This window comes from Dermacentor silvarum, chromosome 7, assembly GCF_013339745.2.
Source record: "Dermacentor silvarum isolate Dsil-2018 chromosome 7, BIME_Dsil_1.4, whole genome shotgun sequence".
NCBI lineage: Eukaryota > Metazoa > Arthropoda > Arachnida > Ixodida > Ixodidae > Dermacentor > Dermacentor silvarum.
In genome coordinates, this window is record NC_051160.1 from 177,881,089 (window position 1) to 178,025,267 (window position 144,179).

Below are 144,179 nucleotides of genomic sequence, written 5' to 3' on the forward strand. Positions count from 1 at the left end.
CGATTAGGAGACCTCTGGTATCGCAACGAGAGTCTCCCCACAATGTGTTGTGTGCATTCAAATCTCCGACAACTATGTATGGAGCCGGAAGTTCATCTATGTAGTTATGAAATTCGGTTTTATTAAGGTGATAACTGGGAAGGATGTATATAGAGCTGATAGTGACTAGCTTGTCAAACAGCACCCCTTGGACAGCAACTGCCTCTAGGGGCGTACAAGTTTTATTTCCCGGCAGGCAAAACTCTGTCAACTATGATAGCTACACCACCGGATGACACGACAGTGTCCTCGCGGTCTTTGCGAAAAATACCATATTGTCTGAGGAAATTTGTTTGTGTATGTTTGAGGTGTGTTTCTTGAACACACAGCACCCTGGGACTAAACTTGCGGAGGAGTTCTTTAACGTCATCAAGATTTTGAAGGAGACCTCTGACGTTCCAATGAATTATTTGAGTGCTCATATTAAAAGAGTTTTGTGCTGTGTGTTTAAGAAAAGAAAGTTAGCTTACAGAACCCTTTAGAGGCCCTGAAATGCGGGGTTCTCTTTTTTGGAGCGGTCGAGAGATTCTCGCCGCTCCTTAGGCGCTGGCTGCGCCGTCTGGCTAGAAGATGTGTCCATCGGCTCTTGCAGCGCGCTGGACACCCGCTCTTGAGAGCGGTTTGTTCGCGTTGAAGGCCTCGTTTCAAGAGACGAGACCATTGAGGCCACCAGCCCGGAGGTCGATGGCCCCTTCTTCTGAGATGGCGGAGCAGCACTAGCTGCAGCCGCCGAGGGGGCGGATGGCGTCACCGCTGGCTCACTACGCGTGTGCCAGACAGCCACCGAAAGCCGTTGTGGCGCAGCCCCCTGACGCACCACTTCGGCAAAGCTGCTTTTGGCAGGTAGGACACCTGCCGACGTGCCTCTTTGAACGAAATATTTTGTTTTACTTTAATTGTATTTCCTTTTCCTTTTTCCAGGATGGGCAGGACCGCGAGTATGCGGCGTGTTCCCCATCACAGTTTACACAGTGGAGAGAGTTTTCACAAGATTCAGAAGTGTGTTCGTGGGCACTGCATTTCGCACAAGTTTGCCGACCTCGGCAGTTCTGTGAGCTGTGACCAAATCGCTGGCACTTAAAACATCTCAGAGGATTTGGCACATATGGCCTAACACGAAGTTTGATGTACCCGGCCTCGATGGACTCGGGCAGAACACTTGAATTGAAAGTAAGTATCAGGTGCTTAGTCTGGATTTCTTTACCGTCACGCCTCATTTTAATTCGTTTAACGTTGATGACATTCTGCTCACTGAAGCCCTCCAAGAGTTCAGCTTCAGTCAGTTACAACAAATCGTCGTCTGAGACAACGCCGCGGGTGGTGTTCATGGTGCGGTGTGGGGTTACAGTTACTTGGATGTCCCCAAAGGACACTAGATTAGGCAGCTTTTCATACTGTTTCTGATCATGGAGCTCCAAGAGGAGATCACCACTGGCCATCCTCGATGATTTATAACCTGGCCCAAGAGCCTCAGTTAGGGATTTAGAGACTAGAAAAGAAGACATTGTTCGTACTTGTTTTCCTGCTTTTTCGGAGTGAATTACATGGAATCGTGGGAAGTTTTGTCTTTGTTGTCCAAAGAACTGGAACACGTCTTCGGTGCGCCCTCGGTTTCAGACGGCGATCAGGGAGTGCTGGGAAGGAACTAGCCATAAGGATATATGAATTTTTCGGCAGCAACTCCAGCCACCCACCACGGAGCCCAACAAGGGGACACTGCAGGGCCTGTAAACACAGGTCCTGCAGACGCCAGCCGTACGTCACCACTATAACCGAATATGAAATAGCCTAGGTTAGCTACTCACACAGGGTTAACCCTCGCTGCCAAGAAGATCGGAAGTAATATAGAAGAGAGTAGAAGACAGGAAAGATGAAAAGGCGAGAGAGACAGACGAAGATTGTAGAGAGAGACAGGAAATGGCAACTACCGATTTCCCCGGGGTGGGTCAGTCCAGGGGTGCCGTCTACGTGAAGCCGAGGCCAAAGGGGTGTGTTGCCTCCGCAGAGGGGCCTTAAAGGTCCAAACACTCGGCATCAGCTCAACCCCCAGGATCCCCTTTTCCCCTGGACACAGCTTAGCCGCGCACGATTAAGCGCGGGAGGGTCCAACCCTCCTGTGCTCGGGTACGTGGTGGCGAAACTCACCAAACGCCTGCTAACGCAGACGCCCCTGCAGGGTTTTATGACATCCTGTGTCTAGTGACTGCAATGTTACACATGATACTCTTGCAATTCCCTATTTCTCCTTTCCTGTTTCAGAAGATAATCAAAGCACCGAAAATTCCTTGCGAGGCAAAATTATTTCTGGGTAGTGGGATATCCACGTAATAGAAGGGCACCTCAGGAACAGCTAAGGATGGTCGCGTAACTACTAAGCAACGGTAATGCAATTATACGCCAAAGATCAATTGCATCCTGCCACATCATACAAGGTCTCGAGATTTTCTTTCCTACTGCTGAGTGGTCTCAAGCCACCTCATTCATGTTTCGTGATATCGCGAAGGTGTCGGCATGCTTAACACATCGCTACATCATCATCAGCCAATTTTATGTCCACTGCAGGACGAAGGCCTCTCCCTACTATCTCCAGTTACCCCCGTCTTGCGCTAGCAGATTCCAATATCTACCTGCAAATTTCCTAACTTCATCACCCCACATAGTTTTATGCTGTCCTCGACTACGCTTCCCTTCTCTTAGTATCTCTTTTGTAACTCTAATGGTCCACCGGTTATCCATCCTACACATTACATGGCCTCCATTCTTTTCTCTTAATGTCAATTAGAATATCGGTTATCCCCGTTTGCTCTCTGATCCGCACCGCTCCTTTCCTGTCTCTTAACGTTAGGCCTAACATTTTTTGTTCCATTGCTCTTCGTGCTGTCCTTAACTTGCTCTCAAGCTTCTTTGTTAACTTCCAAGTTTCCTCCCCATATGTTAGCACCGGTAGAATGCAATGATTGTACACTTTTCTTTTCAATGACAGTGGTAAGCTCCCAGTCAGGATTTGGCAATGCCTGCCGTATGCACTCCAACCTAATTTTATTCTTCTGTAAATTTCTTGCTCATGATCAGGGTCCCCTGCAAGTACACTACAAGGAATCGCTAAAGCACTGCGTTCAGGTATCGCAGTCACCACTTCAATTATTTAAAATGACGCCAAATGTATTTTGTGAATTGCGTGAATCATAATACGGAAATAAAATTTAAGTGATTTTGACAAATTGAGAGCATGATGATCACACATCGCAAGCTCAACACGTGCAGTCACTCATTTTATTGCAGAACAAACAATACAGTGCAAAGCCTGTCTACATCGTAAAAAAAAATGCGCACCATCATTTATGACTGATGCAACCATGGAATGAACTTTAAGTGCACCACACACGTAAACGAGTAGCGGCTAGCTGGAGATCACAGGTCAGTCAGTATCCACCAACTCTGCTCGATTTCACAGCCTTCAAACTCGTTACTATACCACTTTACCCATATATTATTCAAACGTTCAGCACAGGTCCAATCATTTTTAAATTTCATTTTTTTTCATCAGTGCTCTTGCTTTTGGTACGCTACCTTGGCATGCATGCATACAATGCTTGAAGGAGCAACTTAGAGCAACCAATAAAGTACGTGATTGGCAAGTGCAATACCCATCCATAATTAAAATAGGGGTTGCTCCAGCACTAATTACCAATCTTGATCAGCAGGGCAGGAAGGCATTTTCCAACTACACGCACATGACAAAAAATGAAAAGGAATGGTGTAGCTCTACAGTAGCGTAACCACATCTTGTTTCTCCCAATTTAAACGAGAAAGACTAAGCACGAATCCAGCTGCTGCCAGCAAATGCCCCGTGCGCGGACACCCACCTCCTGCAGCTGAGCGATCGCCTTGTTGAGACTGCCAATGTCCTGCTTGATGATGTAGGTCAGCTCCTGTATCTCCTCCGGCCGGTCATCAAAGATGGTCTTGCGCCTCGCCACTGCATACACATTGCGTCATGTAAACAACCGAGCTACTTCTTGCACTACACTGGACAATCACTTTATAGGCTTGTGCCAATATTATGCCATTCGATATTTGCTTCCCCACTTGTTTGCACAAGTTTTTAAACTGTTCACAACAAAGGAATATTTTTCCGTGTATAAGCCACACCACAATTACAACACCCTGGTTATAATGGACCCTGGCATAACCCCTGAAATAACTGCATACAATGCCCAAATTTTTGTAAAAGCAGTCTCTTTTCGCAGATGCATAATTTGTCCAAGTCAGATCTTGAGCCAGCGGCTTTGTTTCCCAACTCTTTGACCACGCTATACAGGGTGAACTTTTCCCTAAAGGTGGTTTCACGACAGCACTGCCTAAAGCCACTCCTTGAGGCGCACTGCCGCGAAGCCATACCTCGGGTCGCCCATAACACACACCCCGACTTTACTGCTACATTAAAGAAATATTTGGTGCGTGTTATACATACAAACATTTGGTAAATTTTAAAACATCTTTAATCGACAGTTTTAATTTGGTGTGCAAGTCGCATAGCATAGCACATTGCCAAAACAATGTATTCATTTACAGTCGCCTACCGATTTCACTACCGGTTATTCGAACATATTATTCAAATATGTTACTCGCAGTGCCCGTGTAGTTGGCTTCTCGAGAGCCATAACAGCCACAGTGAACAGATTTGTGTCACTTCAGCACGAGAGTGTAAATGTGGTGGCCAACACTAGGGCAAAACTGCGCCGGTGGAGCCTCACAGCCAAGGCAGGTGCAGTGTTCGACGGCAAGCCCCTCCGTCCGTCAGAGGTCTAGCCCGAGACAGCAAAAGCAGCGAGCATGCCTACCTGGCACACAGGTTAAGCTCGTGCCTAAATGGAAAGCATCAAGCTGAATTTGTGCAACATTCCGTAAATTGCCACCGTCAAGGTCGAAATCATGCAGTTAAGCATTGCAATGACTCACAATGGGTAAACACGAAATGCTCCTGTGGCCACCAGACAATTTTAAGTAGACGGAAACACAACAGTGGGCAAGAGCCTGGAGAGCGGTTTTCCGTGCTGCTGAAGTTGTATTAAATGTTGAATTTGCATTTCTGCATGAAAATATCTGAATAATGGCACTTTGAAAATAAACTGATTCCAGAAATGAACCAGTTTCCTTTTTCTGGCAGGAACAAACTTTTTTAGATTTGTCAACACCTGGCTCTTCCGCAAAGGCTTCATGCAAATCTCAACTATTCGACCCATTCACATCGAAACTATTAGACACTAATTATTATTTGCTTTGAACCAAAAAGTCGCAGTTTCGCCCAATAGGCGAAGCATCTGTGGGATGTCGCGTCTGCCGAAGGACGAATCCCAACATAAAAACGTGACAACTGTTTATTTGACTAGCAATGACAGCGGGCAAGCATACCAACGCTACGCTCATCTCGGTAGCGAAAAGAAAAAGGCCCATCTTCTAGGCCGGGCAGCCCGTTTTCGTAGCCGCCGTCGGCGACGTCTACCTCGAGTGACGCTGCGGTGGTGCTGTGTTTTATCGGTAACGCAGTCCAGCGTGTAGCCGTGTTACACTGGGCCAGATGATAACAATGCGCAGGCTGCATGGAATTATGCGCAGAGTGTGTCGCCACACATCGATTGCAATAAAATTAGTAGACAGCCATACGAAGTAAGCATAGCAGTTTGATTGGCCTTTTAAACTTGTGAACATTCGCCTACTAACTAAATTAACAAGTATGGTGTCACGTGCGCACAAGCAGACATCTCACTCGATGACCCGTAGAAGGTAGAGCCTCCCTCCCTTCGCCTCCTCCTTGGTGCCTTGCGCGCGACGGAAGACAGTGCACTTCCTTCCTGCTTTTCTCCCTTGCACGGTGTCACTCGCACATACAGCACACAGCGCGCCGACAATGTTAGCGCCCTTGGACTTTACACGGAACATACCGGCAACGCCAACGGCAGAAATGCGCCTGGAGTGTTCATATAATTGCTATCACAACAAAAATTTATATTCTCACAAGCATATGTGCACAGGCAGAAACAGTACGGCAAAGTGAGTGCAGCAAGCAAAAAAAGATGCGCGCCCTAGAATGAAGAACAGAGGTTGCACTATTCCCACAGGTTGCAGAAGAGCGTATGCCAGATCATTAACCACACCTCAATCGCTATGCACTGACTTGCTAGTGACATTCAATCACATGACACACAGAGTGTGGAAGGCCAGACTTGGTGCTCAGTAGACGTAACAAGAAGGTGAACACCCATCAGAGAAATTTTGTCATCTCATGCATGGTGTTAGGTTTTTTGCTGGTCTCGTCTATAACCAGCTGCGTACAGTTCCCAAGCATCACACCAGTGACGACCATGGAGAAGACTGCCTTGAAGTGTGGTTGTGAACACAGCCACCATGCCAGCACAATGCCTTTCTACTGACCTAGGTAGTACTACCCAATGCCAATAGAGCTTGTGAGAGGACCTTCAAAACAGCAAGCTACATTGACAGTTTCTTACCTCACCAGCCTCATTCTGAATTAAGTTAGGCATGCCATTCTGCATGCCATAGCTGTGCCACTACAGGCCCCGTTGCTGGTACGTCACAGCCCAATGTATACTGATGCCTTTCCTTCCTAGCTTCCATTTCCTCTGCCCCATCTTTTCTCTTCAGCTGCTGGACAGCTCAGGTGTCTACTGAGGAGTGATACGGTTATAACACCTCTCATTTCCGACCTCATTTTCCCCCTTTTGTTACAACAACAATTACTACTGCCACGCACTGTGCATTACGGCTGGCTCCAAGTACCTGTCAACTGACACCACACAGAGCATCCCCCAGATGGGCTGAGGCCCCATGCTAGAGCAGAAAGACAGGACATTCATAAAAGATGTGCCCCTATCACAGAGCCTGCATTCATGGCATTTCCAAGGAGAAACCTTGCCCCGCAATCGTGAAAGACCAGTCAGGGACTGCCTGTCCAGTCACCACAGCCAAAATGCCGTTTACACCTTGTTACAATTCCAAGAAATGCACATAAATAATTGAAATACGAGGGTTCCCTTGCATCTGGAATGTTCGAAAGACCTGGATGGACCTTCTGCTCACAAACAGTGCCACAATCAACGTGCACCGTTCCTGTTCGCCCACACACCGCCTTGTGCATTGCAATGACAACACCATGCCACCACAACGCAGCGGGATGGTCCAGGTAAGAAATGAAGCACTCATCGATTCCAAAGGATGCCAACTCAGAATTGCTGCAGATGAAAGGTATTTGCACGGCACAGGTGGCTTAATCACCTAAGCGATGGGGGTGCTGAGCTATCACTGACAAATTTCAAACGTGAATTTCCGCATTTTGTTCACAATCCAGTTATAACCTTTCTGCAGGTTTACTTAGGTGTGCAACTTGTGTGGCCTAGTCTTAGTGTCATCTGCTGAGGTCATTAACGCACGATGTTACAGCATCTCTTGGCAATCAGCCAAAGTCTGTTGCAAGCTCAGAATAGACTGACACAAGACCTTATAAATGATTTCGTAGGATGTTTTTTCACTTCACCAAGAACAGCCTGATTGCTAAATACCACATCACAACAGCCAAGGCAACCAGGCCAGTATACCAATACCGAGTACAGTGAAAGCTCGATGATACGAATCTCACGGGGTCACGAAAAATATTCGTATCATCGAAACACAATTAAAACTACAGTCGAATCTCGATAATTCGAACTCGAAGGGGCCCGAAAATTTGTTCGAATTAAAAGGACGTATTTTTGAAATATTCGTGCACCATAGCACGATGCACGAACGGTGCGAGTCGTGAAATATTGCGGCGCGCAAGCGCATAGCAAGCGCGGGCCACGAAACTGCCCCCGCCGGCTAACGGTCGCTTCCCGATAACGACAGAAAACGAAGCTTCAGGGAGCGGGCGGCGCCGGCACACGGGTGTGCGCGGAGACCGTCGAAGGTGAGGGAGGAGGGCGGCAGGGAAGCGGATTTGGCCGCGTCAACTCCGCCGCTTCGGTGGCTCCCCTCGCCCTCCCTCTCAACTCGCTCGTAGCTCTCTCACCTTCGACTCAGTGCGCGCCCGCCGCCGTGCTGGCGCCAGCTTATTTTAGCCGCTCCCTGAAGTTTCGTTTTCTGCCGTTATCAGGAAGCGAGCGTTTGCGGGCGTGAGCAGTTTCGTTGGCCCAACTGGGCCTCCGCCGCTGCTTCCCTCTGCGCTGCTGCCACAGCGTGCAAGGTCAACATGTGACTAGAAAATAGAGGAGAAGGGTTCACTGCCATTTTATCCGCGTGGCTGAGACGTCAGCACTAGTGTGTGCTAGAATACGGTTGTCTAGAACGCTCTAGTCGGCACGTACACGCTTGTTCCGGCGCGATGCAGAAACGGCGACCTTGCAATTTGAGAGAGGGGGGAATTTCCGCCGCGGTTCTTTTTTTTTTTTTCTTTTTTTTCCCCCCGTTCCTTCGCGCGCGGCATTGAGGGGTCTCTCCTGAGCTTTTGCTCTATGGCGGTGTCGGAGCAATGCCAGTCGGAGGCGCCGCCGCGTGATTTGGCACGCTGCTAAGAGCATTGTCGGTGTGCGGTATGTTCGAAATAAGCGTGTTCGAATTAACGAGATTCGACTGTAGCTAAATTAAAGAGTCAGAGGTGAACTCACTCAGGCACATGTACGTAAAAATCATTTATTAAAGAAAAAGTCTCTAATGTCCTTTTATCTCGGTAGACAATCCTATCTCGGTAGACATAGCTCTCTGCGACTAGGTAAAATGGCGCAAACACAAAGAACGCGGCCCGAAGCACAGGAGGAAAAGTACAAAAGGTGGAAAAGTACAAAAGCGCCACCACTTCAAACTTTTCGCGCTCATTCGCGGAGTCCGCGCTGTCCGGCGCCACGTCCGCGCCTCCGCATTAAAAGATAACGGGAGAAAGCGCGTGACTGCACGCTGTTATCTTTCGCGGCCGTCAGTGGGGCGGCGTTTATTCGTATCAACCGACGCAGGCCGAAAATCGATTCGTAACAACCGTTCTCTAGCACGTTGCAATGTAATGGGGCTCGGCCGGGACCACAGCAAAATTCGTATCATCCGGAAATTCGTATTAGCTGTGATCGTATCATCGAGCTTTTACTGTATTACCAAAGCAATGAGCGATCATAAAGTGTTAAGTGGAAAGGATAGTCGGACCTCGTAACCACGAAATGGAACAAAATAATGGACCTAACGAAGTAAGTGAATGTACCTTGAAACCCCCGTAGAGATTTACATTTACATATAACAAAGTATTTCTGGCTCCCCCTTCAACTTCATTATAACGAGGTGTTACTGTACTTGAAGATGCTTGAAAATGCTTGAAGAACAACACCTCACGATTCTATGTTGTCACCATCAGCCTATTTTTATGTCCACTGCAGGACAAAGGCCTTTTCCAGCAATCTCCACTTACTATGGGTGGGTAAATATTTCAAGTTAAGAATATGAATCAACTACTACATACTAACCATTCGAATTCGAAAAGGAACTATTCAGTATTTTCTAATACTGAAACTGACCTAATATTTCTCAACAACCGAACGGTAAAATCTAGTTATTGTTAAACAAAGCATTGCAAATCATCAGAAGTGAGATGACAAAAGTTGTCGAAGCAATGTAGAAACAAAATGTAAGCTTTCTTTTTGCTTTTGGAACCCAGCATGACCACCTCACATTTCTTGTTTGTCATTCAGTCTAGACTCTAATTACACGCTACCTCTGGTGCTTTCCTTGTGATGGACCCTTTTACATTTGTTTAAGGCACACAAGGCCTTCAACCCTTTCTTTTTTTTCCACAACTACTTATCTTCTATTTGGCAACCATTTATTTAGTGTTTATGAAAAGCCAGTCTTACAGCAGTCATCATTTATTGGGGCACTTGTTTGCAACCAGGCTCGAAAGTTGTTGAGAGGTGGTTTGGTCAGTTTTTTAATGACAGTTAGTGATCTTTTATTAAAACTGATTCTTTGTCCTTGATAGTTGCCCTGTCTTTTTTTGTACTAGTCAGTCCAGGCGTGGCACGCAACTATACCGAAATAATTATCCGTGCTGTTATAAGTACTTGCATGTACTTGATGTAAACAATATAAACTACACTACACTAGGCCCGGCATCCTTGTCGTCGGAAACCCGATGGTACACAACACTTGGCCCGATGTCCTTGTTGTCTACTTCCATGGCGAACAGAACTGGCGGGAAACTGCCACGCACATGGAGCCAAACCACACAAACATGGGTGTACGGCAGGCACTTGGTGATTTCTAATTATTTTCTAATCATTCCTGTCACTTAACTCAATTCATAACTAACCTTATGCTCTGGTGTCGTATCTATCATCAACATTAGGTAGAACCATCGATTTCGTAGTTTTTATATTTAACAATTTATTTTGAATTAAGAAAATTTTTTTTTTTTAATTTCGCACAAACCAGAAGTTGGTGGTCGACTGGAAGTCGCTGCTTAAGAAGCAAGAGTGTCGCTCGCTGCTCGTGCCACTAAAAGAAAAAGTGCACCCACACTGTCCACAACCCCCTTGCTACTGAGAGGCTGGCTTTCCCGCACAGCTTAGGCGTCCAGTGGCTAAGTGTGCTAGCACTTAGCCACTGGAAATTTCGCTAGCAGCACGAGATTATCACAAAAAGTCGGCACAATATCACCCCAATATTTTTACATTAGGAAGGAATAAAGCTAGGAACCGTGTTTGCTTCCGCACAGCCAGCAATATATTAATTTGATTTGAATATTCGTATCCAACCGAATATTCGAAGCCCCCATTTCTGAATATCTATTTTTCGAATACGATTATTAAAAATATAATATTCGACAGTATTCTTTGAATATTCGCACACCCCTAATGTTGGGGCATTGTCAACTACACTTCCCCTCACTCCATTAGAACCCTGGTTATCTGCTGTATGCATTACACGACCTGCCCAGCTCCATTTTTTCTAGTTAAATAGTGCAACGACACAAGAATAAAAAAATAAAGGGAGACCATGGAGGATCTCCTTTTGTGTGGTACAGTTCACCTCGCCACGGGACAGCGAGCGGCTAGCATAAGCCGTCTTTCAATGCCGTCTTGACGTTGGACGAGTACTGCGCCAACACCGATGTTACTGGTGTCAGTATGCATCTCGTTGTCAGCCTCGTCGTCAAAATGTGCCAGGACAGGTTCTGACTGCATGCATTGTCATAGTTCAGCGAAGGCCACCCATTGCTCATTCGTCCAGGCAAATGGCATGTCATCCCTTGTAAGGCGAGTCAGGGGTTCCGCTATCTTTAAGAAGTTTTCAATAAAACGTCAATAATACGTACACAAGCCCAGGAAGCGCCGCACGGCCTTCTTGTTGGCAGGAGGAGGAAATGCTGCTACAGCCGCAAGCTTATCGGGATTGGGTCGGACTCCTCTGGCGCTTATAACGTGTCTGAGAAACTTGAGCTCTTGATAACCAAAGTGGCACTTTTCTGGTTTCAGCATGAGATCAGCCGATCAGATTGCCTCTAGCACATTCCGCAACAGGCGATGAAGATGTTGCTCGAATGTTGCAGAAAAGACGACATCATCAAGATACACAAGACAAGTCTGCCAGTTCAGTCCAGCGAGCACAGTATCCATCATTCGCTGGAAAGTTGCCGGGGTTGAACACTAGCCGAAAGGGAGTACTCGAAATTCGTAGAGACCGTCGGGAGTCACAAAGGCAGTTTCTTCACAGTTTCGTTCACGGTTTCGTCTCGTTCGTCTACCTCGATCTGCCAGTACCCGCTTTTCAAATCGAGTGACAAAAAATACTGGGCGCTCCGCAGTCTATCACGAGTTGTCGATACGTGGCAGTGGGTATACATCCTTTTTCGTTACAGTGTTGACCTTCCGGTAGTCAACACAGAAGCGTAGCGTTCCGTCTTTCTTTTTGACAAAAATGACCGGAGACGACCAAGAGCTGTTGGAAGGTTCGATAATGCCATCTTCAAGCATCTCTCTTACTTGCGATCAAATCGCTTCGCATTCTGTTGCCGACACGCGGTAGGGCTGCTGGCGTATCGGGCGTGCGTCGTCGCATGTGATGATGGAGCATAGTGCGTTAGCGAACAAGCAGTTGCATTTCCGACAGATGATTGCACAGAAGCAGGGCAGAAGTGGTTCTGCTTTCCTATTTTACGCTTTTGCTGAGGCAACGTGTGGCATGCTGCCGAAAGCTTCATCTCGTTTCTCCAGAGCAAACTGCTCCACGAAAAGGGTCTATAAAATGCTTACTGGCAGCTCTTCCTTTTTCTATAACCGCGGCTTCAATTATCCTTCTGGTCTGGTCCCTTGCAAGTTTTGCGATAACTCTAGAGTACAACCACATTCAGAACAATGCAGTGCCAAAAAGCTGTCCCTGCCCTTTTGAACATTTTGATAGTGCTCTTGAAGGCACAGGCTGAGACACCATTAAGCCTTCTTCAGTTCCAATGTGATGGTTTTTCCCTTCTGCTTTCTAATTGGCTCGCTCATATTGTCATGAAACTGGCGAAACGGCCATGTGGTCGAAGGGAACAGCTAGCACGCTGCGATGCGAAAACCCAGGCCAAGTTAGCATGACCAAGGGAGCCACTTATTTTCCGTGGATCCTCGTCGGTCGACCCCGAAACCTGGCTTGAGAGTTTTTAAAGGATCTCACCATTCAACTGGAACGTTGAGGAGAAGTTGCACCATGTATACATCTGCTTGGAAGGGAAAGACAGGACGAGCATGTTTCCTTTTTGTGAATATCATTACTGTAGAATAGTTCATTGTTGGGCTAGTTGGTTTTCCATAACTGAAAAAGTAACTTAGCGCAATAAAACAACAATGAACACAAGAAAGAGAAACAAAGACAAGCGCCCTGCAGCGTCTTTGTCTCCCTTTCTTGTGTCCGTAGTTTTTTTTTTATTGCGCTAAGTTACTTGTTCATTACTGTAGGACATGAACGCACCAGCCCGACAGCAAGTACTGCTAGGTTATAACAAAGTAATAGATATAACAGAGCAATTTTGCCTCCCTTAGTTATTGCAAGCGTTTACTGCACACCCAAAGAATTGGACAGGAAATGCTCGATTAGTAGGGCATTGCATGTATCATGCCGACGTTGTAGGTTCAGATACTACAGGCAGCAAGCTGTATATTTTATTCCACTTTTCTTCAACAAGAACATTAGGCTTATTGCAAATTTAACCCTCATTTACAATTTGTTTGACGTATATATTCAATTAACAAGGTATTTTCCCCCAGTGTGTTCACTGGCTGATTCTATAAAGCAGGAATTCACTCACGTAGTGTCAGCTTCTCAAGCTTGGCAAATGTGCTGGCGATGTCCTTGCCGATCTGCCTGCATTGAGGAGAAGCCACACAGTCAGGTTCGCACAAATCAAATGTACTGAGGCCACATTCCAATGGGGGCAAAATGCAAGAATGCTCTGCCACATGCTAAAGAAACCCAAGTGGTAAAAGTTGCTCTGGATCTCTTCTTTAAGGGGCTCAGTGCCCTCGACTGAAGCCACCAGAAGTAAGCTCCCTTGTCCCAGAAGTCGGCACTTTGCTACTTCACCTGCACGGAAGCTCTGCATTTTTTTTTTTATTCCCCTAAGATACCTGCCCATTGTGCTGAAACCTACCCAAGAAGGCCAGAGATGTTTTTTGAATCGACAAAAAATTGGCCATCGCCGCACCGACAGAGTTGCTAATATGAGCAGCGCACGCTGGAAACACTGGCGATTAAGAAAACACTTTACGTAAGAAAAATATATTGCATATGAGTTTAGTTTATTGCAAAAGCCCTTACCAGACATGAAGCGACAACAACGTCCCCTAACATGCGGCAAAAAATGAAGAAAAATGGTTACGGCCAGGGCAATTTTATCCGACCAAGCACACTAGTAGCTGAAGCATGCACCCTACTTTCGGGATGCCCCACGTTTCTGCTGGCTTTACCTGCACCCAGCTCGACGAAGCAGCATCCAGCAAAACATAAGGCCTCCAACAGATCATGGTTCTGGCACATAAAAAGCCCCAGAATTTAATTTTATTTATTTAAGCCTATATCGCGCTTGCATGCAGTGCAGGGTTGGTTGGCGGACCTGTCACTGTCTCATCTAGATGAGATCTGCACTACATTGAGTCAAACTGTAGGGTTGTAAAACTGCTGGATGGGTTATGGTGAATGCCGTAACGGAAGATTAATTTCAACTACCTTAGGCATCCTTTTGCGTAGTTGCCATTTTCATTGTGAACAAGGGATCCCTACGGATCCCGATACATCATTTCGTTTGGCTGTGGTCAGTGGCCTTAATCTTTTCCAATGATTTTACCTGACCAGAGGTTACTCCGCTGGATCCTTGACTAGAACTACCTGCCAACTACCTGCTGTCTTAATGAACGCTTGCTAGAGCATTGCAGGAATGCTACTTCACTAAGTGGTGCTGGTCATTTAGCCGACCGCATTCGCCGTTGCTCGCATAAGCCAGCATGCAAGGCTTAGAAGAACTTTCTGTGGGCCTAGTTGGTGCATACTTAATAAGAAAATAAGAAAATGAATCTGTTCCAACTAGGCCGACTCGCAGTTATACTTAATAAACTTCTTAAAACGCAAACAAGAGACAAGGCACAAAAGGAAGGTCAGACACAGGACAGGCGCTACTTTCAAACTGTTTATTCCACAACGTCGTCATGAAATATATATGAAAAAGGCACATGCGCAGAATGGTTAATGAAAATGAAAAAAAAAAAGAAAAAAACACCATAAGGTACCATAAGGAAAAGGGGAAAAAATAATAGAAATAAACATGATAAGGACAATGTTTAAGAAATGCCTGACTAATTTACATGGGCATCGAGGTATCCAAACTTTTTTTGCGTAGAGACTTAAAGAAGGTTCACTGATGCAACCATCCCCCCTCTTTTTTTTAATGTGATATGCTTCCAGTAACAAGCGGGCCTGCTCATTTCGGCTCCCCCCTACCAAGAATCCTCCCGTCAAAAAATAATGCCTCACATCCGGAAGAGTTCACGTGATCTGCCAAATGCGTTCGCTCCTTCTTTTTAAAATTGAAAGCGTGTTCTCTAAATCGGTCATCAACACACCTTCCCGTTTGACCGATATAGCTTTTGCCACAGAGCAAAGGAATTTCATAAACAACTCCGCAGATGCAGCTTAGATAGGGCGAAAGGTGGTTCTTAGGGCAACCTCGCCTTGTTTCGCCTGCTGTGGCTATACAAGGGCAAAGACGGTCGACTTTGTTGGGGGCAGAAAGAACCACTCCAACTTCGTGCCTATTGGCAACCTTCTTGAGGTTATGCGAAACTTTGTGGATGTACGGAACTACCTCAAGCGCACGTTTTTTCCCCCCAAATCTTTAATTTCCTTTTTTCCTTACTTCTGCATCAGACCCTCAGCAAACCGCAGAGGTGACTGTAGGAGGGAAACCTGCTACCAGCAGATTTTTCACCTGCGCTTGGAAACTGTCTTTCATTGTGTGGTGGCACGATTTCCTAAACAAGGACTCGAGGCAAAGAGATGCTATGGCTCTTTTCACTATCTCAGAGTGAGAGGAGTCAAAAGGCAGTATCCCCTTCCTAGCTGGAGGTCTATAAGACCAGCGCACATGTTCGCTACAAAAACTAAAATTCATGTCTAAAAATTAGAGGCAGTTCTGCGTGGGAAGTTCATGGGTGAAGGTCAGTCCCTGCCCATGACGATTAAAAAGGTCTAAAATCACTTCAACTTGATGGCCATAAAGCTACCCCCCGCCTGCGGCTTTAGCAAAACTAAAAAATCATTTACAAATCTAAAAACATGTAAAACCTTCCCGCCTTCTTTAAAAGCTGTGGGGATGCGCGTCTCTCACGCGTACCCTGATTTTGTTTCCCCGCTTGTCTCCTGTAGTCCGGCTTCTCCGCGTGGCTAAGCCCGGCGGCGGTCGTAGTGGTTGCGACGCATTGTGAGAGATGGCGCGAGTGTCGCAATGCTAACGCCACCGAACGGCGGGGTGACTTGGGAGAGAAAGGTCGAAGGCACTCTCTTTTTGGCGTGGGATCGGCGACCAACACGCACGAACGCTTCGCGCGTGCGCCGGCCCGCTTCGCAGGACTGTCTTGCGAGGCTAAGAGCAGGACACCGGTATGGACGAACACGGATCATTCGAACGCGCCACCGTTCGTGTGACCGTACATGTGAACGACAAGGCGATGGTGGCATAGCTTGGGGCGAACATATTCGCTCACTATCCGGTCGCGGTGAGTCGGACTTCCTTGATTTGTCGCGTGCCCACATGAATGTTCTATTGGTTGCAATTCGGCTAGGGTGCATTGGTGTATGAAATGTGCAATAAATGCCCTTTTGATTGTTTACACTACTGTGTTGTCGTTCCTTTGTCCCAAGAGCACATGTGAGACCCCACAAAGCATGGTCAAGTGTGCGGTCAACCTGGGATAAAAAAATTTCGCATAAAATTGGCGCCACACAAGAGCCAATGCAAATGCCCTCCCTCTGCAAAAAGAATTTTTCGTCGTAGGATACAAAATTGGAGTGCAAGTAGGCCTCTAACAAAGTTATAAAATTACTAGTACTAATACCCACTGTGTTCTGGAAGGCGACCTCGTTGTTTTCAGCAATACACTCTTTAACAGATGCAAGTAATTCATGCTGGGGTACAATGTAAATTAGTCAGGCATTTCTTAGACATTGTCCTTATATGTTGATTTTTATTATTTGTTTTCATTTTCCTTATGGTGCCTTATGGTGTTTTTCTTTTTTTCTTTCATTTTAGTTAACCATTCTGCGCATGTGCCTTTTTCAGGTATATTTCATGACGACGTTGTGGAATAAACAGTTGAAAGTAGCGCCTGTCCTGTCTCTGACCTACCTTTTGTGCCTTGTCTCTTGTTTGCGCTTTAAAAAGTTTATGAAGCATACAAGGCGTTTTTCTAACGAACATGTGCGTTGCGCAAATTTAGCTCTCAGAAAAACTGGGAAATTTTTGAAGCACTTTGCACCTACAATGGCTTTTGGTTACGGAAGCAGTAACCAAAAAGGTTACTGCGTCAGTGCTCCTTCTGTTGTACTCGGGGAAAAAAGAACTTGATTACCTTAGGGCAAACGTGTGTGTTGCGTCAGCTAGGTAGGGCAGGAGGTGTGCAAGATTTTATGAGTGGTGCGAAATTTTTTGGGTTCATTTGGTTTTTCGACGCTTCTGATGATTTTGGCCTGGGCCAACGAAATACCTTTGGGTGGTCTGGTGCACTAGCAGCGCCCCCCCCCCCCCCCCCCCTGTGGACATAAAGCCCTGTTTTCCGTGAATAAAATTCAGTTGAATTCCAGCGTTCGTGTAGTCTTTCTCTTCTCGTCCGTGTTTAATTCTGCACTGGAACGATGTTTCATAATGCTAACCCCAACCAACTAGCCCAGCTGTCCATGCTTAGCGAAGAAAGTGCAGCTGCGGATGAGAGTGATTGAAGTGCGGAGTCCGATTTAAATAAATATTTTCCACAAGTTTCCCTCACTTGTATTATACGCGGATAATAATTTTTTCTTTTCCATTTCACATCCCAAAAATTTCACCTCGTATTATATGTGAGATTTTATAGTATGTCAAGGAACATCAATGAACAATTGTCACCCATGATGAGAACACCAATGGTTGCAAGCAATCACGAACCAGTTAAAAGCTTCAGACTCAAAGAAGCCTTTCTCACAATTAAGTAAGAACAGGTAGTCATCTACACATCTAAAACTTGAAGATTTTAGATTTTTTTGGTGCATCTTCAAAAGGACTTTGTCAGGACTGGCTAAAAATAAATCGTTGAGGATTGGCATGATACAGGCTTGTCATTTCTCGGTGTCCCATAGTTTGCCCACATTTGATTTGTTGTCTTGCACATATAAACCTGTAATCCAGCTTCCAATAAATCAGTTAAAAGTAGCGCTCGTGTATGTCTCTTCTCTTGTCCGTCTAGTCTGAGGTTTCTGCGTAAGCACTAGAAATAATGTCGTACCAACAAGGTCAAAAATCAACCCTTCCATTTTTATTGGTTTGAAGATTTTGTCTTCCCAAATTGGATGCGCTGCGAGTAGACATACTTCTGCACACCTCTTCGAGAGGCTGACAACCAATCATGAAATCCGGTTTCCTTGCCAAACAGTGCTGCGTTAGTTGGTGCACGTTTTTGTCCGGGATTGTGGTGCAGCAATAAGAACAAAGACGATAACATCAACATGAACAGATGCACTTTCCAAATTTCAGTAGTCGTACATGGACAAAAAGGTGCACCTGTCTGTGCTGTTTCTATTGCCAGTGTCCTTAGCGCTGCGCCACAATTCTGGATGAAAACATTACTTTAGTCTATTGCCTGTTAGTACCTAAATCTATACTTAGACCACACCCGTTCAAGTTGTTCATTAGTGATGATTTCTCACAGACCATCTCCAACGGTGTTGAACAGGATGTTGTCTGCCACATTGTAAAACGGCGGTCGTCCAGCTGACGTGGGACACCATGCCAAAATGGTGGCTGATACTGCACTCAAACCGGGGATGCGTCCAAGATGGCATTCCATTAGGCAGCAAGCTTCAAGGCAAGGCACTTTCAGCTACTGCAGTCAAATGAATTCACACAGTGCTTCCTTTACCCGAGTGTCCTGCATGCCTTCAGTGTTGCAATTTATAGGGCAAAATAAGCCATTTTAAAGGAGTGTGCCAAACTGCAAGTAATTCTTTCAGTGGAAGTACACAGCCAGAAGCCATTTCAGCTGCTGACAGGGAACCTCTAATCCTGACCACCCTTTCGATGTCCCGGAGGAACTTCACGTCGACATGTCTATTGGCACAACTACAATTCCATTGCTGGTGAACAAATGAACTACCATTTCATTGCTTATCAAAGAGGATTATTAACAATAATTTTGAAGGCTACATATGTCCTGACGAGCAGTCACATACAAGGATGCCATTTCTCGATGTGCTTCCTCCAGGATGCAAATACTGGATGCAAATACTGTATGCAAATACTCATACACCATATTCTTTGCAAACTCTGTCGCGTGCCTGCACAGCATCTGGCATTCAGCTTCCCCACACGACACACATCTCTAACTTATCAGCTGTAATGAGAGATGGTGCAAGTGTTTGGTGCCACCTCACGGCAAGATAACTCTGCCACAAGAGGAACATGCTTCCTCCTCTTCGGCTGTGGCATGCCGTCACACGTCTGCACGCTCGTTGGTGTGCTCTATGGGTCAGTGATGCCCTTGTGCTTCGAAGCAGCACCATCTCAAGACATCAGCAGCGAATTACTAAGGTGTTCTTGGGATTGAGGTATGCCCCAGCGTCACTGCGCAGGCATTCACCTGTTCTGTCGTCCCTACGCCTCTCTCCTCTGCTCGTGACAGTTGTTGGCAGTGGTGCTTCATCGCCCTGATTTGTGGTGGGAGTGCTGGCGTGCCGGCAGCGTCGAGCCGGCGGCTGCATCGTGCGCGCGGGTCTTCTCTCCGGGAACAGCACCAAATACGTACACGCTTTATTCTCGGCCGCCGGCCCCTTTGTGTCTTGGACTTGAGCTCACATCGGTGCCTTTGCTTGTACGACGAGCGTGCACCTTGTGCTGATCCTTTCTGGACGCTAAGCCAAAGAATCATGCCTAGTACTCACGTGTGGCCGAACTGCGCCGAGCCGCACTTATCGAAGGCCCAAGCCTAAGGAGATTGCTCGAGCTCTCGCGAGTTGGCCCATTGGTTATCGTGAGAGCAATTAGCATAGCTACAGTTGCCAGCGGCATGTCCCAGTGGGAGCCTTTGCTCTCGCAGTGACATGCTAGTCGCACCCCTGTATGTATTTTGGCCCTTGGTGTGGGAACCACTTGGTTCCCGCACCGCCCTAGGACCAGGCGTTTGTGCAGTGTTGGATGCTGCTGGAGACAATAAACCACTTCTGTCAAATCGGGGCAATACTGTGTTCACTTGCGTGCATAGAGCTCAGTAGCCCCTTGCGGCCTCAGCGAGCGCTAGGCGACGGCTGACGCAGCCCTGTGGCTCGCTAAGCTCAAACCCGTGTTGGTCGGTACTCCTGTGAGGCCCGAGGACCCCACACTGGCACACAACGTGGATTCAAAGGCTCATTAAGCCTTTGTCTGTGCTTAGCCAAGTCAATACGCCTTTGCGAATTGTGCTCGCCGCATTATTTCTGCTAGGCATAGTGACCTCTGTCCTTTGTTAGGGCTAGCCACGCCCTGGCCTCGAGAACGGGGCGGGGCCAGTGCCTCCCTTGAGCAGCGAACTCCTGCACCCTCACCTGTCACAGCCTCTTGTGGGAACGACATTGGAGCAGTAGCGTTGTTTGGGAAACGGGGCCAGAGCCCTCCCCGAACAGTGCAGACGGACACATTCATCTGCCCCGGCTCCCTTTGGAATGCAAGGCAGCGCGATGTTGCAGCCTCTCAATCGGCTCGCTGTGGAGTTTACGGAGCGCAGCACGGAAACGGGGCCTTAGCCCTCTCCGATTTTAGCCTGCGGACTGCTATGCAAATAGGCAGCCAAAACCAGTTTATTTATTTATTTATTTATTTACAGTACCTACAGCGCCCTTGTGGGGCATTAGTGTAGGGGGAAATATTAACATTCAAATACAAAAAATACAAATACATAGCAAAATGCAGATTGGTGACATCTCATTCGGAATTATCCACAGAACAACTATGAAATTTCATTTATAATTACCAAAGGCAAAAAAAAATAATAAATTGCTAGGACAAATCGCACAGATTGACCTGCAAGCACAAATCAAGCCCAAATAGAAGCACAAATAGAAGCAGGCACAAATATAAGCACAAATCTCTTGAAGGAGAAGAAACTGTTAACAATAACTTTCATGTGAGTCCAGGCTGAGATGAAATGAAACTTTGAAGGACAAGTGGAAATGTTGAAAGGGGAGCGGAGACAATTTCTTGCGGGAGTTTGTTCCATTGTTGAATTGTGCGTGGGAAAAATGAATACTTGAAAAGATTTATTCTGGTAGCAAACTCGCGCACTTTTAATGTGTGATCAGTACGGGCAGATGTATATGTAGGCTCCAGTAAATAGTTTTCTTTTTCAATGCCCGTTAAACCATGAAATATTTTATAGAACAAAGACAAGCGTAAATATTTGCGCCTGTCTTGAAGAAGAGGCCATCCCAAAGTATTTCTGATTTCAAAAGACCTTTTAGAATAGTCATAATCACCTGTGACGAAACGGACTGCTCGCGATTGCACACGCTCCAGAGCATCGATGTTAACTTTGGTAAAAGGGTCCCAAGTGCTACACGCGTATTCCAAAAGTGGGCGTACATTCGACATATACAGGGTTTCCTTCAGACAGGCCGGTGCTTGTTTAAAGTTGCGTCTCAAGAAGTTTAATGTGTTGCTAGCCTTCGATACAATGTAATCAACGTGCGCATTCCATGTTAGAGTGCTGGAAAAAATAACTCCTAGGTACTTATATTCCTTCACAAGGGACAGCTGTGTGGCGTTCATGAAATAGCTTGCCGTCAGGGGTTGTTTTTTGTTTGTGAATCTTAACAGGTTGCATTTGGATAGATTGAGGGTCATGTTCCAGGTGGAACACCAAGCCATAACATTGTTTAGGTCGCTTTGTAGCTGTTCGCTGTCTGCTTCAGATGAAATTTCACGGTAAATACAGCAATCATCTGCATATAACCTAACACGGCAAGACAAACATTCAGTTAGGTCATTAATGAATATAATGAAAAGTAGGGGCCCCAAGACGGACCCCTGTGGCACACCTGATAATACAGAAACGTCAGATGAGCTGGTACCACCAAGAATCACGCGTTGGCTTCTTTCTAAAAGATAAGCTTCCAGCCACTTCAGGAGGGTATTTGGTATGTTAAGATAAGACAGCTTTTGTAGTAACAGGTTATGAGATACTGCATCAAATGCTTTTCGAAAATCTAAAAATATGCAGTCAACCTGCATATTGCCTGCCACGGCCCCCTATGGAGATTATAACACAGCAGCCACGAATTTCGCTCACCCACCTCCCTTTGCAGTACATTCGGTGGCACCCACTGGCACACACTCTGAGCAGGCACCTGTTAAATCGACGCTGGTGGCAAGCGGCCTAAGCAATTCATGTATAGCTGCCCCAAGTGGTGGCTGTGAACGACAGCAGGCGCACCCCACAAGAAGCCTGCTCTGGGGATGGCGTGTCGGCCGATATCCTTTGGGAAAACCACGCCACCGATCGAGCTCGACGAGTGTTCATCCTTGATGGAGCAACCCTTGAGGAGTTCTGCGTGGTCTTTCTGCATGAATTCCTTCCCGCTGACAACGAGAGCAGGATGCAGCGAGAGCTTAAGCTCCGTACACAAGCTCCTGACGAGTTGGTTCAGGAGTATGTACGTACGATGGAAGACAAAACTTTTCTTGGTCACCGAGCCCCAACGCCTCAAACGAGGAGCGTGTCGAAAGGGTGATCAGGCAGGCACAACCGACCGTTTCGGCGTACCTGCGCAGCAGCCGCTTCCAAGATTTAAAGGAATTGGCTGCCGAGGCAAAGTGCATTGAAGGCGACATTCTCATTGTGTGCGGCTCTCGCCGGCCGAAACGCCTGTGCAAGTATGCACTTCGACTCAATGCATCGCGGAGGGTGGCGCTCATAATAACAGGCCCTTTGGTCAAGTGGCATGGAGCTGAAGCCATTCTGCCTCAAGAAAGACACCGCGGCGAGGTGCACTGTTTTCACCGCCAACGAGGGCACATAGCGAGGAACTGCACCACGCCCTGGCCTCCTGTGAGGCCAAGAAACAAGAGCGCGAGCCCGGCTCCCGGAGCCTGTCGAACACTTTTTGACAAAACAGATCTTTCTGCTGAGCCTCGAACAGCTCATTTCTGCCGAAGACAACTCCTGCGGAACCGACAACATCTACGGGGTTCACGCTCTCGCCCAGGACCGACGCCTGTTCCGCGTCCCTTAGTCGGGCTTCCAGCTAGGGTTTCTCCCACGCCTCGGACTGGCGATCACAAAAGTGAGTCAGCTGCAGCATTGCTTTTTCCTTTGCGGTAGCGCACGGTGAAGTCGTAACGCTGCAGCAGCAGTGCCCAATGCGCCAGGCGGCCACTCTGCTCGCTCAAGCGCCTCAACCAAATGAGAGCCATGTGGTCAGTCTCGATCGTGAATGCCACTCCATTGACGTAATAGTCGAACTTTCGAAGAGCGAGAACTATCGCAAGACACTCCTTCTCTGTCACCGAGCAGTTCCTTTCTGCCGGCGTCAACGAACGGCTCGCGAACGCTACCAGTCGGAGAATGCCACCGTGCTTCTGAAGCAAAATTGCACCTAGACCCAGGTCGCTTGTGTCTGTTTGAATGACAAACTTCCTATTCAAGTCGGGCAGCTGCAACTCGTGTCAGCGAGCACCTCTGTAAGGCCGCACAGTGCCACCTTCTGCTCTTGATTCCAAGTCCAACGATCGTCTTTCCTCAAGAGCTTTGTTAAAGGCGCTTGCACTGCCGTGCAGTCTGGCATAAATTGGCGATAAAGGCTCACCAATCCCAGAAAGCATCTCAGTTCGCTGATATCTCTCAGCAAAGGGTACCTCAGTATAGCCTCGAGCTTATCCTCACTCGACAGAATGCGGCCGTTGTCCAGCGTGAAACCCAACAGCATTATTCTGGTCGCAGCCATCCGAGCTTTACTCGGGTTCAGCATCATACCCGCGGAGCTCAGCTTGTCTAGGACATCTCTCAAGTGGCGCAAGTGCTCGTCAAATGTTTTCGAATAAACTACTATGTCGTCAAGATATGCGAGAGCATGTTGTCATTTCGCATCTCCTAGAACTCGGTCCATCAACCTTTGATAAGTAGCGGGAGCTCCGACCAAGCCAAAAGACATTCTTTGGAATTGAAAGAGCCTTCGGTGACAAGTGAAAGCCGTTTTCTCTCTGTCACGCTCGTCCATTTCAACCTGAAAATATCCACGACTAGCATCGAGCGTCATAAAGTACTTCGCCCTGCCTAGGTTACATACTAAAGATGAAATGGAGGGTAGAGGGTACGCATCCTTCTTCGTAACCTCATTCAGCCTGCGGTAGTCTACACAAAGGCAATAATTATCATCCTTCTTCGGGACTAGAACTACCGGGAAGCCCCATGGGCTGTTTGACCTGTGTCAATGAGTTCGTCTAAGGCGTTGTCAAGTGCTTTCCCCTTAGTCAAGCTTATCGGCCGAGCATTACATTTCCACGGCGCAGCGTCACTCGTGTCTATCCTGTGCCTGACTAGCGCAGTGCAGCCCGGACGATCCGTGAAAATTGCGTCATATTCGTACAACATCGATAACAGTCGTGCCCTTTCTCTCTCTGGCAGGCTGTCGACCTCTGACAAAAGTGGGTGCGCTGTCCCTTGCAACACCGCGGCACAATGTTGTGCCACCGTCTCTCCGTTGCTTTCATCGCCTTCACCGATTACTGATCGCTTGCTCGGCTGTGGCTGGGTGTGGCCCGCTCGCGCCGCACTTGGAGACTGGCATGCCTCCGCTGATATGGGTGCTTTTGCGAAACACTTCAGAGCACCCGTTCCGTTCTCTCGGTAACCTCTGCTGCCGATGTCTATCAAAATACCCGACTTGGCGAGAAATTCCCGACCTAAAATAACAGGCACGGACAGACCGGGAAGATGTACGAGGAGTTGTCACCTGACGCGTCTCACCCAACGGATCACTAGCCTAGCTGCACCGCTCGATTGTGCTTTGCCGGAAGCAAGGCGGAAAGTGGTGTCACCATCTCTTAAGCGGATATTGTTCTCACAGAAATAATGCAACACCTTGTCACCAAATAAAGAAGCGCTTGCCCCAGTATCCAATAATGTGGCAAACTTCTTTCGGGCTATCGTTAGCTCGAGGAACGGCGCCTGCGAGTCCTTGACATCCCCTATGCAACTAGCCAAAGGCGCAAGTAACCCAATATCACTAGTTGTGTTCGAAATCGCCGCCCGGGACCCAAGCTGGATGGATCACCGGCAGCCTCGCCCTTTGGCACGCTGTTCCTGCTGCGCTGAAAAGGCACTTCCAATCGGCATGTCTGTTCGCTTCGGCGTCATTCGACAAAGTGGAGCCAAAGTGACCTCACGCTTTGATGATGATTTAATGGCATCCCCTTAGAAATGGGGTGGTGACAAATAGTCACTTATCCTGCTTGATTTAATCAGGTATGCTCTGTATGTTTTGTTTAGAATTTTTGAATACATCTCATTAATCCTTTTTTTTCCCCTCAAAGTCTATTTTGTACCACTACCTGTAAGGTCATATCGATCTCTTCCCTGCTTTTTTTTTTTCACCAATACTCTAAACGTCTCTTGCTTATGTCTACTGCTGACCTGTTATTGCTTCCATTGACTTAAAACCCAAGTGCTTCTGGAAGGTGTACGTTACTTAGGGTTCTCACTGGGTTCCGTTTGCATTCTATTAGGATGTGCCGAGTGGTCTCTGTTGAAAAGACAGCACTGAGAAGACATAGCCGCCTGCACTTTGGGTATGGGTAGGCAGTGCACTCTGCTGGCAAGTGCATAAATTAGGTAGAATGGACGGTGCGCTTTTTCCTATCACCTCTGAGCGGGCACGAAAAAATATAGGTGGCTGCGGTCTATGCTACTGCCCCGGACTACTCCTTGGTATCTCGGAAAGCAGTTAGCAGCATCTGCTGCAACTCTCTTGGCAGGAAGGCACGTCAGTGCAAGCAATGCTTGCCTGTGCCAACTACCACGTTGCCTTTAGGGAGTCCTATGAGCTACGAGTCGTGTCACTGAGCCTGCAGACACACTGCCTGCATGTCCCACTATCCTAAAGACGAAACTAACAATGCCCGGGTGTGTTACGCAGCTGCCACATTCCACTATGACAGGCCCGAAAGTGAAATCCCAGTTGTCGAGCTCCGTGTTTCGGAGCAGCACATAGACAATAGGAGGCACTTTTGGCACCACAGCATTTTGCAAGTGCAGCACTCTGGTGCAGCTGGGCCATTGGCACCTCAGGCAAAGCTTCTTATTGCATACTCACTTGGCGGCGTGCATGAAGTGCCCCCACTCCTGGGCCCCTCGCTCGCCAGGGCGGCGCATCCGATGCTGCTGCAGGGCCTGTAAACACACACTCCTTCAAGCATAGCAATTTTTTTAAGCACTATTAGCACTATTAGAATACTTGACGCACTTTTTGGGGGCCTGTCCGGCTGTCTGTGTCTCTAACCATTTTCCCACCAACTTGGATCGCTGGGTTGTCCATCATCTTATGGTTAGAGCACTGCACCGCTGTGAAGCGGAAATGAGGTTCGAAACCAATTGTTGGGCCAACGTGGGTCACAGGTACGTGAACTGCCGCTCATCAGTTAACCTGTTTCACTCTAACTTGTGCCAATGGTATGTTCTACAATAAAACCTTGTTAATTTCGAAAATTGGATAACTCAGAATCGTTCTTTGGTCTTGGCAGGCGTACGCATTATTTATTGCAAAGATACTCTCTTTGATTTGAATGTATTTGGCCCCATATCGGTTAAATTGGACCACTCTCGGAGCTCAGCAAGCGCCACAGCGCCACAAATGTGCCATACAAAAGAACAAAAACGATGCTTCCATTAAAACATAGCGGCACATTCGCATCACCATAGTCATGGGTGAAATCGTACGTGAAAGACGGTAACGCTAGAATGCTTTGTGCATACTTGTGCCTTTAAAGCTTTAAATCTTGTGTTTACCACCGCACATAGCACCACTTTGGTTGTGTACCTTCGTGACTGTGCAGTTTCCGTCCGTGATCGCGTCGATAGCAGCCACGGTTTCGTCCGCAGTTGCAGCAAACGGCAGTTTCGTTTTGACTCGGTGAGTCTGTCGGCACGCCTTCAGAACCCCAAGGTCACCTTTTGTGACGGCGTTGACAGCAACCGCAGTTTCGTTCGCAGCGAATGCGGCAAACAGTAGTTTCATTTCGACAAGCTGTCGAGGATGAAGAGCACGGGCTACATTGCGATCGACAGCGACTACCTCACTGGCAAAAAAAATAATCGGGATGTGCACGCGGTAGTGAAAAGCCAGTCTCTGATGAAAACATACACCACGGCCTCATTGCGAAGGAAGTCAAGAGGCCTTCACCGCTGCAAGTGCTAATCGGTGATGAGATGAGAACTGCAGCTTCCGCACTGCTTTTGTGCAAAATAGGAACAGGATTGGCCCATTCCTTAAATAAATAAAAGCATCTTGACGTAGTAAGCATTTGTTTATTGTTTTCTTGACACCGTCGATAATTCTACATTCGGTTAATTTGGACATTTATTTTCGGTGCCGTGAAATGTGAAGTAATGAGGTGTTACTGTACTACGTATGAAGCGCTCTTCAATAAACCCTACTCACCCCGACTTCAGTCCCTGGGTAAGTGCCACTGGGCATTTACCGTGGTTCAATGAAGCTCTTTGACGTCAACTTGGGTCACTGGGCACGTCCATTTCATTTGATAACTACAGTGGAACCTAGATTATACATCCCCCGGTTATATCTTACGACGAATTTGTCTGGTCCCGGAAAAACCCCCATAGAAGTAATGTATTAAAAACCTCGATTATACTGTTACATAACATAACGTAACATAACATGTTACGTGACATAGAACCCGGCGTGGGGTTCTATGTTACGCGCTATGCCGAGCACGGAAGAATGCGCCAAAAAGACGGTGAACACGACGATCTGGGCAGCGCTCGTGTTGCTGTTCTGCCATCTTGCCTGCAGCCGTCTCTGTATATATCGTGTAAATATAATTTTCCTATCCCTTTTGCTACTCTCATCCCCGTGGCAATACGACGCAATTTTACGCCCACCCCGCATCGTGCAATGCCTCTCTGGTACCGTCCGAGAAAAAAAAAAAAGAATTCCTAAGCAGGTGCAGGCTGGCACGTGAGCACACTGCAGCCGACTGATTACGAGCATGTAATACCGTATTCACTGCGATCACGATTGTAATGCAAGGGGCGACTTTCCAGTCTCGTGAAACAAAAGAAATAAAACCACGAATGTAACGCGAGATGAACTGAAAAGAACTGGTGCCTTGATTCAGGGAATCGCAACTGGGAAACTAGTTCTCTTGACTCATCATTGTCGTCTGAAGAGGAGACGGAGCTTTCCTTGAGCAGTATTCTTGGGCGATCACTTTCGTAGAAACGTGAAATTTCGCTTGACTCGGCACTGAATCCTTCCCCCCCCCCCCCCCCCAAATATTTCTGGCACTGTCCTGAGCACACTATCAGTGCCAAGAGCGCTGTCGGCCGTACGCTTCGAGGGGTTCGGTGCCGGGAGCAGAGTCTCGCAAAACCAAAACTATCTCCAAAAATGATCGCACGAGAATCAAATTATCTTCAGTGTCGTCGAGCCTGTTTGAGATTCAAGTACGTCTTCAAAGACCACACAACCATTTCATTTGGGGTCAGTACCAGACCCCTTCAAGTGGTTCCACAGAGCCTTTCCGACTGGCTTCGCATTTAAAGAGGGCCTGCCGCTGGTCCCGCCATCCGCAAATCGACAACTCGTTGACATCGAGACACCGAGCCACGGCGGACTTTCCCATTTCCTCGGACATCAAAATTGCTCGTCTCTCGAAGCGGCCGTCATACCAAATGAGCTGCGTCGCCATAACGTCACGAATGAATGGAGTCAAACCGCAAAAGGCTGTAGGGTATTGCAGCATCATAACCAGTCAGATGCACAGCGAAGACAGCATCGATTTCAACCAAAAACAAGTTGTGACTTCGATCGACTTGTCTAGGGATTTAGTATATTTGTTTTAGAACGGTCAATTTTGCCGTTATTGTAATGTAAGGCGAGGATCGAGTTCAAGCAACGAAAAGTCCTGAAAAAACTCACGTCACAATCGAATAAATAAAGTAATTTTTTTTATAATTTAAATCTACCTTCTTGGAGCAGTGCAGGTTCGTGCCGTGAGCTTATTCAGGCAGTCTGTACTCGTTTTTTCGGCAAGACTGAGCGTCACTGCCTATATTCTTAGTTTTTCGATTATACGGCGGTCTTGGGTGGTCCCCTCAAAGCCGTATAATCTGGGTTCCACTGTATATAAAATCTCAATATGGCGAACTTCAGGGGATCGCGGCAACTTTTTCGTTATTCTGAAAGCCCCAAATTAACCATTCAGCTCATCAAACCATCAGTGCATCAATTGTCACTGTATGGGCCATCCACAAAAACGCCAGCGCTGGCTCTCGACCCCGCTGGCTCTCGACCCACACTGTTGCTATTTTCCATAGATTCTGCTGCAACACACCGCTGATGCACCCCATATTAACAAAAGAAATGAGGCCGACCGCCAAGGAAGAAGAGCCACGTCGCCTCCAAAGCGTAATGGTTGTTTTTTCACATCCCTTGCCGCTGACACTGCAACTGTCTCGATCGATGCGAACACAAGTAGTATTCAAAAATGCAAGAGCGTGTAACGACACTGTCCAGAAAGGGCAGGCCATGTGGCATCGCCGCAAGCATGGAGGTTACATTTCTACCCACGCGTAATGGCTGTAGAAAGAAGCGTGAAAGAAACACGAGGCACACCCAGAATGAAGGACGAAAAAAAAATAATGCACATTCGTTGCTACGCAACACTTGTCTGACCGAGGCTCGTAAAACCTGATGCGTCGTCGCCTCCGAAAAAGAAAAAAGAAAAACAGTCTGGTTGAACCACGATGTACTAAGAAGTAGCTTAGGTGAGAGAGCAGCACGGGCTGGGCGCAAAGCAGAGGGGAAGGCTCGGAGTTCTTCATACTCCCCGTGTCAAAACTGGAAGCCCACTGACTCGCTTCGCTAGCGCCGATATCACTGGCCGGTTGCTGCTGTGTTGGTGCCACGTGGTTGCTGCACACCGTGTTTTGTCAACGCACGTTCTTTGGTAAGTTGGAATGTTTGGGAATTGTACGGAGCCTGGCAAGCAGCCATTGTGACTTTGGCTGACATCAGAGAAATATACAAAGGTTCAGCCGCGCAGGAAAGTTGCATGAACTTAGGCAAAGGCTTGACGGGCTCATCGATGAAGGAAGCTGGGAATGCGATGATGTCTTGCAATTTCGACGACCCTGACACAGATGCAACTGCAGTTGACTGCATTGCCTACTACGATATAGGGTTCGTGTATAGAAAACTTCGCAATGGAACAACCTGCTCCATTTGCAAGGATGCTCTTGAAGGAAAGAAAGGTCTCGCAAATGTGCCCGAAGCCAATCTTGTAAATTGTAAAACCAGGGGCTGGCTCACGCATCCAAATATCCACCTCTTTGACTTCTTCATATACACTTAGGAAAAGTTTGCTAAGCACGCAGGTTACAGGGATTCACGAGGCAAAACTACTGATGCCGTGCTGGAGAATTTCCACTTCCCGTTTCCTTGTAGCACGCACAAAAACGAGATGCTTGCCAAGTTGCTGCATTACTATATCTGCCTACGCATGCGTCAGTACTGCAGGTAACTGAAGAACAAGCAAGAAAAAAAGAGCCACAACTTGCGCAAAATGTGAAAGTTTGTGTAAGCACGACAACTTTAACGAACTGAACATGGCTTCGCTTGCTTATATGCGTTTCATGCACTTCTTTAATCGAGCATGTTATATGGCCTCTTGTGTAATCGCTTTCTTACCTGAAATTTCTGTAAATAAATGACAAGAAAGAAAAAATGTGTGTTGATGCGATGTTATGCTACATATGCGGGGAACAGCAAAGAGATGCGCCGGTGGCTTTTTAATCAGTGACACCAGATAAAGTTGATTAAAATATTACATGCGTCGTTAAAAAAACATTGTTAGCCTGTATTTGGTTGTTGAAAGCGGCATGTTAAAATAGAAAATTTTGATGAACTCAGCAAAGCTCTTCTTACTGCGGGGCGCGGTGACGGCGTCACGAGACGTGCGGGAGCCAACACAGTTTCCGCACGAGTTTACCGATACCCCGCTGCACATACCCAGTGAGCCAAATTTACATAAAAAGGTTGACTTATAGTTTTATATACACAGTGATCCAAGTTGTGTTCACTAAAGAGTGGCACATATGCAGTGTCACATAGCCGTGACACAAGTTGGCCCGACGACTGTTTTTGAACACAGTTCCATCATCACAGCAGCCCTAACCATTAGACCATGAACTACCCAAGCTGGTGTGAAAACAGAGATACGGACAGGCCACCGAAAAGACAGTCAAGTACGCCAGCAATGCCACTCACATGAAGGATACACATAAATCGAGGAATCCCCAAATTTAAGAATATCAATTTGTAGTATCGAGGCGTTGTTAACATGACATGAAAACTGAACAACAATCATTATTATTACACGAGTTTGGTGTACTGAAGTTCATAGTACTGAAATACTTTTGCATTGGAACCATAAGCAGTATGTCAGGGATTTCTGAAATGTTTGTTAATCTTAAATATTTGTTAATGTGATGCTTGCAGTAATGAGGGTTCACTCTAGCAATACTAGGGTACTTGATGCCGTTTCCAGGGACTGCCCGTCTCTCCCGAGTCTCAAACCGTTTTCCCACTAACTTGGGTAGTGCATGGCCGTGATTTTCCCACACACACCCTTCTTTTTCTGAAAGCACCCCCTTAATTTGTAACAATATATATAAATATTTTTTTACAGATGACGGAGAATTTTGTTTAGTAGCGCCGGAAGAAGGGCAGGTATGCAAATGGACGCATAGTCCATTGCTGGCTTGTGGCAGGACAACTTCCACACCATTAGTAGGAAGTATATAAACGATCTGTAAATTTCTTTTTCGTGATCAGGGTCCCCAGATCATGGTTGGAGTGCATACGGCAGGAACTGCCATTTCCTTACTGGGAGCTTACCACTGTCGTTGAAAAGAAAAGTGTACAATCATTGCATTCTACCGGTGCCAACATATGGGGCAAAAACTTGGAGGTTAACAAAGAAGCTCGAGAACAAGTTAGGGACCATACAAAGAGCGATGGAACAAAAAATAGTAGGCCTAACGTTAAGAGATAGGAAGAGAGCGGCGTGGATCAGAGAGCAAACGGGCATAGCAGATATTCTAATGGACATTAAGAGAAAAAAATGGAGCTGGGTAGGCCATGTAATGCGTAGGATGGTCAACCATTAGAATTACAGAATGGATACCAAGAGAAGGGAAGCGCAGTCGAGGGCGGCAGAAACTAGGTGAAAAATTTGCAGGTGCAAGTTGGAATCGGCTAGCGCAAGACAAGGATAATTGGAGATCGCAGGCTTGCAGTGGACATAAATATAGGCTGATGATGATGAAGCTCACATATTGGTTTATTTCTTTTGCTAGCTTAATTATTGAGTGAATGGTTGGGATGAGCAAAGTGCCTGCGCACAACAAATTGTTGTGTGTAGCTTCGGTAAATTTACATCTAGATGTGTCAGTGTCACGCAAATCGTCGTGCCCGATATCAAAGCTCCAATGTGTGCACAGTGTCGAGCATGAATTCAAGTTCTTGGTGTGTAGCTTCAGTAAATTTACATCTAGATGTGTCAGTGTCACGCAAATCGTCGTGCCCGATATCAAAGCTCCAATGTGTGCACAGTGTCGAGCATGAATTCAAGTTCTTGGTGCTTATTGTGGGGATCGAGGTGCCTTCCCGCGCCTCGTCCCCCAGCTCGCGCGTGGCGCTTAGCTCGATCCCCGGGAACCGCCGCCGTAACGGCAACATGGCGGACACGGCTAGCGCGCCGGACTTACTTTCCCGCGCAAACCGTGCTTCTCCCCCCCGGGATTGGACTCGCCCCGCGAGAACACGTCACCGGGACGCGCCCTGATTGGCCTCCCGCGCGGCGGCCCCCGGGCACCCTCTCCAACCGAGCTCTCGTCCGCTGAGCGCTTCCTCGCCGCGAGAGAGGCTCAGAGGCTCACAGGCTCGCAACGAGGTGGTTACATGAGACCTTTGTTCTCGCGACTCCTCGTTATCGCGCTTGGCGGACCGCTACCCGGTTAGCCCTAGCGCAGCGGGCGCGCGTACTCGATCGGTCTTGCGGCGAGCCTTGGCCCGTAAGCGCCGTGACTGTAGCACTGAGCTGTACCTTGGGTGAATAAACCCGAGTTTCTTGGCAATCTGACTCCGGAGCCTTCTCTGCGCCGTGTCGGAGAGTCGACGAACCCTGCCGTAGCGCCTTTGTGCGTTGCGGAGTGGAGGAGCGTCGTGCCCTTTCCTGACCGTCGCTCGTAGGGTAAGCCTTGTGCAAACCAGCATGAATTCAAGTTCTTGGTGTGTAGCTTCAGTAAATTTACATCTAGATGTGTCAGTGTCACGCAAATCGTCGTGCCCGATATCAAAGCTGCAATGTGTGCACAGTGTCGAGCATGAATTCAAGTTCTTGGTGCTTATGTAGAGGACACATTTTATGTAGTCCGTGTTCTTTAGTTTTGTCTGATCATAAATACAACTTTAATCCTTGTGTAAAGTTCGGGTAATTGTTTGAAATCTTAGTCATGACTGTACACGGGAATCATAAATGTTTTTGGTCCTATGCCACATCATCTGCTTTATTCTCCTCAAGGAAAGTGGCACAGGCATGAAGTGATATGTGGCCGACTCATGGTACGCTCGGCTGACGGCACTCGTGCCGTTTTAAGTGCACTCAGGCGGTGTCGCACGTTCGTCTGGGCGCCACGCGTGTGGTGGCGCACGTTCGGCTGGGGCGAACACGACACGAGTGCGCGCCACCGTGCCACCGTGGACATCGACGGTGGAGCGCGGTGCCATCCTGTCGAGCAGCGTGCGGCAGCAGACAACGAAAAGCGTTCAGTTCAGGCGCCATATTGTAGCAGGCGGTTACGATGTAAGCCATGTCTCTGCGTGTCTCGCACAAAACTATTTTCGCTGCTAGAATCCAGTAGCTCATCAGTCAACGAAGACCACACCATTGATCTGCACTGCTAATCAGGAGCTCTGACGAGAGCAGCTGTCGAAGGCGAACCATTACATCACCGATGTAGCAGCGTCATACGATAATGAGGTACATGAAGAAGCAGCATCAGTTTCTACGTTTCATGCTGTAACTTTCGTTTCCGTTGTTTCTTTTCAGTTCCGAAAACACTTAAGGCTAAGTCGGAGTACCAGCAAGGGGCTGCCAGCGCAGTCTGCAGGCTCGTCCCAGTACCCCAAAAATCATTCGAATGGCGAGTTATTCATCACTTCATATTTCAAGCATCTGTCATCAATAAAATGCTTGACCTTGTTCAAATCTGCAAATCGCGGCAAGACAAAGGGATAAGTGGCCTGTGTAATAGAGCGTCATCTGCTTAACTTTGCATTCGGCATGTATCTCACAGAGGGCGCTACAGTCACAAACTCCCATTTGGTGGCTCGCCTTGTTCATCTGGCAGGAGCAAAACGTGAAATTCGGGCGGTGTTTGGCGTAATTTCCGCTGCATTGGCACGGTGCCAGGGTGGCTCAGCTGAACGCACCATGAGACAATCTACACATTGGGTCCACTGAATGGCCTCGCACACCCCACTGGGGCCGTATTCTGAAACGTTCGCCTAGGCGAAATTTCTTTTTTCGCTTTCAGGCGTGCGCCGATTGGCTGTTTTAGCAAAATTGGATGAGCTGATTGGGTGGTTGAGCCCGACGTCATTCAATTTGCTCAACCAGCCAATCAGCGCGCATGCTGATTTCGCCTAGGCGAAATTTTGCCTAGGCGAACGTTTCAGAATACGGCCCTTGCTCTCATTGCGCTGCAAGATGAGCCGTAGTATAATGCCTGTTTAGCCTGTCTTCTGGGTAATACCAACTTAAAAGATGGTGACTTCAGAAATGAAAGGCATTTAACACCTAGCACCCTCACCTCATCTTCATTGCCTTTTTTTCTTCTCTCTTTCCCACCTGACCTTTCTATTTGAAACATCCTTCCAGGCCTGATTTAGGAATATTTGTATATAATTATTTTTCAGCTAATGCTAGTTTCAGTAATTAAGTGGTGTGTGCCATCGTCATCACTGCTATAGGTGCCTTTTATGTGTTTTGTCTACCTCATAAAGACTTCTTGTTTACAGTGTCACCAAGTGATGGCTAACATAACCTAAATATTGCAAGCTATCTAGAAGTTTTCTGTAAAATGTTGCTTTCAGTTTTTCATGTTTTATGTAAACCGTCGTACAGTAAAACCCCAGTGATATGATCACGGCTGGCACGAATTTCGCTGTGATACCAATTCGTAACATTCCCCGGCCAAGATACATTGCTCACAATACGAAAAACATTAGCTGTTCTGAACGCGTCGTGGCGCTGCTGCAGATCATACGAACGTGTGAGCAACAGTGGCGGTAGCAGTGGCGGCCGAGCCAGCGAAATGACCGGCACATACAAGCCGGCATAGCAGGATCTGGGCGGGATCCATTGATACCATGCAACTGCCTACGTCACGCGGATGCATAATCTCAATCTCTCATTGGTCCCCCCGTCGAGCAGACCAGAGCACATCACAGCCTGATGCTTTGACCAGTGAGGAAGAAGACGTGGACCGTTGCAGTAACAACGACCACGGCAGCAGCCATGACGGCTAAAACGCTCCCTGCGCTCGATGTGCTGAGGCGTTCAGTGGCATACGAAAACATTCGTATGCCACTGAACGCCTTCCAGAAGGCGATCATTGACGATTTGGGCAAGAAGAAAACGCACACTGATAGTAGAACCCCATTATTGCGTTTTTCAAGAAACCGCAAAAAAAAAAATGGCGCAGTTTGCCTGAAAGGCGAAGCAACAATTGCGATAGCAAATTAGTAGACTGCTGTATGAAGTCAGGATAGTTTTATCAGCCATATAAAGTTGTAAACATTCGCTCGCTAACTAAATTAACAAGCACAGAGTTACGCACGCTCCGGTAAACATGAAAACATCTCGCTCGATAACTGCGGAAACTCGCTGTGACGAAGTTTGTCGTTTACAAGGTGCAGACAGGACTGATGTGTTCTGGCAGTGTCGTGGCATCTGTGGCGAAAAGGAAAAAAGCCGGCAGATCCCACGCTTCGTGGGAATCGATGTTATACGAAGCAGTGTGCAACTACCAAGTTAACGACCATGAGAGCACCAAGACCTATGTAGGCGGCTTTTTCATGACGTACATTACACGCGTCACGACATTCACGTCATGAGTCCTCAGGAGTCCCTTTAAGGTGCATTCACACGAACTGACGGAGGAGGAATTTTCGCAGCGGATGGCGTATCACGTGACGCGCGCGTCCTCAAAACGTGCCGCCTTCGCCTAGTCCGGCCTCCTCCGCTCGCAGACCGGATTGAAAATGCTGGCAGGTATTTCCATCCGTTCGTTTGGCGGTCATCTGACCTCAATTCAGCGTAGTAAGCGTCAAATCTGTCAACATTGGACGGATTGGCGTGGCTACGATGGTGTCTTGTCAGCATGAAGCCACGTGTTTATTTTTTTGGAAAGGCAGTGACCGCATGTGCTTTTGTTGTGGGGCAGCGGGAAAGGCTAGTCGTGGTTGCGTGCGCATTTCTATTTACTCAGACCGCGCAGCCTGCGTGACCTCAAGAAGAGTGAGGTGCACAAGAAAACGCTAAGTGACGAGGCAACCGTCAGTTTTTTGGCTCTTGTTGCGGGATTTATTTATTTATTTATTTATTTATTTATTTATTTATTTATTTATTTATTTATTTATTAACATACTCTCAAGGCCCGAAGGCATTACAGAGAGGAGTGGTGAGTACATATGAAGTCGTTGGCAATTCACAGCACTATGGAATATAGAGCACGCCGAGTATGCAAACGCGCAGCTGCTAATAAGCATTGGAGTCAAGAGTAAGCAGACGGATCCCGCAAACGGCGCTCCAGCTGTGGGAATGCAACCTAACTTGGCTGCGCCGGATTCAAGTTATCACATGACTGTGCGGCCCGCGGAGCAGGCGGGATTTTGCCCTCGCGTGTGTATCCACCTTTAGCAACGCCTAGGAGACCTTAAGGCGAAAGAAAGCCTTAACCATGCTCATGACTATGACTTCAACCATTGAGCCTTAGCCTTTCCTTCACTTAGTACCACATCCAAACCCATTCCATTGGTTTTTGAGTGTTAATCTTTTTTCCCTGAGTCATAGTCATTTTTGCTGAGTTATGGTCATGACTATGGCTTCTACCACCATCCTTTAGTGTTTCCTTCACTTAGTACCCACGTCCGAACCCATTTCAGTGGTTTTTAGTGGTAATCATTTTTTGCTGAGTCATGCTCATGACTGACTTTTACCACCATCCTTTAGTGTTTCCTTCACTTAGTACCCACGTCCGAACCTATTTCAGTGTTTTTTTAGTGTTAATCTTTTTCGCTGTGTCATTGTCATGGCCTACATGGCACACATTTCATGACATCTATGTCATGACCTATCACTTATGTTCGTCACGCATTTCTACCACCATGGCTTCTACCACCATTCTTTAGTGTTTCCTTCACTTAGAACCCACATGAGAACCCGTTTCAGTGGTTTCCGAGTGTTATCTTTTTTCGCTGAGTAGCTCATTTTTGCTGAGTCATGCTCATGACTATAACTTCTAGCACCATCCTTTAGTGTTGCCTTCACTTTCATTTCAGTGCTTTTAGAGTTTTAATGTTTTTTTGCTGGGTGATAGTCATTTTATCTGACTTTATGACCTACATGACACGCACGTCATGACATTCATGTCATGACCTATCATTTATGTTCATCATACACTGTTGTCATACTATGCCTATTTTGGTACCTACCAAGTTAACGAAACGACCATGAGAGCACCAATACATTGGCGGCTGTTTCATGACCCATGACATACTGTGGGCATTTATTATGCTATTCATTGTCATCTGTACAAGATCATCATCACGCGAGGTTCACATGGGGTTTTTCATCATCGCTTGTGGGGCTCTAGTGTGTGAGCTGTCCTTTGGGCGTGGTCGGTTTGCCGCATCTCCGACGCGCAATAAACGTGATAACTGCTGCATCACAAGTGGTGGAGTGTGCTTTTCGTCCTCCATCCTCCGACTCCCCGCTCAAACTCCTGAAGCTTCGATCAGGTCGCCGATTGTGCCAGCTGTCCGCCAGCATGTCGCAGGACGCGCCAAGAGGCACTTCCACATCAACCACCTCGGCCTTGACTACCCCAGCCTCTCCGTATTGGGTTGTCAGTGGGCATCTGCATGATCCCCATCTGCTTGCTGGACTTCGCGGTCAAGACGTCGAGGATTGGCTGGACGATTACGACCGAGTGAGTTTGGCTAACCGTTGGGACAATCCGTCCAAGGTCACCTTTTATCTCACAGGAGTAGCGAAGACTTGGTTTTTTAACCATGAGGTTGATTTCACGGACTGGGGCACTTTCAAACAGCAGCTCTGACAAATCTTCAGCACACCGGCGGTTCGTTCCGCCCTCGCAAAAAAGACGCTCGACACTCTCAAGCAACAACCCGAGGAATCCTATACGTCGTACATCGAGGATGTGCTTGCTCTTTGTCGACGCGTGAACACGGCCATGACCGAATCAGACAGGGTTCACCACATCCTGAAAGGCATCGGAGCTATCGCTTTCAATGCGCTAGCCATCGAGAACCCCACTACCGTCGCTAATATCATCACTACTTGCCAGCGCCTTGATGAACTCGAATCAGTATGGTTGCAGCCAGACACCACTGCGCACACTACTGCCGCCGAACCCCACATTACGAGCAATGATCCGAGCAATGATCCGCGCAATAATTCGAGAAGAATTACAGTACCTTCGCTTCATCGCAGGGCCTATGCCTCCTCATGCCTTGGATACCAATCTGCGAGATGTTGTCAAGGAGGAATTGGCATCCATGGCTGGTGCAGCATACACGGACCCTCTAACCCCAGGGCACCACCAATGTACGCACAAGTAGCCACAGCTTCTCCAGTCATCGTTCCACCGATGCCTCCGACACCAATGCCGGCCCACATGGCTTCCATAACTACCACCGCACCTACCCAACCCAGCTATCTGCAGTGGCGTCCGCCTCGTCCCATCTGCTACTACTGCAGCTATAATGGCCACATTGCACATCTTTGCCGCAAGCGCCAGCAAGACAAGCGTCGCGGATATGACGTATACGAACGGGATGACTTTTTGCCCGAAGCTACTTTTCAATGTCTAGGGAGCCTACATAACCAAAGCCGTCCTTAATTCTCCACTGCGCGGCCGCTCTCCATCGCCGACTGTAGCATCTGAGACGGCTCCGACGTACCGTCCTGCGAGACGCCGCTCGCCGTCACCCCTTCGCCGCTCTACGTCTCCACTTAGACCTGCTACTCTATTCGCCGAACGTCGTCCGAAAAACTAAATTATGTAGCTTTAGGAGGAAAAGCTGCATCGAACGACAGGACAGAAATTTCTCCAAAACATCCATGCAATATGATATTGGTTGTAGTAGAAGGTGTACAATTGGAAGCTTTGGTGGACACTGGTGCTAGTGTTTGTTATTCACCGTGAATTGTGTTCGCGACTCCGGAAAGTTACGACCCTCTATGATGGACCTACACTACTCGCTGCTCAAGGGGCCGCCATTCGACCTAGCGCCATGTGCACTGCTCGTATTTCCATCGATGGACTTCTGCATTACGTACAATTTGCAGTGCTAAGTTCTTGTGCCCAGCACCTTATATTGGGATGGGTATTTCTTTCTACGGGCCTCCGCCTCTATCTACTGCCGGCAACGCGTCCTCCACATGACCAACACGACCTATTCACTTCATGCAGATGACGCACCACTTCATTTACTTGCTGCCGAAGATACCGCCCTACCTCCTCGCCATCAGAGAATTGTTACTATCACGTCTGACGTGATTGACTGTGGCAACGTGCTCGTACTACCATTTGCACGCTGTCTCGCAAGAGGGATAGCCTTTGCATGAGGGCTGGTTCGGTTTGATAATGGCTCTGCACTTCTCTACGCTACGAACCCGACATCCGAAAAGATTCAGATTCAGTGGCTTGTGCCACTGAATCTGAGTCTATCTCTGTTGTTTCCTTTAAAGCAGCTTCCTCTGAAGTTCCTTCTAATGGACGGGCCGCATCTCCTTCTGCTCTTGCAGCTTCCATCAGTTCCGACCTGACACCTTCACAGTCACGACAGTTGCTTGCTTTGCTCCAAAAACATGAAGCTTCGTTTGACGTGCATTTCACTTCGTTGGGAAAGACTTCGATTACGACGCATCGGATAGAGACAGATGGTACATCCATCGTGCGCCATCGACCGTATCGCATATCGCTAGCCGAGAGGAAAGTCATTGACGAGAACATCACCGACATGCTCCAACTGAACATAATACGGCCCTCTGCTGGCCCTTGGTCATCCCCCGTTGTTTTGGTTTGCAAAAAAGATGGCTCTATGCGATTTTGTGTCAACTACCGAGCACTCAACAAGATCACACACAAGGACGTGTACTCTATGCCGTGAAAAGACGATGCCTTGGATTTTCTGCAGGGTCGCGAGTACTTCACGAGTCTCGACCTGCGTTCCGGCTACTGGCAGATACCTATGCATGAGGACGATAAAGAGAAAACAGCGTTTTGAACACCAGATGGGCTCTACGAGTTAACGCTGTGCCATTCGGCCTCTGCAATACACCCGCAACGTTCGAGCGCATGATTGACACCGTTCTTTGTGGCCTGAAGTGGAAGACTTGCTTGTGCTATCTGGACGATATTGTTGTTTTCTCGTCAAACTTCTCTCGGCACCTGAAATGTCTCGACGAAGTTCTCACGTGCCTTGCCAACGCTGGACTTCAGCTAAACACTAAGAAATGCCATTTTGCGAGCAAGAAAATCAAGGTGTTAGGTCACATTGTGAGCAAAGACGGCATTCGTCCTAATCCTGACAAGGTTTCGCCAGTTCGCCACTTCCCTCGTCCCGAAAAGACCAAAGATTTGCGTAGTTTCCTAGGCCTCGCTTCCTATATTCGACGACTCATACGAGACTTCACCTCAATAGCGTCACCTCTGCACAAATTACTAGGTTCTAATGTTCCCTTTGTGTGGCCTCCCGAATGTGAATTAGCGTTTGCCCATCTGAAGTGGGCTCTCACATCTGAACCAGTGCTTCGCCATTTTGATGAAGCTGCTCCTACCCTCCTGCATACGGATGCTAGTGGTCACGGCATTGGTGGCATTCTCCTACAGCGAGACGGCTCTTTAGGTGAGAGGGTCGTCGCGTACACAAGTCGCATTCTGACAAACGCCGAGAAGAATTACACCATTACAGAGCAGGAATGCCTAGCTATCGTTTGGTCTGTGCAGAAGTTTCGACCTTATCTTCACGGTTGCCATTTTACCATCGTTACAGACCATCATGCATTATGCTGGCTTTCGACGCTGAAGAACTTGTCTGGACGACTTGGTCAGTGAATTCTTCGTCTGCAAGAATACGGCTTCACTACCTACAAGTGCAGTAAAAACACCAGGATGCAGAAGCGCTTTCTCGCTGTCCGCTTCCTACGACACCATGCAACGGTCCTCCAACTACCTTCCAGGACAAGCTTTCACACGATCCCTCTTCACATGCTTTCTCGTTGGCCACTGATGCCTCCACGAGATGCCTCCACACGACAACAGATTATTCCAATCTCATTAACTTGCTGACTTACTGTCGGCGCATCATAGACCACCTTCAAGGAGCTTCGCGCCCGCCTAACGCCCGCCTTCGTCGACAGCTGACGCAATTTAAGATTGACAACCGTGTTCTGTACCGCTATGTCTATCACCCTGATGGTCAATACTGGCAGAGGCGTAGCCAGAAATTTTTTTCGGAGGGGGGGGGGAGGTTCACCGGCCCGACAGGGGGGGGGGGGGGTCGAGCGTCCTCTACGTGACGTGATCGATAACAAAAATCGGTAGTTTATGCAGACTCTATGCAGGTATATCAAAGACATGGGACCAGTTACCTAATTAAATCTCAGTAACGCAAAAATTACTGGCGGCTACTCCACTGTACTGGAAACAATACGCACTAGGTTTGCTCCGCGTAACGCCGTTCCTCCTTTTTTTAAAAATCGTGTAAACCCCCCCCCCCCCCCCCCTGGCTACGCCCCTGAATGCTGGGTTCCTGTCCTGCCAGGCTCTCGACACCCGCCGTGGTTGCTCAGTGGCTATGGTGTTGGGCTGCTGAGCACGAGGTCGCGGGATCGAATCCCGGCCACGGCAGCCGCATTTCGATGGGGGCGAAATGCAAAAACACCCGTGTACTTAGATTTACGTGCACGTTAAAGAACCCCAGGTGGTCCAAATTTCCGGAGTCCCCCACTACGGCGTGCCTCATAATCTGATTGTGGTTTCGGCACGTAAAACCCCATAATAGAATTTCTTTAATTTTTGCCACGCTCTCGACGTGTTGATGTCCTGCAGGCTTCTCACGACGACATGACTGCTCGTCACCTTGGTTTCCAGAAAACCTGAGCGCATCAAAGGTCGCTTCTACTAGCCCGGCTTGTCCGCCAGTGTAGCGAGGTATGTCGCTTCCTGCGCCCTTTGTCAGCGTCGAAAGCTCCCTACATCAGCCCCAAGCGGACAACTGCAACCAGTTCCGTGTCCATCGCAACCCTCTGAAGTTGTTGGCATAGACCTGTATGGTCCTCTTCCTGTGGCTCTCACCGGTAAACGATTGATTGTGACAGCCGTTGACCACTTGACACGCTACGCCGAAACAGCTTGTGAGAGTTCTGCCTCAGCCTCTGAAGTTGCTTCATTCATACTTCAAGCCTTAGTACTGCGTCACAGTGCTCCTCGCGTCATCCTGAGCGACCATGGAAAAGCATTCCACTCGCAACTCGTCGACGAAGTACTCAGAGCCTCCACAACCACCCACAAGACTACCTCCAGTTACCAACCACAAACCAACGGCCTAACAGAGCGATTTCATCGCACGCTATCAGACATGATAGCCATGTACATCGAACCACATCACAGAAACTGAGATGCAATTTTGCCATTCGTGACTTTTGCGTATAATACCGCCGTTCAACGCATGACCGGTTACTCGCCATTCTACCTTGTCTATGGTCGTTCGCCATCTTCCTGTCTTGACGTTTCTTTCTTCGCACCGACTCTCAATCGATGTCCATCCTCCTGGGAAGAATGTGTCCCGCATTCTGCGTTATCGCCAGCCAACCCACATCAACACTGAAATACGGCAACAGGACCGCAAGCAGCATTACGATGCCTCTCATCGCGTCGTGTGCTTCCTGTGGAGAGTGGATTGCGCGACACGGTACGATGGTTGGATACTGTGATATATATGTGTAGTGCGCGACGCGGTGCGGCATAGATATGGCATGTGTACACATTTTATGTAGTGCGTGCAACTCATTTCTACTTCACTTACACCGGTGCAAACAGGAAGCGGCCTCGTACCTCACCGAATCTCGACTGATTGGTGTACTAGTGATGCATGAATGAACTCCGGTCTTGTTCAGTGCATAGTGCACATAAACAATTTCTCAGGACGCGTGAACTCCGACGAGAACTGTCAGCGCTTGTAACAAGAGTTTACTTACGCTGTACTGTGCACAGCAGTAATCCATGCTTGTCGGCTGTCTGTTCCATGCATTCTGTTGTGAGTCGGTGGAATTTCACTGCTGGCATCAACCCCTTCGTGTGCACATTGCTGGTTTGGGATTCCACAACACAACAGCAACTACCAGCCTTCCGTAATTGCTGGTTTGGGATTCAACAACCCAACAGTAACTACCAGCCTTCCGTAGGGGCGCAATCGCAAACAAGAGACGTTTCGCGCGCAGACTAAGGCTACGTTCACACTTGGGAAGCGGCAAGCGGACGGAAAGGCCAAAGCGGCCGGAAAACTTTTCCGCGCATGTCCAAGTTGTTCACATTTGTTTTGCTACGGCCGCGGCCGCCGCTGCCGCTTTTGTCCACATCCATCTAGTCAGCGGACATTTGTCGGCGTGGTGGCGCTCATTATCGCATTATTTCGAGCGGTATGTTCATTCATTGGCCCACCCGTCATCAAAAGTGATCATTTTGCGCAACTTCGCGTGTCATCTGCGACCTTCGGTAAATTCCTTGATGGCGTTCCGTTATTCTCCTCACACGGGCGCGGTACCGCTGAGTCACAGGTTGGTGCCTAGGCGTGATAATATTTCTTTATTAGCTTTTATTTACAAGTTGTAATACCATTTCATCATTTCGTATTGTCGGCGCCTCCAGGACACCAAAGGGGCAACGGGAACACCACAGCTAAAACCCGGGCTGGCCCTTGTGTTGAGGCTCGCCAAAGCCTGCGAGTCATACGTGTGACCTACGCTTCCAATCTATCGTCGCGACGAGAAAAGCACCCCGCGACTTCTGGAACATACCGTGCACGTGCGAGGAGAATTATGGAGCGCCAACGAGGAGTATGTCTAATTATTGTCTGCCATGGAAGTGGAAGAAGAAATGGCTTTTATACTTCTGCCTACTTGTTTTCTAGAAATGGACAATGAATAAACGGAAGACGCGGACACCTCAGAAACGGCGGTGGTGGGTTCACCTGGCTTTGCAAAAGCGCGAGAAGTTGGGTCATGCCAAGGCTTCGTTGCCGCACCTCCGGTCGCGCAACGTTGAATACTATCGCGAGTGTTGCTGACAGTACGTTTTAGTACCACTCTTGTCGTATAGCAAAGGGTGGTTCTTGATCGCGTCGATCAGCATTGCAGCCCACACTTTTGGTGCCATGTTTACATGCTAGTGTAGCTTCCGGGTCAGCAGAACGACTTTCCGTCACGTTTCCGCTTCGCCATGGTGAAGAAATCGGTCTATGAGACCGATTTGGCTCGCCGCCTCTCTTTCTGCCTGTTCTGCCGCCTAGGCGGGCGGATTTTGCAAGATTTTGCCGCTTCCAACAGCTTCGAGACCAAGTGTGAACGTAGCCTAAGATCCTGCGCGAGCGCGGCGGCCTAACCGGCACCTGAAGGGAAGCGGCGGAAATGTATACCGGAAATTTCGACCATCTGGGGTCTTTAACGTGCACCTAAATCTAAGTAAACCGGCCTCGAGCATTTTCGCCTTCATCTAAAATGCGGCTGCCGCATTTGTTGCTACATTTGTTGCGCATTTGTTGCTTCAGAATGCGGCTGCCACAATCTCGCCCAAAACCTCACAGTGCCAAAGCCTTGAGAAACACCGTGTCACTTTTTTCCATATGCAGACATGATTCACTGTAAATTAGCAACCCGAACGGAAGCGCCCAGGAATGAAATTGTGATTGTAGCACCGGTTTCTTGAATTATGTCAGCGCGAAGCGACGAGAACAAAGGGTGGGTAAGTGGGCGGGGGAGGGGGGGGGTTACGGAAAAATTTCGGGGGGGGTTTGAACCCCCCCAACCCCCCCCCCCCCCTGGCTACGCCCCTGAATGCTGGGTTCCTGTCCTGCCAGGCTCTCGACACCCGCCGTGGTTGCTCAGTGGCTATGGTGTTGGGCTGCTGAGCACGAGGTCGCGGGATCGAATCCCGGCCACGGCAGCCGCATTTCGATGGGGGCGAAATGCAAAAACACCCGTGTACTTAGATTTACGTGCACGTTAAAGAACCCCAGGTGGTCCAAATTTCCGGAGTCCCCCACTACGGCGTGCCTCATAATCAGATTGTGGTTTCGGCACGTAAAACCCCATAATAGAATTTCTTTAATTTTTGCCACGCTCTCGACGTGTTGATGTCCTGCAGGCTTCTCACGACGACATGACTGCTCGTCACCTTGGTTTCCAGAAAACCTGAGCGCATCAAAGGTCGCTTCTACTAGCCCGGCTTGTCCGCCAGTGTAGCGAGGTATGTCGCTTCCTGCGCCTTTTGTCAGCGTCGAAAGCTCCCTACATCAGCCCCAAGCGGACAACTGCAACCAGTTCCGTGTCCATCGCAACCATCTGAAGTCGTTGGCATAGACCTGTATGGTCCTCTTCCTGTGGCTCTCACCGGTAAACGATTGATTGTGACAGCCGTTGACCACTTGACACGCTACGCCGAAACAGCTTGTGAGAGTTCTGCCTCAGCCTCTGAAGTTGCTTCATTCATACTTCAAGCCTTAGTACTGCGTCACAGTGCTCCTCGCGTCATCCTGAGCGACCATGGAAAAGCATTCCACTCGCAACTCGTCGACGAAGTACTCAGAGCCTCCACAACCACCCACAAGACTACCTCCAGTTACCAACCACAAACCAACGGCCTAACAGAGCGATTTCATCGCACGCTATCAGACATGATAGCCATGTACATCGAACCACATCACAGAAACTGAGATGCAATTTTGCCATTCGTGACTTTTGCGTATAATACCGCCGTTCAACGCATGACCGGTTACTCGCCATTCTACCTTGTCTATGGTCGTTCGCCATCTTCCTGTCTTGACGTTTCTTTCTTCGCACCGACTCTCAATCGATGTCCATCCTCCTGGGAAGAATGTGTCCCGCATTCTGCGTTATCGCCAGCCAACCCACATCAACACTGAAATACGGCAACAGGACCGCAAGCAGCATTACGATGCCTCTCATCGCGTCGTGTGCTTCCTGTGGAGAGTGGATTGCGCGACACGGTACGATGGTTGGATACTGTGATATATATGTGTAGTGCGCGACGCGGTGCGGCATAGATATGGCATATGTACACATTTTATGTAGTGCGTGCAACTCATTTCTACTTCACTTACACCGGTGCAAACAGGAAGCGGCCTCGTACCTCACCGAATCTCGACTGATTGGTGTACTAGTGATGCATGAATGAACTCCGGTCTTGTTCAGTGCATAGTGCACATAAACAATTTCTCAGGACGCGTGAACTCCGACGAGAACTGTCAGCGCTTGTAACAAGAGTTTACTTACGCTGTACTGTGCACAGCAGTAATCCATGCTTGTCGGCTGTCTGTTCCATGCATTCTGTTGTGAGTCGGTGGAATTTCACTGCTGGCATCAACCCCTTCGTGTGCACATTGCTGGTTTGGGATTCCACAACACAACAGCAACTACCAGCCTTCCGTAATTGCTGGTTTGGGATTCAACAACCCAACAGTAACTACCAGCCTTCCGTAGGGGCGCAATCGCAAACAAGAGACGTTTCGCGCGCAGACTAAGGCTACGTTCACACTTGGGAAGCGGCAAGCGGACGGAAAGGCCAAAGCGGCCGGAAAACTTTTCCGCGCATGTCCAAGTTGTTCACATTTGTTTTGCTACGGCCGCGGCCGCCGCTGCCGCTTTTGTCCACATCCATCTAGTCAGCGGACATTTGTCGGCGTGGTGGCGCTCATTATCGCATTATTTCGAGCGGTATGTTCATTCATTGGCCCACCCGTCATCAAAAGTGATCATTTTGCGCAACTTCGCGTGTCATCTGCGACCTTCGGTAAATTCCTTGATGGCGTTCCGTTATTCTCCTCACACGGGCGCGGTACCGCTGAGTCACAGGTTGGTGCCTAGGCGTGATAATATTTCTTTATTAGCTTTTATTTACAAGTTGTAATACCATTTCATCATTTCGTATTGTCGGCGCCTCCAGGACACCAAAGGGGCAACGGGAACACCACAGCTAAAACCCGGGCTGGCCCTTGTGTTGAGGCTCGCCAAAGCCTGCGAGTCATACGTGTGACCTACGCTTCCAATCTATCGTCGCGACGAGAAAAGCACCCCGCGACTTCTGGAACATACCGTGCACGTGCGAGGAGAATTATGGAGCGCCAACGAGGAGTATGTCTAACTATTGTCTGCCATGGAAGTGGAAGAAGAAATGGCTTTTATACTTCTGCCTACTTGTTTTCTAGAAATGGACAATGAATAAACGGAAGACGCGGACACCTCAGAAACGGCGGTGGTGGGTTCACCTGGCTTTGCAAAAGCGCGAGAAGTTGGGTCATGCCAAGGCTTCGTTGCCGCACCTCCGGTCGCGCAACGTTGAATACTATCGCGAGTGTTGCTGACAGTACGTTTTAGTACCACTCTTGTCGTATAGCAAAGGGTGGTTCTTGATCGCGTCGATCAGCATTGCAGCCCACACTTTTGGTGCCATGTTTACATGCTAGTGTAGCTTCCGGGCCAGCAGAACGACTTTCCGTCACGTTTCCGCTTCGCCATGGTGAAGAAATCGGTCTATGAGACCGATTTGGCTCGCCGCCTCTCTTTCTGCCTGTTCTGCCGCCTAGGCGGGCGGATTTTGCAAGATTTTGCCGCTTCCAACAGCTTCGAGACCAAGTGTGAACGTAGCCTAAGATCCTGCGCGAGCGCGGCGGCCTAACCGGCACCTGAAGGGAAGCGGCGGAAATGTATACCGGAAATTTCGACCATCTGGGGTCTTTAACGTGCACCTAAATCTAAGTAAACCGGCCTCGAGCATTTTCGCCTTCATCTAAAATGCGGCTGCCGCATTTGTTGCTACATTTGTTGCGCATTTGTTGCTTCAGAATGCGGCTGCCACAATCTCGCCCAAAACCTCACAGTGCCAAAGCCTTGAGAAACACCGTGTCACTTTTTTCCATATGCAGACATGATTCACTGTAAATTAGCAACCCGAACGGAAGCGCCCAGGAATGAAATTGTGATTGTAGCACCGGTTTCTTGAATTATGTCAGCGCGAAGCGACGAGAACAAAGGGTGGGTAAGTGGGCGGGGGAGGGGGGGGGTTACGGAAAAAATTTCGGGGGGGGTTTGAACCCCCCCAACCCCCCCCCCCCCCCCCCCTGGCTACGCCCCTGAATGCTGGGTTCCTGTCCTGCCAGGCTCTCGACACCCGCCGTGGTTGCTCAGTGGCTATGGTGTTGGGCTGCTGAGCACGAGGTCGCGGGATCGAATCCCGGCCACGGCAGCCGCATTTCGATGGGGGCGAAATGCAAAAACACCCGTGTACTTAGATTTACGTGCACGTTAAAGAACCCCAGGTGGTCCAAATTTCCGGAGTCCCCCACTACGGCGTGCCTCATAATCAGATTGTGGTTTCGGCACGTAAAACCCCATAATAGAATTTCTTTAATTTTTGCCACGCTCTCGACGTGTTGATGTCCTGCAGGCTTCTCACGACGACATGACTGCTCGTCACCTTGGTTTCCAGAAAACCTGAGCGCATCAAAGGTCGCTTCTACTAGCCCGGCTTGTCCGCCAGTGTAGCGAGGTATGTCGCTTCCTGCGCCCTTTGTCAGCGTCGAAAGCTCCCTACATCAGCCCCAAGCGGACAACTGCAACCAGTTCCGTGTCCATCGCAACCATCTGAAGTTGTTGGCATAGACCTGTATGGTCCTCTTCCTGTGGCTCTCACCGGTAAACGATTGATTGTGACAGCCGTTGACCACTTGACACGCTACGCCGAAACAGCTTGTGAGAGTTCTGCCTCAGCCTCTGAAGTTGCTTCATTCATACTTCAAGCCTTAGTACTGCGTCACAGTGCTCCTCGCGTCATCCTGAGCGACCATGGAAAAGCATTCCACTCGCAACTCGTCGACGAAGTACTCAGAGCCTCCACAACCACCCACAAGACTACCTCCAGTTACCAACCACAAACCAACGGCCTAACAGAGCGATTTCATCGCACGCTATCAGACATGATAGCCATGTACATCGAACCACATCACAGAAACTGAGATGCAATTTTGCCATTCGTGACTTTTGCGTATAATACCGCCGTTCAACGCATGACCGGTTACTCGCCATTCTACCTTGTCTATGGTCGTTCGCCATCTTCCTGTCTTGACGTTTCTTTCTTCGCACCGACTCTCAATCGATGTCCATCCTCCTGGGAAGAATGTGTCCCGCATTCTGCGTTATCGCCAGCCAACCCACATCAACACTGAAATACGGCAACAGGACCGCAAGCAGCATTACGATGCCTCTCATCGCGTCGTGTGCTTCCTGTGGAGAGTGGATTGCGCGACACGGTACGATGGTTGGATACTGTGATATATATGTGTAGTGCGCGACGCGGTGCGGAGGTTGGAAACAAGTAGCAGACGACAAGGAGAGCGCGCGCCTAGGCGAATTCCGTGCTGGATTGAAAGACGACAACGTCGAAGTACACGTGAACATGCGGTACAAGAAGAAAATAACAAAAGAAAGACATCCAATCACAAGTCAACACAGAATCTCAAGCAGCCATGAGCAAACGACAAATTGGCCAGAGCGGCAGAAAAACGAGGCACGCTGGAAAAGAAGGGAAGAGTTCCAGAGGCGGCACCAGGAGAAGGTCGGCCACCGGACCAGGGATTGAAGACGGGCCGTCGGGTTCCAGAGCCGAGCCACCAGAACTTCACCCGACCGGGGTCTCCAGTTAACCCATTCCTGGGCGTCGCCACTCCATCCGTTCGGGAACTGCTGCCCGAGGCGGTGAGCGTCTGCGCCCGTGGGCAGAACGTGAGCTGTCGGGCTACGGGCCAGAGTTCCACGACCAGCTGCCCGGCCAGAACGCTGCCGCCGTCTGCCCGTGCCGCCAAGCCGCCTGCCTTCCTGGGCATCGCCCCTCTGCCCGATCGTCAACTGCTGCCCGAGGCTGGCAAGCTTCTGTGCCCGTGGGCAGAATGTGAGCTCTCGGGCTACGGGCCCGAGTTCCACAACCAGCTGCCCGGCCAGAACACCGCCGCCGTCTGCCCGTGCCGCCAGGCTACCTGCCTTCCCGCTCCACGCCAGAGCTGCCACGCTCTGGCCGCCCGGTCAACGATCCGACACCCTGACCATTGGCGAGATTGACGCTGCTTCTCTCGTCTCTCACATCCGCTATTCTGCGTCGAGACTGTTGTGCGCCACACACTCGCGGCCTGCCCGAACTTGCCCGCTATCACTGTCGTCCTAGCTCCGAGTGTGTTTCGTGTCGTGATAGTCTTTTTGAGTGTTTGTTTAACCCTTTCAGGGTCAATATCGTACATGTACGACCTCCGCGAACACCCTCAAAATGGTCAATGGCGTACATGTACGGTATCGCTTGTACATTTAAAAAGCGCGCCTCTTTCGATCATTTCTTTTGCTTGGCATGTGCTGCCACTCGACGGAAACACGTGGAATTTTTTACTTGCGCCAATGCCTCTCCGTTTTTTTTTTTTTTTGCAACGGCGCGTCGGCTGTCGCTCGCGTATCCGGGCGCACGCGCTGCGCGCGGCGGCGAAGTGCACGATTCTTTCGATTATTTCTTTCGCTTGGTATGTGCTGCCACTCGACGGGAAGACGTGGAATTTTTACTTGCGCCAATGGCTCTCCGTTTTTTTTTCTTTTTCTTTTTTTTTTTTATGGCAACGGCGCGTCAGCTCTCGCTTGCGCATCCGAGCGCGCGCACGCGCGGCACCGGCGGCAACGGTTTTCTCCTGCGGCGGATCCCGCTTGTTGCACTAAACTGATGGCTATCTGGTTTCAAATCTCTCAAAGGGTGACCGCTTGTTACTCAATCGTTTATCGCCCACCGCGCCGCGATTACACCTGTTCCCAGGCAGCCGCCTACATACACAAACGATGCTGCCGTTTTTGCAGTTCCCTTTTTGGAGACCACAAAAGCTCTATAGCCCCTTGTTGGCGATAAGACGAAGGCTTCTCACTTGTTTCGGTTTCCGGACGTGCACACAACCATTTTTCAGCGCGCTTATCTTCTTATTCACGAATAGACATTGTGTATTTTAGAACACAAACGATTTTTTCCTCACTTTACTGTCACTTTAAAAAATTACGACCATATTTTTTCGAAATAGATTCTTTCGAAGAATTTAAATCAGCAATAAAAAAATCGACCCTGGGGGTTCGCATTTGGCAAAACAATTCGACCCTCAAAGGGTTAATCGATTACTTTTCGTTTCAGTTTTAATAAATGTTTGTGTGCGTTTTCCAACAAACGGCTTTGTCCTCAATTGGGTTCTTGGAGGCTCAGCCTAAGAGAACCGCCTGAAACATTAAAATAAAAGAACCTGTCATCACACTTCCGCCCTGGCAAAAAAAAAATAATTATGGGGTTTTACATGCCAAAACCACGATCCGATTATGAGGCACGCCGTAGTGGGGGACTCCGGAAATTTGGACCACCTGGGGTTCTTTAACGTGCACCTAAATCTAAAGTACACGGGTGTTTTCGCATTTCGCCCCCATCGAAATGCGGCCGCCTTGGCCAGGATTCGATCCCGCGACCTCATGCTCAGCAGCCCAACACCATAGCCACTGAGCAACCATGGCGGGTCGCCCGCCCTGGCGAGGAAGTGCTGCTCTGGACACCAGTTCGTACTCCTGGCTTGTGTGACAATTTCAGCTTCGGTTCATCGGCCCCTAAAATGTCTTGGAGCAGACCTCTCCGGTTAAATGTTGCGTGGCACCTGTTATTGTTCCAAATGACCGCCGTTGCCGCGCTGCTGAGGTTGTCCACGTTTCCCGTATGAAGCCTTTCACGAAGCGTTCTCCGTCCCCTTGAATTGCGGCCAGGATTGGGCGCAATTCAAGAGAATATTGGCGACATATCAGGAAATCACAGTTCGGCAGGCACTTCGTTTATGCGTTGATGATTGCTGATAACAGCTCGCAGTGATGTTTTCTGTTTCTAACTTGAATTTTTTTTCGCCCGAAGCGATGTAGATAACATTTAACAGCTCTTAAGTGGCTGACGCACAGTCGAAATGCTATGACATTGCAGCTAGGTGTGGGGAGGGACCGGGAACAAAAATGACACTGAAAATCTGGTTTTCGGACCAAAGTGCTGCCGAATTGTAACTGCTGACGCAAGCTTCAGTGCAGTTAATTTTTGAACATTTTTAAGGGCGAGTCCATATATAACAAACTACTGATATAACGACCACTTTTCACGTAACTATCGAGTTCGTTATAAACGGGTTTGACTGTACACAGTTTTCTGTGACACGAAGTACGTAGTATCTAATGGAATGAAGTTACAGTCCAACCCACTTATAACGATACCGGTCGGTGATAACAATGAGAAGCTGCTGCACCGTCAGCTTTTGCATGTCTTCTATGGTGAAATAACCGGCTTACTACAATCATTATCGGTTATAACGATGAAGTCTGGCTACTGGGTGTCCGTGCCGAAAGGGAATGGAATACTAACTCCTTGATAAGACGAGCACTTGCAAGCCACCACATGCCGTTTTCCATCCTTCTCCGCATTGCCAGCCTCTCTCCCGTCGCTCTTCCACCCCTCCGAACACTAACGGGCTGCTCTACCATAGCTCTACGCTGCGCCACCCTCCAAAACAAGAAAGGACCGCGCCAATTGCGCTCATAGCGCTGGGCTGGAGGAGCGCTGCAAATGTGCGATGCAATAGATCTAAAACGGCGTTAGTGCCCACCAAAACAAAGCGACGGAGTTTGCATCACCATACTTCTCAGTGAAAATCGTATGTGAATGACAGCAACGTCGGAACGCTTCGTGCCTATTTGTGCCTTTAAAGCAGCACCTTGCGCCTACTGCCATGCATTGCACCGCGTTGGTCACGTGCCTTCATGACTGAGCAGTCGCCATCCACAATCATGCTGATAGCGGACGCGATTTCGTCCATAGTGGTTGCAGCAAACAGAAATTTCGTTTTAACTCGGTACACATGTCGACCGCGTGCCTTCTTAACAGAGTAGTCACCATCCATGATCGCGTCCTTAGCGGACGAGGTTTCGTCTGCAGTTGCAACAAACGGTAGTTTCGTTATTACTCAGTGCCTAGTGCATAAGTCGGCCGCGCGCCTTCAGAACCGCAAGGTCGCCGTCCATGATTGCGTCCACAGCAGCCACGGTTACGGCAAACAATAGTTTCGTTTTTACGCAGTGCGAAGCTGTCGAGGATGAAGAGCACCGTCTACATCGCGATGGGCGGCTACCTGGCAACATGGGCGAAAAAATAATCGGTAGTGAAAAGCGTGTCTCAGATGAAGACGTGCGCCGCAGCCGTGCTGTGAAAGAAGTCGTGAGGCCTTCACCGCTGCGAGTGCTAATCAGTCACAACATGAGAATTGCTCCTTCCGCACTACTTTTGCGATTGTGACAGAAACAGGATTTTGTTGATTCATTCAATAAATAAAAGCGTGTTGACGTGGAAAGTATAAGTTTATTGTTTTCTTGATACCCTCAATAATTAGACATTCGGTTACTTCGGACATTTTTTCGGGCCCGTGCAATCCGAATTACAGAGGTTTTACCATAGCAGTGCCATTCTTGAACGCCAACAGCCGTGACTTGTTACACGCAACCAGAGAGCAAAGGAAGCAGAGTCAACGAGACAATGCAATCGGCAGCCTGATGGAGGAAGGTGGCGGGGAGGGGCAGTCTGCCGTTATAGTGATCTCACACCAGCTCTGCCATCCCCCTATTTTGATTTTTTTTTCATGCATCCCGGTTATAACAATGGAATTTTCGGGGCACTTGAATATTGTTATGTGGGTTCGACTGTATACTGAATGTGTGCCTGTTCTGCAAAACATCGCCCAGTGCTAAAACTGTGGGGTGATCGGGTGGCAGCCTCGTCGACCGTTTGAGCAAGCCGGCTCGCCCAGTCTGCTCGTCGCACCTACGGCATCGAGAAAACAAGTTTAATTTATTAAGCACGACATAATCGTACGGATGTTAATCATAGTAGTAAAAATAATCACTCTACTGACCAGCTGTGGCAGGATCGCAAGTACTGTCTGCTGAGGTGCAGCTAGCACAGCCTCCAAGTACTTGGAGCCTCCAAGAGCAACATCCAACTGGTTCGATCAGCAGCTGTCATTGTAGCCGCATTCACCAGCGGTCGATGCACCGTTCTGAACTGTTTGCCGCTTGTGGTGACGTGCCATTATTGACAATGTTTGCGAAATATAAAGGAGCATCGTGCAACAATGTTTGTTTTGTTCGTCTTGAGAATGAGCTTTCCGAGTGTGCAGGCATGCAAGGGTATCTGGCCAGAGCCTGCATGCCACTCTCTCACAGGACGTGTACCGAATAGTCATATGTGGCAAGTCGAAAGGGCATGCAAAATCTTCCAGCAGTAGTCTGAACACACCAACATGATGGGGCATCAGTACACGGGGCAGCAGTCTCCAGTGTAGCAAACAGCCATACAGTGAAACTTGGTTACTATGTACCCCGCATTAACGAAATTTTCAGATTAACAAGCTTTTCAGAAATCCCCTTGCTGACTACTTATGGTTCCAATGTAAAAATATTTCAGTACTACGAGCTTCTGAATACCCAACTTTTCAGAATAACGATCGTTATGCAGTTTCCGTGTCATGCTAACAATGCCTCAGCACAAACTAATACAGTAAAACCTCATTAATTCGGATTTCATGGGAGCGAAAAAAATGTCCCAATTAACCGAATGTCAAATTATCGAGGGTATCAAGAAAACAATAAACAGATGCTTACTAAGTGAACACACTTTTATTTACTGAATGAATAAGAAATCCTGTTTCTATTTTGCGCAAAAGCAATGCGGAAGTTGCAATTCTTATTTCGTGGCTTTCGTAGCGGCGACAACGCATCAGGTTTTGAGAGCGCATGCTTCGCCAAGACAAGGGTCATTTAGCAACAGAGGCCTCCTTTCACCCTTCATTCTGCGCATGACTCTTTCGCGCTTCTTTCTGCGGCCATATTACCTACGTGCCACCAGGAAATGTAACTTCCGTATTTGCGGGGATGCCTCACAGTCACACTTTGCCCTTTCCAGATGGTATCATCTACACGCACTTGAGCTTCGAAATAGTTCAGGCCTTGAGCGAGACAGTTGTGGTGTCCACGGCAGGGCATGTTAAAAACAAACAACAAGAAACATTGTGCTTTGGAGGCGACATGAAGCTTCTTTTTTGTCGGTAGTTTTCTCGGCGTCTGGGTCTCTTTTGCGTGCACCACTCTTATTATATGGTGCATCAGTGGTGTGTGGCGACATAACCTACGGAAAATAGCAACAGCACGGGCCAGCAACAACGTTTTCGTCGATAGCTCATATGGCGACAACTTATGAACTGATGGGTGCAATGGTTAATTTTGGGGCCTTCATTATAACAAACTTTCAGAATAACAAACCATTTGCTGCGGCCCCCTCAAGTTTGTTAATGGAGATTTAACTGTATCATTTGTGTCCCCAAATGGAACACTGACAATTGGTCAACTTTACTTGCAACAGCAGTCTGAATAATTCAAGTCCAAGGAAAAGCAACCAAATTTGCTATCTTCATTTTGTTGTTGTTTTCTCTGCACTTGCTTCACTTTGAGACCGCCAATGCGCACGTTTTCATTTTCAATGCTGCTAGCGGTGCTGTCAATTTCCGACCCGGTGCTCTGCAGGGACCAAACTGAAATTTGTTTGCACTTGGCAGCAATTCAGACTTGCACAAAACCGTAATGACGAGGAATACATTTGAGGGATACACTGTTGCGCTAACAGGAAACAAAGACATAGAAACAAAAGTAGTAAACGACACGGTTCAATGCGCCTGCAACTAATTGTACGTCACTTGTTCTGGAGCCCACCAGATCACGTGTCCAGTATGCTGCAACTGCCACGGTGCAGCGCTTGCTTCTTTTGGCATCGGGAAATCGTTTTAAAGCAGTGCAAAAATCAAACAAAATAAGGCTATCAATTATTTGTCACATTAAAGCATTTATGGTTTCACTCTGATTATGAGGCAGAGACGTCAAAGATGAAAACAAATAAAGGTCAAGAAGATATTTTGCTGTCAGTGGTCCTTTAACCACTTCGCTACCAAAAAAATATGTAGGCATGGGGAATGAGCAACTGTTTTTAAAACTTACATTTCATACTATTTCAGGAGCTCACAGAAAATAAATTGGCGACGTGGAAACATTTTGAAGCTGTAAAGCCGTATCCACTACAGTGGACACAGGTTGCGAGCTGCTCACAACCAAGATATGGCGCCCTGCTTCAGAATATGGCAAACCAATTCTGCGGAATCCCACAAGGTGGAGGAGTAAAGTTAATGAAATTGCCATCCTCCCTGAATGGACAAATTTTCCCCCAGTGCGAAGCTTCCTTTTTGAGAAGGTTTCTTTGGTGCAACAAGTTGGGTGGATGACGATTTTCCCCATTCGCCTCCTTTAGAAGCAGGATAAACCATGATACAGGCTGACAAACTGGCATGATCTGATGCCTCGCAACTTTTTGCCAAGGCATACTTGGCTTTAGAAAAAGTTTGTGGACAGTGGTAGCGAGCACGAAGATTTGCGAGAATGCTCACAGCCATTTCATTTTTTTTTCTTAACAGCCGCCACGGCCAAGATATAGCTTCCTCCTCTGAAACTTGGCACGCAATTTTAGTGCCTCGCCACTTTTCGGTCAGGAGTAGCTGGCGTTGCAAAATGTGTCCACAAATGTGCACACTTGTGGCGAAGATGTTAAAGTTGGTCACGGTGGTGATATTGACACGTGTACTTTTCGAGTGACCGCTTTTCACCATCTAACAAATGTTATTGTTCAGCACAGGACGCATGCATCACAAGTTTCTCGAATGTTATCGATGGTTCAAACCGATGTCTGTTGTCACCGAGCCTTGCCCCTGTCACACTGGCAGATTTAGTGTCATTTTGAGCAAGTGAACTTGCGCGCACGCAGTGTCACTTTGGCAGTGTGCTCCTACACGAGAAAGAGAAGTGCACTTTGGAAATGGCGGTAATGCCGATGGCGGTAATGCCGAGGCAATACTTGCTAAGTAATAATTTATTACACAGGGTGTTTCAGCGAACACTTTCAAAATTTATTTAAGGTTGCCTGTGGCAGATAGCCCAATTCTAGTAAATGAGCTGGTCTACTCGAAGAGGCTTACATTACTTGCACAAAATATTGAAATGCATAATCATCTAATGAACAAAAATTCACTAATTAGGTTTTAACTAATTACCTGATGGCCCATATTGCAATTAACAAATTGTGGCCGTGGAGTTCGCAAGGTGGATCCACTTATGCACCCACTTGTGCATTCAAGTGACAGAAACTCTCGTAACAAACCACTTAAACGACAGGGGGCATTTTACGAATAAAAGTCACGCCTCATAGTACTCACAATGGTTCCCTGCATAAGCTTGGCAGCCGACTTGAACTCGGCTGTGCGGTCGCGACTTGTCATTGTCGAGACAAAGGAGGTGGCAGCACACGAGGACGCAGGGAGGGCAAAGCTGTCCTCGTGGTCTGTGCTTGAGACAGTGCGTCTACGGCGTGCTATCATTGGGTCGAGCTCGGAGCATCCTCGCATGCCAGCACTGCACAAGACAGGACACGAACACTGCACTTACTGCATGTTGCCACTCAAGCTGTAGAACATAAAAGAGTCCCAAGTGGGTGCAATACGAACATCGCTGGCATCACGGGTAAGCAAAACGTGATGAGCTGCAACAAGCAAAACGTGAGGGAATGTGAGGCAAGTCAGGTGCGAGAGGATCAAAAGACTGCTTGACTTAACACTGGCAAAGTATTCTTGCAAGACACAATTTCCATATATCTACCAGACAGATTTTGGTAATTAGCACAGCAAATAAAAGGGTTCACTTTTCACACCCAAGCCACAACACCAGTATGTTAGTGCGACATCACAAAGTTTCATTTAGAGCGCAGCTCTTAATGGCCAGTTCCTGCGGCGAACGGCGAAAACCAATGAGAGCGGCCCCTTCAGTGACGTGCGAGCGGGAAACTGGTTTCATGCGGATCCGCCCGACCACTAGTTTCGTACTATCGTCTGCTCGCGTCAGCTCTGGCTCGCGCTTGTTTGGTTTGCTAGGTTTGGTCTCGTTCGCGCCTGTTCCATTGTCATGGTTTGCGCTTGTTTTGTAATCTGATTGTATGCGTGATGCGAACTGTGTAGTACTTTCTGAAAGCCAAGTGGCACCAGCGATTACACTAGAACCTTCGACAAGTCATGTACAAAAGCTGACACGCTTGGCCAGCAGATGAGATTTTCGACGATTGCCGACTCAGCTACATGTCTCAAATTTTTTGCCTCAATATATCGCAAAATGAAAACGCGTATAGAGCTGCGCTCAAATTTCGCATTAGGGAGCATCATAATTGTCAGTGAATTTTTTTAATGAATTAAATTGTCAAACCCACCTGTCAAACCCACGATGTGATAACGAGGCATACTGTAGTGAAGGGACTCAAGATTAATTTTGACCATGTGGGCTCCTTCCACCTAAATATAAGCAGATGCGTTTTGCCCCCATCCAGCCGCCTCGGCCTGGATCGAATCTGTAACCTCGAGCTCGACAGCATGATGCCATAGCAACTTGGTTACAGGTTATCAACTTTCTTGTGACAAACTTGTTACAGTATGTTTGTCTTCTTTAGAATGCTATGTAATCCTTGTTTATCAGTAAACTATCAATTACCTTCAAGTGAGACTGAAAATTTGTGACATCGTACCGGCCAAGTGTGGGAACCAACTTATTTTTCTTTCATAGCAAACAGTCTTGAGCAGCTTTCCATTTTATGGGATCCCGGCAGTTAGTCTTGTTCTTGGCTACTTGTGTGATGCATGTAAGAGAAGCAAGGAATGTCATCTCTAAGGCTCTTCCACAAACACGAACTTGAATTTAATTTTACCACTATTTCACTGGTGTACGTCGGTGTAATACTTTGCAGAGGTGCCACTGCATCATCTGCACAGAGCACTTGACCATTTCCAATGTTACCCAGGGGTGGGACTGCCCAAAGTCATTTCGGAGCAATTTTTGGAGCAAGTAAAACTGCGACTTGGAGCAGTTTGGAGCAGACAAAATTGCAGTTTGGAGCAGACAAAACTGCATCTTGGAGCAGCGTGGAGCAGACTAAATTTCATTTTGGAGTAATTTGCAGCAGATAAAATTTCATTTTGAAGCATTTTGGAAAGCAACCGAATCTGAATTTTGGTGGAATAATGGAATATGGCAGCGCACTTGGAAACTACAACGAAACACAGAATAAACTAACAAGAAGCACATAGTAGAATCGCGCTTTGTAGTTATCACGTACAAGAATATGGAAGAGTGGGTCGAGCGGTGGCCCGGCGCATGCTTTTCTGCAAAGCCGAAAGCATCGGTGGTACTACGATTGAACTTCATATTGCCGTGCCGACGCTCATGGTGATAGCGGAAAATGTTCTCAAATTATGCGGTCCAATCGTAAAATAATTTCTGGGTCACCATATGTCACCACATACCCAGATAGCAGCAGTAAACTTTGGGCCCTGGTATAACGTAAAACTATTACCAACTGCTTTTATTGCGATAGCAATTATATGGACACTCCTGGCGCATTTTTGCCGTCGCCGTGATGTTCCGTATAAAGCACAAGGGCGATAACACCGTGGCCGCGCGCCATATGTGCGAGTGAAAGCACGCGAGGGGAGCCGACGATCGCGGCTCAATCTGGTGCGCGCGAGGGAGGAAAGCGTGCCGTCGCACGAAAGGTGGTGGGGGGCAATGTGCTCCGGCAGCAACTGTGCATTTCGCGACCAGGCGCAAGGAGAACTGACGATTGCGACTCAATCTCACACGCAAGGAAAGCGCAGGAGGGATGGGGGGCGCCACCTACTCCGGCAATAACTGCGTACTTTGCGCGACCGCGCGTGCCGTAACTTGAAAGCGATCTGCAGATGCCTTTGCGCGTGCTGTGTTCTCGCCGCTCAGTTTCCGTTGAAGCGATAGACAGCACGAAGGTCACTTCGCTCGCTGCTGCTCCCGCAGCGCTTGCTCCCGCCAGCAGCAACAAGCATCCGCGGACACAGAAGAGTGTGATGTGTTCCTGTTTGCTTGTGCGCGCTGACACCATGCTTGCTACACAAATTCAGTTAGTAAGCCAATGTTTCCAAGATTAGAGGGCCGATAAAACCACTATATTTTGTGGGGATACGCGACTCCCACGCATCTCCTGTAATCCGGCTTCACCGCGTAGCTAAGTGCCGACGGCAGTCGTGGTGGTTGCGGCGCGCATTGCGAGAGATGGTGCGAGTGTCGCAATGCTGGCGCCACCGGGCGGCGGGGTGACTTGGGAGAAAGGGGTCAACGGCGCTCTCTCTTTGGGTTGGGATCGGCGGCCAACACGCACGAACGCTTCGCGCGAGGCTAAGAGCAGGACACCGGTATGGACCAACACGGATCGTTCGAGCGCGCCACCGTTCGCGTGACTGTACACGTGAGCGACTAGGCGATGGTGTCATGGCATGGGGCGAACGTATTCGCTCGCTATCGGGTCGCGGTGAGTCGGACATCCTTGACTTGTCGCGCGCCCATGTGAATGTTCTATTGGTTGTAATTCGGCTAGTGTGTGTTAGTGTATGTAAGGTGCAATAAATGCCCCTTTACTTGTTTGCACTACTGCGTTGTCGTTCCTTTGTCCCAAAAGCACATGTGAGACCCCACATCTGGCTACCCAACGTGGAGCTCTTGGGGCATCGGACGATAATATTAACTGTTTTGCTCGGTTCGAGATGTTTCAACCGAAGCGTAGTCCTAGCGTGGATTTTGATTGCTAGTGTCGGCGGCGTGTTTTATTGAGCGAGGCGACGGTTGCTGTAGCTTGTTTGAACATTTCAACATGCTAAGCCTTTTCGCGAGTGTTTTGTTGAAGTACACTCGTCGGTACGAGAGCCACGTGGTCTGCATCCTGGGAGAGCGAGGCCTAGCGCCCGCGGAGCATTGGCAAGCCTGAAGCGAGTGAGTACGGAAGCCTCGTGGGTGGTCCGAATTTCTTATGTAAATAGCTTCTTCTATCTCTTTGACTTCGGAAGTCGCGGCTCAGGGAGCCGGGTGGCCGCGGGCCACGGGTGCCGCTACAGGCTGACTGGTATTGCGGCATGGCACGAGGCGCTCCGACACCGTCTGGGACGGTGGGCACCGTCAACTCGGATGCTGTGTGCACCGAGCGGGGTAGGACCACCCCACAGAGCTAACGTACCCTCGCGACTGCCTGTGGTGCCATTTTGGGGGATGTTTTCTTTTTTTTTTTCTGTATGCCGGTTGTTGTCAAGGTAGCGACGCATTAGGCCTAAGGCTTTACAAAGCCGCCTGTCGCACGTTGAGGGACACAACTTGGTGGACCATGATGTTGAGGTGTCGCACTTTGCTTCCCTCATTCTAGTTAGCCTCGCACGAATTGAAATTCCTCGCTCGACTCATGAAAGCAAGCTTTGTTCACGTGAACTTAGCATCTGGAATGCCGTCCGAAATTTTGCTAGCCGAATTGAACATCGTACCACGTGGGCGATGTGTGTGCCGAATTCCTCTCCCTTGCACTACTTTAGTGTTTGTCGAGTGCGTTGAGTGTACGCAGCGTGAGCGGAGTCACCCCTGGTTTGGTGTCACCTGCACATCATCTGAGCTGCTGCCCCGGCCTACGAACGAGCCACCCCTGGCAATGGAGATGCCTGTGGCCAGTTCGGCGCAGCGACTTCGGCGGCCGCCGATGTTCGGCTTGCAACGCTCGGCGGCTGGGAAAAGAGCCGGCAGTCACGAACGGCTACTGCGGCTCTCGTCAGCAGGGCGCGTCGGCACGAGCAACGCTTGCTCGTGCCAACTTCTGCGTCGCCATTTCCGGTGTCCTGTGCTGGAGTCATGCCATCGAATCTGCATAGCTGGTGCTGTGACCAACGGACGCCAGCAGTGTACCCCAGAGACCATGTCGGCGCGCATGTTGTGGATAACGCATGGACATTTCCTCGGCGCGGCCGCTGTCGCCTGTACTAACTTTTGTTCGCGACGCGCGCGTTTATAGACCGTGAGACATGTTTCGCCGGAGTATGTATAGTGATTTAAGGTTATGGGGATGTGGGGATGCGCGACTCTCAGGCGTCTCCTGTAATCCGGCTTCACTGCGTAGCTAAGTGCCGATGGCGGTCGTGGTGGTTGCGGCGCAGTGCAAGAGATGGCGCGAGTGTCGCAATGCTGGCGCCACCGGGCGGCGGGGTGACTTGGGAGAAAGGGGTCAACGGCGCTCTCTCTTTGGGTTGGGATCCGCGGCCAACACGCACGAACGCTTCGCGCGAGGCTGAGAGCAGGACACCGGTATGGACGAACACGGGTCGTTCGAGCGCGCCACTGTTCGCGTGACTGTACACGTGAGCGACTAGGCGATGGTGTCATGGCATGGGGCGAACGTATCGGGTCGCGGTGAGTCAGACATCCTTGATTTGTCGCGCGCCCATGTGAATGTTCTATTGGTTGTAATTCGGCTAGTGTGTGTTAGTGTATGTAAGGTGCAATAAATGCCCCTTTACTTGTTTGCACTACTGTGTTGTCGTTCCTTTGTCCCAAAAGCACATGTGAGACCCCACAATTTCATATAGCTGTCTACTAATTTGCTAACGTAATCGATGCTTTGCCTTTGGGCAAAACTGCAACTTTTTTATTCCAAATTTGCCATTAGTCCCTGTTAGATGAAAATGGCTAAGGCCTCGCCCATATGGTCGTAAAGACAAACTAGAATAGTTTTAGGTTATACCCGCCCTGGGGACAGAGACACCCACCCGCTGCAGCGTGTGCCTCCCTAACATCTAGTTCGTTCGCAGCGCCCTCAGCCTACTTTTCGTTGATTTGCGCCTCAGCCGGGAGCGCCGCGCCGCTCGGCCTACTCGACCATATTCTAGTACACTTCAACAGTGTACTTTGTAAATCTGAAACCACGCAACAATCTCATCTCTCTCTCTCTCTCTCTCTCTCTATATATATATATATATATATATATATATTGTGAATTACTATTACAATAAGTAAGAGACCCTGGACATGCTTCTGTCAGTTATTTTTATATATAACAGGCATATGCTTGTTTATCAATCATACATGGTGAACAATGGGGGCCCGAAAAATTATTTGATTTAACATTTATTTTTTGCAACTACATAAAATCTCAAGATGACGCGGGGGCAAAAGGCAGTGCCTCACAGAGGTCCCGGATCCTGCCCAGTGGCAGCAGTACAGCGCACATAAAAAAATGCACATTTGCTACAAACAATTTTAATAACTAAACAAAGAATTGCACTTTGTGTTATAAGGCTACAGCATAAATGTATGACTAGTTCAGGTAATAGTATTGTCAAGGTCATACTCAATGAAGTGCAATCAACATAAATTACTTGCAATATCCACAAGAAAAAAAGGCAACAATGGTGGGAGACCTTGGAGAATTACAACCCGACTTCCAGCGAAGCTCTGTCTTGTTTTTGAATAGTTGCAATAAAGAAATCAGTTTCGTGTAATTATATTGCATACATTAAAATGCTGCCTGTATACGTCTGTTCCGTTTGAAACCTTGCCCGCATGTAATGCTTTGGAGCACTTCTTGTGGTGAATTTTTTTAAAAAGCCAGTAATACATCAACACGCATGTTACTTCGCCATAGCATTTACCATGGTGTCCTCCCCCCCACGACTATTTTCGCTAGATTTGATGTCGGTTGAGTTCACAGTGTTCTCAGGCCAATGAGCTAAATATTCCCAGATCGCTTTTTGCATGCTCAATTTACTGAAAATGTCATAATTATAGTCCCCTGTCTTTGAAGTTTACGTAAATATTGCCCATAACGCGTCCTTTATTTTCGCCAAATAGAAACAAAATGGCTTGTTTAGTTCACCAAGATCATCGCCGAAACCAAGCCGAAACGCGTCATGACGCCTGAAGATAGCGAAAGAAAAACGACAGCTCAGTAATTGTTTGCAATTGGGCCAGGAAGGCAAAAATTTTGCCGCACATTGCAGTTACCATGTCCCCCACCCCTTTCCACAAAATATAAACATGTTGTAGCCTACAGCTATGTCGGGACACTGGGAGACATAGCCGATAGCTGCCATATCACACACACTAACACTTGAATAAGAATATTTTGACAAAGACTTTCTTTGCAATCCAACTGCATTTAACTTTGAGCAGAGAGTACCCCCAATTTTCACTAAATTTGATCTTGGTGGCTTTTATATTTCTGCCAGGGCTCAATTCTTATCCGCTCGTAACACTATTTATCCCGAATTGCCCATCTACTTTGAACTTCATCTACAGACCACTTGTTAACCTGTCCTTGCAGTCACCAAACATAACGAAGCCGCCTTCTTTAGTTCATTGAGGACACCAGGCAAACCTAATGTATCCCGCACAAAAAAGTAAAAAGATAAGGGCTCAATAATTATTCGTAACGCTTCTAAATAAGCCAGACGCCTTAAAACTACGCGACGCATTATACTTAAAAGTATAAAATATCTGAAACGCAGAATTGTCTTGGGACATTGGGAAACCTAGCTAATCGCAGCAACGCGATACTTTCAAACATTTACTTACAATTCCTTTTAAAGCTGTATTTAATAAGCACACATTTACCATCGCGCTTAAACTTTGCGTATGTTCGCAAAATTTGACCTTAGTTGTAGTTGTAATTATGCCAGCGCAGCCGCTCGCTAAACAGACAAATAACGCTATGGAGCACGTGTATACGTATTCTCTTGGAAAATACGCATTTCACCGACCCATTTGAAACATTGCCTACAGAATACCCATACCATGCCCCTCATTTTCCCCAGATATGAACAAGATGCCTTGTTTAGCTCACATGGGACACTGGAGAAACAAACTAAAGATCTCATATGATGCGGGAAAACACGTGGAAAAACGACAGGTTAGTATATTATCAGACTTGCATTTAAAGCAAAAAAAGTGAAAGTTTTGCAACGCATCATGCTTCTCTATTTTCACGGAATTTTAACCGTATCTCGCGCTGTTGTGTTAGCTGTCTGAGAGACATTCCCATTAGCGGCAGTACGGCACCCTGGAACGCTTCAATGAGTAACTTCTACAAAGGCAGTAATGAACCTACACACATTACTCAGAACATTGCTTCGTACTTGAAATAAATAAAAACACCTTGCCCCGCATAGTTTACCTAGGGTACCGGGAGAAAACAACTAAATGCTGTGCATAACGCTTGAAAATTAGGAGAAAGTGACTGTTCGGTAATTGTTTTCAGAGCACATAAGAAACCTACACAGTGCAAACTTTCGGTCACATCACCAAACAGTGGCCCTCATTTTTTCAAAATATGAAACATCTGCTGTTCTTGCTCCTGCCGGGAAATAAGTAATGGTGTAGCCTTATTTAGAAACGGCCTGAAAATGAAATCGACGAAGTCGGAAGTGGCCCCCCCCCCCACATGCCTTCATAAAAAATTCAAGTCATTGGTATTGAAATGGCTCTGCACGCTCGACCAAGGTCACAAAAATATCTACGATAAGTCGTGATTACACAATGGAATTTCACAGTTATACCTGTAAGAGGTTTCATTAGATTTTTGATGGTGATAAGATACTCAGACTGCAAAGATATGTAGACTATCTCTGGACAGAAATTAAGTAGTTCCAGCATTGGATAATCCAACAATTTCATGCTGTAAGCACACCAGTTGTTGGGTGCGGCTGATTGGAATATTTTATCCGTACCGCCCCCTTGCCCGCAGGAAAATATAGCAAGCTGATTGAGCTTTCAAATGCGGATATAGTGATCCCAAGAAACTGGGCACGAGCGCAAGCTGACATTTGTTAGGGCAGACCTGCCCAGCGCCAAGCCACGGCCGCTAGATAAAAAAAAGGTAGTGGCCGTGGGCAAGCCATCTCCGCAACGCGAGTGTTTATGACAAATCCCGCGCGTCGTCCGCTACAGCGCGTTCCCAAAAAGGCACAAAAGACAATGCTCGCTGCCCGAGCAGGGGATACGTAGGAAAGAAAAGCATTACTTCCATGCCACTCTATTAAGCAAGAAAATTTAGCTTCAGCTGTAGTTTCGTTGGACATTCCAGCGTGCAGTCGAAAGTGCCCACCTACAAAGTGGGGGGGGGGGGCCCCCGGTAGATGCGCCTATGCACTCTAAATACAGCCGCCCTGGCCGTTCTAACAGCAGTGACAACATCCGGAAGTGGCCGCGCGTGTGCCAGCCACATTAGGAAGCGCCGAAAAGTCCAGTTTTATGTGCCATAAAACTTAGAGAAACTGTGCAGGAAGCACCGTTGACGGTGTGCGGAATGAATTCTTTTTCGGAGAACGAATCCGCTCGCTGTTCACGGCCACTGGCGGAGCACAAATGCCGAAGCCGTTCTGACGCAGCCTGGTGCAATTTCGGTCAATTTTGCGTGTTTGCCACAGTTTGGCGCAAGAATTAGCGTTTGTATCAAAAGGAGTTCCACCCCTGAATGTCCAAACCTTGCGATAGCTGATGGAGCCAGCCTGAAAAACACGCATCATTCTGCAGCTGAAGGGCAATACAAAACAGTGAACAAAGATGCATATACACAAGTATAATCAAATCCTGCTCTATGGGAAATCCTGAGACGCCGGTGCTGTGCCAATCGCAGGACCACTGTGGCACCATGCTAGCACACAACAGGACTGGGTGAGCCACACGCGCTTACAGCATTTCTTTGCATCACCCCTCTCTACCAGTGCACAAGCGTATTTTGCTGTGGGCAGCCACGACGGGAGCCCATCTCTCACTGTTTTTCATGCTGCAGGTAACATCAGATGCTTCATGCTGCAGGTAACATCAGATGCTCTCTCAATATTTCATTTCCTCAAAGAAAAACCACTATTATGTGCAGGTACTGTAAATAAACTAACGTACTCAGTGACAACCTGAGAATTCCGTGCGAGCTCTTCCCAGAAAGCTGCCTTCGAGACATAATTGCCAGAGAGCAGTGCATTACAAGTTCATCCCTGCTGTGATGGCACGCGGTAGTGCGACAAATTTGCTCCGACTGTGGTGCATTTGCCACAGCATGCTTACGTTGACATTACGATAGTTTTATACACAAAGCAGTAGATTGTGCAGTCATGCATTGCAGTCACAGGTTTCAACAGATTTTTTAGTTTCTTTTGCTCAATGTTGTTGCACATACCTTCACATCTTGCATGCCATGAGTTCTGGGTGGACAATTACATTCAGTACAGCTTCATATTGTCAGCAGTAATGCAATTCTCAAAGGCAACACAACAAACGTGCACCAAGGCAATCGGAGAGTCTAGCCGCAAGCTTTTTTTTTCCAAGCAACGACACATTACTCAACAGATACAAACAACCTCTGCTAGCACATAAACATAAAACATAGAACACTGCACAAAATTGTTTTTATATTCGATTACATTCGATATGGGTGCTTAAAGGCACGGCGATGTTATAACTGATGTATTGTGAAACAAAAGCCTGAGCACCCTTCTAGTGGGAAAAGTCCCTGTCAACTGAGACACTGCTGCCAACAAGCAATGGGAATGCGCATGGAACGCAGACTATGCAGAACTGCCACACAAAATGATCCCCCCATCGCAATATGGGAGAAGCCTGTGCCCGTAATGAGGGTTCACTACTGTGGGAATGTCGTGCACTGGCTGGGCTTACCACTACCACGAGTAAACTGCAGAGCACTCCCTGGACGGCACTTTACAATGGGACCACAATACAATTAGGTCGACCTAACCACCCACTGTGGTTCCTCTGGCAGCATACTATGGTTATGCATTGAAAGAGAAAACGCATAAGTTGGCATTCTGACACTAAGCAGCTTCTTTTTTTCTTCTTTTCTAGTTACAATATAAATTTTAGCATTTCACAAACAAAATATAATTCAGGCCTGCCAAAGCCAAACTAGGGATCAATTCCCTTTTCTCACCATAAAACATGAATAAGAAGTTCTTATATTTCCAGCCACTTGAATCTAGGTTTATTGTGTGAAGGCCATCGACTAACAAGGGCCGCAGCGAAGAGCACAATAGCTGAAAGAATACTGTGCACTGCGTAGGCGATGCTGTTTGCGACTGGAATCTCTTCTTCTTCCCTACAAGCCACATACTTCTCTTCAAGAAGCTCATTACAGCTACTTGTAGCAAAGGTATCATATTCTTTAACACCTCCCTCCATGCATGTAATATTTGGTGCGAGAAACCCTGTCCGATATGCAGGTACCGAAGTCGATATTTTAGAGCCTCTTCTTTCCTTTGACTGCACTTCCAAGGAGTGCAGCACAGACCAACACACGCTGCCTGCACAACGCTCTTCAACCCATTCACTGCGACACGGCAGTTATTCTCCCCATGTCCAGTGCATGTGACAACAGAGGTTTCAAAGGACTGCATGCACCGTCCCCTTTCGCACAGAGTAGAGCGGTGGGCGTGGCCCCACCCGAGGGCCTCTCGTGCCTCGCTTTCAAGCACTCTGGTTGGCTACGGCACTGTTGCTGCAGCTTGGGCGAGGAATGCGCTGCTATGTGACCCCTTACTGATTCGCAAGTGAAGCAAACGAGGGGCATGCTGGCACATGTTTATTCTAAAATGCATTTATTTTTTTCACACACACATACAGACTACGTTCATATTGGCATATACAATATATTTGCAAGAGTTTGTCATGTGCCAGAAATGCACTATAGTTGCCAATTTGCAGGTGTGCTTTTGTGAGCTGGTTGAACGAGTCTCCTGCTGGTGTCATCTGTGCATTTCACCACCATGATAGTGGGTGAAGCAAGACGTAGCACGATCTGCCCACAGAAACCTGCAGCATCTACTAGACTGCACTAGACTTGGTGCACATTAGAGAACCCCAGGTTAGGTTGCAAAAGTTATTCTCGAGCCCCCCCACCTACGGCATGCCTCATAATTTTATCGGGTTTTTGGCATCGATGCCTCAGAATTTATTACTTAATTTAGCAATTTATATATTTATTTATTAAGTACGCCAGTCCAAAGGCAAACACTTAAGTTGAAGTGCGACTGAAATGTGCAAACACACAAAGAAGCTGAGACGCATCAAGCTTTAAGAAAGGTTTTCTCATGGATTAAAGAAAATCCGTGCGTTCTGCTGTGCGAGTTTGCCTGCCGTTACCTGGTGCGTGCCGCAGTCTCAAGGCTGGATGGAGCAAAAATTGTGCCCCAAATGGGAAAGGCTAAATTATGCAATTATTTATTCATTTATTAGCATATGCAGTTGCCACCAAAGCAGGCATTACCATAACTAAAAGCAGTAATGATTGAAATATTAACTACATCGAACACAAAAATACTGGTCTCTTTTAAGCAGGTCTGCTTAGGGCATGTTTATTTTTTATCTAGTTATTTATGAATACCTTATGTGACTTCAAGAAGGCATTGGACAAGGGGGGAGTAAAGTTGCATTAACGTAAAACAAGCATTGTTCAACAAGGCAAAGAAGAAAGAAAGCTCACCTAACAAAAGCATTATTTGCAGAATGCAAAAGTACGCAACATGAAAACAAAAACAGGAAAAAGTAAGCACGGTACAATACATATAGCATCAAGATCACTGCACAACAGAGTAGGCGTACAAATGTGAAAATTACCATACCAATTGCTCGATCATCGCAACACAAAAAGGAACGAAAACTATGCCAGCAGCAATTAAACTCTGCCACCTATGATAAGCTACCAGTTGAGACAATGAATGGTGTGTGAACCAACACTTGGTTCATTTTGAAAAATCTGTGGATGAAAAGGTACAGGAACATATAACGCAACAAAAGGGCACGCAGTTCAGACGGCAAAATGTTCGAGGCAAAGCATGAGACACAGATGAAACATTGCCTGCTCCCACCACATGTGAAGAGAGAGGCAACGTTCAGACCTATGCCAGATGATTCCCTTTGAAACGGAATGCGGTGACTAATAGTAGCCAAGCCTGCTTGAGTTATATGCTATACATGCTTTTCATACCTAAACCGCTCAATCTTTTCTATCTTCCTTACAGATTATTACCACTACCTATGCATGTAATGGACCCAGTCGTATCAATCTCTGCTTTGTTCTTTCTCCACCAATACTCTAAATGTATCTCGCTTATCTCGACTAATGACCGATTGACGCTTCCGACCACATTAAATCCAAGAGCTTCTGGAAGGTGTACGTTCTCACTGGGTGAATCCCTTCGCATTCCATTAGGATGCGCCGAGTGGTCTCCTGATTTTGGACTGCAGCATACACATGCCTCCTCTTGTTGCGAATATTTGTTCTGGTATGTCCTCGGGCAAGCAGCTCGAGCCTCAAATAGCAAGGCTGAACATGTTCCCATTCTTGCGAATCTCCATTCGTCGCATCCTTGGGCTAACTGCGCCACCTCGGGGCCAGCCAAGTGCGCCGCATGGGACCACAGCTGCCTGGTGACAGCACTCGGACAGAGATGCATAATGGAGTAAAAGAAAGTGAATATAATTGACATACACAACATTCACACACACACCACCAGCAGTTCCAGGTCAGCCATATATGTTACAGCGCAGTCCACTGTTAAAGGGAACACTATAATGTGCAGCTCTTGCTTTCCTCTAGCTGCAAGTAGAAAGGGCCCGATGCCACCAAACACAAGTCATCTGCTGCAAAGGCGGCTGATTGCACTACACGCACAAATGACACGATGCACGACTGCTGGACACTCACAATTCGAGGTTCGAATTCAATTATCAGGAATGTTCTTTTTAAGGAGCTAACACGGAAGTTAGAGTGGCGAGGAAGATGGGCAAATAGGGGCAGTAGACTCTAGGGGCTAGCCACTGCCAGTCTCACCATGAAACGCCACCTTCCCAATCCAGATCTCCACACAGACACTGATCCGTGCTCCCATTAGGTCTGCAGAAATACCTTCACCTCAACCCACCCAGCCATGTTAAGCAAAACTAATTTACAAGAAGCATATAAAGTAGTTCTAAATTTTAATTCAAGCAACTGCAAACTGATAAAATAAGGTTCCACAGTAGGTAGTCCTGCTTTTATCCTGAAAAAAAAAAAAAAAAAAAAGAAATGCCGACACTAACGAGTAATGGCTGACCATGGCAACATCGCATGTAGGATTGCTGTCATATTACCAGCAGCCTGCAGGTTTTTTTATTATTATTATTATTATTTTTCTGATCACAATTATGTCAACAGTATTGTCGAATCACCCATTCCCGCTCAGTAGCTATCGTGTCACCACTTCTGTTCTTATTCCAACTCAAAAATTTCAGTGAGCACAGAGGATATGGATAAGGAAACTTATTGTGGAAAGTTATTTTCGCATAGCCACCTTCGGAGCAGACGCGCCACTAAATTTCAGGTCTGGCAAGAGGCAGTGGCTCGAGAAAATCTTGATACCCAAATATTCTATACAGGTTTTGACGCGGGACCATCATATTCTCTGAAGGGTTTGCTAGGTGCGATCAACGCCTGCCTGCCGCGTTGACGTCAACGCGGCAGGCAGGCGTCAGGGGCACAGCGTGAAAGGGCGCTTACCTGTGCAACGTGTACTTGGCGCCGACATAAGCGCAGTCCTCGAAGCACCTCGGAGCCGACGCGGGTTGCCGCCGCAGAGCGGGTCAGCGGACAACACAAACTTTGAGAAAAGGAAAGGACGTCACAGGTGGGACGTCGCGGAAGCCCTTCGTGTTTCGCAATGCCTGCCCAGTCACTCCAAAACGGAAAAAGGGGGGGGGGGGGGGGGGGGGGGTCTTTTAAAGATCGCTACAGGACCACAGGCGCCACTTTCCTAGATCACAACTTATGTGGCATGGTTAGGGCAACGCCTCCTATAAAGAAGCGTTGGTTAGGGTCACGTCAACAATAACCGCCCCCACACACGCAAAATCTCTCTACAGCAGCGCTCAGCAAGAGTTGTCTATACTCTGCCAACAACGCATTTTTTTTTTTTTTGGAATGTAGCGCCATCGCACGCGTTGCGGATCGACTGGACGCATTCTTAAACGGCTGCGCGGGCAAAAAGCACGCACAGACGGGAGAGAAAAAATAAAATTGAGGGAAAAAAATGTTAGGTGCATGTTGTAGGTGTTACGGTAGTGTGCGTGACGTCTTCGTGTTTAGATCTTTAGGTACTTTAGGCAGAGTCAGTACTACTAGTAGACAGATTTTTTGCAAGCAAACGTAAACGCAGTACGTACGCAAAAAATAGCGTTGTCATCACTGCTCATGCTCTGAACGTTATTCGGTTTCTGCGGTTTACGTGCGCTATCAGTGCCTCCTAGATGCCCGCCGCGTCGGCCGCTTTCGGCCGTGACTGCTGCGACCGGGTCGCAGCAGATAAAAGGTGCCCAAAACGTCTGCTGCGACCTATGACGTCACGTTCGCTATAACCCATGATGTCACATCCGTTTATTTTCATGGCGGTTGTTTTTTGGGGCCGGTCGCGTTGTGAAGCGGTCCGCATTTTGTGCTTCTTACAGAGTAATGGTACCTTCGACTGACGGCACTCGTGCCGTTTCCGGTGCACTAGCGCGGTGCCGCGCGTTCGTCTGGGCGCCACTCGTGTGGTGGCGCACGTTCGGCTGGGGCGTAGTAGGATAGGGCGCCAAGCTACGGCTTTTTTGGGGGGACCCAGAGCCCTAAGACCACCAGTGTAGACGAAGACGGACCCAGAGAGGCTCCAAGATTCAAGAAACGTAGAATCGGTAGAAGAAATAGACGTAAGCACCAGGGGCAAGGTCATTCTGACATAGGTTACATTAACATGCAAGGTGGCAGGAATAGGCTGAAGTGGGAGGAGATAGACGAGCAACTAAGGCAAGAAAAGCTGATGGTATACGGGTTTGTGGAGACACATCTTAGGGACATGGAGCAACCTCCCTGTAATCCTGACTATGCATGGGAATAATGCAATAGAACAGAGGGCAGCAGAAAAGGGGGTGGAATTGGTGCATTCATTCATAAAAGTATGAACTGGCAAAGGGTCAAACAGGAATGCAACGAGCATTTATGGCTAAAAGGGAAAGTTGCAGGAGAGCAGACACTCCTTGGCTTTGTATACCTGTGGACAGGAGCAAATGCCAAAGAGGAAAACAAAAAAATGCTGGAATGCATATCAAGTGACATTAATGAGCTAGGAGAAGGGTGCGAGATTATTATACTGGGTCATTCCACGCCAACTGTCCCAACCTTGGCGCTCGACCATCAGCGATTTCTTTGAAAAAAATTGAGGACTATCTATTTAAAGCAAGAAGTCATCCTGTAAATCATTTTTGCGTAAAAAAATTTTTCAGCACCGCTAGGAACATGTGAAGTTTTTTAGAAAGCTCGAAAGTATGTGTCGTAAAATGCATTGTCAAAAAAATGTTCTCTTCTTAAATTAGGCGAGGACACAATTTTCCCTTGAGAATGAAGATAGGCTTTTCACTTAAAAAAAAGTTTTGTCGATCTTTACGTTCCCGTGAAATTTTTATACGGCACTAAATATGCAAAATTTGGTGCATATTGGGAATTTTTTCTCAGAAAGATAACTTTTACCGAAAGGTTATATTTCAAGGTAACTAATTGCCAGCAAGTTGTACTGTAAGTGAAAAATAATTTGGGACGGATATAACGTGAAATGGCCTGTACAGCTGGCGACAAAGTTGCAAAAAAGTTAGTTTTAGCCGATGTTTAGTCGTAAATTTAGCATTGAGGTGGTCGGGGTAAAAATACGCTAAATAGTGTATCTATTAGAAATATCTATTGTCTACAATCTGAGAAACGTTTATCAAATTACTTTTTGTTTTAAGCAAGAAAAAAAATTTTGAATTTGTGTTATACTGGTCTCTGCGCTTGCACGTGTTTCCCCTTCGTAGGAAAGTGTCCTAGCGGTAAGTAGAACTTGCGCGGACGCAAAAATTTCCTCCCAGTCAAAAAAAAGTTCCTCAAACCAGTTGGAAATTTCCAATTGGAACCAATTGGATATTTCCAATTGTGTTTTGGGACATCCATTGGAAAAATCCAACAGGTCCAATTGGACCAATTGGTTTTTTAGCAAAATTGGTCTCCGACCTGGGCTCACTGGGACCAACATTAAAAATGAAGGAAAGGAAAAAAAAAGCCTAGATAGGCCTTAACCTTGATATGACACGGATATACTTGAAACTCCTTTCGAGAAGCATACTCGTGCATGAACACACTACAGCAATTATCTTCATTGAAATATACCAACACTCACCACTTACCTTAAGAGATGCATGTCAGGTGCTATATATGTGAGCAAAATTTGGTTGACCAAGTGGTGCCAGTTGTTCATGAGAAATTCGTAAAATTTCAAGATATATTTTTAACTTGACAGAAGGCTAAATGCTTTTCTCCATTGATCACACCAAATTAAAAAGATCTTTTATTATAAAACTAACAATATAATTGTGATATTAATATTATCAACTGTTCTGCTGTTTCGCGAGATTACTCAGTGACTTCAATTTGGGTCCAGTTGGGACCAACTGGCATACCAAGCTCCAGTGATGCCCAATTGGAACCAACTGAACTTCTCATGAAGCCCAATTGGAACTTGTGCCTCCGATGATGTCCAATTGGAACCAGTTGGGTCCCATTGAAAAATCCAACTGGACTCAATGGGTTTTTTTGACTGGGCTGAGTTGATGAAGGAACATCTAGACAAGATAATCAGCTTCTCAAGTGTTTATTTGAGTGCTTTATTAGAAATTATTAGCCTAGCCAATAAAAAACGCGATCCCCAATAGAGCGCATTTAAACGGATGTAGCCGTACGCCGACGGCCTGCATAGCGTCATCACGCAGCATCGGAAAGTTACGCCGGTGAGTACAGAGTGCCGTTACGTACACTAAGATTTAGAAATGGGCGAAAACTTTGTGATTAAGAAGGGAATCTGTTGCTTTATTGCGGCAAATATGTAGCAAGTATCAGCCAACACAATCGTGTTTTAGCGACCACGTTTCTTCTGCAGAAAACAAGTAGCAGACGAAACTTTCCGATGCCTTAGTTAGCAGACGTCCTAGCAGTCGTGCTTGAAACATTCCAAAGCAAGGGTGTGAAATTTTGCAAACGAGTGCTGGATATCCCCTGTGTGACTTGTACATTGAGGAAAGGTGGCTCTCCAGTCGGCGATATGTAGCAGTTGTGCCATTGGAGAAGCTGTATTCATGACATTACCTGTACTTGTCACACTTTTGTGAAATGCCTTCTATTTGTCATGAAAGCGTCTATTCATCCTTCGACACCATGCCATGAGGGCGCTAAAGAAGGTATGTTTTTTCTTTCGGTGAACCCTCCCCTATTGAGCACATGAATTTATGCTAAATCTCTGGTCCTCAGGGAACTTTAATAGCGTTGCGATGACTTTCGTTTAATAACACCTAAACAATTGCTAATTGTTTGAAGTGGTCTATGTCGAGCGTTGAGGTATCATTTTTTTTAGCATTCGCGTATGTATTACTTCATGTAACCAGCATGTAAAATCCAGAATGGCCTAAAGGACAAAAGCGACGAGACACTAGATACGTACTTTAAATCGATTGCTTGTTCTTGTTTTTATGAGTCCACTAATGACATTTTAAATAAATGAAAGCATCATGTTAATGGAGTGACATAAAATGAAGTCATTAAACAGAAATTAGTGAAGTATGTTGCGTATTAATCACATAGTTACGCTAAATAATAGTAACTATGTCCGGCATAGCAGTGGAGCAATGAGAAAAAAGTAGAAGCCTGAAAACATATAGTCAAAATTTAATTTTGAAATAGTCATGTTTTCTTTTAATGACCAGGCTTATTGGCATTTCCGTCTAAATTTTCTGCACTATGGCCACTATGGCATTTATTGTATGGCTTATTTTCGTCTGCTACTTGTTTTCTGCAGAAGAAACGTGGTCGCTAAAACACGATTGTGTTGGCTGATATTTGCTACATATTTGCCGCAATAAAGCAACAGATTCCCTTCTTAATCACAAAGTTTTCGCCCATTTCTAAATCTTAGTGTACGTAACGGCACTCTGTACTCACCGGCGTAACTTTCCGATGCTGCGTGATGACGCTATGCAGGCCGTCGGCGTACGGCGACATCCGTTTAAATGCGCTCTATTGGGGATTGCGTTTTTTATTGGCTAGGCTAATAATTTCTAATGAAGCACTCAAATAAACACTTGAGAAGCTGATTATCTTGTCTAGATGTTCCTTCATCAACTCAGGAAATTTTGCGTCCGCGCAAGTTCTACTTACCGCTAGGACGCTTTCCTACGAAGGGGAAACACGTGCAAGCGCAGACCAGTATAACACAAATTCAAAAATTCTTTTCTTGCTTAAAACAAAAAGTAATTTGATAAAAGTTTCTCAGATTGTAGACAATAGATGTTTCTAATAGATACACTATTTAGCTTATTTTACCCCGACCACCTCAATGCTAAATTTACGACTAAACATCGGCTAAAACTAACTTTTTTGCAACTTTGTCGCCAGCTGTACAGGCCATTTCACGTTATATCCGTCCCAAATTATTTTTCACTTACAGTACAACTTGCTGGCAATTAGTTACTATGAAATATGACCTTTCGGTAAAAGTTATCTTTCTGAGAAAAAATTCCCAATATGCACCAAATTTTGCATATTTAGTGCCGTATAAAAATTTCACGGGAACGTAAAGATCGACAAAACTTTTTTTAAGTGAAAAGCCTATCTTCATTCTCAAGGGAAAATTGTGTCCTCGCCTAATTTAAGAAGAGAACATTTTTTGACAATGCATTTTACGACACATACTTTCGAGCTTTCTAAAAAACTTCACATGTTCCTAGCGGTGCTGAAAAATTTTTTTACGCAAAAATGATTTACAGGATGACTTCTTGCTTTAAATAGATAGTCCTCAATTTTTTTCAAAGAAATCGCTGATGGTCGAGCGCCAAGGTTGGGACAGTTGGGGTGGAATGACCCTACTAGGAGATATGAACGCACACATAGAAGACATGGACGGGTACACAGACTCAACAGGCAACATGATGCTGGATATGTGTGAAATGCATGACTTAATTGTATGCAACAGTACTGAGAAGTGTGAAGGGCACATAACATGGGAGGTAGGGAGCCTGCAGTCGACGATAGATTATGCACTAATGTCACATAGGATGCACGATAGGCTAAATGTAATGAGCATAGATGAATATGGCTCCAGAAGTCTAGGTAGTGATCACAAACGTATTAAGGTGAGTTTTAGAAGGGAAATGAAAGTAGGTAGGAGGCAAGATGAACAACCAGGTGGGATATTTTACTCGGAAAAGCAGCTTGAAATAGCAACCCAGCAAATTGAGGAAGTAATTTCAGAGGATACAAAAACAGAATGGACATATGCAAATTTAACAGGACTATTTGAGCTAGAGCTTACTAAGGTACGAGTCAGGACAAAAGGGAACAGAAGACGTAAACCCAAGAGCTGGTGGGATGAGGAGGTTAAGAAGGCCATAGAGAAACGCCAGGAAGCATCCAGGGAACACAGATATTCAAAGCAGAGGGGTGAACCAGAAGCTGATGTAGGCAGAAAATGGAACAACTTCTTAAACTGTAGAAGGGAAGCATCCAATTTGATCAATGAGAAGATCAGAAGAAAGGGGAGCCAATGGTTGTCAGAAGTAAACAAAAAGGATAGAAAAGCAGCGAAGAAATTTTGGAAACATCTCAACTCCTTGAGTAATAAGACTAGCCTAGAGCAGAGGTTTATAGTTACAGCTCAAGGTGTTCGACTAGAGGGAGATGAGGCAATGGAACATGTAAGAACAATAATGACAGAAAAATTTAAAGAACGAAACATAGCATGTGCTCAATCAGGTGAGGATGGACTAGTCAGTGCAGTGGCTCCACTGGCACAAAGCGAGTGGGAAAGGGCAGAGAAGAGGGTTCCTAGTAGCATGTCGACAGGTCCTGATGGCATCCCAATTATGTTGATAAAGACATTGGGCCCAAAATCTAAGAAAGCGCATTAAGAGAGGCAGTGAGCAAAATGATAATGGACGGTAAAGCCCCTGACGGGTGGAGACTGAGCAGGATGAGCATGATATATAAGGGAAAGGGGGACAAAGCCGACATAAACAACTACCGTCCCATAACAGTGACGTCAGTGGTTTACAGGGTGGTGATGCAGATTATAAAGGACAGACTGCAGGCATGGGTGGAGAACGAGGAGGTGCTGGGGGAACTACAAAATGGGCTCCGAAAACAAAGAAGGTTAGAAGATAATCTGTTCTCATTGACACAGTGTATTGAAATAGCAGAAAAGGAACACAGGCCCCTATGGCTTGCCTTTCTGGATATCAAGGGAGCCTATGACAGTGTAATCCAAAAGGATTTGTGGCGCGGGGACATACTGGGCACTCTAGAGGTGGAAGATGGAGTAAGAAATCTTTTAAAAGATATCTATAAAAGTAACAGGGTGCTTATAAAATGGGAAAACAAGGTATCTGGGCCTATAGAGATACAGCAGGGGCTTAGGCAGGGGTGCCCTCTGTCACCTCTGTTGTTCATGCTGTATTTACAAGGATTAGAGAAAAAATTAAAGAGGAGCGGACTTGGCTTCAACCTTTCCTGTTTCAAGCAGGGAGAATGGATAAAACAGTCATTACCAGGACTGATGTATGCAGATGACATTGTACTTATGGCTGACAGCAAGGAAGACTTGCAGAGATTAATGGACATCTGTGGTAAAGAGGGAGATAGCTTAGGTTTGAAGTTTAGTAAAGAAAAATCGGCAGTCATGACTTTTAATGATAATCAGGGCAGCGAGCATAGGATACAGGAGGTTACGCTGGAGGTGGCGGATAAGTACAAATATCTTGGAGTGTGGATAAACAATGGGGCTGAGTACCTAACGGAACATGAAAAATATGTGACGGCTAAAGGTAGCAGAAATGCAGCTGTGATGAAAAATAGGGCACTGTGGAATTACAATAGGTACGAAGTGGTGAGAGGGATTTGGAAAGGGGTGATGGTCCCTAGTTTGACTTTCGGCAATGCGGTCCTGTGCATGAGATCAGAGGTTCGAGCAAGGTTGGAAGTTAAGCAGCGAGGGGTAGGTAGACTGGCTCTGGGAGCACACGGAAATACACCAAATCAGGGGGTACAGGGTGACATGGGATGGACGTCATTCGAGGGCAGGGAAGCCAGCAGCAAGATAGAATTTGAGGAGCGATTGAGAGAGATGGCAGAAAAGCGGTGGGCAAGGAGAGTTTTCAGTTATTTGTACATGAGGAATGTTGATACAAAATGGAGGAAGCTGACCAGAAAACTGTCAATCAAATATTTGGACTGCAGGAGGGGTGCAAACCAGGAAACAGCGGTTAAGAAAAAGGTTAAGGAAACAGAGAGGGGTCTGTGGAAAGCAGGGATGCAGACGAAATCAGCACTGGGCACATACCGAACTTTCAAGCAAGAAATTGCCAAAGAAAATATCTACGATAATTCTAGGGGAAGCTCTTTGTTGTTTGAAGCCAGGACGGGAGTATTGCGGACTAAGATGTACCGAGTCAAGTACCAAGGTATAGACACGTTGTGCTGTGCGTGTGGAGAAGAAGAGGAAACGGCTGAACACCTCATACTTTTCTGTAAGGGGCTTAACCAACACCTCCTAGAAAGCTGGCTTAACCCTACAGTGCAAGGCAACGGGGCTGATTTTTTCAAAGCATTGGGGTTTAGGGACAGTGAAGGCAAAATAGACTTTAAGCGGGTAGAGCTAACCAAACAGAGGTTATCTGATTGGTGGATAAAATTAAGGCAGGGGTGAAATTTCACCCACCACAAAGTACAAATTATGTTGATAGCCATGGCTAGGTGGCGTATGCCACCGCCCGATTTAAAGGGTTCAGCCTCATCCATCCATCCATCCATCCGTCTGCTACTTGGCGGGTGGCTGGGCGGCGTTCGAATACATTTTCCTTCCTCCATGTTCGAATGTATGCGCCTGCTCTTCTGTAGCGGGCTGCTAGCATATGTGACAATTTCTTACGAAGACAACAGCTAGTGTGTAAAAAATGTTTAAGTGTACTCATTGTATTGATATGTAATAACGCGTAAAATAGTACACGAATTCTTTCTAGGTTTGATATTATGCGGAAATTTCGCGCCACTCCACACAAGAAAAAAAAAAAAAAAGCTCACTGATGGAGTGATTGTTTACGTGTTTGTTCGGCCCGTCAAATATGCATCGCAAATTTAAGCTTTTATGAAACTGTGAAAACTGATGCTAGAGTCCTTGCTTTGTTATGATATACATGATTTGGCACACAGAAATATACCACAATGTGATCGTTTACGTTATCCCGTCTGTAATTAACTCAAGCAAGCTGCATGTAGCTAAAGCTGAAGTTACATGCCTTCTGCAGCGTCTGCAAATTCAAGCAGTTTGTGTGTGGTCTCCATTGTACTATATTTTATCCTATGAATCTTCTGGTAATCAGATTTTTTCCCTCTACTGCGAAGGCAACGGGAGGAAATGTTATCGTCTGCCTGCTGTACTCGTTGTTTTCCTTTCTTGCGCCGCTCTTCCTTCTGTACCTCGTGATTGAAATGAGAAGCAATCATTCGCAAATTTTGTTTTCTTTTTTATTTTCGTGAATTTATGCATTTACAAACAATGTAAACGATCTGGGGCTGCCGAAATAGCGGCACGAGCGCTGGAACAGATCGCAGAAGCAGACGACAGCGAACAGGTTATAACTAGCGCCACTCTGCTCGTACGTTCTATCCCTAGCGGGAAAAGAGGTGAACTAGACCAGGCGTGCTGGAGCAGGGAGATCTGTGCAGGTCTGTAGTTCAGTAGGTCGTGGTCTACACAGCGCAGCCGCCGTTGCGCGCCGCTGAACCGTTCTACTGTCCGCAGCGCCAATTTTGCGTCATGATGCGGAGAAGTGGTGAACTACGCTCGGTCGGCACACCTACCCATCTAGCCACCGTAATGGAGGGTGCTTGAGGCCAGCGCCTCGGCGTTGTTGAGGCTAACCGGGTCATTAGGGGTCTGAGCAGACCACTTGGGTACGGCATAATGGAGGTAAACCGGGAAGTGTACGAGTCTGGCTCCCACCCTTTTGCACAGGATGGCATTCCCTACAGTGGTGCCACGGTAGTAGGATAGGGCGCCAAGCTACGGCTTTTTGGAGGGGACCCAGAGCCCTAAGACCACCAGTGTAGACGAAGACGGACCCAGAGAGGACCCAGGATTCAAGAAACGTAGAATCGGTAGGAGAAGAAATAGACGTAAGCACCAGGGGCAAGGTCATTCTGACATAGGGTACATTAACATGCAAGGTGGCAGGAATAGGCTGAAATGGGAGGAGATAGACGAGCAACTAAGGCAAGAAAAGCTGATGGTATACGGGTTTGTGGAGACACATCTTAGGGACATGGAGCAACCTCCCTGTAATCCTGACTATGCATGGGAATATTGCAATAGAACAGAGGGCAGCAGAAAAGGGGGTGGAATTGGTGCATTCATTCATAAAAGTATGAACTGGCAAAGGGTCAAACAGGAATGCAAGGAGCATTTATGGCTAAAAGGGAAAGTTGCAGGAGAGCAGACACTCCTTGGCTTTGTATACCTGTGGACAGGAGCAAATGCCAAAGAGGAAAACAAAAAAAATGCTGGAATGCATATCAAGTGACATTAATGAGCTAGGAGAAGGGTGCGAGATTATTATACTAGGAGATATGAACGCACACATAGAAGACATGGACGGGTACACAGACTCAACAGGCAACATGATGCTGGATATGTGTGAAATGCATGACTTAGTTGTATGCAACAGTACTGAGAAGTGTGAAGGGCACATAACATGGGAGGAAGGGAGCCTGCAGTCGACGATAGATTATGCACTAATGTCACATAGGATGCACGATAGGCTAAATGTAATGAGCATAGATGAATATGGCTCCAAAAGTCTAGGTAGTGATCACAAACGTATTAAGGTGAGTTTTAGAAGGGAAATGAAAGTAGGTAGGAGGCAAGATGAACAACCAGGTGGGATATTTTACTCGGAAAAGCAGCTTGAAATAGCAACCCAGCAAATTGAGGAAGTAATTTCAGAGGATACAAAAACAGAATGGACATATGCAAATTTAACAGGACTATTTGAGCTAGAGCTTACTAAGGTACGAGTCAGGACAAAAGGGAACAGAAGACGTAAACCCAAGAGCTGGTGGGATGAGGAGGTTAAGAAGGCCATAGAGAAACGTCAGGAAGCATCCAGGGAACACAGATATTCAAAGCAGAGGGGTGAACCAGAAGCTGATGTAGGCAGAAAATGGAACAACTTCTTAAGCTGTAGAAGGGAAGCATCCAATTTGATCAATGAGAAGATCAGAAGAAAGGGGAGCCAATGGTTGTCAGAAGTAAACAAAAAGGATAGAAAAGCAGCGAAGAAATTTTGGAAACATCTCAACTCCTTGAGTAATAAGACTAGCCTAGAGCAGAGGTTTATAGTTACAGCTCAAGGTGTTCGACTAGAGGGAGATGAGGCAATGGAACATATAAGAACAATGATGACAGAAAAATTTAAAGAACGAAACATAGCATGTGCTCAATCAGGTGAGGATGGACTAGTCAGTGCAGTGGCTCCACTGGCACAAAGCGAGTGGGAAAGGGCAGAGAAGAGGGTTCCTAGTAGCACGTCGACAGGTCCTGATGGCATCCCAATTATGTTGATAAAGACATTGGACCCAAAATCTAAGAAAGCATTAAGAGAGGCTGTGAGCAAAATGATAATGGACGGTAAAGCCCCCGACGGGTGGAGACTGAGCAGGATGAGCATGATATATAAGGGAAAGGGGGACAAAGCCGACATAAACAACTACCGTCCCATAACAGTGACGTCAGTGGTTTACAGGGTGGTGATGCAGATTATAAAGGACAGACTGCAGGCATGGGTGGAGAGCGAGGAGGTGCTGGGGGAACTACAAAATGGGTTCCGAAAACAAAGAAGGTTAGAAGATAATCTGTTCTCATTGACACAGTGTATTGAAATAGCAGAAAAGGAACACAGGCCCCAGTAGCGCACCCAGGATCTCTGCCAGGGGGGGGGTTGACAGTTTGCCAATACCATCTAAAGAGCGCTAATTTCACTTTCTTCGGGGGAAATTGTAAAAAAATGCGCTTTTTGCGAGTGTGCAGACGATTGCGCGTCTTACATCTTAGTTGCAGTACTGAAATGCGTAAGGAAAGAAAAGGGGTTAAACAAAAGGGGGGGTTAAGTCGGCCTCAGGGGGGGGGGGGGGGGGTTACAACCCCCGAATCACTCCCCGTCGGTGCGCCACTGACAGGCCCCTATGACTTGCCTTTCTGGATATCAAGGGAGCCTATGACAGTGTAATCTAAAAGGATTTGTGGGACATACTGGGCACTCTAGAGGTGGAAGATGGAGTAAGAAATCTTTTAAAAGATATCTATAAAAGTAACAAGGTGCTTATAAAATGGGAAAACAAGGTATCTGGGCCTATAGAGATACAGCAGGGGCTTAGGCAGGGGTGCCCTCTGTCACCTCTGTTGTTCATGCTGTATTTACAAGGATTAGAGAAAACATTAGAGAGGAGCGGACTTGGCTTCAACCTTTCCTATTTCAAGCAAGGAGAATGGATTAAACAGTCATTACCAGGACTGATGTATGAGGATGACATTGTACTTATGGCTGACAGCAAGGAAGACTTGCAGAGATTAATGGACATCTGTGGTAAAGAGGGAGATAGCTTAGGTTTGAAGTTTAGTAAAGAAAAATCGGCAGTCATGACTTTTCATGATAATCAGGGCAGCGAGCATAGGATACAGGAGGTTACGCTGGAGGTGGTGGATAAGTACAAATATCTTGGAGTGTGGATAAACAATGGGGCTGAGTACCTAACGGAACATGAAAAATATGTGACGGCTAAAGGTAGCAGAAACACAACTGTGATGAAAAATAGGGCACTGTGGAATTACAATAGGTACGAAGTGGTGAGAGGGATTTGGAAAGGGGTGATGGTCCCTAGGTTTGACTTTCGGCAATGCGGTCCTGTTCATGAGATCAGAGGTTCGAGCAAGGTTGGAAGTTAAGCAGCGAGGGGTAGGTAGGCTGGCTATGGGAGCACACGGAAATACACCAAATCAGGGGGTACAGGGTGACATGGGATGGACGTCATTCGAGGGCAGGGAAGCCAGCAGCAAGATAGAATTTGAGGAGCGATTGAGAGAAATGGCAGAAAAGCGGTGGGCAAGGAGAGTTTTCAGTTATTTGTACATGAGGAATTTGATAAAAAATGGAGGAAGCTGACCAGAAAACTGTCAATCAAATATTTGGACTGCAGGAGGGGTGCAAACCAGGGGCTCTATTCTGGACAGCATGGCGGCTGCACGGCCGCCATTACCCGCCATCTTGGCTGTCTCATTGGCTGTCCGGAGGTCACGTGTTTTGAAATTTGTGCCGGGAAACGGAAGTTTTGCTAAATGCAATTTTGCGTTTTCGTCAGAATGATGAAACGTGACGTGGAGCTGCAAACTTTATCGACTAATACTTTTTTGTGGTCCTTGGCACCTCTATTGCGATTTTAGCGCTTAAAAAGAAAGTGGACGGTAGCGTGCAGAAGCTCGTGCAATGCATCTGCAATTTCGCGAATATGTGGTGGCGTCCCAAGATAGCCGGCATGTCAGCTTGCTGATTGGCTGAAGTACAGTGGCTAGAAATATCCCGTGAAGAGCGTCACAGGAAGGGCCATTTCGTAAACGTCAATTTGACGTTGCGTGACGTTGCGCTGGGCCGCCATTGCAGAGATTTTCCGCCATAATTTGTGGTGCGACGAGCCGCGCGAATTATGGTAATGAGCGGCCATATGCGGTGTCAGTCGTGAGGCATGCGTATCGCCGCATTTTTCCTGTCATTTGGGGCCATGAAAATTTTTTGTTCACAACGCGTGCTCATAGCATTTGCATCGCTCTCAAGTGGCGTTGGCATTTGTGTTTTGAACCATCATTTCTAATAAAAACACGTTTATTTGAAATAATATTTGTTGAAACTAGCAAACTTCTTGCGACTTTTTTCACTTTTCGCTACTGCGTTTGCATTGTAATCAATATTAATGTCTTTTCGCGTCATCAAAGGCTATGACAACAGCGAAATTTTAATTTATAAAAAGAAATGTACGCAAGACGGCGCCTTGAAGTTTCCTCTCGCGGTGCGAATAAGCAGCGAAGTGCACAAGAGATGGCAGTGACGTCGTTTGCGTCGCTCAAGCGGATACCTGTGGCGCGCGCAACGCTATCGATGATATTCGTCCGCTTCTCAGCCAGACGAGTCGGGCTGAGTCACTTGCGGATCACGAGATAGCGATAACGCGGCCTAGAGCGTGCGCTGATCATCACTGGCAGGTCGCGTATGTTGTCTCAAGGTAGAAAGCAAGCGCGTGGGCGCCAATATACGATGACTCATTCAGTTTCCCGAGGACACGCATCCTAGCTAATGAAGCAGACGACAGCCTGCGCGCATGCAGACGACGGAAGCGAGAAACGATTTTGATGGAATAATCGTACGCTTTGAGCTAGCTGCTTTATTTTTACTGGGGAGGAAAACTGTTTTGTTTTATCAACCACGCTAGGTTCAATGCCTACATTACAGTTTCATAGGCGAAACGTCAGATTTGCGTCACGTTACGAAAGCAAAACGGGGCCATCGGCGCCATTTTGTAACCGTCACGCCGACGTCACGCCTCGAAGAAAATGGCGGAATGTCCAAAATAGCGGCTCAGGAAACAGCGGTTAAGAAAAAGGTTAAGGAAACAGAGAGGGGTCTGTGGAAAACGGGGATGCAGACGAAATCAGCACTGGGAACATACCGAACTTTCAAGCAAGAAATTGCCAAAGAAAATATCTACGATAATTCTAGGGGAAGCTCTTTGTTGTTTGAAGCCAGAGCCGCTATTCTGGACATTCCGCCATTTTCTTCGAAGCGTGACGTACGCGCGACGCTTACAAAATGGCGCCGATAACCCCGATTTGCTTTCGTAACGTGGCGCAAATTTGACGTCTCGCCTAAGAAACTGTAATGTAGGCATTGAACATAGCGGGGTTGATAAAGCAAAACAGTTTTCCTCCCCAGTAAAAATAAAGCAGCTGGCTCAAAGCGTACGATTATTCCATCAAAATCGTTTCTCGCTTCCGTCGTCTGCATGCGCGCAGGCTGTCGTCTGCTTCATTAAATAGGATGCGTGTCCTCGGGAAACTGAATGAGTCATCGTATATCGGCGCCCACGCGCTTGCTTTCTACCTTGAGACAACACACGCGACCTACCAGTGATGATGAGCGCACGCTCTAGGCCGCGTTATCGCTATCTCGTGATCCGCAAGTGACTCAGCCCGACTCGTCTGGCTGAGAAGCGGCCGAATATCATCGATAGCGTTGCGCGCGCCACAGGTATCCGCTTGAGCGACGCAAACGACGTCACTGCCATCTCTTGTGCACTTCGCTGCTTATTCGCACCGCGAGAGGATAAAGCCCCTATATTTATAAAAGTAGCGCCATCCACTTCCCTCCTCCTCCGTTCCACTATCGCGCTCGGCGCGACCAGCGCGATCGAGGCGCGATATCGACAGTGGCGCCGCCTGCGTCGGGCCTGCCGTGGCAGACGACAGCTAACGCGCTACCAGAGGAAATCCGAGGAAAACTTCGATCGCGCCCTGCAGAGACGTTTTTGAGGCGCGATTTTGCTTCGTCAGTCAGTAACTGGTCTTAATAATGCCGTTTTGGAAGTAGCAACGCGACGATGCGAGACGGCGCAAATATCAAGTGTGCAGCAAGCGTTTGCGCACGCCGGATGGTAAACAAAAAAAGCCTTTTGCCCTCGCCTTGTCGGTTGCGGCAACTTAAGGCGCAGCAGCATGCCATCACAACGAAGTTCTTGCCCCTAACACGTTTGATCCGTTTGTGCGTACAGCACTTTCGTCGCACAGGCCCGAGAATGGCAGTCGGAGCGCGCTGGAAAGAAAAAAATATATAAAAGCGCGACGCGAACTTCCACGTGACACGGATTGGCCAATGGGGGAGCGGAGGAGGCTGGGGGCGACAGGAGGCGGTTAAGAGAGGGCGAGGAGGAAGCGCCGGGGTGAGCGCGGTGGCGGCAAGATCTAAGAATGGCGCTACTTTTATAAATATAGGGGCTTTACGAGAGGAAACTTCAAGGCGCCGTCTTGCGTACATTTCTTTTTGTAAATTAAAAAGTCACCGTTGTCATAGCCTTTGATGATGCGAAAAGTCATTAATATTGATTACAATACAAACACAATAGTGAAAAGTGCGAAATGTCGCTGAAAGTTTGCTAGTTTCAACCAATATTATTTCAAATAAACGTGTTTTTAATAAAAATGATGGTGCAAAACACAAATGCCAACACCACCCGAAAGCGATGCAAATGCTATGAACACGCGTTGTGAACAAAATATTTTTATGGCCCGAAATGACAGGGAAAATGCGGCGATACGCATGCCTCTCCACTGCCGTTGCATATGGCCGCTCATTACCATAATTCGCGCGGCTCGTCGCACCACAAATTATGGCGGAAAATCTCTGCAATGGCGGCCCAGCGCAACGTCACGCAACGTCAAATTGACGTTTACGAAACGGCCCTTCCTGTGACGCTCCTCACGGGATATTCCTTCAGCCAATGAACAAGCTGACATGCCGGCTATCTTGGAACACCACCACATATTCGCGAAATAGCAGATGCATTGTACGAGCTTCGGCACGCTACCGTCCACTTTCTTTTTAAAGCGCTGAAGTCGCAATATAGGTTCCAAGGACCACAAAAAAGTGTTAGTCAATAAAATTTGGAGCTCCACGTCACGCTTCGTCATTCTGACTAAAACGCAAAATTGCATTTTGCAAAACTTCCGTTTCCCGGCACAAATTTCGAAACACGTGACCTCTGGACAGCCAATGAGACAGCCAAGATGGCGGATAATGGCGGCCGTGCAGCCGCCATGCGTGTCCAGAATAGAACCCCAGGACGGGAGTATTGCGGACTAAGATGTACCGAGTCAAGTACCAAGGTATAGACACGTTGTGCTGTGCGTGTGGAGAAGAAGAGGAAACGGCTGAACACCTCATACTTTTCTGTAAAGGGCTTAACCCTACAGTGCAAGGCAACGGGGCTGATTTTTTCAAAGCATTGGGGTTTAGGGACAGTGAAGGCAAAATAGACTTTAAGCGGGTAGAAATAACCAAACAGAGGTTATCTGATTGGTGGATAAAATCAAGGCAGGGGTGAAATTTGACCCACCACAAAGTACAAATTATGTTAATAGTCATGGCTAGGTGGCGTATGCCACCGCCCGATTTAAAGGGTTCAGCCTCATCCATCCATCCATCCATCTATCCATCCGAACACGATAGGGTGCCTCGATGTCCTCCTCGCCCGCCGCTCCGTACATGTACGGAGCGGCGGGCGACCAGTTCACGGTGGTTCACGAGAAGTTCAGAAAATGTGCAGCTCGATTTCTGTGGTGCAGGCACAGCGCGACACTCGAAACGAATGCCAAGGTGCAGACGCGGTGCAGGCGTTATGTTATGTCCGACTAATGTGCACGGACTGCGTAAGTTTGAGAGGACCTGAACTGCAGATATGATCGAATTCTGGGGCGTAAATACACACCACACTTGCGTAGACACATCAGACGTGCATAAGCGGGGTTTCAACGGCGCTCGCGCCCATGTGCTGTGTCGTCTGCTGTGCTGCTGCCGCGCACCTGTACGCCTGCACCAAGGCGGCACCGACAGCGGAGTGGGTGCAGCAAAATCATGAACCAGCCCTGCACCTTTCCTGCACCTTTTGAAACGAACGGCGTGGTTCAGCAGGCGCCATTGCTGCACCGCTGAAACGAATGGCAAGGTGCAGCACCTCGTGAACTGGTTCATGCGGTGCAGGCGAATCGAACGTACCCTAGAACACGACACGAGTGCGCGCCACCGTCGTGGAGAGCGACGGTGGAGCGCGGTGCGATCCCGTCGAGCACCGCGCGCTAGCGGACGACGCGAGCAGACGATACAGCCAGCTCCAAATGGGCTTTGCCAATGGTCACGCTCTGCAACTCAAAACAACCAGCAGAAATGGATGTGGAATCTCGCGTACGGCTGGCCTCTTTAATTATGGACTCTAGCAGCTCATTAGAGAGCGAAGATGAGGAACTCATGTCCGTTATTCACAAGCATCGGTATACCTTCAACGGGCGAAAGTGAGCAACTTCGTGCGCGATGTTGTTTCTTCCTACAACGACGAAGAGGTTTGTCCGGTTTCGTCGATGATTACGCTTTTGCGATGTATTGAAGGTTGAGAGTAACTTCTTTTCTTGCTTTCACTTGCTCTTTTCTAGTTTCGAAGGCACTTTCGCATTAGTCGAAGTACCTGCGACACACTGACCGCACAGTTTGAGGCCTCTGCTCAATACCCCAAAAATCGCTCTCATGGAGGAACGCCACAGAAGAGTGCACGAGAACACATGTTGGCATTTTTATGGTAAGAAGGCTCTGAAACGAACGTTATTTTGCATCCAAGGGCACGTTTGCATACTATGTTCTCATTAATATTGCGCTTATTGTTGGTCTACACCCGATGCGTTTTTGCAGGTATGCTGGTAACAAAGCCAGCTTCAGTCAGTGGCCCTGCTTTTTGACATGGCAGAAAGCACACTGCACACAGTAGTGGACAGAGTTGGGGATTTTTTGGAGGTTGTCGCTCCCACGTACATCAGAATGCCGCGTACGGAAGAGGAGAAGTTGCAAGCAAGCACTGAATTTAATTGAGTCGGTATGCGTACATGCGCGCTCGGAGTGACGTATGGTCGTTCACGCGGATATTAATAGAATCTGCATCTGTCTGGCGTATCTGCTAATGCACTGAGTATGAGTGTAACTATAATAACCACGATAGGTACATGACTGAGACAAGTGTACGAAAGAGCGCGCGCGAACAGACGGCATTGCGTTCCGTCGCCTTTGTACAGCGGTGAGCACTGTTAGGGTGAACACGCGAGCGCGTGGCCGACGGCACTGTCAGCGCCCCGTTACGGTCATCACTGGAAACATTGCGCATGCGCATCACGCCTTCCGCGAAATAATTGTTCCACCGCGCGCATGACGTCATGAATGCACTTGTTCGTCGTCTGCTAGCCGCATTTTTGTTTTCTAAGCCCATGCATCCTGCATTTTAAGATTTCTTTAAACATCTGTGCTTGAACAGAACAAGACAAAAAACTTGTATATCTATGGGGGCGTGTCTATTCGTTCCCTTCAAAGTTGTTGTGCATGCAACGCCGTATATAAAACAACCAAACATCTTTCGCAGCCGTTCATTCTGTCGCCAGATCGTATTATGGCTAGGGTTCCCGATGATGAACGGCGCTCAATTGTCGATCTTTCCCTGAAAGGTTATTCCCAGCGGTATATTGGCGCTTTAGTTAATAGGCCCCTGAAGACTGTGAACAGGATAATTCAAGCCTACAAGTATGAAGGTCGCATTCAGGATGCACCCCGCGCGCCCCGCCCTAAAGCTACCACAGACGATGAAGACGCCCTCATAGTTGCAGCTGCTGTTCGTAACCCTTTCTTGCCAGCCCCAGCAATACGCGAGGACTTGGATTTGGACGTTTCGGACACCACTGTTCGACGTCGCCTGCGTACTGCGGGCCTTCGCAGTCGCGTCGCAGCGCAGAAGCCACTACTAACGGCGGCAAACAAGGACGCACGACGGCAGTTCGCTGAGCTGCACGAAGCATGGACATCAGAAGAGTGGGGTCGCGTCATCTTTTCGGATGAGTCGACGTTTTCGACGCGACAAGACCAAAGATTGCGTGTTTGGAGACTACCAGGCACACGGTGAGGCAAACTTCCTGCTTTGAAAAGCAATTGTTTTAGTTAACGTCACAATGCCACGCAGGAACGACCCGGACAACGTGCAAGGTGTTTCTGCCAGTGGGAGATCGAGTGTGAACGTGTGGGGTGCTGTTTCAAGATATGGTTTAGGGCCCCTGCAACGTATACGTGGACACTTATCGTCGGAACAATACTGCAACATTTTGAACAATGTGCTGTTGCCATATGCGAGCAGTTTATTCCCAGACGGTGATTACCTGTTCCAACAGGACCGGTCACCGATACACACGGCGCGGGCTGTCAAGGAGTTCCAGGCGGAGCAGCACATGCAGCTACTGGAATGGCCTCCGAAAGGAGCGGACCTGAATGTGATAGAAAACGTGTGGGGCCGTCTGAAAGCTTCTTTGGCAAGGAAGCCCCTTTATTCCGCGACTTCGGACCAGTTGTGGGCGCAAGTCAGCAACGAGTGGGAAAGGCTGAAAGCCGATCGGGAATATGTTCGATCACTTTACGACTCGTTACCGTCCAGAATAGCTGCAGTCGTTGCTGTAAGTGGTCACATGACTCGCTATTAGATTTGCTCATGTTTTTATATTTGTTCTCATGGTCTTGTTTAACTTGAATTGCAAAAGTGCAATTTTCTTGAATAAAAAGTTTAATAATTATCCCTCTTACACTCACTTTTTTCCTTCACGCGCCAATCTTCAATCCAGGTGGACCTTGAAATGCAGAAGGTATCAGCTCAGCGAACAAAAAATGCGGCTAGCAGACGACGAACAAGCGTATCGATGACGTGATGCGCGCGGTGGAAAGAGTGTTTCGCAAAGCACATGCGGCTGGCGCTGAGCCGTGCTCCCTCAAGGGCTGCAGAAGATAGCGCCAACCTTTCCCTTTCCCTCAAGAACCACTTACCATGTGCAATGTTTCCAACGATGGCTGTTACGCGGCGCTGATAGTGCCATCGGCCACGCGCTCGCGTGTTCACCCTAACAGTGCTCACCGCTGTACGTCTGGTGTTTCCCCTCGTGGTTATTAGTGTTGCACTCGGCGCATTACAAGATGAATGAGCCTCAACTGTAGCCCAATTTTTCACTCAATATCTCTCGGTAGGCGACGGCAGAATTTGTTCGCGAAATCTAGCTATTTAGCAATAAACGACCTAAATACGTCAAAAACGTAACCCAGCAATTTGTCCTAGAATACTGTGTTTATGTATGAGCATGCATATGTGTTTCTTCCAGATCGCGGGATTCCCTAACGTTCTGGGAGCAATCGACGGAACCCACATCAAGACAAGGTGTCCCGAAAATAAAGTTAAATCTTCTTTCGTGGACAGACATGACCAGGCGACATACGCTCTGCAGGGCACATGTAACGCTAGTAGAATGTTCATTGATGTATTCTGCGGTCCAACTGGAAGGTGCCATGACGCGAACATGTTTGATATGTCTTTCTTAAGCGACAAATTGCCCGCGGTTTGCGAAGCGGGGCGCTTTCATTTGATTGGGGACGCCGCGTACCCACTTGGAGAGTTCCTTTTGACGCCTTTTCGCGACCACGGACACATGAACACTGAAGAAAGAAGATTTAATCTAAAGTTGAGCCGCACACGTGTGCGTATAGAAAATGTTTTCGGAATTTTGAAAAGCTAGCAGGTTTCGGCAGCTGGTGCAACTGGAATTTAATCACCACGGAAAGGGCTACGAAATTCATAATTGCATGCTGTGTTCTTCATAATGTGTGCATCATGAATGGCGAGCCAGATTTTGATGATGGTCAGGCGCCGGCAGGCGACAACGCGCGTCACAGCCAAAACAGACGCGATGAGACTGGAACCTCCCGGCTGCTGAGGCAGCTAGGCGAGGCGAAAAGGCGCGCACGCTCTTTCCGTTGAAAGTACATGCGGTGCAATGACGGGAAGCAAGTGAAGCTTGAAAAAGAAGTCTTTATTGCGAAGGACCTGTTCCAGCAGTTTCACACCCGTTAGAAAAACAATAAACTATCTTATATTTACAGACTTGTAGACCCTAGTCTTTTTGTGTGAACAACGATCCCTGATGAGGGTCTCCTGGTGCCTTCGCTCCCTAGCCTTCCTCTCGATCCTTGTGGATTTTCCACATCACACAGCGATTTCGACGTCTTCGGCCGCTTTGCAGCAGGGCGTGCAACGGCGCTCCCCTCCGTTGCTGTGGCAGCACCCGCAGCGTGGTCAGCTGAGGACGCCTGGCTGTGTTGCGCTCTACGCGCCCGACGCTTCGGGGTACAGTGCGTAATCCACGGCGGCGAGTTTGTCCATTTGTTCTGAACGTCTACGGGACTCACCCCAGACTGTCGGTTATAATTGCGTTGTTATGTTTTTTCTTTACGGTTTTAAAGCGGTTCTCGCACTGCGTATATCGCGGTCCTCTCTAAGCCCGTTTAATTCACTCGAGAGTTCTCCGGCGATGGCTGCCCACATGCTTTTCTTGTCTTTAAATTTTTTCATAGGGCCAACTTCGGGCATACACTGGGTGAACTTCTCAAGGAGGATTTTAGTTTCGCCTTCGCTCCATAAAGTGACGCATTCCTTGGCCTGGCCGTCAGTTTTGCCACCTGCACAGAATTACGGTGTATTGTAATGCTTCACGGTACTACAGAATGGTGGCTTTCTGGGCTAGTTGGTTCATTGCAATTTATGTAACAGCGCGAAAAATAACAAGGAAGGGACAATGATAGAGACAAAGTGAAAAGAGCGCTCTTTTCACTCGGTCTCTATCGCCGTACGTCCCTTCCTTGTTATTTTTCACGGTACCTTTTCTTCCGCACACTCTACGATTTTATCTTACCTTCATGCTATTGTAATATTTATTTATTTATTGTGCACGTGCGTGATCATCTTGTGGGCAAGCATACCGTTACCACACTGATCGATAAGAATCGTGCAGGTTGTTCATGCACACCGTACGTGTCTTCACTAGTTGGATGGCTGTCCGCACGTCTCTCGCTGCTGTCACCACCACTCGCTCGTAGAGAAGCGATAAAATGGGGAACTTTTGATGGATCTATTATTTCATGGCAAAAGGAAAAGAACACACAGCATTAGAAAGACGCGTACACCTTACAATCCGACTGCCTGGTCAAAGTCCACGAATGTGTGTTTCCTTTCAGACAGTAACACATTAAATAACATGATATACTTACCTGCCTGGAGGTGTTCCAGCTGTTCTTTCGTAAGAAGGCATCTGAAACAACCGCCGCCCACGTAAAGTTCCACTGCATTCATAGCGGAACGACTGAAATCGACAGTTTTCTGCCGAAGCGAAGGGGCCGTGTAAACGTTATCGTCTGCTACTCGCGCGCAGCACAGAGGGCGCTAGGGAAGATTGCACACCGCCGGTGCTCCGGTGTGAGGGCTGGGCGTGATGGCTGAGGCGTGAAGGCTGAGGCGAGAATAACAGGGTAACACTTATTTATTAGAAAACATAGTGGAACGCGCCAAACCGTGACCGTGCGTTGCGGCGGCCGTAGCGAACGGGAGAGAGCCCTGCCTCGCTTGGGCTTGGCGTTGAGTCGGCGTAACAGCGCTGTAGGTGGCGCTAGTGATGAGATAGGCGGCACATGCGGGCGCTCACACCGGACGTTCGTCTGGCAGCGCGCAGTGCGTGAAACTCGTGCCGGGCTTGACGCAATTTCCGGCGTACTGGCCAGTGCGGGTCAGCTGAACGTACTATAAGTGTTTGTTCGGCCCAGTTGGTTCTTTATTCTATGGTTCGGCCCGTCAAATATGCATCGCAAAGCTTTTCTGAAACTGTGAAAACTGATGCTAGAGTCCTTGCTTTGTTCTGATTTACATGATGGCACACAGCAATATATCACGATGTGATCGTTTACGTTATCCCATCTGTGGGATGAAGTTCCATGCCTTCTGCAGCGTCTGCAGATTCACGCAGTTTGTGTGCGGTCTGCGTATACATATCGTCTGCGTGATTCTATTAAATGTCCTTGTTTATATCAATACATCAAGTTATTTATTATTGTATTTCTTTATTACTCTATTGTACTATATTTTATCCTATGAATCTTCTGGTAGAGTGTACTAGAACTAGGTCACTCTACTTCTGGTAATCAGATTTTTTTTCCTATACTGCGAAGGCAACGGGAGGAAATGTTATCGTCTGCCGGCTGTACTCGTTGTTTTCCTTTCTTGCACCGCTCTTCCTACTGTACCTCATGATTGAAATGAGAAAAAATCCTTCGCAAATTTTGTTTTCTTTTTTTATTTTCCTGAATTTATGCATTTACAAACAATGTAAACGATCTGTGCCTGCAGAAATAGCGGCACGAGCACTGGAACAGATCGCAGAAGCAGACGACAGCGAACAGGTTATAACTAGCGCCACTTTGCGCGTACTTTTTGTCCCTAGCGGCAAAAGGGGTGAACTAGACCAGGCGTGCTGGAGCAGGGAGATCTGTGCAGGTCTGTAGTTCAGTAGGTCGTGGACGTGACATCATGGGTTATGGCGGACGCGACGTCATGGGTCGCAGCAGACGTTTTTGTCTCCTGCATGGAGATTTTTTTCCTTCCTCCATGGTCTGCTGCGACAGTCACGGCCGAAACTCTATGTGATGAGCAATGGCAATGGTGAAAGCGTGAAGGAAGAATGAAAAGCTCTTGCACTACTATGTTCGACCAGGTGCAGGCGTCGTGTGATTTAGAGTACCAAAAAACATACGGGCTTCTAATTCCTGCGCACATCGATGATAGAATCTTTCGTAGCAGGCGGCTACACTTTTCTACGTGACATGTTCTGCTTTCGAATGCTCCCCCTCAGGGCGGAAAAGACCCTCGGCGCAGACGACAGGGCATGCGAGAGTGTGCCTGCTCGCACGATGTGCGAGCAAGAACAGCTACTCTCGGGCTGCCCTGGAAAATCGAACAGGGGCGGCAAATCGAAGAGGCCGAGCCTGTCTGCCTTTAGATTACTTTAGATCTGGTGCGAGCGCGGTTGGCCGTCGACATGGAGAAAAAAGGTAAACTCCGCTGGGCTGCTCGTTGGAGGTTTTGTCCGAGCTGCGCTGGACGATTTCCAAGCACTGCAACAGCGGAATGCAGCGTCTGCGTCAAGTAAAATCTGCGTTGTTAACTGGCTTAATGCAACTGGCTTAATGCAAAAGGGAAGCGCGTACGATTTACTGTTTCATATATATATATATATATATATATATATATATATATATATATATATATATATATATATATATATATATATATAATTTCGCGATTGAGTGATATGTGTCATGAGCGGCCCCTTCGGGCCGCTCACAACGTACACGAACCTTGCCTGGACAGCACAAGATGGACCTTGTGCTGTCCAGGCAAGGTTCGTGTTGTGTTTCTGTAGACTTGTCGCCAAAACTGCCTCGCATAACCACAGAATGTTTGCTCTGTATCCTTCTTAATTTTCCGTCAGCAATTCCTAATTGCTTTGTTTTTCCTCCGTCACTTCTCTCTAGCAAACACTGACAATTGTCATTTAATAACTCGTTTATTGCTCCACTGTGTAAACGTATTTTCTTTACAACTACCTAAATGCTCTTGCTGCCTTTCTTTAATTTAATAACATTCAACCAAATTATAAAGGATATATTTGAACTTTGAAGGAATAAGTTGGAGCCCCTGTCAGCTGTACACTTTTGTTGTGCATTTAGCGCAATATCGTTACTTTCTTCAGGCACCAAATTCTGCCAACTTTCACTTCTTGCATAAATAAAAGTGCACAGCATGCAGCAGCGCAAATGAAGAATTTGGATTCCACCATGAGTTTTTCCAAGTTTACTGAATGTCAACTCTCTAAAAGGAACGTTACCTTAAACTATTTCATGTCCAGCATGCTTGGAATTTGTTGAATGTTGAGGCGGCTCGGACGCCGCATGCGAAGAAAAGACACGTCTACCCGCTTCAGCGTCGCAACATCAAGTGTCTTCATTGCCGCGTCGCAATCCCTGCCTCGACACAGGCGGCGTCACCAGACAGCTCATAGGTGGCGACGACAACGCCGCCTTGCTACAAGCAAGGCGGCGTTTTACTTGTAGCTTTTGTTGCACCACTTACAAGTTCAAACACATGGGTGGAAGTACATGGTGGCCACTCTGTGTCCTCACAACACTGCCGTCTTCAGAGCCACCAACGGCGTCTGGCACTCTGGTCGATGCAGCGCCTGGAATGTCCGCTGTCAAATCTGCAGATGAAGTAACCTGCGTTGTGTCTGTAGACGCTTCAAGGTCGGTCTGATTTTTGTCTGAGAACCCCGACAGGTGGCGCCGGTTACGCTGCAGGACTGTTCCTTGATCCGTCTCCATGATGTAACAGCAAGGTCGTTGGCCCTCACTCAACACAGTTGCTTGAACTCTTTCAGGTCGAACCCAGACTCGTTCTCCCATTTCTAGTGCTGGGAGTGGCCTAACCCGATGACGCTGGTTAAACTTGCACTCACTTTTCTTCCTGTAAGTTGCATTTGTTGTTGCCACGATGTCTCTCGCAGGCCAAGCCGGTTGCAGCAACTGTTTCGTCTTCGGAATGGGAGTCCTGAGTTGTCTGCCCATTAGGAGTTGCAGGGCTGAAGCCATTCGCACTCAGTGTGACCCTATAGCTGAGTAAAGCCAGATGTGGGTCACTCGATTTGCCAAGTAGTTCCTTTACTGTGCAGACCATCCTTTCAGCCTCTCCGTTCGACTGAGGAAAGTGTGGGCTGCTGGTCACGAGGGTAAAACCATAGGTCTTGGCAAAGTTTTTGAGTTCGTGAGATGAAAATGGTGGACCATTATCGGACCTCACGACTTCCGGGATACCGTGCCGAGCAAATATGCTCTTTAGTACCTCGATGACCGTAGAAGCTGTTGACAAACGAAGCGTAATAACTTCGGGGAAGCGAGAGTAGTAATCCACAACAAGCAACAATGTTTGTCCTTTGCTGTGGAAGAGGTCTATGCCCAGAACTTTCCATGGGCGACCCAGTATAGGTGTGGAAATAAGGGGCTCTGCTGGATTTATGCGAGTATATACACACTACTCGCATCTGGCTACCATGGACTCAATGTCTCTTGAAATTCCCGGCCACCACACCGATTCTCTACCTTTCGCTTTACACCGGTTTACACTTTTATTTTATTTATTTATCAATACTGTAGGTCTTCTGCAGACCCATACAGGGAGCGGGCTTACATCATCATAGGCATATAATAAGATACAAGTTCCGAAAAAGACAACACGACAACATGAGGTAATCAGAACATTTTTCAACAGCAAGTGCATGAATATTATATTATCTATGCATGGTTACACATCGCGTACACGAGAAGAAAAAATCTAGCACTATAAATCGTATGCTATACATGAGAAAAGAAATGTACAAACAATACCAATACAATACTACAAGATACTTTTTGCAATTTTTCATCAGGAAAAGCAGTTATACAGGGTCCATTAGCTGCTCCACAAGTGAACAAAACTGATCTAAGTTTGGATTATTTACAGCTTCGCTTGGTAGCGCATTCCAAGCGTTCACAGCGCGAGGGAAATAGGAATACTTGAATGTATTGCAATGCGTATTAAATGGCCGGATGCACTTATCGTGGTTTGTCCTACTAGACCGACGGCCAGGCGGGTGTATATAGTCGTCTTTTCTGATTTTAATGTGTCCGTAAAAGAGGAGATAAAGAAACTTCATAGATGCAACATGACGCCGGCAAGAAAGAGTAGCCAAATGCGCTTGATTGCGCATGTCCGTTGCACTCTCGTGCCAAGAATACTTTGAATAGATAAACCTAAGAGCCCTATTTTGTAATCTTTCAAGTTTATCACGAAGGTACTTTTGATGAGGGTCCCACACTATGCTTCCGTATTCTAGAATAGGTCTGACCAGAGTTTTATAGGCAGTTAGTTTAACGGCTTGAGGTGCTTTGCTCAATCTTCTGCGCAGAAACCCTAGTTGCTTGAATGCCTTGGCGCATGTATCGGTAATGTGCTTATCCCATTTTAAGTCTTGCGAAAATGTGACACCCAAGTATTTTACTTTGTCAACTTGTGTAATATTCAAGCCTTCAAGATTGTACGTAAATGATGAAGGTTGTTTTTTCCTGGTTAGGCTGATGAACGCTGTTTTAGAGACATTTATTTCCATCCCCCACGTATTGCACCATTGGGCAATATTTTCTAAGGAAGAATTAAGCTTTAGGTGGTCATCTGCACTGCGGATTGCAGTATAAATGACACAGTCATCTGCGAAAAGTCGCAATGTTACACCTGGTTCTGCACAAGAAGAGATGTCGTTAACGTATATAAGAAACAATGTTGGCCCTAAAACAGACCCTTGGGGTACGCCGGAGAAAACGCTTAGGCAATTAGAATCTACATTGTTTAAACTTACATACTGGGTACGATTTGTTAGATAAGCCGAAATCCATCCTATTACTTTGCTATTAATGCCAATCGATTCAAGCTTGGCTATTAATTTAGAATGAGGTACGCGATCGAATGCTTTCGCAAAGTCTATGAGGATTGCGTCAGCTTGAAGCTTAGAATCAATTATGCCAGCGAAGTCATGTGTTATTTCCGCAAGCTGTGTTACCGTGGAGAGCCCTCTACGGAAGCCGTGCTGTTTAGGGTAAAGAATATTGTTAGACTCTAGGTAATCTATGATGGCTTTGTTGAGGATATGCTCCATCAATTTGCAAGAACAAGTAGTTAGTGATATGGGTCGATATGTTTCCACAGTATATTTGTTACCACTTTTATGAATAGGGATTATTCTGGCGCATAGCCAGTCTGTCGGTAGTGCACCATTTTTCAGTGAAAGCGTAAATATTTTATACAAAAAAGGGGTAAGTTGTTCTGCATAACGCTTAAGAAACACATTTGGGATTTTATCTGGGCCCGGGGATTTCTTAACATCTAGTTGTAAAAGCAGATTCAAGATACCTCGTTCGGTTATCTCGATTTCCGGCATAGCCGAATCACGTTGAACAAGCGGTACTTGGACTGGGCATGCTTGGGTGAATACAGATTGGAAAAAAGAATTGAATGAGTTAACTATTACGTGCGTATTTTCAGTAACGATGCCGTTGATTTCCATCTTACGGATTGGACTGTCCGGCTTAGCAAGGTAACGCCAAAATTTTTTCGGTTGCGTGGTCATGAAATCTGTTAAGGTGTGTGAAAAAAAGTTATTTCTTGCTTGCCGCAACAGACTTTTAAATTCGTGGTAATATTGATTTATTACTGCTGGATCGGATTTACGCTTCCGAATTCTTTTCAGCCTCCGTTTCATATGAATAAGTTCGCGCGTTATCCAAGGATTTCTTTGTTTTGTCCGCTTACGCTTCGTAGGAATATAAGTTTCTTCACAGTGAAAAATTGCCGCTTTAAATTTTAGCCACAAGTTCTCGACATCATCGGAAGGTTCAGCATAAAAATCGTCTAACTTCATTTCCAGGTAATCAATAATACTTTCATCGTTTGCTCTGCAATAATCTTTAATAAATATATGTGAATTTTCAGTGTTACTTTTTGCCAGGCTAAGATTAGGAAAATTAATTAGAATCAATTTATGGTCAGATATTCCATCTTCCACCTTAACTTCAGTATCTACTGAGCAGGAAATCAAAGCAAGGTCTAAGATATTAGAAACAAGCCCTTGGACGCGTGTCGCTTGCGTTACACGTTGAGATAAAGAAAAACTTAGCATGGTATCAAAAAGTCGTTCGCAGCTGTTTACCTCCCTATGGCCGACGGTTAGGTTATCCCAGTCTATTCCTGCCAAGTTGAAGTCGCCAACTAGTACTAGCTTGGTTCGATCATGCATTTTTTTGAGCAGGTAGTTGTGTAATTCCGTAAGGTAACTTTCAGGTGCCCCAGGTCGTCTGTATACTCCACCTATTAGCAGAGGTGTGGCTTGAAATGTGACAGTGCACCAGAGACTCTCGTGGTCAGGTATACCTTGTTCCTCTTGGAACATTAGACCATTCTTTATAACGATGGCCACTCCGCCTCCACGGCTATCACGATCTTTGCGAATTAAGCTATAATCTTTTGGAATTATTTCTGAATCGTGGATAGAGGGATGAAGCCACGTCTCGGTAATTACTAGAATATCAGGCTCGTAAGCCAATAAAATCTCCTCTAGTTTATCCGTTTTGTTCACTATGCTTCTAGCGTTGAAACATAATAAAGAAAACGACGGCGTGCTTTCTCGGCATCATGCAGTTGAACTATTACCCTCGCGACCAGTCCTCTCAGAACGCGCTTGCTTAAGAAGTATCCTCTTTTCCACTTGCTTATCCCATGCGTAGAGCGTGTCATTTATTTTCAGCTTATCGAAAAGAAGCACAACCCTATCACCGCATGCTCGGTTTGGTTTTGAGGACTCCCATAACTTCCTGCGCGTTTCACGAACTGCGAATGAAAAATCCTCCGACACCGATAGGTCTGTTCCTTTGAGCTTTAAACAGTTGCGCAGAACTGTCATTTTTTTCGACAAAATCAAAAAAACGCAGTATGACGGGTCAATGCCGATTAGCTAATCTTTTTCCAACGCGATGGACTGCGCTCCACAGTCTGTACTTTTACTTTCAGCAAATGGTTAAAGATTTCGTTTTCGACGTATTTCTTCAAAGATGCGGGGCCTTCATCGCTACCTTCTGGGATACCATATATCACAATGTTGTTACGGCGGCTTCTGTTCTCTAAGTCGTCCATTTTACTGTATAAATGTGCGACTTGCTTTTGAACCGCATTAACAGTTGTTTCACACTTTTCAACTTTTTCTTTGCAGTCTTTGAGTGTTGCAAGCGTGTTCTCAATGAGAGACAGGCGTGTTTGGACGCCCTGCATTCCGATTTGAAGTTCAGTTTGGGAGGCCTTAATTTCTGTGACGGTATGTAAAATCTGCTGCAGAACATCAGAATCAGGATTAAGATTACCCTTTACATCAGAATCAGGACCTGGGTTTTCCTCTATGTCGCCACACATAATTAACAATAAGTGAACCATACGAGATACATTCATACAACATGACCACAAACAGGCAGGGCTCGGCAACACCACCAGGCATGCACAGCTAGTTCTAAAACACTTCGTAGAACGATATTTTTCACCAACCTGTACACAGTAGAGCACGAAAGTTAGCATCGTGCGCCTTGCGGTGCCACCGAGCCCACTGAAGGGTGGAAGCAGGTGTTGCCCCAATTTATGCTGTTCCTGGGAGGTCGCTGGAGTTGCTAGATTGCCGAAACATTTATCAAGATGGATCACGTTGGGCGTTGCCGAGTCAAACCGCAAGAGCGATATGGTTGCAACAGGGGTCAGGCCAACTTGATACGATGCTGTCGATGTCACAGACGCAGTGTGTCCGAACGGGGCCGGAAACGAGGCATCACCGCGCAAACCGGGTCCCAGGAATACCTGTACACAGTAGAGCACGAAAGTTAGCATCGTGCGCCTTGCGGTGCCACCGAGCCCACTGAAGGGTGGAAGCAGGTGTTGCCCCAATTTATGCTGTTCCTGGGAGGTCGCTGGAGTTGCTAGATTGCCGAAACATTTATCAAGATGGATCACGTTGGGCGTTGCCGAGTCAAACCGCAAGAGCGATATGGTTGCAACAGGGGTCAGGCCAACTTGATACGATGCTGTCGATGTCACAGACGCAGTGTGTCCGAACACACTGCGTCTTTGATGACCATCGTGCAGTAAATTCAGGACTGTAGGTCTCAAAGAAGTGGGAACCACTATGCATGAGCCTTTGAGCACAAGATCATCACAGACTGTGATTTCGTTAGCTACGGCTGAATATTTCGTTAAGTGCAATGGCAGTTTCTTCTTCTGAGGCCAAGCATGTTGGGCGTATGATATTAGTGACGTACACTCACCAACCATGCTTTGGGCTCTCTCGATGTCTTGCGGAGTCAACAGCAAAGTTGAGCATGTGTTGTTAACAACTTCCATTGCAAATAATTCCACCGTGCCAGAGGAGATGAAACATTGGGTGGTATCCTCGAAAGAGCATCCGAAGTTGCTGGTAGTTTCCCTGGAACATACTGCATGCCGAGGCCTTTGAAGAGTTCCGCATGGTGCTGCGGCGGAGGGGTCGCTACGCCTCCTAGGTATCGGACGACGTCGAGTGTTCGAAGTGCTGGGAAACCTAGTAATGGAGTAGAGAGAGACTGCACCACATACAGTTGCTGGGCACTTGTTTTCCCTTGCCAGAGGAGCTGGGCGACGTACGATCCAAGTACTCGAAGCGGTTGACGTCCTGGACCTGTCAACTGATTGTCCACTTTGTCGAGCTGCGGAGGCACTGTCGGGAAACCTTCCGGCAATGCCAAGACTTCTGCACCATAGTCGACTTTGAAAGAGGCAGTATAATTGTCTACCATGACATCCACGTACTTGGCGTTCTCAGGCACCACGACAGTATCCAGGGAAAATAGTAGCAAGCTTGGTCGGCTTTGCTTTGCGGGAACGACATACCACAGTGAAATGTCCTTTCTTTCGACAGTGATTGCAGAGCGACGCACGTGCTGGGAATTCTAAGCATGGATGCAGCGAATGCTCACAAAAAGAACAAGTTGCGTCGCCAGAGAGTTCCATCCTGGGCAGCGCGCCTTGCTGCCTGGCATCCCAGCGTCGAGGGGTTTTGCGAAGTTTGGCTGTGTCTAATTGAACTGGCCTGGAACCTTCTGCAATTATTCTTGCCGCTTTTTCTTTGTCGGCGTCTTCCCATTGACGCACTCGAGTCCAAGCATCCTTTAGCTTGGAGTTACAGCACAGCTGATCCGAGAGACGGACGTCTCTTAACCCTACTACAGTATAGACCACTTATAACGTAACCGCTTATAGTGCAGGACCGGATAGAGTGCAGTCTTTTCAGACTCCCGTTAATTTTCCCATAGCACTCCATGTATACACGTATCGCTTATAGTGCAGTTGCGGGAAACGAAATACCTGTTACAGTGCGGCTGCCTGGGAGTACGGAAGTCAACGGAGACGGCGAACGCTCCCCTCAAATGGGCGCCCCAAGGAGTGCTCGAGGAAGAAAGAGAGATGAAGTGGAGGAGAAGGGCACGTGGTGCGAACGAACAGCCAGTGAGGCTGAAACCAGAATCTTGAGTGCGAGTCGTGAAATATCACGGCGCGCATAGCAAGCAAGGGCCACGAAACTGCCAACGCCGGCCAACGCGCGCTTCACGATAACGGCAGTAAACGAAACTTCAGGGAGCGGGTGGCGCCGGCACAGCACGGCAAAGGGCGCACGCGGAGACCGTGGAATGTGAGGGAGGAGGGCGACAGGGAAGCGGATTTTGCCTCGGCAACTCCGCCTCTTCGGTGGCTCCCCTCGCCCTCCCTTGTAGCTCCCTCACTTTCGACTGTCACCATGCGCCCCCGCCGGCCGGCCCGGCGCCAGCTCCCCGAAGTTTCGTTTTCTGCCGTTATCGGGAAGCAGGCGTTTGCCGGCGTGGGCAGTTTTGTTGGGCGGCCTGGGACAGCGCCGCTGCTTCCTGCTTCGCCGTAGCCGCAGCGTGCAAGGTCAACACGGGACTAGAAAGTAGAGAAAGCATAAAGGAGAAAGAAGGGTTCACTGCCATTTTCTACGCGTGGCTACAGTAGGCTGCGGTAGCGTGGCTGAGACGTCGGCACGTACACGCATGTTCCGACGCAACACAGAATCGGCGACCTTGCCATTTGAGAGAGGGTGAGAAGTCGGCCACATTTTTTTTTTCGCGCGCAACATTGAGGGGTCTCTCCTAAGCATTTACACTATGGCGGTGCCGGAGCAATGCCGGTCGGAGGCGCCGCCGCATGATTTGGTTCGAATTAACGAGATTCGACTGTACATTGAATTCAAACGTTCTAGCCGCATTCTTCGACTGTCGCATACGCGTGGCGGCTCGGTGCACATGTTTTGCATATGTGCGGGCCTTGAAAATTGTTGCTTTGGTTATAGTGCGGTACCGCTTATAGCGCAGATATGCGCGACTCCGGCGACTTACGTTATAAGCGGTCTACACTATATCCTACAACATTAAGGAAAGAAAGAGATGGCTGCTACCACTCACCCATACAAATTATGGACAAAATCGTTTAACCGATCGCTTCCCATCATTATTAAATAAACTACATGAAAACGGTATCGAGATAACTGAAATTACTAGGAAAACAATAAGAGACTTCTTAATTCAAATTGAGTAATTATTTTCATAGCGTTCCTTTGGCTATGAGAAGTCGCTACTTACCTCCTTTAATTAAGTGGTTTTACGTTTTGATAACATGCAAGAATACTAGTGCTTCAATACAGTTATACATCTGTGTCCTGAGCCAATAAAGAAAGAAAGAAAGAAGAAGAAAAAGCAGAAGATAATAAGAAAACAAAAAGACACGAGGAGTCGGTGGCAGGAATAAAGAAGAACGAAGTTAGAAAATAAGAGCGTCCGAATAAGAATACATTATGAAAGCAGAAGAAGAAGCGCACCAGTGCACGCGCAGCTACGTGGCCAATGGGATAAGGGACATGTAGCCGAAGAGAGCAGCCCAGCTACGCTCTGGGACGCAGGCAGGGAGAAGGAGGCCGAGCAGGAAGGGTGGATCGCGGAGACGGCGGCAACTCAGTGGAAGCTGTTCTTCGGCTGCCGCGGCCACGACCCGCGAGCTGAGTGGACGTTCCACCGGAAGCCGCAGCTACTGGCTGACGGCGCCGCTTCCCGGATTCCCTGCGGCTACGATCCGCAGGCTAGCGGAGTTGACCGAGCGATCCAGGCGCCTCGGTCACCCCGCCATCCTGACCCCCGAACAAGGCCAACCGTGGACCGAACGTCGGACACAGCGACTTCGAGTCTTCGACGCATCGGCGGGCCCAAAGACGTGTCGTCGGAAGCCGCGATGACTAGGTGACGTGGCCACGTCGAGGGACTTCATGTTAATATTTTGTACTCATCAAATCAAGATAGCTCAGGACTTTGGGGAACTTCTATACTTAGCTCGTGCTGTAAATTGTTTTCTTTGTGCTGTTTCCTTTATCGTTTCTTTTTGCAATTATAAATGTATGTTTTAAACGTTAGACTTGTCCCTGTCTCTCTTTAGTCCACCGAAAGTCGTGACAATCTGTACCTCAACAAGAATTTTTTTCCTTTTTTTTTACCATGTGTAACATTTTCGCATATAGGATGTAACCTGCCAGACACACCTTTATTTGCTGTCTGTGTTTTCGTATGTTAATAGAATGTAATATGATAAATTTTAACCCTTCAGCAATCAAAAATAATTATGTATATCTGATATATACTGTATATTAATATGTCATTTGTACTAACAAAACACACATCTTTGTAACACTGATTGTACATTTCACCTTACACATTTTCATTTATACTCTGTCATTGATTGTACATTGCACACACTAAAGTGTACAAACTTTATTTTATTATGTCCCTATTGTCATGAATATGGCCAAGAACCTTGTCAAGCTGCAAACAAGCAGCTTTTAGTTCTTGTCCCAGCGTTCATTTTTTGTGAATGAATGAATGGGAAATAAAGATTGATTGAGTCAATTGCATTTTGCTTGCCTTTTGCTTGCCATGCTTTGTGATTGTATTTTTTTTATTTCAATAAATTATTTATACTGTCAGCCCCACTAGGGCTATTACCGGGGCTATGTGATGTGAACATCCCTAAATCTATTGCCCTTTTTATATGCGGGTCAAGTCTCTGGTTCAAAACAGTCTCTGTGTTGCAATGCAATACCAGTATTGCTGATCTCGCGATGCTAAAGCTAAATTCTAGAATAATACCTTTCTGTTCACAGACGTTCCTTGGGCATTGTAAGTCTATCTGCTAGTGATATTACATCACCTGAATGTGACTAGCTGTTCTGTGTTACCCCATTAGTTGTGTATCTGGGCTGGTGTAATGTAATGATTCCGTTTGCTTGATTGTGTGCCCTTTTTGACATTCACAAGCAGCCAATTAAGTGGGAGTAGGGTTCACAGTGAAGGGCATGCTCGCACAAAATGCTGTAGCAGAGCAGGCAGCCTGCTTTTCTGTCGTGTGCTGGTGCGCTTCAACATCTGCGCGACATGAACCAACTAGCCTCTTGGCCCAGATGTTGAACCCTATATATGGTGCAGTACCATTTTTGTTTTTGCCATGCAGATCATAAAGGGCAAGTATCAACAATTGATGGACATTTGCACTAAAAAACATGGATGCAAGAAAGACAGCAGGCTTGCAAAGGCACATATACCAAAAGGAATAACTCAAGCAACTGCTTTCAGTGAAATATGCAGATGGGCATTAAAAAAAAAAGCTAAAGAAAATTTGGAAAATCGTCATCAGGCAGCTTTGTCACTTAAAACCAGTTAGTAATATTGTCAAAAATGGTGAAGGAAACTCGTGGTATGACACTGCATCATGATGCCCCAGAAGAGTAATGACGTGTACAGCCTGCAACTTGTGCTGACAGGTTCTTTCACTAAACAATGTTAGACCAGTGTAGAATCACGAGCAAATTTTATTGGAAGAAAAACATTTTTTGGAGCTCATGGTGGGAGGAAGTGTCTGTATTTCCCTCTCCCTTTGATACACCTGTGCAGTGCACTGACATTGCTTCTGCAGCCGCCACTTGCAGCTAGGGTGCCAGTTCGACCAGTCTCTCACAAGTCTGTGTTAATTGAACGGCTGTGCTGGAAGACAATATTGCCCCTACAGCAACAGCACTGTAGTCCATTCATTCGAGCGGCTGCTTTTCGAGAGTCTCTCCTTTCACTGGCAGCACACTGCAGCATGCATGTTTCATTTTACCCTTCCACAGAGCCTGGCTAGCTTTTCATGCAATATGCAAATAAAGTGGCTTGGGTAGCCACACAGCAGAACTGTGCTGTGCACAGCCCGCTTTCTTTAATAAATAACCGAAGTCTGTCGGGGCAGTGCCATTCTTAACCAAGCTTCGAGTGGCCCGAATTAAAGGAAAAATGCAGTGAATTATGGCGCATTGTAAGCAATACTTTAGCTACAGAGAAGGGTCGGTGCAAAGTTTTCTGTGTGAAATGCGAACGGGGTGCATAACTAGAAAAGTTCCATGTTTTTCATGCTTAAAGGGGTTGAGACACCAAATTTTGAGGGTATAAAAGGCCTGCTGTAGGCTTCCTCTGTATGAAAGGACACTCAACATGAAGTGTTGGACACAGCAAACGTTCAAAATATATTTTAATTCGCTTCCAAAGAGTGCCTAAATGCTCGTTCTCGCGATCGAGACCCATCGCTAGCGCGATTAACGTCGACGCCACTGTGTTGGAAGCGTAACGCGTTTTATTAACATCATACCACATTAGGGTGATGTACAATGAGCGGTGACCCACAGCACAGGGCAAGCCTCGAGAGCCTCGAGTCTAGAGTGCAGTATAAGCTGCATCGGACGCAGATGCAGAGTCGGAATCGGAGCTGCCGCAGCTAGCGATGGCAACTGTCGGCGTGGGTTTGTTTGCCTGCTCTGGTACAAAACGTGTGTGCGAGAGCAGACGATGCAGCAGTGCGTGCGTCACAGCCTTGTGGGCCCACGTGACCAAGCTTCCTAGCCAGTGACGTCAGTGTCCAACTCGGCGCCGAGAAACCGAAAATGGTGCACATAAATAATGCGATATTGAATTATTTACCGAGAATATATGAACCTTCCAGCGGTGTATCATGCTTTCTGGAGCAATAAGAAACATTTGAAACAAACAACGCGCAAGCCACAAATTTGATGTCTCAACCCCTTTAAACTCGAAAAAGTGCTCGCTGAAGCTCGCTGAAAGCGACGTAGAACCCACACTCAACCTGAACTGACCTGATGCACTTGCTTGCTTCTCTGGACATTTTCACTCATCTTAGAGGCAACCAGCTGCCAGCATGCAATTCAGGAACTGCGGTCACATCCGCTCTATCTGAGTGCCACGCCGTGGTGGCACCTTTGCTTTGTGGCAGTGTGTTTGCATTGAGTTTGACCAGCCTGTGTGTTGTGCAGAAGCGGGGCTTGGAGAGCACTCCAGCCTGCTTTCGGGGGAGGAGGAGGAGAGGTCAACCACTGGGCCCGCTTGCACTTGCAGCCAGCCACCGTCCTCCGAGGCCAGTCGGGCACCTTCCCAGCTCCAGGTGTGCAGGCTCACTTAGTCTGGTTGCATCACTTTCTGAATGTTGTGGCCAAATACATCATCGCCGGCTTGAAAGCACGGCCCTTCTATCTTACAGAATGCTCAGAACTGCTTAGGTAATTCAGTCTTTGAGTCCCTAAAGGCAAATAAAAAGTCAGGGTAAAGTGATAGAGTAATGCTCTAGAACATTTAAGGCATCAATACAATCGGGAACAGAGCTTTATTAATCGAGAAATTCAGGTAAATGCAGGACACGATAAGACTCCCCAGGGACATTCAGGTACATACCCAATGACGAATGCACTCCTCAAAAAAAATTATGTTACTAGTACTCAACCACTCAGATTAAAAAAGTCACAGGCCTGCACGGCACACCTAGCACAGTCACAGTGTAAGCTGGTGGAGCAGCTTAAGAGTAGCAATTTCAGCACTGCACACAACATGGTCTTGCGGCAAAGTCTCTTCGCCTCGTTTTGACGAGAGCGATCTCAACTGTCCGCCCGGCATTGATGGTGAGCTGTGGTTTGTAATGCTCTCTGCACAGCAGTCTGCTGAGCCCGATGATGCTTGGTTGTAGCCGCGCACGTAGCTCTACGATTCGCTTCTTCAGCAGCGGTTCGTACCTTGTGAGGAGACGCCATAACGTGTACCGAAGAGGTACCGAGAATACGTGGTGCACATCTCACATCAGGATCGCGTTCATTGCGCACCTCGTCTGAATCTTATCTTGTCGTCTGCGCTTGTGCATGCGGTTTTTGCAGGCGTCTTAACTAGATGGCACTACCATACTGGCGGAGGCTCAGGTCGTCTGCGCCTAGGGCGTGTTTATAAGGCCTTAGATAGCAAGCGTTCTTGCGTAGCTCAGTGGTAAAGTATCCGACTCCCATGCAGCGGGCCTGGGTTAGATCCCGGCGGAGACCGGGTACTTTTTTTCGCATTTCGGGCGATAGCGGTACGCGGCGGCGGTGGCGGCGGACTACAACGCGAACCGAAACGGCTATTAGAATGAGCCCATAACAGCTTACGCTGTAAAAAATCATTTCGTTGGATTATAATACGAAAGAAAATGCTACTTCCTTACGTCTATTAGATTCTTAGAAAAAACTTTTTGGCGTTACCCTTGATAACGACATGGGGTGGTGTAAAGGTTTCGTTTTCACTCGATTCTACGCCGCATGCTTTCGAGTTTCAGTAGTTCCATTATCGCGTAGTGCTGTGCAGGTGTTACTGGCTCGCTAAACTCACGCTTGAAATTGCAAGCAGCAGAGAATGCCACGTCTATGTGATATGTCGCAGGATGCCCTAACGGCCCGCGCGATGGCACGTTCAGACAGTGACCAGATTCTTCGCCCGACGTCGTACTGCTGGAGTCCTTGCTGCTTTCGCGCTCGGAAAAGCCGGTGTCAAGGCCGCCGTCGTAGTACGCAACGACGCCGGCAGCGCGAGCCCTCAGCAGCATGTCATGCTCATCGGAGCTTATATCGCTGAAATCGAGCCCAGCATAGTGAGACAATGTGCCGTTGTCAGTGTTGTCAACAAGGTCCATTGTGACAAGCGTCGATGATCATCATGTTTACAATTCGGCACACGCTTTCCCTTCCGCTTTCGCACTGCCGTCGGCTCTGTCTTGGCTCTGTTTCTGGCCATGTGTCTGTGTTTTCCACAAAAAAGCCGTAACCGCCGTCTGCAGGTGGCGTTTTACTCACCGGCAGCATAATGTCACTATGAGACCATGACGTCGCCACTCCTTGCTTGGGAGGGCGGGCGATTTGAATGGCGCTAGAGGTATGCGTAGGCTTAGAAGCAAGTCTCAAGTCTCAAGGCCGTACGGGCATTACACAGAGGAGTGGCAATAGAAAAAGAAAAAAAAATGGCTAATGAGGCAGCACATGATCACAGATAGCCGACTTGAACACATCATGATCTGTGATAGTGACAATGGAGGCGATTCCAGTCTTGATTTGTTTTCAGGATGAAGGCTACGAGGTATGCATTGCTTTTACACTGAGGCACCCCAACCTTCATTCGATGATCAATACGGGATGACAAATGGCTTGGAGGCGAAAAAAGTGTCATATTTAGGTCATTATTATACAGTCGAATCTCGATAATTCCGAAAATTTGGCCCGAAAATTTGTTCGAATTAAAAGAAGTTCGAATTAACGGAAGGACGTATCTTTGGAGTATTCGAGCACCATAGCAAGTTGAACGAACGGCGCGAGTCGTGAAATTTCGTGGCGCGCAAGCGCATAGCGAGTTGCGCCCACGCCGGCCAACGCTCGGTTCCCGATAACGGCAGAAGACGAAACTTCAGGGAGCGGACGGCGCCGACATGGCGACGGGCACGTGCGCGCGCGGAGACCGTTGAAGGGGAGGGAGGAGGGCGGCAGGAAAGCGGAGTTGCCGCTTCAGTGGCAGTGGCTTCGGTGGCTCGCCCTCTCTCTCAACTCCCTCGCAGCTCCCTCACCTTCGACTGTCTCCGTGTGCACCCGCTGGTACCGCCGGTACAGCCGGTTCGGCGCAGATTAGCCTCCTTGAAGTTTCATTTTCTGCCATTATCGGGAAGCGAGCGTTTGCTGGCTTTGGGGGGTGCCGACGCCGCCGGTCCAGCCGGCCCGGCGCCAGCTTAGGGTGCGGCCACGCTAGCGGCAAAAAAACACGTGCGTCATGCTCGTGCCGCGAGCGGGAGCGGCAAGTTGCCGCGCGTCAACGCCTTGCCGCGAGGCCACCGTGGCACGCGCGTCTCGCCGCACGGCAGCGCGATAAGATCTCCCACGCTCTCCGAATGCGCGAGCAACACTGCTAGTGCTCGTTCTTTCATGCGAGACGACGATTGTCGATTGAAAACCCGGCGCGGAGTGGCGGCGGTGCGGTTGTGATGGCTCCGTGACGTCACCCTCGTCGCTCTTGATTGGTTCTTCATCTCGCGGCATGCAGCATTTGCTGCAGAAATGGGTCTCGAACCTATTTCACACCCCAAAACCCCAGACTCCTGATGCATTTGCCGCCCGCGGCATGACGCGTAGCCGCGCGTTTTTGCCACTAGCGTGGCCGTACCCTTAGGCCGCTCCCTGAAGTTTCGTTTTCTGCTGTTATCAGGAAGCGAGCGTTTGCCGGCGTGGGGCAGTTCGTTGGCAGGACTGGGCCTCCGCCGCTTCATGAAGGGGTCTCTCTTAAGCTTTTGCTCTATGACGGTGTCGGAACAATGCCGGTCGGAGGCGACGCCGCGTTATTCGGCGCGCTGCTGAGAGCATTACCGGTCCGCGCTTTGTTCGAATTAACCATCGCAAATGCTTTCGCGTTCGAATTACCAAGCGTTTTCGCCCATTGAAATACACAAAACTTTGACGGGACCAGAGCGTCAGTTCGAATAAACCGGCAGTTCGAATTAAGCGTGTTCGAATTAACGAGGTTCGACTGTATTTTATGAAACAGGCATAAGCGGGAAATTCGATGTCTAGTAAAAAGAAGAGGTAGATCAAGCTTTTGCTTCATGTGAGAAACGCTGGCTAAGCGATAGTAGTTAGAGAGAATAAACCTAGCCGAGCAGTTTTGAACCGATTCTAAGGACTGTGTTAACGAGCTAGTGTACGGGTCCCATATTGGTGAAGCGTACTCGAGTTTTGAATGCACGAATGTTTTATATAGTAGTAGTTTCAACGGAACGGGAGCAAGGCGGAAATTCCGCTGAAGAAAACCAAGGGTACTGTTAGCTTTGTTCATAACATACATTGTAAATATGTTTCTGCCATGACAGGTTATTAGTGATATGGATGCCTAGCTTCTCAGCTTCTCAACAGCTTCTACCGAAGCTGTTGACGAACTGAAGAGGGCAACCGTTAAGATCATAGCCCTGAGAAATGGACTGGTTAATCTTTCGAGACACCCTCATTGCTTTACATTTGTTAATGTTTAGTTTCGTAAGCCATGTATCACACCAAGAAGAAATTTTATTTAGGTAAGATTGAAGAACAGAGAAGTCAGACTCATTAGAAATTACGCGGTGCTGAACGCAGTCATCTGCAAAAAGCCTTATAAAGAAGTAACGGAATCAGGCAGGTCATTAATATAAATTAGAAAAAGAAAAGGCCCAAAAACTGACCCCTGAGAAACACCTGATGTTACATTGTATGATTTAAAGTCATGATCATTAACCACCCAGAGGTCGAAATTTAGTAGTGGTGTTGCAGTTGTGCACGAGTCTACAATGAGCATGTAGCCACGAGAATTTTTCGAAATGGTGCCGTAATAGCGGAGTTACACACGTTTGATGATCGCAACATGGCCCTCACTCGTTTCGCTCTTTCCTTCGCTACTCTCCTTGACGGCTGGTTTCTCCTCGCTGAGTGCTGCTCCGAATGTCACGTCACATACGTGATCGCCAACACGCTTCTCAAAACACTTGTCCGTTTCCAGTTAAGGCACGTCCACGCTAGCAGTAAACATACCGACGGTTCTCCAGTGCTGTAGAACATCTGCCGCGCGAGAGGTGTCCAAAGTAGACGGCAGTTCGGCTGGTGCACTGCCCGCAGCATGATGACAGCCGCACAGCCTTGTACCTGCCGGCAGCAGCAGGCAGGCGCCCTTCGCCCTCCGGTCTACGTCGCGGACTGTCCGGCCTTGGAACAACCGGAACAGCTGCTCCGGGGGCGTGCCGGTGCAAGCCCTTTCCTGCCGCTGCCAAGGCCTGTCGGATACGTAGGCCGTCGGTGGGTCCATGGTGTGTTGGGACGTCTACGTCGCCACGTCCTGGGTGCTGCGGCCTTGTTGGTTGGGGGTCCTCTCACCGGGCTCCTGTGGTGCCGGCGACTGAGCCTCGGCGGACGCGGAGGTCGGGCGGCGAGGCGATGGGCCGCTGGGGAAGCGGCGTCGTAGTGTATGGGGGGAGGGGGGGGGGGGCGGTCTTGCGGGCGTCCGGGGTGAGGCCTGACGCTGTCTGTGGTGGTGGGCCGAGGGCCCTCGAGGGGACTCCCTGAAGGGAGGGCAGGCCACTGACAAGTCGTCTCGGAGGCGCATGGATTGCTCGTATTTCTCCATCTGTGCGATAACGTCGGCACAGATAAGGTTAACACTCGCATTGCGCATTGCGCGTGACACCTTGCTATTTGCCAGAAACATCAAACGGGACCTCGAGCGCCCGGTGGTCCCCGCCTGCTGCGCAAGTTGTAGCGCGGCTGTGGGCTTGCCGTTCGGTGCTGGCTGCTCTCTCTCTCTGATCGCGGTTGAGGGAGGGCCTGATCGTCATCCCACTGCTCATCACGCGGCACGTAGCATTTCAGGTCGCATACGTGTACCGGTCCACCGATCGGCTTTCCTTTCTTGTTCTCGAGCCGGTAAACAAGCGAGGAAACCTTCTCTCGCACTTGATACGGCCCAGTCCACTTTGGCGCCAGCGAGGCAGCGAACTGTTTGCTAGCATCGCTGAGAACGTGCTGGCGTCGAAGCACCAGATCGCCCACTTTGTAGTGGATGTTCCGATGCGAGCGGTCGTACTGCGCCTTCTGTTGTACCCTAGCAGCGCCAAGATTACAGCGTGCTTTATGTAAAGCTTCCGTCATCTTGGCCCGTAGATGCGTCGCGTATTCAGCTCGTGCTGACGGCGAGACTGGCATTCCGCTGCGATCCGCGAGAACCCTATCCATATGATTCGGCAGCTCTCTCCCCAGGTTGAGAGAAGAAGGCGCATAACCAGTCAAGCGGTTCACTGTCGATCGCAATGCAAATCCGATCTCTGGAAGGTAGGTATCCCAGTCCTTATGTCTTTCAGAGAACGCGACAAGCATGGGCTTGATTTATTTATTTATTTAAAGATACCTTAGAGGCCCCTAGAGGCAATTGTGTAAGGGGGGAGAGTACAATAAAGAATTATTACTTATACAATAGTTAATACATATGTGAATACATATGCAAAACATATAGGGTGAGAAATGTGCTGATATACTAATACAGTGTTACAATATGACCTAGAAAACAAACCGAATGCTTTGGACGCGATTGATGTTGCGATTGACTCGTTCAATGGGGTCCGACTGAGCATAGAAGGTTGTCGTCTTCTTGTGCTTAATGCCAAGTGTGGCGCATGAGTCAACGAACACCTTTGCAGTGAAGTAGGATGCATTGTCTGTTATCAACTGCTCCAGAAAACCAAACCCGGTGAAAACCTCCATCAACTTATCCATGATCACCCGTGCCGTCAGTTTTCGTAGGGGGAAAAGTTCTACCCATTTACTGAAGTGATCCGTGACCACCAGCAAGAATTTGTTCCTGCTCGGTGTTGTGGGATACGGTCCCATGACGTCACATGCCGCGATTTGCCAGGGAGTCTGGCTGTTGATAGGCTGCATGAAGCCGGGCGGTCGTTCGCCTCGGGGCTACACGCTTTGGCACACATGACACGATCGGGCGTAGCGAATCACGCCCCGTTTCATGCCAAGCCAGGTAGCGAAGCGACACAACTTAACGTAAGTCTTGGGGCCGCTCTCGTGCCCAGCGATGCACGAGTCATGAAAGTAGCGTAGCAGTGCTCCTCTCAACGCGCGCGGTATCACCACCTTAAACGCCTCACTTGTGTCATTCTTGGTGGGAGTATACCTCAGCAGGACACCGTCGGCATTCAGCAGATAGGAATCCAGCGCGCTCCTCCAGTCCACTTTTATCAAATTTGACGACCAGATTTTTCTTCAAAAGAAAGGCATCTGTGTTGGTTCATGTATCGCGCCTGTGTTGTGTCATATCTTTTTATCAACCATCGATCGCTCTTTACACGATCGTTTTAATTCTTCTTACAGTGACAAGGTCCTTAAAGTTTTTCGTTATGTGGACGACTTCTTAGTTCTGTTTAACAAGTGCTCATCCTCGTATGAGCATGCGATGAAGAGTGTTCTAGAAGATTTTAGAAATCATGGAAAAGGGCTAACCTTCACCTTTGAACGTCCAGACGAAAGCAAGCTTCAGTTTGTAGATTTGCGATTGACGTTCAACGAAAGGCATGTTTGCTGGGCGTACTCTCCGCGTGCACAAAAAGAGCTCCTTCCGTACAATTCAGCTCACTCAAAAACGGTAAAGAGAGGCATCGCAACTCTCTGTTTAGATTCAGCACTTCGGAAGTCGTGCATTCACAAGGTGCAGGATAGTTTTAACCTTCAATTGGGGAGGCTGTTTTCAGCCGGCTTCCCTGGTTCGGTCATCTTGTCTGTGGCTGAGACGCTTCTTAAGAAGATAAAGCACCGTTGCAACCCAGATGCCGCGAAGCCCCTGGAGGGCTTCCAGAGGCCAGAAGTGGTGCCGTACATACACAAGGTCACACATAGCCTGAAAAAAGTGGCTAGCCGGTTTAACGTGCCGTTGGCTTTCTCGGTCCCCCAGAAGCTCGCTCAGCTTAGCCGTGGCACCACCTGTGCCGAGGAAAAGGGAGGCTGTAAAAAGAACCATGAACGACGTTTCGTTCAGTGTGCCAACAATGTTGTGTACGAGATTCCCCTGACCTGCGGCAAAGTATATATCGGCCAGACGGGGGGGCGCTGCCTCAATCACCGACTCAGGGAACACGCAAGAAATCTAATTAACAAGGAGAGAAGTCATCTTGTCGACCACTGCATGAACTGCCCGAATTGTGAACCAGGTTTCCGATGTGCAAAAATTGTAGGCAGAAGCAGACAAAAAAACGGCACGTGAAACGTTGGAAGCATTTTTAATCAGAAAGGCAGGTGAAGAGTGTGTCAGCGACACTTCTATTGCGCTGTATAAAGCTGAAATTGATTTTCTTTCGCGATATGTGTGATGTTTCCGGGGGGTTGTTGTGACGATGCGCCTGCGCAGCCTGTTGGTATATATAGCTGGAGATCGGCCTTCAATAAATCAGTTGTCAGTTTGCGCCTGTGCTCGTCTGGTCTTATCTTGTGTTGTGTGGTTTTGCGCTTTTAACAATGGTTCCTATGTCTAAACACCAACTGGCCAAAAGTCAACTCTTTTTCACAGCATTACCAGCTGTTCCTGAGCGCTTCGCACCGACAGCAATAACAGCTGCCTCCATGTGCGCGGCGGCCGTGCCGCCTGGCTCCCGGAGCCCTTCGAGCACTTTTCGGCAAAACGGATCCTTCTGCTGAGCCTCGAACAGCTCCTTTCTGCTGAAGACAACTCCTGCCTAACCGACAACATCTACGTGGTTCATGTTCTCGCCCAGGATCGACGGTTGTTCCGCGTCCCTTACTCGGGCTACGGCCAGGGTTTCTCCCTTGCCTCGGATTGGCACTCGCGAAAGTGCGTCAGCTGCGGCATTGCTTTTTCCTTTGCGGTAGCGCACGTTAAAGTCGTAACGCTGCAGCAGCAGTGCCCAACGCGCCAGGCGGCCACTCAGCTCGCTCAAGCGCCTCAACCAAGTGAGAGCCATGTGGTCAGTCTCAATCGTGAATGCCACTCCGTCGACATAATAGTCGAACTTTCGTAGAGCGAAAACTATCGCGAGACACTCCTTCTCTGTCACCGAGTAGTTCCTTTCCGCTGGCGTCAACGAATGGCTCGCGAACGCAACCGGTCGGAGAATGCCTCCGTGCTCCTGAAGCAAAATTGCACCTAGACCCAGGTCGCTTGCGTCTGTTTGAATCACAAACTCCCTGTTCAAGTCGGGCAGCTGCAACTCTGCCGTGTCAGCGAGCCCCTTTGTGAGGCCGCGCAGTGCCGCCTCCTGCTCTGGACCCCAAGTCCAACGCTCGTCTTTCCTCAAGAGCTTCGTTAAAGGCGCTTGCACTGCCGCGCAGTCTGGAATGAATTGGCGATAAAAGTTCACCAATCCCAGAAAGCGTCTCAGTTCGCCGATGTCTTTCGGCGAAGGGTAGCTAAGTATAGCCTCGAGCTTATCCTCACTCGGCAGAATGCGGCCGTTGTCCAACGTGAATCCCAACAGCGTTATTCTGTTCGCAGCTATCTGAGCTTTACTCGGGTTCAACGTGATACCCGCGGACCTCAGCCTGTCTAGGACGTCTCTCAAGTGGCTCAGTGCTCGTCGAAAGTTTTCGAATAAACCACTATGTCGTCAAGATATGCGAGAGCATGTTGCCACTTCGCATCTCCTAGAACTCGGTCCATCAACCTCTGATAAGTAGCGGGAGCTTCGACTAAGCCAAAAGACATTCTTTTGAACTGAAAGAGCTCCCTGTGACAAGTGAAAGCCGTTTTCTCTTTGTCACACTCGTCCATTTCGACCTGAAAATATCCACGTCTAGCATTGAGCGTCGTAAAGTACTTCGCCCCGCCTAGGTTAGATACTAAAGAGGAAATGGAGGGCAGAGGGTACGCATCCTTCTTCGTAACCTCATTCAGCCTGCGGTAGTCTACACAAAGGCGATAAGTATCGTCCTTCTTCGGGACTAGAACTACCGGGAAGCCCCATGGGCTGTTCGACCTTTCCACAATGCCTGTGTCGATGAGTTCGTCTAAGGTTCTGTCAAGTGCTTTCCGTTTAGTCAAGCTTATCGGCCGATGATTACATTTCCACGGCGCAGCGTTACCCGTGTCTATCCTGTGCCTGATTAGCGTAGTGCGGCCCGGATGGTCTGTGAAAATTGCGTCGTTTTCGTACAACAGTGATGACAGCCGTGCCCTTTCTCTCTCCGGCAGGCTGTTGACCTCTGACAAAAATGGGTGCGCTGCCCCTTGCAACACCGCGGCACAATGTTGTGCCACCGTCTCTCCGTTGCTTTGATCGTCTTTACCAATTACTGTTTGCTCGCTCGGCTGTGGCTGGGTGTGTCCCGCTCTCGCTGCGCCTGGAGACTGGCGTGTCTCCGCAGGCACGGGCGCTTTTGTGAAACGCTTCAGAGCACCCGTTCCGTTTTCTCGGTAACCTCAGCTGACGATGTCTATCAAAATACCCGACTTGGCGAGAAAGTCTTGACCTAAAATAACAGGCACTGACAGAACGGGAAGATGTACGAGGCATTGTCGCCTGACGCGTCTCTCCCAACGAATAACTAGCCTAGCTGCACTGCTTGATTGTGCTGTGCCGGAAGCAAGACGGAAAGTGGTGTCACTATCTCTTAAGCGGATATTGTTCTCGCGGAGATGATGTAACACTTCGTCACCAAATAAAGAAGCACTTGCCCCAGTATCCAATAATGCGGCAAACTTCTTTCGGGCTATCGTTTGCTCGATGAACAACGCTCGCGAGTCCGCGACATCATGTACGCGACAAGCCAAAGGTGCAAGTAAATCGAAATCACCAGTTGTGTTCGAGATCGCCGCCCGGGACCCAAGGTGGATCACCGGCGGCCTCGCCTGTTTCCTGAACCACGTGCTCGACCTCGGCCCGGCGTGCTTGCGCAGTCACAGGTGATGTGCCCCAGTCCGCCGCACTGGTAGGAACGGACACCAAAGCCTTGGTGGCGTGGGCGCCCGTCGCTCCAATCCGGCGGGCTGTAGCTTCCACGCTCAGCGGTCGGCATGTGCCGCTCCTCCGTTCTCGCATTAGTCGCAAGTTCCTGCCGTGGCGCACTGCGTGCCGTGTTATGCTGTGCTGTTTTCAGCGCGTAGGCGTACGGGTCCAAGGCGCGGTCTGATAATTCCCAGCCACGCTAGACCTGCTCGTCGGCGAACGATGCCGACGCGTCGACCCTCGGGGAATGTGAAGCGATGCCACCACCGTTCTACGCGCAGCGAGGCTCGAGTGACAGCGCGGCGTGTGGAGGCGGACGGTATGCTCGTTCCGTGAGGATGTCCCCTTGGATGCGCTTTGCTTCGGCGGCGAGCTCGTCTAGGTCTTTGAACTTACATCCCCTGAAGTAGGCCGCAAAAGTCGGGTGCGCTTGCCGTGTGACGCTCTCGACTTTCTCAGCGTAGGTGGCGAGAGGGCTCGCGAGACGATAAAGTTCGTCCATCGCTCGAACATACTCCATCAGGGACTCGTCTGGATGCTGGGTACGTAACTCCAACTCTCTCCTCAAACGCCACTCGTATTTGGCCGGAAGAAATTTCTCGCGGAAGTTCGCGCGGAACTCTTCTACCGTGCGGGCTCTGTGTCTGGCCAGTCGGAACCAACGAGCCGCCTGCTCAGTCAGTGAAGCAGGAACCACGCGCGCGAAAAGTTCGGCGTCTGAAAGCCTTGTGGCTTGCTGATAATACTGCAGACGGTCGAGGTACTCGTTTGCACTAGTGCGATTGTGGTACCCACTATAGGTAGGCATGTCTACCTTAATTCGTGGTCGCTCGCTCTGCTGCGGGGCCTGCATTGTGTTCTGCAGGGTGCCGGCTATGCTCTGCATGACTTGCAGCGCATTCTGCAGCATTATTTCTCTCGACGGAATACAACCGCCCGAAGGTTCGGACGCATCCGCAGCTTGCGTCGAACTATTTAGAGGCATATGTGCCTCTGTGGCCGCGGGACGAAGCGGCGAGGTGCTTGGCGTGTTAGGCCTACTTTCAGGCCTAAACCCTGCCAACATGGCATTTCCACGATCCCGACTGTTCCACGTGAAACACTCAAAATCAAAGCTACTGGTTTGTTCGGAAGCTGCGGCCGCGTTAGCACTAGGTCTCTGATTATCTGCCGCTACATCCAACAACATGAACAAATCTGGAAAGTCAGACAAGCCCGTCGCCATTGTTTGCTGTAACTTCAGTAGTCCCAGCTCCAAAAAACAGAAAAAAGACTCGCCGTGTTGCCCAATTCAAACCACGTTGGTAGCGCCAAATGTGGGGGTCTTCGCCAACCCGTAGCGCGTATAATCGCAGCTACGTAGGGTTCGGGCGAATAAGGCGACAAGCGAGTCAACTCAACAATGTTTATTGCTGTGGGCAATAAAGCATATTTGCAGAGGGAAGTCCGCTCTGTATAATAAGTAATAAAATAGGCTTGCCTTGTCGCGTGTGGTAGTCACGCAAACGAGGTCACTCACGGGTTGCAGCGGGTATATCCGTATAGGCAGGTAGGTGTAGCGAGGTCAGAGAGACCCGGGGGTCTCTCGGTCGCGCTCTTTTATGCCTTTTTATGTTTTCGTGAGGGCAACATCCTCCTCGCCCGCCGGATACTTTCCCTCATCCCTCACGAGCGCGCGCGTCGCGAGAGGCGAGCGAGAACCGGGAGAGGGCAAAGTGCATTTCTCCCGTGTCCGTCCGACTCCCGCTGTGCGTGAAAGAGATGTCCGCCCGGCTCCCGCCGAGTGCGCTCCGTGCGCAAGCGACGGTGAGCACCCTCGGGAGAAGGTGGCAGCGTGTACTCCCCACACTACAATTATTGCGAAGAGCGATAACAACGGTACGAAAATATTGTGGCTTGTAAGCGTCAGTAATTCATTCCGAAGCGTCGCCCGTGTTAGCTTTGAAGTGAAACGGAAAAGGCCTAGCGACGATACCGGCGCCGTCGAGCGAGCGGTGGCGGTGGCGGTGAGGCTGCTGCACAAATGGGTCGCGGTCTCATCCTCTCTACTGCAAGGAAGGCTCGCCGTTAGCGAGGAAAACCGCTGTCGAACGGCGGCCCGCGAGTGGCAAACAGTATGCGGTGAGTTACCGTGCCGGTAACGGGCACGTGGACTCGGGGGCGCTTCCCAGCTACCCGCTGTTGCTGCGGTGCCGGCCCGTGGTCATGAGAAGTGTGCCGCTATAGACCCTGTGTTGCGCGCACGTCTAGAAAGGCCAACACTGTCGCACTCTGTTCGCGCAGCTAATCAGACCGCTAAGCACAACTGTGTTGGAACGTTACTTATTTGGCACTTGTGTTGCGGGCTGTAACTATAAGATTCGCAAAAGCGCACAAGCGAGCAACACGACGAGGAAGAGCAGGGAGCGCGCGTATCTGCTAGCAGACAAACCGGAAGTCGTAGGTTCTTGTTTTACCAATGGACATCATTTTCGCTGTTAACATCACCTGATGCACCCAGCTGACATCGTGACGACCGCTGGGGATACCGGAAAGGCCAGGAGAGGAGGACGGCATTGTTTTTTTAAATTTGTGGTGCGACCGTGGCGCGTAGCGCAGCAGCGTTTGGCATTGTTGATCATGACGGCATTCTGAATTCGATGCGTGCGTTTACTTGAAATGTTCAAAAAATATCTGAGGTAGTTTAGGGACCCTTTAACAGAAACGTACTGTGTTCTATTCTGCAAGAAACATTCAGTCCATTTAACCAAGCTACAATCAAGATGGAGTGCGCTAAGTTTCAGTAATAGTAGTCAATGTGAGACGGTATAGAAAGCTTTCGCGAAGTCAAGGAAGATGCAGTCAATAACTGAAGCTCGATATAAAGCAGAAGACAAATTATTATTTTAAAGCAGAAGACAAATCATTAGTAAAGGTTAATAATTGAGTCTCAAACAAATAATTTTTACGAAAACCATGCTGCTGTGACGCCAAAAAGTTATTAGACTTGAGAAAACTAATCAGGTTGCAGTAGATTATGTGCTCTCTAAAAGTGTTTATTCGGTAGAGCTTGGAGCAGCGCAACGTCAACGGTCAGCACAGCAACAGCTTTCAAGCACGAGAGCCGTTGCCGATCAAGAGCACTCGACCCACTAGCGTTTTGAACCAGTAGCGCTGATCCCACTAGCGTCTCTCTTCTTCGCTACCATCACCCCCGGGAGCGATAAGGGAACCGTCCGGCGACCTCACAGTTCGTCACGATGAGCGGGTCGAAATAAGGCTTTAGACGGTCGACATGGACAATGTCTCGTCCACTGCGGCACATGTCTGAAGATGGCTCTACTGGTTCTATTACATATTTCACAGGAGATGTGCATTCGATGACACGATAAGGGCCTTCATACTTCGGAACCAGTTTTGATGAGAGGCCAGGGGCAGTGAGAGGGACTGAGAGCCACACGAGCGCTCCCGGATCGAAGGTGGCTGGGAAAGCGGCGTCACCGCGAGCGCTCCTCTGGCGCTCTTGATCTTCAGTAGTAAAGGCCCGAGCGAGGTCGCAGCACTCTTCTGCATGTCTGAGTGTGGCAGAAATAGGCACGAACTCGGATGCATCCGGCCGGTACGGCAGAATTGTGTCGATGGTGTGCGAAGGGTGCCGACCATACAGTAAGAAATAGGGTGAAAACCCAGTGGTGGTCTGTGTAGCGGTGTTATACGCGTGGATGACGAAGGGTAGGATGGCGTCCCAGTTCGTGTGGTACATTGAAAGGCGACGTACATTGAAAGCATATCACCGAGCGTACGGTTGAAGCGCTCCGTGAGGCCATTTGTTTGAGGGTGGTACGCCTTAGTTGTACGATGAACAGCGTGGCACTCTTTGAAAATGGCTTCAACTACTTCCGACAGGAAAACGCGTCTGTGATCGCTGAGCAGTTATTGAGGCGGACTATGCCACAGAATGAATCGGCGAAGCAGGAATGTGGCAACATCGCGTGCTGTAGCTGCCGGAAGGGCGGCCGTTTCGGCGTATCGTGTGAGGTGATCGACTGCAACAATGGCCCAGTGGTTACCAGCTGATATCAAAGGAAGTGGTCCATACAGATCGATTCCAACGCGGCCGAACGGCCGGTTAGGGCACGGTAGAGGCTGCAGACCAGCTGGTGAGAGCTGGGGTGAAGATTTCCTGCGCTGGCAGTCGGGACATGGGCGAACGAACTGTCGAACGTAGTTGTACATTCCTCGCCAGTAGTAGCGTTGTCGGAGGCGCTGATAGGTTTTGAAAAGTCCCGAGTGTGCACACTGTGGATCAGAGTGGAACGATGCGTAGATCTGAGAACGGAGGTTTCGAGGTACTACTAATAACCACTGGCGGCCGTCAGAGTTGTAATTGCATCGGTGAAGCAGGTCGCCGCGAATGGCGAAATGGCGAGCTTGACGGCGCAATGCACGAGTGGTTGGCTGCGATGACGGATCAGCAAGGAAGTCTATGATGGAGGCAATCCAGGGGTCCTTGCGCTGCTCGGAAGTGATGGTCCCGATGTCGATGAAAGAAACGTCAAGCTGGGATAGTGAGCAGCATGCATTGTCGTCAGGAAAGGGCGAACGTGAGAGGGCGTCAGTGTCAGCATGCTGGCGTCCGTTGCGGTACAGTACGCGGATATCGTAATCCTGCAACCGAAGTGCCCAGCGGGCGAGACGGCCTGAGGGATCCTTCAATGACGACAGCCAGCATAATGCATGGTGGTCCATGACGACATCAAATTGGCGACCATACAAATAGGGCCGGAACTTAGTAAGTGCCCATATGATCGCCAGGCATTCTTTTTCTGTGACGGTGCCCATATGATCGCCAGGCATTCTTTTTCTGTGACGGTGTACTAATTGGTCTCGGCCTTAGTAAGCGTACGGCTTGCATATGCCACAACATACTCAGGAAACCCTTGTTTGCGCAGCGCTAGGACAGCGCCGAGGCCAACACCGCTGGCATCCGTGTGTACCTCAGTGGGTGCCGTTGGGTCGTAGTGGCGCAAAATGGGAGGAGATGTCAGCAAAGATGCCGCATCATCAGCAAAGATGCCGCATCTTGCGAACAGCAGGGCGACCAAATACATCGGCGAGAGAAACCTTAAATTCGGACCATGTCTGGAACTCTGCTTCATGGTTATTATACCACAGGCTGGCCACACCAGCGAGGTAGAACAGAACATAGCGCAGTTTGTGCACTTCGTCCCACTTTTTATGGGCGCTTACCCTGTCATACGCCGTGAGCCATTCATCCACGTCAGTGTCGTCCGCTCCTGTGTAGATAGGAGGGTCGCGGTGACGAGGTACTAGGGACACACAGTTGGCGCGGGATGAGGCGTTTGTTCGGAGGCGTCTTGGGGCATGGTAGATGGTAGGGTACAGGATCGGAGTTCCAGGATGATTGTCTGAGGTTACCCAGCACAATCCACCAATTCTAAAGGTGTTTATTCGGTAGAGCTTGGAACAGCGCAATGTCAACGGTCAGCGCAGTAATAGCTTTCAAGCCTGAGAGCCGTTTCCGATCAAGAGCGCTCGACCCACTAGCGTTTTGAACCAGTAGCGCTGAACCCACTAGCGTCTCTCTTCTTCGCTGCAGCTCTAATAACTTGCATGGAATTGCATGGGTAGTTTAAGGGGTTATGTATATCACCAGACTTGTGGACTGGAATCACCTTCATCGTCTTCCCGTCATCCAGAAGTGTTGAACTCTGCAAAGACTGAGTAAAGATATATGACAAGAAAGCAGATGAATACGCTACAGTACTCTTCAGGAATTTGTAATTTGTTATCAACACCTCCCAATGAGGAAAGTTTAGCTTTTTTAATCAAATTGTATATGCCATCAACGTCGATCGAAATTGGCTCCATCTTTAGGCACGGAAAGGCACGTGTGGATGGTGAAGTATCTATTAGATCAGAGGTGGTCATAGCGCTAGAAGACACGGACGAGAACGAGAGAACAGGACGAGCGCTAAGTTTCAACTGAGTGTTTCAATCTTTCAACCTAACCAACTAGCCCAAAAAGCCATACTTGTATCTATTAGAGCATCAGAAGAAGATAGCGAAAATGAGTTGTTAAAAGCCGTTGAGCAAAGCTCACAGGGGACAGGAAATCCAGCGTCAGTTTTCAGAACAATTTCTTTAGGTTTTTATGTATGTTAATAACGTTCCAAAACTTCTTAGGATTAGTTGTGAGCAGATGTGGTAGCGTTTCAGAAAAAAAGTAACTCTTGACTGAGCGGATGGCCATTTTATATTCAGATGCGATGACTACGTAGGCAGCTTTTGCTTTGGTTTCCCCAGACAGCTTGAAGCGTTAAAAAATGGGTTTTTTCTTGTTAAGAAGCCGTTTTAAACACAAGTTAAACCAAGGAGCCCGATTGCATCGAGATAATAGGCGAGTCGGAATATATTTTTCAATTAGTGTTTCAACCTTGTTTTTGAAAAGGAGCCAGTTTTACTTATTTATTTATTTATTTATTTATTTATTTATTTATTTATTTGAAAATACTGCAGGCCAACTTGGCCCAAGCAGGAGGGGCAGATACATGATAATAAAGACAATGATAAAATGATACATACAATGATACAATATTCAAGTAATAGATAACAATACTCTATATATACAAAGCATCAAGGACAGAAAAAAGCTACAATAAATACATATTAAGTAATAACTCATTATCACGTAGTTAAACCCAACATCAGCAGGAAAAAAAACCTCACAACTAACATAAAATGTGCTCCTCCAGAGAATAAACGAAATTTGGCGACATTATTACTGATTCTGGAAGTATATTCCAGTCCTTTACAGTTCTCGGAAAATAGCTGTTTTGGAATGCTTTAGTTCTAGCGAAAATTGGTTGCAAAAAATGAGCTCTAGTGTGTCTTGTTTGCCTTGTTGTTACAGGGCGAAGGTATGGAAGATCAGTTAACTTCGTGTAACCAGTCATTATATTATGAAGAAATTTTATGCGATGGAATTTCCTTCTAGAATGTAAGGAAAAAATCTTGTTTTTCTTCATTATTTCACTTGGGGAATCAGATCTATATTTATTAAAGATAAATCTGGTGGCCTTACGCTGAATCATTTCGAGCTGATTATTATCTTTTATCGTGTGTAGGTCCCAAATTTGGGACGCGTATTCTAATTTTGACTGTACATATGTGTTTACAGCGAGCAAGCGCACATGAGGAGGAGCTTTCTGCGTAAGAAGCACAACTTCTTAAATGCCATATCTCAGATATATGTTTAGACCAGGCTAATTTATTAGTAAAAGTAACTCCAAGATACTTGTAACTGTCAACAGTTTGAATGGGAGTATTGCTGGAGCAGTACTCAAATAAGCTGGGGGTCTTTTTTCTAGTGACTCTTAGCAAAACTGTTTTCTCTACATTTAACTGCATATCCCAAGAATGGCACCAAGAACTTATATTATCAATGGACTATTGGAGCAAATCGTGCTCATTGGTAGAAGTTACTTGCTTAAAAATAATACAGTCATCTGCGAACAACCTTACCGACACTGATGATGAAATGTCCTCTGTTAAGTCAATAATATAAATTAAAAATAGCAAAGGTCCCAATACACTGCCTTGCGGCACACCAGAGTTAACAGGAAGCACTCGAGAATGGCAACCCTTAATATCAACAAATTGTTCTCTGTTTTTCAAGTAAGATGCAATCCAATTAATAATGTATTCTGGAAGACCAATTAGTTCAAGTTTGAGCAAAAGTTTGGAATGTGACACTTTATCAAAGGCCTTACAAAAGTCAAGAAATAGCATATCAACCTGGCCACCTTTATCAAGACCCATTGAAATATTGTGAGCCGTTGTTACTAATTGTGTTATTGTAGACATACCTACCCGGAACCCATCCTGATAAGGTGACAAAATGTTGTTCTCTGTAAGATACATTCTAATTTCCCTTGCAACAATATGCTCCAACAATTTACAACAAGAGGAAGTAATGGACACAGGCCTGTAATTCCATGGTTAGGGTGATATATGCCCATGTTTGCGCAGGCGCTTTAGTTTACGCTTTAAGTGCATGACCTGTCTGGTAACCCAAGGATTTTTATGTCTTGTGCGCACAGCTCTGGTTGGAACAAAATGCTCAAGACAGTATTCGACAGCATCCTTAAGACGAGTCCACATGCTTTCAATGTCACTATTGGTTTCATTTTCAAGTGCAGCTCCAAGGTAATCAATCATATCATTATCATTGCAACGTGCATAGTCTTTAACATAAGCAACTCGTTTATCAGTAGCAGCAATAACAGAGTTAGCATCCCAACAAAAAGAAAGCAGGCTGTGATCGGAAACACTAGATTCCACTCTTATTTCTCCGGACGAAAAGTGCTGTCCGATAAACAATAAATCTAAGACAGCATTTGAATGTGTGCACTCGTTAACAACTTGGTCTAGATTTAATGCTAACATAAGATCTAACAATACATCACCGTGATCACAATGACCGTACGCAAGTTTGCTCCAATCAATTCCAGGTAAGTTGAAATCACCAGACATGATTACGTTCTTCGAATTTAGTGATAGCCATTTGTCGTACAACTTAAGCAGAAAAGATAATTCGGAATCAGGGGCGCGATATACAGCACAAAAAATAAATGAAACACCATTCAAGGAAACACTTTTGTGCTCGCTTATTTGAGACAGTACTTTTACGTTAATATGTGATTTGGCTATTATAGCCACACACATGATGCACGATCACGCCGATATATCTTATACCCGGGAGGAATGATTTCGTCGTCCCTAATACCGTCATTTCGGTCAAAATTGTCAAGTGTGGGCTGTAGGATGAAAGCAGAGCTTCAATTTTATCTGTTTTATTTACTACACTTCTGGCATTAAACGAAAGCATGCGCAACTCGTGTTCTGTTGCTTCCTTGAGCTATGCAACTTTTGCTGCTTTATCAGGATACTTACAGACAGTCGCATCGTCACACACAAAGTACTGGTTATCAATGCGCAGTCTTTCGTTTATCAATGACACCCGTTTACCTGATAGCCTCTCAGCCTCTGCACTCTTCCAAAGTTGTTTCCGCCGTCTTAATGTATCAGCAGAATAATCATTCTGCAGAATTATGCGCGTACCTTTCAATTTTCCGCACATATGAAACACGGCCTGTTTTTCAAAATAATCTTGAAAATAAAGTATAACTGGACGGTCCCTTGAAGCCTTACCAAGGCGGTGTATTCTAGCTACAGAGGAGCATTTCACACCAAGAATTTCCTCGAAAACCTCTTTAAGGACCTTATTGCGCAACTCAGACTCTGTCTCATTCTTGTTTTCTTTAATGCCAAAAACGAGGAGATTATTCCTTCTACTGCGGTCTTCCAATTCCACCAGTTTTGTTTCATGCATTTTTAAAGTTTTCTCAATGCTAAAAACGCGTTCGGTTACCTTGTCAATGGTATAAGCCTTCACGGATATTTCATTCACTCTTTTTTCAACCATGCTCATCCTCTCAAAGAAGATATTCATATTCTTTTCAGTTTCTTCAAGCCTCTTCTTGACCTCTGCCAATTCATCCTTAATATTCTTCTGACCCTCCAAAAGCTTTTCAAACATCTCATTAACAGACGGACCAGGATTTTCTTCAATATCCCCGCACAACGATAGCTTACAAACATCAAAGCAATCATTCATAATGAGTAATAACTGTCGTGGGCACGGCAATGCAACCAGAAAACGATTATCGCCTTTATAGGATATGTTATAACTAACCTGAAAGACGAAAAGACGAGACATTTTCAGTCGTCCGATCCTTAAGCTTTCGCCGGGCCCACTGTCAAGTTCTTGGCTCCGATCTGCTTTTATAATGGCTTTCGTTGATGACGTCACTCTACCAATGAAGTGCGGATCCATAAGCAAGTCATGCTGTGCACCGACGAAAAAACGTGAAGCACTGCACAATGACGCTGAAGAACAGTCCAGATGAACCATCCAAGTTGGTGACGATAATAATCCGGCGGTTGTCAGCAACAGGGTCTGAAAGACGAAAAGACGAGACATTTTCAGTCGTCCGATCCTTAAGCTTTAGCCGGGTCCATTCACTTTCTGTGTTAGACCTTTCCCAGAACTGTGGAAAAACGAAATCGGCAAAACTTTGTAACTCATTGATCGAGGAAAAATCTGCTCTACTATAGTCGTGAATCTTTTTACAGTATTTTAGACGCTGGGGCGAGCATAAGGGGATTGAAAATGAATCACGGAATGATCGCTTAAGCCAGGTATAATTGATAATGAAGAAATTTAATCAGGAGATGTGGTGAAGACGAGGTCAAGGGTGTTGGCAGAAATTGCAGTGACATGGGTAGGCTCTTTAACTAACTGGGTGAGGCCAAAGGTCGAACATATATCAAGAAAGGCTGAACATTGGGATGAGGATAGAGTCACTGATGGCAAGTCAACAGCCCAGTCAATGCCAGGAAAATTGAAATCACCGAGCAAGAATATTGGTGCTTTTGGATATTCAACAATGATTTGGTTAAGGCAGTCAGATAGTTCATTGCAAAATGTGGATGTACTTTAGGGTGGTCGATAGCAAGCGGCAAATATCACGTCTTTGTTATCGCCACATCGTCCTATTCGGTCATTTCTATAAATATTGTAAGCCTTACTGCACGCAACAAGTTCTGAATTTTCAATTTTATCTGAAAGCCAGGTCTCGACTAAAACAACAGTATCTGCATTACACGTGTTGGTCAGCGCAGACAGGGCATCGCACTTATTCATGATGGAGCAGATGATAGTGAACAGCACAGAGTAATCGTTGTCATGCTTATTCTGTACGGCCGCGCGATGCTAACTCGAAACGGGGGATGGGGTATTCGCATGGAAATTTATTGCGCTGCTGCCCACATTACCGCTGGCAGTAGCAATACTGTTCTGCTGACGTTTATAAACAGTATCAGTTTGAGAGCAAAACACGTAGCACGTTTTGTTGATGATAAAACCTTGTAGCTGAGCATTGGCGTATTACACATCGTTTTAAGCAGATGAATGGCTAAGGGACAAAACAGTACACCTGGCTTGTTTTCTTTCTAAGCAGTGTAAATGCATAAGTGGACATACCAGAGCAGGTCAGACACGGTGCTAGTGCCAGCAGCTGATTTTGTTCATTTATTAGCATAATTAGTTGGCTGCATCGGGGACGATGGTCCCATGTGTGTGCGTATTGCAACAGCCCACAGCAGCGTGACGTCGCATGTTCCCAGCTCGTAACTGAAGGAATCTGCTGAATTGTGCTCAGTTTTCTTCTTTCCTTCTGGAGAGTAATGTGGGCCTTGTCTTTTCTCCAGTTCTTTCTGGGGTTTTACGTGCCAAAACCACTTGTGATTATGAGGCACGCCGTAGTGGAGGGCTCCGGATTAATTTTGACCACCTGGAGTTCTTTAACGTGCACTACAACACAAGCACATGGGCGTTTTTGCATTTCACCTCCATCGAAATGTGGCCACCGTGGCCGGGATTTGATCCCGCGATCTCATTCTCAGCAGCGCAACGCCTTAGCTGACTAAGCCACCGCGACGGGTCTTTTCTCTAGTGCTGTTGTAGCGTGGGTAGACGTTCTCGCATGAGATAAGGCTTGCATACTTTTAAAGACCCTTGGAGAATGATAGTTTACTTTCCTCTTCTGCAGGAGGAAGAGGAGGACAAAGCTGAGCAGCCGGGCGATCTCTGTGAGTTGCATCGGGTTTTATTCAGCAGGCTTTGCCACTCCATTTCATACTTGGCCTTCTATGCTGTGGAAGCGACAGAAGATGTTTAGTCATTGAGTTGTATCACTTGGCGCATTTTGTGGTCATCGTGGTCACACATGTTCGTGCAAACATGTGCGTGAAAAACCTGCAAAGGAAAGGGCATGAAAAAGAAAAATGACCTAAAACAACATAACAGCCATATAGCACCGTTGGTTCATTTTTAGGGATTGAAACTATTCATTTACAACTGAGCCTAAATAGAGAGCAGTTTCACATAACTGCTGGCAAAAGGCTGTGATGGAAGATACTCCAAGAAGTTTTGTAGTGTTGCATGGAACAAAGCATTTATGTTATTTACAGTACATCTCCGAAGAAGCAATGAGGGAGGGGGGCACAGAGCAATAAATAAATACAGTAAAAGCTCGATGATACGATTACGGCTAATACAAATTTCCGGATGATACGAATTTTTCTGTGGTCCCGGCCGAGCCCCATTACTTTGCAACGTGCTAGAGAACGGTTGTTACGAATTGATTTTCAGCCTGCGTTGGTTGATACGAATAAACGCCGCCCCACCGACGGCTGCGAAAGAGAACAGCGCGCAGTCACGCGCTTTCTCTCCTTCTCTTTTGGTGCGGAGGTGCGGCGCCGGACAGCGCGGACTCCGCGACTGGGCGCGAAGAGTTTGAAGCGGTGGCGCTTTTGGTGCTTTTGTACTTTTCCTCCTTTTCTGCGAGCCGTCAGATGGAGTGGCTGCTGCGCTTCGGGCCGCGTTCTTCGTGTTGGCGCCATTTTGCCTAGTCGCAGCGAGCTATGTCTCGCAAGCGGAAGCACAGAAATTAGACATTCTTCGAGAGGTCGATGAGGATCCCAAGAGGAAGCGGACGGAGTTGGCTAAGGAGCTAGGCCTCACAACGTCAACACTGAGCACAATTGTTGCACAGTGAGACTATCATGAAAAACGTGCTTTCGTTCAACGTTAACGCGAAGCAAGCGAATTCGAACACGCTCATTTCGAACATACCGCGCACCGACAATGCTCTTAGCAGCGCGCCAAATCGCGCGGCGGCGCCTCCGACCGGCATTGCTCCGACACCGCCATAGAGCAAAAGCTCAGGAGAGACCCCTCAATGCCGCGTGCGAAGGAACGGGGAAAAAAAAAAGAAAAGAACCCGCGGCGGGAATTTCCTTCTCTCTCAAATTGCAAGGTTGCCATTTCTGCATCGCGCCGGAACAAGCATGTACGTGCCGACTAGAGTGTTCTAGACAACCGTATTCTAGCACACACTAGTGCCGACGTCTCAGCCACGCGGATAAAATGGCAGTGAACCCTTGTCCTCAATTTTCTAGTCACATGTTGACCTTACACGCTGCAGCAGCAGCGCAGAGGGAAGCAGCGGCGGAGGCACAGTCAGGCCAACGAAACTGCCACGCCCGCAAACGCTCGCTTCCCGATAACGGCAGAAAACGAAACTTCAGGGGGAGGCTAAAATAAGCTGCCGCCAGCACGGCGGCGGGCGCGCACGGAGATGTGCGCACGGAGTCGAAGGTGAGAGAGCTACGAGGGAGTTGAGAGGGAGGGCGAGGGGAGCCACCGAAGCGGCGGAGTTGACGCGGCCAAATCCGCTTCCCTGCCGCCCTCCTCCCTCACCTTCGACGGTCTCCGCGTGCACCCGTGTGCCGGCGCCGCCCGTTCGCTCCCTGAAGCTTCGTTTTCTGTCGTTATTGGGAAGCGACCGTTAGCCGGCGTGGGCAGTTTCGTGGCCCGCGCTTGCTATGCGCTTGCGCGCCGCGATATTTCATGACTCGCACCGTTTGTGCATCGTGCTATGGTGCACGAATACTTAAAAAATACGTCCTTTTAATTCGAACAAATTTTTGGGCCCCTTCGAGTTCGAATTATCGAGATTCGACAGTAGTTTTAATTGTGTTTCGATGATACGAATTTCGGCTAATACGAATATTTTTCGTGATCCCATGAGATTCGTATCATCGAGCTTTTACTGTAGTTATGTCAGCAGACGACGACTAAAACAAAGCACTGGAATGTCATCAATGTACCATGAAGACCTAATTCAGTATGCAATACAAGAGAAGTGGAATCATTACACGGCTTGCCTGCTGCGTAATGTACGGCTTTCCTCGAGCATACAGAAATTTGCTAATCTGTCAGCATTGTATCACTAGCCTTCAAAGAAAGGACTTCAGCCCCGGTACATTGGCAAGAGTGAGTACTAGTTAAACAATGATAAAGGGAGTAGCGCCACTTCCTGTCATAGTAGGTTTCGCGCGCAATATCTACACACATCTACACCAACTGGCACGGAAACTTACGCCCACTCTTTCACCATCGTGTCAAGAATAAGTGAATGGCGCACACTTTAATATATATGCGCCCTGTATACGCACAATAAATGACTGACTACACCGATAGCACATGAATGGTCGAAGCTGGATGTTTCGTGACGGTCCACAAGAGTAAGCGAGTTATTAGCATTAATACATCTTTGCTACAAGGTGAATAAAAAAACAAGGTACAAAAAAAAAACAGCTGCGTTTCAAGCCTTGTGCGCAACAAGAACAAATTTATCGGAGCTGAGCACTACCGCGAGCCATTAGGCAGAAAATAATCAGATAGTGACCGGCACTAAGGAACTTTACTGAGTCAGAGACGTGACAAGTTCCCCCTTCAATATATTTTCCAAATAAAGAACAAGAGCAAAACGCACTAATCCAGATTAAAATCATGAGCAAAACTTTGGATAGCTTGGAATACATATTTAGCCCCACTTTTCAAACAAGCACCATATACGCTGCTCGCACCATTTCGAAATAGCTTAACCAGCTCCGAAAGTGCTTTTGCATGTTCTCTGAGGCAGTTGAGGCAAGCAATGGACGCGTCACCACGTGATCAAACATGGCAGCGCCCTCGGGATCGGCACGAAAAGGGTCAATATAGGCAAATTTTCGTACATTAGAGTTTTGGAGCAGGCGCTGCAAAACTGAACCTCTACATAACAGGTATGATATTGTTACATTGCGGAAGTCAGATATAAAGATTTATTTGCACTGTTTACAGGAAAGGAAACGATATACAAACAAGATGGCTGTCGAGACCGATTGCACCTCGACACGTCAAATCATCGTCTTCTGACTTTGGCGCCACTCTTGGTTGTGCCTGTAAAGGCTCCTTCTCGATGCCAGTTATAATGGAGGTGAACTCGCGGCAAAGTAAGACTTCAGCAGAGACACATGCACAATGTCAGTGGGGACAGACGAGTCCAGCGGAGCGATCTCGTAGTTAACATCGCCAAGCTGCCACGATTTGGTGTAGGGCCTTGCGTAGTGCGGCAGCAGCTTTTCAGACAAGCCGATGCGGCGACATGGCATCCTTAGGAGGACAACGGAGTCGGGAGGAACTGAACGTCCCGATGTCGGCTGTCGTACCAGATCTTCTGCGCGGCCTGCGATCTCACTCAGTGAGCCAGGAGCCCGCAACCTAGTGCGCCATGTGAGTCGGGCGAAGACATCTTGAGCATATGTAGTGGGAGTGTTCGTTGAGGAAGGAAGCACTGGGTGTCAAAGGACGAAGTAGGGTGGCGGCCGAATAGAAGAAAAAAGGGAGAAATGCCAGTGGTCTTGTGACGGGATGAATTGTAAGCGAAGGTCACAAATGGTAACGCGTTGTTCCAATCGCTGTGGTCATCATAAACGTACATAGACAGCATTTCTGTCAACGTGCGATTGAGCTGCTCCACGAGTCCATTTGTCTGCAGGTGGTAGGTGGTAGAAAGCTTGTGCTTGGCAGAACAGGAACGAAGTAGGTCTTCAACGACATGGGACAAGAAGGTGCGGCCGCAATCAGTGAGGAGCTACTGGGGTGCGCCATGATGGTGGATGACGTCATGTAAAAGGAAATCCACCACCTCAGTTGTGAAAGCTGTGGGTGATCGCTTTACGGGTCGCGTAGTCAGTCGCGACGACGACCCATTTATTGCCCTATTTCGATGTCAGAAAAGGCCCAAGAAAATCGAGATCTATGCGAGGGCACATCGATGGGGTGAAGGCATCCAGTGGGCAGCACAGCAACATTTTTGCGGCGCTGGCAGAGCGCACTGTAGTGTTTGCGAAGGGAGGCACCGAGCACCGTCGGTGGCTCCGATGGAATGACACGCACACACAAGTTCCACACCACGCCCAACTTACCCTCGGCTGCAGCAAGGGTGTTTATATACATCTTGTGGGGCCATGCAACAGAACAAAGTAGTAATATATAATATGCAACATTTATCCTCCCCTTAGCAAAATAGAATTAAGCTATACGTAGTCGTCCAGGTACTGTGGACACTGGTGCTCTCGTTGAGGCTGTGCTGATTGGTGGGGGGGTTGAGGTCATGACATAAGGGACGACGACCGTTGGCCTGACTTGGATGACTCTACTTGTTGCGAGGCTGTGCATCTTGGGTGGATCGAGATTCCGGCAGACTAATATGTGATGGCGTGAGTGGCACTGTGTGTGTTTGGGGCAATGGTTGTGGGGATTGAGGGTTGCGCCAGCGTCATTGCGCAGGCCGTCCCCTGGATTTTCCCCGTCCTCCGCGTAACCGGTTCCCGCGGTGGTGCTGCGCACGCGGTGGTTGCGCTGAGGGCGGGGCGCTGACGTCACGAGGCGGCCGCGTTCGGCTGCTAGCGGCGGAGCGTGGCTCTGACTTCTCTCCGGGACCAGCGCACGGTACGTTCATGCTTTCCTCTCGTCCGCCGACACCTTTGCGACTAGGTCGGGAGCTCGCGCACGGTGCCTTTGCCCGTGCGGGGAGTGCGTACTTTGTGCTGATCCTTTTCCTGACGCTAAGCCGACGAGCGGTGCCATTAGTGCTCGCGCGAGGTCGTACCCCGCCGAGCCGCACTTGCCGAAAGCCTAAGCCGAAGGATATTGCCCGTGCTCTCGTGAGTTGACCCATTGGTCAACTCACGAGACTTGGCCAACTCACGTCGCCGGGACTTTTCCTAGCGGCGTGTCCCAGCTTGAGCCTGTGCTCTCGCCGCGACGTGCTATAGGCGCCTGTTATTGTATTTTCGCCCTGGTGCCCATTGGCTCCCCTCCATGTGGGCGTTTGTGCAGTGCTGGTGCCGACGGTTTCAGTAAACGGTTTCTGTCAACTCAGGGCTTTACTGTGTTTTTGCGTGCGTCGCTCGGTAGCCCCTTGATGCCTCTGAGCTCGCGTGCGAGCGGTGCTGGAGGCGACGGCTGACGCGGCCCTGTGGCTCGCTAAGCTCGAACCCGCGGTGGTTGGTCTCCTGTGAGGCACTAAGAACCCACATGGTATAGGCAATGAATAATCGTACCGTTCTAGTGATTGTTTTGTGGGGCCCTTCAGTGTGCTGTTGGAAAGCTTTGAAGCATGCCAGGTAGTGCTGTCGTTCAGACGATAAGCGTTACGGGCTACCTTGGAATGAATTACCTTGTGAATACTGGGAGACCATTTTTCTTTGCCCTTTCTGCAGCACACGGACATGGTCTCCCAGTTGAAAGGAACTGTGATAGGCAGGAAGTCTTCGATTGGCGTCCTCTTGCATTTTATGCTGATAGCGTTCAACACGTCGCAGTTCCTGGTACCCGAGGTATGGGTTCTTGTGAAAACTGTGCGCGGAGAAGCCTACAATATGCAAATGCATTTGAGGTTTACGACCACGTAACAAGTAAAACGGAGGCAACTTAGTTGCAGTATAAGGAATGGTTCGTTATGTTGCGATGTAGTCGAGAACTGTCTTTTTAGAGGACTTCGTTCTTGAAGGGCACACTGAATGAATGACTAGAAAACGCCGTTGAACCATTCAACCTGTCCATTAGACTGGGGGAAATAAAGTGATGACCGGATATGCTCGATTCCCTCTGTAGTGAGGTATGTTTCGAATTCAACAGAGGTGAACCGGGGCCCATTGTGAGTAACAATTTTTCTCAGGCAGTCCCTCTCTAGAAAACACGGAGGCCAGGAAACAGATTATAGATTGACTAGTTACACATGGTGTGAACATCACCTCAGGCCACTTAAAGTAGTAGTCTACCATGACTATGGAATACCGACAGTTTTGAGGGGCTAAATGAAATGGGCCCATGATGTCTACAGCCACCTTCACCCAGGGTTGGGAAAGATATTCGGTCGGCTCTATGGGCCCCTGTCGACTCTTGGTCGACTTGTCAACACTGTTGCAAGTTTGACAGTCGCTTACATGTTGCTTGACATGTTTGCGAAAAGCTGGCCACCAGTAGGTGCTGCGAAATAGGTCTTGCTTTCTGACTATACCTGGCTGCCCCACATGCACAAGTGCAAGAACTTGTTTCTGTAGTTGCCTGGGAAGGACAACTTGGTCCCCTCTTAGAAGGATACTATCCACCACAGATAGTTCGTTCCTGACCTCCTGAGGTGAGTACGTAGTGTGGATGCAATTCTTTAGGAAGTTAGTTCTTTGGAGGCCAGCTATTCATGGTATGGTCCATAACTTGTGTCAGCAATGGGTTACAGGCCATGGCCCTGTTGTACTTCAGTCTTAGATATCATGGCCTCAACCAGGGCAACTACTTCTTCATCAAAAGCAAAAGAAGGATCAGAGGTATCAAGGGGGTTGCGAGAAAGGGCATCTGCAACCTTATTCTGTTCGCCTTTGCGATACTGGACGGTAAATGCGTAATTGAGAAGACGAGCTGTCCACTGACTTATTCTTAGTGGTTTCCTCCCAGAGCCCTTTTCAGACAAAAGGGTAGCCAGTGCATGATGATCAGTGATCAGCGTAAACTTTCTTCCCCAGAGGTAGATGTGCCACTTTTCAGAAGCCCATAGACAAGCCAAAGGTTCTTTTTCGCCAGTGCAGTACCTGCGCTCAGCTGAAGAGAGAGAATGAGAAGCAAATTGAATTGTTCGAGTGTTTTCTCCGTCGGTCTATTGCAAGACAGCACCAGGCCCGTGATCAGAGGCATCTGTGGATACTACAATAGGAAGGGTTGGGTCAAACAGTGATGGGCGTATCACGAAGATACTTTTTCACCTGCTGGAAACTGTTCTCAGTAGCCACATCCCAGTTGAATGGGACATCTTTATGCAGCAAATGACGAAGTGGTTCAGCTACGTGGGCCATGTGTGGCACAAACTTGGAGTCAATCAGACCAAGGAAAGAGTGCAGTTGGGTCGAAGTGGACGGGTGGTTAAAAGTCTCAACCTGCTGAATGTTCTTCTCAAGAGGTGATATGCACTGAGCGGAAATCTTGTGTCTGATCAAGGACAGTGCTTGGACATCAAATACGCACTTGTCATTCAGCTTTAAGCCCAAGGAAGAAACCCGGTTGGGAACTGTTTCCAGGTTGTCATCATGTTCCTTTTGAGTGCTGCCGAAAACGATGATGTCGTCAATGTAAAACTTGACACCCGAACAGCTGGAGAGGATTTGGTGCCTGAGTTGTTGGAACACAGAAGGAGCGGAAGTGAGCCCAAAACATACTCGCTTGAAGCGGAAAGGGCTTTTGTGCGCTATAAAGGTCATCAAATCGCGACTATCTTCATGTAGTGTCACCTGGTGGTAGGCCGAGGTGAGATCTAACTTTGAGAACCATTTAGCACCTTGCAGAGACTGCAGCAAGTCTTCTGTGTGAGGCAACGGGAAGTAGTCGATGACAATGGCCTGGTTAGGTGCGCGCAGATCCACACACGTTCGAATGGCTCCGTTCTGTTTGTGAACAACAACAATGGGGGACACCCATTCTAATGACGAAGACACGTTCTATGACGTCTTGCCGTAATAAGGCGTGGTGGCGTCGAGGAGTGTGGACGCACTTGCATCACGCTCTGCAATTTTTATGTTTTTCGTGTGGTCCAGTTCTTTGAACCTACGAAAAGTGCACCTCATCCATTCTGGGAAGTCAAACGGCAGCCTGGAAGACCAGTATTTTGGCCCTTGGACCATTCTTCACGGAAATACGACCAAGGGATTGCTTCCTCCAAAAGTGAGCCAGTGTAAGCCTACCGATGAGTAGCGAACGGCAGCAGCCGCTGCAACTCTGCCACCGCCACGACGCCGACTCAGATGGCGTCTCAACTCCTGCGTGAAAAGCGGCTCAGCAGGGAGAGCTTCGACCAGCCATGATTCCAACACCGAAGAGTGCAAGTATTTCACAGACATCCGACTGCACCAGACGATGACCACCAAAGCAGGGATAAGCCCAGCACCGTCCACCATCAACAATGGTGAGAATACGACCGACAATCGCATTAAAGACGCCCAAGAGGGATGGACCACGGATGTGTCCGTCAGGGAAAGAAAAATGCAACGGAGAGAACATCCGCAGGAGCACCGGAAGAACGACTCTGCGAAGAATGCAGACAAGCCAAGATTTCACCCGAGACGCAATGGGAAGAAACTACAATTGAGTCTCGTTAATTTGAACTGCCGGTTTATTCGAACTGAAGCTGTGGTCCCGTCAAAGATATGTGTATTTCAATAAGCGCAAACGCTCGGTAATTCGAACGCAAAAGGATTTGCGACGTTTAATTTGAACGTACCGTGGACCGACAATGCTCTCAGCAGCGCCCCAAATAACGCAGCGGTGCCTGCGACCGGCATTGCTCCGACACCGCCATTAAGCAAAAGCTTAGGAGAGACCCCTTAATGCACCGGCGGAGGCCCAGTCCGGCCAACGGAACTGCCCATGCCGGCAAACGCTGGCTTCCCGATAACGGCAGAAAACGAAACTTCAGGGAGCGGGCTAATCTGTGCTGGCCGGCTGTACCGGCGGGGCCAGCATGCCGGCGGGCGCGCACGGAGACAGTCGAATGTGAGGGAGCTGCGAGGGTGCTGAGAGAGAGGGCGAGGGGAGCCACCGAAGCCACTGCCACCAAAGGGGTGGAGTTGCCGAGGCCAAATCCGCTTCCCTGCCGCCCTCCTCCCTCACCTTCGACGGTCTCCGCGCTAGCCCGCCCGTCACGCCCGTCGCCATCCAGCGCCGTCCGCTCCCTGAAGTTTCGTTTGCTGCCGTTATCGGGAACCGAGCGTTGGCCGAGGTGGGCGGTTGCGCGCCGTGATATTTCACAACTCGCATCGTTCGTGCATCGTGCTATGGTGCTCGAATACTTGAAAAATACGTCCTTTCTTTAATTCGAACTTCTTTTAATTCGAACAAATTTTTAGGCCCCTTCGAGTTCGAATTATCGAGATTAGACTGTACCACCCTTACAAGGACGATTTCAAGGTCATTGTGAGACCGCATCAAGAACTCCCGCTTCGAGCAATTACAACTCCCGTGATTGCCCGTGCTATTGTAGGGGCTTGCGATGAAAAGATCCAAGGTGAGCAGTTTCTGCTACGCATTAAGCCTGGATTAAACATTGTAATTGTCTCGACCCCAGAAAAGGAAGTCGCAGACACATTGTTCCAGATTACATCGCTAAAGGTAACTGGAAAACCCCATGCGGTGAAAGTGTATGCAGCTCTGGGGGGACGGAGCAGTTTGGAGGGTAATCCACAGGCTTACCCCACATACGCCCTCAGACATCCTTAAATCGAAATCAGAGTGCGCACGCTGAATGTGGAAGTCGCTCACGCACGAATGCTGGAGGACACTAAGAGTGCCATCACTGTATTCTTCGGAAACCTAGTATACCAAGATATGTGTACTACGAGGGAGGCGAAAGGACGTGCTATCTGTATCGAAACACAGTGCAAGTCTGCAAAACATGTCTAAGGGTGGGTCACAGAACTGATGTGTGCCCACAACCAGAACTGCGTGTGTGTAGGATTTGTGTAACGGGTTATCCTGCTTGTCGCGTGGTTAGTGCCGCGGGGGCACGGGCACACAGAGACGGACTGACACGTACACGCCGCTTGCTCAGACGAAAAGGGTAACTCCCTCTTTATTGGGTCTGAACATATATAAGCACACACAAGTTACAGGGGGCGCCACACACTGGTGGCAGCCTAACAAAAGGGGCTGAACTGCGGCGACCTCTACAGCTCCCCCCTTGACGCCTTGAAGGTCAGACGGGAGGGACTCAGGAAGCCAAACGCATCAAAGGTTTCACAAGTTCAAACAGTGCGGCGGAACAACATGCCGGCTGTAACGTGTTCATATTTCACCATCACTGCGGTCCCTAACAGCAGGGGACTGTTGCACAGACTGTCTGAAGGGGACCTCTGCGACATTGGCAGGCTGTGCTGACGGGGAATTTGCTGCGGTGGTGGTGGTCCCTCTCCAGAGGCAGTAGGCGCAAAGGGCACTAGGTGATGCCGGTTGCGCTGTAGGGTGCCACCTCGCTCCGTTTCAACCACATAGCTTCTTGGTCTTTGCCCCAGACTGAGGACCGGGGCCTGCACTTGATCAGGTCGCACCCAGACACGCTGACCTATTTGGAGTGGAGGTAGGTCTCGAGCTCCATGATCCGTATTGTAGTTGTCGGCCTGCTTCCGCTTGTAAGCCACATCCTTGGCAACATGTTTCCTTGGCGGCCAGTTGGGACGTAGCTGGGAGTCTCGCTTTGGGACTCTGGTTCTGAGTTGACGTCCCATCAACAGCTGGGCTGGACTAAAGCTGTCAACTCCTGGAGTATCCCGATAGCTGAGCAGAGCCAGATGAGGATCCTTTGACTTGCGAAACAGGTCCTTGATTGTACGCACCATCTCCTCCGCCTCTTCGTTCGATTGAGCGTAGTGTGGACTGCTGGTCACATGGTTAAAGCCGTACGATGCTGCAAACGCCGCGAACTCTTGCGGTGAGAACGGTGGGCCATTGTCTGACCTGACTTCTTGCGGGATTCCATGGCGGGCAAAGATGGTTTTGAGAGCGTCGATGACTGCTTGAGCTGTCGTGCTCCTCAGGGTCAGCACCTCGGGAAACCTTCAGTCCACCACTAGGATGAACGTCTGGCCGTTGAGGTTGAACAAGTCCATACCGAGGAATTCCCAGGGATGTCCAGGTAGGGCCTCGGAGACGAGGGGCTCTTCAAAGTTCACGCGGTTGGAAGCGCACTGTTCGCAGTTGGTGACAACAGAGGCGATGTCTGCTGAGATGTCGGGCCACCAAACACACTCCCAAGCTAGGGCTTTGGTCCTGTTGATGCCCTGGTGACCTTCGTGCAGCAGCGTCAAGACCGCCGGCCCAAGGGGCGATGGGATGACTATCCGGGCGTCTTTCAGCAGAACACCGTCGCAGACAGCTCGTCTGCCACAGAGGCGTACCTTGAGAGGTGCAGTGGTATCTTGGACTTTTGTGGTCAACCATGCTGGCAGTAGGATACGAGGGCCTTGCACTCGCCATCAGACTGTTGTGCTTGTCGCACATCTTTAGGGCTGAGTGGCAAGACTTCCTACGTGCAGACGACTACCTGTGCTGCAAAATGTTCGATAGTGTCTAGGGGAGTGGGTTTCTTGTGGGTGATGTGCGACAAAGTATCGGCCATGGCTAGCAGCTTTCCTGGCACGTGCAGCATACGGAACTAGTATCGCATGGTCTTCACACGTAGTCTCTGAATACGAGGCTGCAACATGTCCAGTTCCATCTTGCCAAGAAGTGAAACGAGTGGCAGGTGGTTGGTCTCGACGTCGAAGGTGATGCCACGGACGAACTCGTTGAACCTTTAGATAGCCCACGGCGTTGCCAAAGCTTCTTTTTCGGTCTGGCTGTAACGCTGCTCGGTCTCGGTCATTGCCTTAAATCACTACACTTACTCAGGCGAAACATGTCACAAGGTCTATCAACACGCGCGTCGCGAACAAAAGTTAGTACATGCGACTGTGGCGCCGCCGAGGAAATGTCCACACGTTATCCACAACATGCGAGCCGACATTGTCTCTGGGGTTCACCGCTGGCGTCCGTTGGTCACAGCACCAGCTCTGCAGATTCTATGGCACGACTCCAGCACAGGACTCCGGAAACGGCGACGCAGAAGTCGGCACGAGCAAGCGTCGCTCGCGCCGACGCGCCCTGCCGGCGAAAGCCGCTGTAGCCGTTGGTGACTGCCGGCTCTTTTCCCATCCGCTGAGGGTAACGAGCCGGACACAGGCGGCTGCCGAAATCGCTGCGCCAAACTGGCCACAGGCATCTGCATCGCCTGAGGTAGCTCGATTGTAGTCCGGGGCAGCAGCGCTGACGATGTGCAGGTGACAGCAAACCAGGGGTGACTCCGCTCACGCTGCGTACACTCAATGCACTCGACAAACACTAAAGTAGTGCAAGGGAGAGGAATTTGGCATACGCATCGCCCATGTGGTACGATGTTGAATTCGGCTAGCGAAATTTCGGACGGCATTTCAGATACTAAGTTCACGGGAACAAAG

General features: G+C 48.1%; 2 protein-coding genes across 8 annotated transcripts in view; one reads left to right on the top strand and one right to left on the bottom strand.

The window, feature by feature from the left end:
* Nucleotides 1-3,736: 3,736 nt before the first annotated feature.
* Nucleotides 3,737-59,703, bottom strand: LOC119458724 (syntaxin-5-like). The gene is made up of 6 exons (XM_049671682.1): nt 59,678-59,703; nt 58,057-58,252; nt 26,128-26,204; nt 13,361-13,416; nt 3,906-4,018; nt 3,737-3,763 (listed from the first exon to the last, which is right to left on the bottom strand). The coding sequence occupies exons 1-6, from the start codon at nt 59,701-59,703 to the stop codon at nt 3,737-3,739; spliced, it is 495 nt and encodes a 164-aa protein (XP_049527639.1).
* Nucleotides 59,704-96,467: 36,764 nt separating this feature from the next.
* LOC119458726 (NAD-dependent protein deacetylase sirtuin-2) overlaps nt 96,468-144,179 on the top strand; it is a 419,041-nt gene continuing 371,329 nt past the window's right edge. For 3 of the 7 annotated variants that reach the window (XM_049671396.1, XM_049671397.1, XM_049671401.1), the window contains exons 1-5: nt 96,468-96,613; nt 109,630-109,757; nt 127,306-127,337; nt 128,228-128,333; nt 131,801-131,840. In XM_049671396.1, coding sequence (XP_049527353.1) covers nt 96,601-96,613; nt 109,630-109,757; nt 127,306-127,337; nt 128,228-128,333; nt 131,801-131,840 — 319 coding nt within the window. In that variant the 5' untranslated portion in view covers nt 96,468-96,600. Of the gene's footprint in view, nt 96,614-96,674; nt 96,708-109,627; nt 109,758-127,090; nt 127,126-127,305; nt 127,338-128,227; nt 128,334-131,800; nt 131,841-144,179 lie in introns of those variants that run through there. The other 4 variants (XM_049671402.1, XM_049671398.1, XM_049671400.1 and 1 more) reach the window with 4 other exon arrangements.

Coding starts and splice junctions, on each gene's coding strand:
- LOC119458724 (XM_049671682.1), bottom strand. CDS start 59,703: ATGACTTTGGGCAGTCCCACCCCTGG. Junction 58,253..59,677: donor TTGGGCAGTCCCACCCCTGG/GTAACATTGGAA, acceptor TGTCTTGTGCAG/TGCTGGCATGCGAGGATGCT. Junction 4,019..13,360: donor GCTTGAGAAGCTGACACTAC/GTGAGTGAATTC, acceptor ATGTGTATGCAG/TGGCGAGGCGCAAGACCATC.